Source organism: Amblyomma maculatum, chromosome 11, assembly GCF_055883805.1.
Source record: "Amblyomma maculatum isolate TAMU_Amacu chromosome 11, ASM5588380v1, whole genome shotgun sequence".
NCBI classification, from domain to species: domain Eukaryota; kingdom Metazoa; phylum Arthropoda; class Arachnida; order Ixodida; family Ixodidae; genus Amblyomma; species Amblyomma maculatum.
This window is the reverse complement of record NC_139354.1, coordinates 76,475,244-76,619,422: the sequence shown is the minus strand read 5'-3', so window position 1 is coordinate 76,619,422 and position 144,179 is coordinate 76,475,244. Positions and strand designations below refer to the sequence as shown.

Here is a 144,179-nt window from a genome sequence, read left to right as displayed (position 1 = left end):
CACAATACTGTAATTTAAAAAACTCTAAAACTTTATGCGCATTGTCATAAAGATACATTTAGGCTGGTCGCACGCCTGGATCGCAAAGATGGCCGCATTATGCTGTGGCATATACTAAGGAGGAACTAGATGATTATTTGGCCAAAATAATTTCATTCTCAATTTCAAAGCTCATATAATTGATGCCGCAAAGAAAGTGTTATTTTAACGGCTTGTTGTAAGAAATCCTAAAAATACACGTGTTCCTAACATTGAAGAATGATTATGGCGTAATGTTTCGGAAAACTTCCAATGAAAACCACAGGGAGCATACACCCTTTCCGTCTAAAAATATTCGTTGGAGGCACTTAGATCTGCCGTAGAGATATAGAACACCGACCAAAACATGTAATGGTATTATGGTGGGAATAAAATATCATGCTTCGTACGGTATAGATCGAGTGCTGCAATATCCAAGAAACAAAACTTGTAAATTTAATTGGGCACTGAAAGTCACACGAAAACGACTAGTTTTGGCACTTGCGGCGAAACGTTATCACTGCACTAACCCACGCGAGCCCATCTTGGAAAATGTCAATGGTTTCCATAAGTGCACAGTTTTTTCAATACTTTGAAGAGCGCTTGCGTTGTTTTGTTATATTTTGCACTCTCACCACTGCGCCCGTCAGCAAAAACAGTCTCCTTTCTCATCGCCTAGGCTGTGGTTTTAGCGTTTGTTAGTAGATGGCAGTAGTGAAAAGCAGTCAGACGTTCCACTAGTGACGAAGTACGGGGTTAAAGAAGCTTTAGAAACTATGAAAAAGGGGAAATTAGGAAAACCCCAATTACTGCATCTAGAGGAAATTTTGTGCAAAGACACATTTTCCCACTCTACCCCATACAGCGATTATTTTGTTCATGAATCAGTTTATGCCTCGACAATGGCAGCGGGACAGCCTCCGCGGACGCATGATAGTTCTCTCAACGGTAGGGTCCTCTGAGGAGTGCACCTGGCTGCAAATAGTACAAATGTTGTTACAACGAAGAGCGCAATGAAAAGCTCACTCTTCTCCTAGAAGCTGTCACAGCTTCATTATACAATTCCCGCATGAGAGAGGATCATTGTAAATATTATTTTCAGTTGTTTGTATACTGTCTAAGAGAGGGAGTAAGTTAGTTTGGTATACCTCTGGGTAAACCTAGTTGAATTGAGATATCAACGCTGGAAGCTTCTTTTGCCTGTTACATTATTCCTCTATCGCTCCCTATCAGTGTAAGGTGCTACATTATTGGAGACACATAAGCTCATCATTTAAGGGTATGACGCGAGAGCGTGAGCTACTAGTCCACATATAAATGAGAAGAGTTCAACGCTGCTGAACCGAATGTGGAGCGAAAGCATTAGCTGCCGGCAACCGAACGTTCTTTTTCGGCTTCTTCTTCTTCTTTTTCTCCTTCTCTTTGCCTTTCTTTTTCTTTTTCTTCTTCTTCTTCGAAGGATGGGTTCTGCAAAAGGGAGACAAAGTGTAGCTAGAGAGTTCAAGGAAAGGTCACTTACGGCGCTAGAGGGAGCGAGGGAAAAGGACAACAGCGGCTCTGGGAGGAGTAGGGAATGAGGAAGCACGCTCGCAACGAACTCGCCAGCCATGTATAGACCGTTTTACCGAGAGCAAGCAGGAGAGGAGGAAAATACTCTCTAACCAAATTCCTTGCTCCGGCCCATTGTTGCCAGTACCGAGTGGGTTGTGCATTCGCAGGCTTCATGCATAGCAGAGCGGCCTTGCACCTGGGTATATCGTCGTTTGAGAAACTTAAATACCCTTATTAGCGCCCATTTTAGTGGTAATGTCATCTGGACAGCAATGCGTGATCCTGGAATGCACGAACAATTAAAAAAATCGCAAGATGATTGCCGAGAGCGTATGCGGGAAGCATGCATCGACAGTCCGAGTTCGGCTGTGAGATGTTTCTGCTTCACCGCTTTCCAGTCTATCCTGATTAATTTCGCCTATGAACGTTTTATGTAAACCAGATAGACTTAGTACCAATGACGGACTCACCAATATGATGCCCATTTCACTTCCTACGCCGTAATAACCACGCACGCCGGGCAGGCCGTGCCTCCCCCAAGCCCTCCGCGCCAACGATACGGTGGATGTCTTCCGCCAGCGCAAGAGTGTGCTAAAATCTGTTCTTCACTTAAACAATAAGCCAACAGCAAAAAAATACCTTTCTTGAGGATTTATGACCCATACCGTGTTAATGATAATTGCCATACAAATAAATTACGCAACACATTGCCGCTGGTGCAGCGTGCGGGTGATCGTCTGCACACTGGCTCCGCTGCTAAGGCGTCACCGAAATTTACATCTTTCTTTTACTGATACTATGGGATCGGCAGTAAGGCAGTTCCATGAGAGACCATTTACTCTAGCGCTGAGCAATTACAAAGCCCCGTCGGATGCGCCTTCGATGCGAAACAATTTAGGCCTAGCGACGACTAGTGAGTAGCGCTTGACGAGAGTGCCGTAGTCCGCCGCGCCAGCGGGCGGCGCCGCTTTCGTAAGCGCTGCTGTATGTGCTGCGAATTTGTCGTCTTCGTTCATGGTGCAGCTGAGAGTGCAAGTTTTTCAACGTTTTGATCAACAATACGTCGTGCAAACGATGCTGCTACGACGTACGGGAAGGGGGTATATGATGTTGCGCTGCAGGACGAACCCTAAGGCTGCATAAAAACGTCGACGGATGATACTTTAGACACTACTTCTTTTATGTGCTGGTCTTGAACCGTGGTTTTACTTGGAAGATACATTGTTGAATCACGACAGCTTGATCGTATATCGAAATGGGTCGCACTTCACGTTAAATCAATGCGGCGATAACTGGAAAGCGTCTGTCGTAATATCTGCATTCCGCGTTCGGTAGCTGCCAGTACGGTTCATTCACTGTGTGTTGGTATGCACAGTTACGATTGCGATTATAAAATATAATTGAAAATACATGTATCGTGAAAGATACAATGGATACACCCTCACTGCGGAAGTGAAGCGCAGTCCTTCTCAGGCACTCCGGCCGCTAGTGCTGTTTTCAACAGCGGCCGCCATGCCAAACGGATGGCATACGGTTTGCTCGCGCGCTCTAACAAAGCACAAATAGCACCAAGGTGTCGGATAGCATTCACGAGCACCGCGAAACAGCACTTTTACACTACCGCACCGCAGCATCAAGCTGGCGTCAGGAGGAGCCGGAGCGGACTTTTCCAGTTTGGCTCATACGGGGCGCCACCATCAAACTAAGGTGGCTGCACCCAGGCATCGAAACTAACAAGGTCTGTGCTCACATCTGCATTCTATGTTGCTATCGGCGGCAGCGCGCCTGGTATAGCCGCAGCGGAGAAGACCGAGAAAGTACGGCGCAGCGCAAATAGCTTGAGCAACTCGAAATGCCGCTCACCGTAACCGCCGTTGAGAGATGTGTGGATGTGGAAAATGTATGCTGCTCATGTTGTTGAATGTCATAGAGTCCGAATAAGATACAAATATTTAACTAAACGTCCAACTAGGTTTTCTAGGTGTTTCGTTCCTTAGTGTGAACCATAGGAAGTACGCGCAAGCGCAAAGGCCTTTTTTCTTTCGCGCGCTTTCTTTGAAAATATCTGCTCATAACTTTAACTCCTAAGGAGAGGTGACGTATCAACGGCTTTTTAGCCGAGCTCGCACTCTGGCCACCACGAAGACGTCGACATGACGTCAGTGACGTGATCAGGACAGGAGCAGGCTTTTTTGTGTGGATACCATTTGCCGAAGAGACACAAGATAAATTTGAGGTACGCCGTGGTTTAAGGTTGTGCATTAATTTCAATTCCCTTCAGTTTTTACCCTGCATTCTTATGGCGCAACAACATTGGCTGATTAACTAGTTCAGTTCCATATAATGTAGTAGGCAACAACCGGGGTTGAAACCACGTTATCGTCGATATTTTGTTCAAGTGGCATTCGATCAGCACCACATTTTTTGGACTCACTCTTTATTTGGGTAAAATTGGTCTAATTCCTGGTTGGTAGACTCATTAATTTCTGTGGAAGTAAGGACCAATGTAGAATTAAAACCGGTGCTACGATTAATTTTAGCGCACACCTTACATGATCAGTGTCAGAAAAGCTTCACATATTGGCGTTTCATGCAATTTAACTTATTGCTACACGATATCATAACACCTCTTTGAAGGATGGTACCGTCTAGTGAGCAAAACGTTTTTTAGTTTAAAATTCAGAATCGACACTGAAATCGAGTGCGCCTATCTATAAATGATCTTTCAAAGCGATAAAACTAGGCAGCGTAGACAGCAAAATACAATCAATGTTTTTTTTTTTGCCTACGCAATAATTGAATTGAATCACTCGATCGGCTTCTCATTGGTTCGTAGGCCCTCTCTATTCTTAAGGTGCGGTCTTCGGAATTTGAGTACAATATAGAAAATGTGATGTGGATGGTAACAGTGCATTTCTGCAACCACTATTTTGACATGAACTGTAGCACGAAAATTATATTTGGTTTAGCTGTGTTAAAACTGGTTAGAAGCGGAAGCTTCTTTTGCTTGACTATGCCTGCGGCCGAATTATGGAAGACCCTCAACCTCCGCCTTTAAGCGCATGGCTCCATAGCGTAGGCTAGTATACCAGTCCACATATAAGCGCTGATGTAACGAAGCCGTATCATTGCTCTTGCGTGGTCTCGGGGTAACATGAATGCAAGGGTTCTGGCAGGCTGAGTCTAATATTCCCCTCCCATATGAAAGGAGAGGGCGAGTTGGCAGCTCCGACCAAGCGTGACGTCAGGCAGCCTTAAATCAAGTGAATCTGAGGCCATGTCAGCTGGCAGCTACCGCCTGCCACTGACCCTACCAACACTGAAGCTGAAGACTCGAGCTGGTTGACGTAGTGAAGCTTCTCGTCAAAATACCTTCACATGTCGGAATTGTAACCAAGACCATAAAATTCAGGTAAGCCCTTGCGGATGTAAACAAAACCCCAATTTAAGAGTTGCAGTGCGCAGGGATGAGCCGCCGATTTTCAAGGTGCCTGCGAATGGTGCGCTTGAAAAGAATTGGGAAAGGACGTTGGCATTTCCGCAACCATCAGCCTGCCGAGCGTCCTAAGTTCTTCGCAGTCTATAGAAGCCATCGCTCTTTGTCGCCAATGAGCACATTAGCGCACGTTGCATTCTTCTTGAAGCAGGTGTTAAAAGTGGATATTTCCCAGACGTGCAAATTAAACGTGGGGCTTGCCTGAACAATTAGTTGAGGAAAGGACAAGCTACAGAGTCTTTACGTTTATTGCATAGAGGTTGGGTCGTGGTATATGCAGCGCACGAACACAGCCTTGTAGAACATAAATGTGAAATTTTGAGCAGGTGCCCGGTTGCAGAGAGAAGAACGGTGCTGGGCTCAGATGCTTTATAAAGAGTACAATGCAGTTGTCAGGTCCAATAGTATGCCAAGGAATAGCGGCACAACGATAACACCAAAACGAGAGACAACATATGCGCACACTGCCAACTGTGAATACAAAAGCAAAAAGCCAATTATTTCCTTTACACCAAAGCACATCACCTACCGCAATCTCACAAACCTTTGTCATATGCGCATAAGGGAAAAAGCAATAAAAGTGATCCTTTACATAAAAAGTAAAATGAATGTTTAAGTACGGGAAAAGTGGCGACGCCCACAGTATTTCCTGTGCATACAGGAGCGCTCGCTACTGGTACTCTCACGGGCTCTTTCCGTATCTTAGATTAGAGTCAAATTATAAGCGCAGATAAACAGATAAAACAGGATTGGAACACAGAAGAAATAACTAAAACTAAAAAGGCAAGCACCTGTTGCTGATGTACTGGAGGTGGATATTAAAGAAATGCACTGATGAGTGCAAAACAAATTTTTTATTGCACTTTGTGCGTTAAGTCGCTTATGGTGATTGTACTGGCAGCGACTGAATCCAGATGGAGTGCCTGGATTGTCCTGAAAGAAGAAAAAAAAGACTCGTAAATGTATGAACGGCGAAGTAGCGGCTGGACAAACTGGTTTACAAGACGAGACATTAGGCTAACGGCGAAAGTCTTCCAACCTATTTCAATCGAGCGAAATAGAAGCAGAGAATCTTGAGAGGTATATACACAGCTCAGTTGAATAAAGTTACATAGTTCTTTAACCTGTTTGTATGAATAGTGATTAAACTAGCGCATAAAGACCTCATACATTATTCATTTACCCCTGCTGTGCAGCGCGTAACAATATAAGCAACACGCTATTAGTAAGAAAGGGCTGCCTACGCCGGCTGAAGATCCCTTCTATGGCCTAGCGTTTCCATGAAGGCGCAAAGCGTTTTCAAGAAGGCGCATAGCGTTTCCAAGAAGGAGCAGATGTAACGGATACATAGCAAAGTTTTGTTGACATTCTCAGTAAAAGTAAGCATGCCAGCATGCCGTATACTCACCCATCCAGTTTGGGGAAAGACGAGCAGGGCTCATACCCTTCGCTGATCAAGGTACCAGCGCTACAGTCCGTCGTCGAGCCGGTTGTCAGTGTGCTGTCAGTCGTCTCGCTGTAGCCGTCGCTTGGTACGTCATTGCACGACCATGCGCGCACCCTGGAAATGCCACCTTCGACGTCATCGGAGTCGTAGCCGCCAAAAGTCGATGCCCTGGGCCTCGCAGCCACGTGCTGGACTTTCGCGGCGGCCGGTGTACTCTCCTCAGCGCTAGAGCCAGCTGCAGAGGCAGATGACTTAGAACCGGAGTCTGAATCCGGCAACAGCGCCCGCTGCATGTCTTCGTCGTCGTCGTCAGTTACGCGACAGCAGGAAAACAGGACGCCCATTGCGAATGCTTTGGGGCAGGTGGCTTCAAACCTTTCGAAGAAGGGGAATATTCCAATAGACACGCTCTTGTTTCTATTTCCGAACGAGGTATCGCGACGACGAAGGTTCTTTGTGGGCAGTTTGTATGCGTACGCATCAGGTAAACAAGCTGCAAACCTTTTCGTAACCTGCGCGTTGGTCAACACGTTTGCTCTTTATAATCGCCTCGTAAACTTCTGAACTCATTGTGCAGGTGCTGATAAGTGGGTATATTGGTGAGTGTTATCGCGGCATGTTCACAAATTTTATTTAAACCTCTCTACTTGTCTTATATTTTAGTTCGTTCTTAGTTCGCACCTACTATTTTAAACGCTCAGAGAAATTGATGAAATTTTAAACTGCGCACTGGAAATGTTCGGGTGACATCCTAAGTAATATCTGGTTGATAATCAGGGACTCATTACACATGCCACATTTTAGAGGGCAGCTTATGCCGGTAACATCAAGATCTGGAAGTGTGGGGAGTGGGGCGTTCGTGTCGCATGCTTGTAAATGACAATGACAAACATTTCAGTGGGGATTGCAGCCATGCGTTGCCCGAATGAATTTCGCTATTCATTGCATGCATGACACATACTCTCCACTGCTCATGCGCGGAAGCATCTCTGCCGTTCTTTGCTGGTACTGCATGCTCGACCTGCTTAGGGATGGGGGGGGGGGGGGGGGGAGGTGAGACTTTTTCATGTCTTTCTCTAGTCTAAAACGACGATTTGCTGAATAGGCTGCCGAATTTGTCGGCTTGATTTCAACGCACCTTTATTTGAATGACTATGGAGCTTACGCTATAAATTTATCTAGGGAAGCCCTCAGAGGCGATAAATTAAGGTTGTCCAAAGATAAAGTGAGAAAAGCTAAATCGAATAACACTTCCTCAGCAACAAATGAAACCTATTTATCCGCGCAGCCACTCCACATGGTCATGAAAATGCCAGCCGTGAAGTGAGTAGGTTGGTTTGGTTTGTGGGGTTTAACGTCCCAAAGCGACTCAGGCTATGAGAGACGCCGTAGTGGAGGACTCCAGATATTTAGGCCACCTGGGCTTCTTTACGTGCACTGACATCGCACAGCACACGGGCGCCACTTCGTTTCGCCTCGATCGAAACGCAGCCGCAGAGCGTGAAAGTGAGTACCTGTGCAGTGAGAACAAGGGCTGCTTTTGCATAGATCCTGTCGTGGGGCTGGGGCTACGTCGACCCGGCCTTCACTTGGTAGCGTGCAGAGACTCGGGGTTGAAGTAGGATTGAATCTTCGAAGTTGGTGAAATATGTACAAGCAGGTTTACTGGCACTTTGAGAAAACGTATTTACAAGAATATTTACATGAAGAAGAAGGGTACATCAGCAAAATGACAAGCGTTAAGAGTTCATAGCGAGAAGCGACTGGATGAGCCGTTTACCCAGGGCCCAGAGCGACATTTCGTGCTCTGCAGCGTCCTTAAAAACCCCCTATGTCCAGCCCCTCTCTGAAGATGCTGACCAACCAAATCCAGGGCACGCCCCTCAGGTATCGGCATCCAATCGAACACATCACTGCACTGATGGTCTGAAGCACTGACTGGTCCGGCATTCATTCGTTGGGCGTGATCACTTGTTGGCGGGAAAAGCTTGGGAACGGCGAGGAGAGGAGGTACATTTCTATTCTTCAGCAAAGAAACCACAGGCTGGTTCTGGGGGTTTTACTTCTCAGAAACCCGAGTGCACGTGGCGCCGCATAGGGCTCCCAACATGGTCCCTTTTCGACAATTGCAAATCTTTCCTGCATTCCCGGGAAATCACTTAATGGCCGTATGAGTCATGCTCTTCTCTTGTCCTGCACGTCAGCGGACATGTCACTCTGTCGTCTCCTTTGGATAGGAGGCATTCATCACTGGAGGATAGCACTTCTCGACTGGAAGGGTGAACAAAAGAAAGCACTTCCTGCTATTTCCCGCAGGGGGACGTTTCTTTGTGTTTTTCCAGACGTTCTCTTGACAGGGCCAATTTGGCATTTGCAGGTTGTCCACAAAGCAAAACATGCTTATAAAACAGGATTCCTGGAAACAGGCTCACTTAGAGCCAATGGACCATCACCACATATTCACAAAACTTTTCCATGCCCACAGGCGAACAATAGAGCGCGCAAATGCGGATGCTTGGTCGTAACAGCCTCCTCCCCCGCCAGAAGAGACTCGGAGGGCAGCAGCCGCAGCTGCTGCATGAAGAGACGACTTAATGGCCTGCACGTGAACGCTTGAAGCTCGCTGTTGCTTGTCGCGTTGTCTTGATTGTTGTAGGCCAAATTGCTTGAGCTATCTGAAACTCAACCACATGTCGAAGCAAGCACTCGGCTCCCGTCTGAAGAGACCAGGTCAAAAGAAAACTGCCATTGTTGTTCGAGAAAAGCCCACTCTCAAGACGTTCAGGACCCACGTATGCCTCGAAAACCAAACGTGCTGCTTTACATAGTCATCTATATTCAAGCGCACGAAAAAAAAAAAAAACCTGATTATCAATTTGGATACATGGTGAGGAACATCTCGGACCGCTTAGAAAGAGCGGCTAAGCGCGTCCGCATTCCCATTTAACTTCCCCTTTTTGTATCTTATTTCAAAATTGTACTGCTGTAAAATCAAGCTCCACCTAAGAAGGCGACTGTTCTTCGATGTCGCAGTTTGCAGCCAAGCCAGGGGACAATGGTCCGTCTCTACGGTGAATTTGGCCCCTCCAAGATAGCACTGCAATTTTTGAATGGCCCATACAATGCAAGCGCATTCCTTCTCTGACGCGCAATAAGCCCTCTCTCTAGAACTCAGTTTTCTGCTCAAGTAGAGCACGGGGTGCTCATTACCGTCGTCATCTCTCTGGCAGAGAACAGCACCTAACCCTCGATCACTGGCATCACACTGGACCGTGAATTCTCGGCCATAGTCTGGAGCTCGCAATACCGGACGGCTAATCAGCACAGCCTTCAGGTTTACGAAGGAGGCTTCCTTTTGTTCGTCCCAGACTACATTTGTCGGTTCTGTCTTGCGGAGAGCGTCGGTCAGAGGGCTAGCCAAAGCTGAATAGTTAGGGATGTAGTGATTGTAGTACCCAGTCAGACCCAGGAATGCTCGAATTTCCGTCTTCGTGCTCGGCCGCGGGTAGTCTGCTACCGCAGAAATCTTAATCTCGCTGGGTTTCCTGAAACCTTGACCTACATTGTGACCCAAGTAGTCCACGGTCGCCCTTGCCAGGCAACATTTCTCGGCCTTTACGGTTAGTCCAGCTTGACGCAAAAGGCTCAGTACAGCTCTTAGATGTACCATATGGTCCGCCCATGAGTCGGAAAAAACCGCAATGTCGTCTAAATAAGGCACCGCGAATGTTTCACACCCCTTTAAAACCCTATCCATGAGTCGGGAAAAACAAAATGGAGCATTTTTGAGCCCGAAACTCATCATTGTTGGCTGGTAGCTGCCCGTCGGAGTGACGAAAGCCGCGTATCTGCTGGCGCGTTCAGTGAGCGGTACTTGCCAGTATCCTCGAGTAAGGTCCAGCGTAGTCACATATGCCGCTCTACTGACCTGTTCTACTCTCTCCTCAATATTCGGAATAGGATACACTTGATCCCTGGTGAGAGAATTTAGCTTTCGGTAGTCTACCACAGGCCTAGGGTCTTTACCTGGAGCTTCTACTAAGATCATAGGCGAAGCATAATCGCTTTCCGAGGGTTTTATTACTCCCAATTCCAGCATGCGAGTTACTTCCCTATCCAGAATTTCTCTTTGCCTTGGAGAAAATCGGTAGCACCTTGATCGCACTGGCACGTCTGAAGTCAGCTCAATATCGTGCTCAGTCAAATCAGTTCTGCCTGGCCTGTCCACGAAGCAGGCCTCAAACTCTGTTATTATCTCGCCCAGATCGGACAGCTGGGATTTCTTTAGTTCTCCTCTCTGCTCCGTCTTTTTGAGAAGCTCCTGAGCGTTGCTTCCCTTTCCGCTGAGGCAAATCAAGTTGTCCCCCATCTCCTCGGGAAGGTTTAACGTTAGATTTACCACGGCTTCCCTCTGCACATAAGGCTTCATAAGATTGCAATGATAAATGCGCACTTCTTTACGCCTACCGGGAATTTTCACTGCGTAGTTAGTGTCAGAAAGCTCTGCAACGACTTTAGCAGGTCCTTCCCACTGTACTTCGAGCTTATTCTTGGGATCATTGGCTTGCTCCATAGCTAAGTCCTCTCGGGTTCCACTTAAAAGTCTCGTGAGATTACTAGACACTGGCGGCAAGAGGTTACTCTCAAGAACGTCCTCATTCCGCGTCTCATCAAGCTCACTTTCAAGTTGACATATCTGAGATGCCTCGCTCTCAAACTTTTCTGACCCGCTATTTTCCGCATTTACCACTGTTTTAACTGCCGTTTCCTCCGCTGTTGATTTTTCTGAAATGAGCAGTGTAGCTAGTTCTCGCGCCTTTGAACGTGTTAATGCTTGCACAACACTGTCTCCGAAAAGGATGCCCCTCTTTCGCAGTAGCATGTCCGATTTGTTGGAAAACAAATACGGATAGCACTTAGGCAGCTTTTCTGAAACGGCAGCCTCGGTTGTTAACTCGCCGAAAGGGCCCTCGATGACCACGTTCGCGATTGGCAAGCACACACTCTGTTCCTCCACTACCTGGCGGATCCACGCACACTGTCCTGTATAGTCGGAAGGCGACACATACGCCGGATGGACAACATCCATCGTTGCGGCCGAATCGCGCAGTACCTTGCAAGGCTTCCCGTTGACTACTAGGTCATGCAGGTAGGGTTCTAAAAGCTGCATATTTTCATCGCAGTCACTGACATACGAGAAAGCAATCTTTTCTTTCCGGCAGTTGACGGCAATGTGACCCTGCTCATTACACCTAAAGCATGTGAGCGGCTTCCTAGCCCCAAGCTTGTTCTTTGTGTTCTGCGCGTTGGTCACTTCCCCACTTTTCTCACTGCCGTCCTTTCTAGGGCGTTTGCCTGAAGAAGCCTTCCTTTCTTCGTTTGCAAATCTAGCAAAGTGCCTTTTATGACGGTTATTTACACTGAACTTGGGATTGCGGAGCCTATCTACTGCTGGGTTGCTGAATTGTCGGCGCGAAGCGTACTCCTCAATGAGTTCGGCAGCTTCAGTTGCCGACTTAATTTCGCCTCGGTCCTGTAACCAATTTCTTTCTTTTTCTGGGAGGCAGCTATAAAACTGCTCCAAAAGAATTCGCTCGACTACAGCGTCCCTATCACTGTAGGAATCAGTGCTCTTTAGCCACTCGCCCAAATTAACTCTTAAATTGTACAGGAATTCAGGGTAACTCTCGTCCCTGGACTTAGTAGCTTTCCGAAAACGTTGTCTGAACGCCTCGGCGCTAAGCCTATACTTTCTCAGAAGGCAAGCTTTGACCTTCTCGTAGTTGTCCGCGTCCTCCTTGCTTAGCCGCGCGACAACCTCCGCTGCCTCGCAGGGCAGAACCGTCAATAATCTCTGAGACCACGTGTCTCGCTGGAAGGACAGTTCTTCGCAAGTTCGCTCAAAGTTACCCAGATACAGACCGATATCCCCTGATATCACATATGGCTGCATGTACTTTGACATCTTGAAATCTGCCTCCTTGTTGAGAAGAGGTACCGCTAGCTGGGGACAATTGCCCGACCTCTTGCTCAACTCTACTTCTAATTTCCGGAGCTCAATTTCTAGCTCCCGCTTTTTTGCTTCTCTCTCAAGCTTCTCACGTTCGTGCTCCCTTTCCTCTTTTTCCCTCTCAAGTTCACGCTCCCTTTCCTCTTTTTCCCTCTGACGTTCGCGCTCCCTTTCCTCTTTTTCCCTCTCATTCTGCTGTCTGAGCTGTTCCTTTTTTTGACCGATGAGGTTCCATGCTTCACTGAGCTCCTCATCATCGGCTCCCAAATCTGTGATTGCCTTTATAATCAAAGGTTTTCGTGCCAAACCACTTGTATCAATTCCCAATTCCTCACACAATTGCAACAGTTCCGGTTTCTGCAGCTTTTGTAGGTCCATGATCGCTCCGAGTGTCGGCTACTTCCAAAACAACAGTGCAAACTACCAAACCTAAAGGCGTTTCCACACTCTCTTTACCAGTTCTAAAATCTAACCCTGTTCTAGAACCTGGTCCACATCAGAAGAAAAGCCAAGCACTCACCCACACATGCGATCGATGTTCCGAGCTGCCCTCTTGTTGGCCGATTGTTGCTCCTGCTTGTTGCTTGAGATGCCACCTCCGATCACAAGGTGTTGTGGCTTGTAGCTTCAGATCCACCTCCAATCACCAGATGTTGTGGCTTGTAGATTCAGATCCCACCGCTGGTCACCAGTCGTTGTGCTTGTAGATTCAGATCCCACCGCTGATCACCAGTTGTCGTGGGGCTGGGGCTACGTCGACCCGGCCTTCACTTGGTAGCGTGCAGAGACTCGGGGTTGAAGTAGGATTGAATCTTCGAAGTTGGTGAAATATGTACAAGCAGGTTTACTGGCACTTTGAGAAAACGTATTTACAAGAATATTTACATGAAGAAGAAGGGTACATCAGCAAAATGACAAGCGTTAAGAGTTCATAGCGAGAAGCGACTGGATGAGCCGTTTACCCAGGGCCCAGAGCGACATTTCGTGCTCTGCAGCGTCCTTAAAAACCCCCTATGTCCAGCCCCTCTCTGAAGATGCTGACCAACCAAATCCAGGGCACGCCCCTCAGGTATCGGCATCCAATCGAACACATCACTGCACTGATGGTCTGAAGCACTGACTGGTCCGGCATTCATTCGTTGGGCGTGATCACTTGTTGGCGGGAAAAGCTTGGGAACGGCGAGGAGAGGAGGTACATTTCTATTCTTCAGCAAAGAAACCACAGGCTGGTTCTGGGGGTTTTACTTCTCAGAAACCCGAGTGCACGTGGCGCCGCATAGGGCTCCCAACATGGTCCCTTTTCGACAATTGCAAATCTTTCCTGCATTCCCGGGAAATCACTTAATGGCCGTATGAGTCATGCTCTTCTCTTGTCCTGCACGTCAGCGGACATGTCACTCTGTCGTCTCCTTTGGATAGGAGGCATTCATCACTGGAGGATAGCACTTCTCGACTGGAAGGGTGAACAAAAGAAAGCACTTCCTGCTATTTCCCGCAGGGGGACGTTTCTTTGTGTTTTTCCAGACGTTCTCTTGACAGGGCCAATTTGGCATTTGCAGGTTGTCCACAAAGCAAAACATGCTTATAAAACAGGATTCCTGGAAACAGGCTCACTTAGAGCCAATGGACCATCACCACATATTCACAAAACTTTTCCATGCCCACAGGCGAACAATAGAGCGCGCAAATGCGGATGCTTGGTCGTAACAATCCTGAGATGAGCAACACATGAATAGTGCTTTAATAACAACAAATTTAGTTTGCTTGGTTTAATGGGTTAAACGTCCCGAAGCAACTCAGACTATGAGAGACGCCGTAGTAAGGCGTTCGCAAATTTTGACCACATGGGGATCTTTAACATGTACTGACATCGTACAGCCCGCGGGCGCCTAACTTTTCGCTTCCGTCGAAAAGCGGCCTTCACGGTCGGATGCTATCCCGCATCCTTGATAATAGTAGTCGAGCCCTCTGCTCTCTTCGCCACCGCAGTTGGGGTAGGGGCACGAACTGCATCCTGCACTGCATTGCGCGAAATACGGTCTGTTTTCACGCATATTCGTTCACGAATATAGTGTGAGTGGCTGCTTTTTTTATCACTACCTATCATACGGAAGCACACCGGGTGCGCACGAGGCGCCTCGACCTCCAGACACATACAGCTCTAAGAACCTTGCGTAGAGTAAGAAGGAAAATTGCGGGACCCTATTTCGAAAACGCTATGAAAAGCTGATTGCAAAGTACGACCTAAATGTCGAATACTGCATAAACTACTGGTGAAAATGTTTCACATGCATTGATTTTCATCTGTACATTTATTTCGGTCTAAAATACTGCGAAGTGCTCATTTCATTTTAACACGTGCTCCTTTCAGCAGCCGAGATTTGACACTAGAGCTTATGACTATAGCGCATTTATTCGAATATTTAGGAGACTCGAAATGATTGGTAAGCTCTTTTCTGCTACGCACGATTTCTAAACTCGCCGAAATATAGCTCAATTTGGGTTTAATTAGAGCCGCTGGAGCCAAAGCTATTAATTTAAGAGTATGGTTTGGCCCCACCAAGGTTGTTAAATAGTGTGGGATATAATGGCCAAAGCAAACGATGATAAGCTGCATGAACAGTAAAGAATAGAAGCACTTCCTGCCTTTAAATTCGTCATGAGAAGTCCTGTTCAGTACTTTCATTTTCATTCTAGACCTTTAAGACATTTTAAGACACTACGGTCTTAAAAGCAGTATCAGACTACAGTCAAACAAACTGATGCATCCCTTTAACATGTTTTCGGCCGTGAGAGCAAAATAGCAGGCCTGCTTTAAAGCTACGGCGTTAAGCGCCAAATTGCGCTCGATACTGTAGTTGTGCAGTAGTATTGAATTATGCAGTTGTGAGCCACTGCATTGTGATCGGGGTCAGCGAAATATAACGAGCATGCCGTTGGAATAGAGTAATTCAGAGGTGACATGATCGGGAACTGATTCGACAGCAGTTGTAGACGGATTGTATATTTGTAGTAGATTACAGGATATTGTGTTAACAGAAAAATGCTTGCTTTAGGGTAATGTGTAAACACCGATCCACCCCGAGTTTTCAGCGTATGACATGTGCAAAAATTCGGCTTCAATGTCCTCTATGAATACCGCTATTACTTCTTAGAAAGTCTTGTCTGTCCGTGCAGGTTCCACGCAGATAGCTTATGCAGAGGTCTTTTTGAGCACTCCACAGTGTGACAAGGGACATAATGCAACATAAGAGATATCCTGCCTTGCACGCGCGTGTGCTGGATTGCCATTCCTCCTGTTCTTTGTACTGTCAATTGCGTAACTTTTGCACTGTGAAGATAGCAGGGAGCTAGTCATGCGCTGCCGAGTTAGTCTCTATGCTTTTGTATAAACTGGCGTATAACCTCAAAAAGTATCACCACTTGCTCGGGAATAACAGCGGTATTAGTGGACGCTGTCGAAAAAAGTATCAAAACAGCGTTTTTTTGTACGCAATCTGCATATCTGGCTTCACGTCTCCGATTTGTAGCTTCTTGTCACATATATGCTGTTTATTTATGTTGCACTACGAATACAACCGCCAACAAGAAAACAGGGAGTGCGTCGCAAAGTGGCAGCTACATTGTCAACATATGACGGCAGGCATCCCGTCATGCGAATAAACAATGCAAGCTGTGGAGGTAGAATTGCTTTGCGTGGATTCAACTAGCAACTTGCTTTTAACAGGAAGAGCAGACGGTGTAGAAACCCCAGGGTAATGTTGATCATCCCACATACAAAGACAAATTTCAACGCTGATGAGGAGAAAAGTTTCGTAAAGGAGGAGCAATGTTATGAAGCAGTATTGTTTTCTCGGGTATATAAAGCTCATCGAATAATTGCTCCTGCAACATTTTTTAGGCAGTTGAGTTGGTGTAACCCGGAGTAATAGAGAAGTGAATGATGCAAGCGGAATTTGCGAGTTAGGTTAAGTTACAGCTTGTCTTCTGCCGAGTCTGACTGGCACCGCTTCTTGCAATGCAGCCCATCCGCCACTTGAGTATGTTAAAAAAATGTTGAGAGATGACTGTAATGACAACTTGTAACTAAGAACGGTACGAAAACTGCGCATACATTTGTAATGACTAGTAGGCGCATCGTGAGAAATACACGAAATAAAAAGAACGTATGCAAACGTTCTGGCGCAGTGATTATTACAAAAACGCGACCACTTGCACACACTAAGACAAAAAACAAATGTTATGTGACATCACAAGGCTCCTAAATTCTTTTTTTTACAGCTTCGCAGGACAGTATAAGTATGCTACAAAAAATTACCCGGGGTTTACTTTTAGTTAAACCCGGCAGGTTGCCTAAGCAAAGCCGACATAGCTTCTCTTTTTGTTTCTTCTTCTTCTTCTTCTTTTCCTTTTTCTTCTTCTTTTTCTTCTCCTTTTTCATATTCTTCTTCTTCTTCTTCTGCGGCGTGGCGTGGCTAACGACCGGGTTTACCCGATGGATGGAAGAGGGGTCCTAACTGCGGTCGGTTGAAAGGTCGAACGTGGCTACCGTTCAGGTTTACGCGACGGGCTGAAACCTCGCGTAGTATTGCTTACGCAATAAAACAAATCGAATTTTAGGTGTTATCACGAGCGTTGCAAATACTAAAAGCATCAAACTCTTTGCAGACACTCAAACCTTCTGCTTTATAGCACTAGTGATGCCTTCAAAATGAAATCTCGAGAGGCGCGATGTAAAGTGCTTCCATCACTTCTCTTGCTTGTTCCTAATAGCGAAAGCAGCATGTGCTTAGGTGGGTTTCTATGTCTTTTTGCGCGCCAACAAACCAAAGTGCGCAGTGCGGACTCTCCCAGTCTTCTGTATGACCCCTAATTGGGACGTGGCTGAGAGAAACACCGAAAGTTACTCTCCTCATGGGCGCGAACTCTGACCGCTACATCACAGAGTAGTTGAAGTTGAATTTGAAAGTTTATTTTTGAATAAAAAAAACAACTTACAAGAATAGACAGCGAGAGGTCCCATGGTAAAAGACCGCAGGTGGGACCTCTCATGGTAAAAGATTTCGATAGGCAACATAAAGAATAATATTATTGTAAGAAAATCTATGAAGCAACACTGAAAATAAATAAATACATAGTAAAGAGTGCTAGTCGACAGATTTAGATACAAAAATAGAATACAGAAAAAATAAAAAAAAAACTCATGAATTCCGCGACACAAAAGATAAAGAAATCATAAATTAGGAAGAATTTTTTTAAATTTAAACTTGAACAAAGAAAGTGTATTAGTTTGATTTGAAGAATCTTTCTACTTTCTTCAAATCGTTGATTTGAAGAAAGTGGCAAAGAGCGGGTCTGAGATATGTGGAGCAGCAGGCCGCTATCCGCGCACAATCAGCGGCAAGCAGACGCGAGGATAAGGGTCAGCTGAAGGATGCACTCTGCGAAATTCGTATTGTCACACCTCGCACCCCGCGGCAATTGATTCCAGGCATGCTCCAGCTTTATTAGGACTAAGTTTAAATAATGTTCCCCATAAGTTTCGTCCGACTGCAATGAAACATACCATGTTTTCGAAAGAAGTCTACAGCATTATATCATGCAGAGAGTACTTGATGAAGAGATGTCTCCCACCTTCTTCAAGACTACAGGTCTCTATGCGTTTCGGACAGCCATGAATTTATGGACCATCCCTGACAATGAGAAGCTTTTCTTAGATAATTACAATTAGGTACTTCAATGTAAGCTACAATGCACAAAGGAAGGTTCGAGGATTGAACTTTACACGAGGATTTCAACACTTCAACACTTTTTGGAAGCAATACGTACTTGACATATGCTTGGCCTTTTGAGACAATCTGGTAAACCATTACTGGCTCAAGGCCGCGGCTTTAAACAAAAACCCAACCGGCCTCTAGAAGAGGCAAGAGGTCTTAAGTGGTAATGAACTAAATAGCGGCGGCGTGTGGTGGAGTTTGGCTTTGAAATGAAAGCAGAGTGTTTATTTGCTTCTCTACGTTTTAAAGCGGTCAAGAGCCAAATTTTCGAATTAAAGTATACGTTTTTCCACTTGTCCTCGAATTAGTAAATAGAAAGAAAGGAAGGCCCGTTTTCGAGTGCCTCTTTTAGAGACGCAGGCTTGCCATAAAATAAGTATTATAGAACGTTCCTTGAATACAGAGCGCGATGGAAAAGGTTGGAGAAAAACTGTGCGATCATTTTAGTTAGAAGAGAATATAATTGAAAGCCGAATTAAAGAAAAGCGCAATGCCTACGTGTTATCAAGTCTTACGCCTTCCGTATAATACATCTTTTGTTCTACCAATAGAAGTGCCGAAGCGAATGCTTCGCATTCTACTTCTGGAGGAGTTTTTCTTGCGTATAGCCGTGTCTTCACAGAGCTGCCGAGCTTCAGCCCCAGTTGCGGTGCGTCTTCCTTGTTATTCGAAAACTATTTTTCGAGCAAATATCCTTGCAATCAAAAATAAAAATATATCCGCTTCTAAGAATTGATTTAGTAATTACCCTGCTGAAAAAATTGTATCAGGCAATAAACCTCACATTTTCTCACACAATCACACTCAATTCTCATAACAAATCACATACATGTCGCATATATTTGCATATGGTCGCATAGTTTCTTGCACATTATCATAAATTATGTACGATATTTGATGATAATGATGTGCACCGTATGAGAGTCTATGCGATAAGATTAGATTTTATGAGAACTGTTGGTTTTTCAGTAGGGTATTAATGCATTTCATGAGTAGCGTAGCTCTATTTTGCTTTAAATAATTATTATTTGATAATTACTCTACTACTTAGCACTGAGGGTAATGCTAGATTGAGGTCCGTGAAAAGGGCCAATTATCAGACACGCAATCTTCACCGGCTAAAATGCGCATATTCCTTTGATCCGTAAGGTGAAATGCTCTATTTAGGGCTAAAAATAGAACATAAAGCAACCTTGCAGATAATGAACGAAAGGCAGGCACCAATATACGGCCTCCAAAGAGCTACATGGTATAACCCTCTTGGCTTGATGAAGCAGCACAAGATCACCCACCAGTAACGCTTATAAAAAACTTGCCTGCCCGGTCAAACGCAGCTGCAGAGAAGATGGATTGTTAAACGGCAAAATGCCTGGTCAATATAAACCTCTACATCTGATGTTTCGAGTTCGAAATGGATCAAAAAGCGAATAAAGCAAGGCTGCGTCTTTATTCTTTATTCTTTATTCAATGATTACCCCGCTTCTATTTCTATTTCAGTGGTATCTCAACGCTCTCTGTGCATCCGCAATGTTCACAGTTGTGTATCTCAGTGAGCTTTGGTTAGCAATGTGGCGGTGTCTGAAAAACTCATGCACTTAGTCGCCGCCCTGAGGAAACACAAACACTGTATTCACTAAGGGGGGCTGCTATGCTCTATACCAATACGTAATACAGGACGAGTTAAGGGTCGGCCCGCTAAAAAAGCCACTGTCTACTTTATATAAAACTCTGCTTAAAATCCTAGAGTTGAAGGCTCGCAACAGTGTCTCACGGGCCTGCAAGTTCTCCTATATAGACGAAAGGCAACAAGAAAAAATGAATCGCATAACACGAAGTGACATGGAGAAAATAAATTTTGTCAAGCTCTCAATTCATGCAACGCAGTATTCTGTAAAATAAGATGATGATATATAACAATGTATTTTATTGTTTTATAGTCCTACATGGATGGGCAAAACAGAAGTTGTATGAGATTTACATGCCTCGTGTGTGTCTCGTTTGTATCGAATCGAGGCAGAACGAGAGGAAGAAGATAAGATGGTATGAAGTAGCACTTAACAAGGGTAGAGGCGGGAAGCCTCAGTTCGCAGGTCGACAAAACGGTTCGGTAAATGAACTTGTCGAAACGTTAGCTCGACCTGCGAACTAAGGCTTCCCCCCTCAACCCTTGTTCAGTGCTCCTTCATATCGTTTGTATTTTACCGCCCCCTCTTCCTCACCAGCAGCTTCTTCCGATGCCTCTTTCTGTGTTCTCTTTGACACCATCAATCATGACCTTTCTGCTTCTCATCGCTAAGCTTTACAGGAATTACTTCGCAAACACCAAGCCTCCTTGGACGTCACTAATCCGACCTTGGGCCGAACTTAGAGATAGATACAGGAAAAATTCACGTCCGCTTTGGAAGACATTGTTCTCTTACACAAACACTGACTTCAAAGGTGACCTGTTCCTAGACACTGTCAAAATGGAATTGAAACTGTTATGGTAACTCTGGACACGCTTCTGCGTGCCCATGCCAGCAATGGCAACGGTAGGTTTGGCGAATTCTCGGTTTCGTGCGCGTCTGAATGTGATGACGTTAGAAGTCAGATAAATTATTCAACGGCACAACAGTTCCGCGAGGGCCAATAAGCTTAAGACTTGCAGAAGAACTTCTTCACGAATTCATGGGTTGTCTGCCTTTATCATGCCAGCGGCCTTTGTTCCCAGCATCATCATGGGAATGTTGAGGTTTCCCGATAGCTCCATCGGCATGGCGGAGGCATCGGCGACACGAAGACGGCTCACGCCACGAACTCTAGAAAAGCGGTAAGCATAAAAATTAGTGAACTGCGCTTAAGTCTCCTTTTCGGCACTTCACACGAATATTTTCATTACTGCGCAATCATTGAGATCAGTACTATTCATTATAATTAGCGCCAATATCATCATTATCAATTAAGTGCACCGTCATTGTCATTACTACTGTTGTCATTACCCTTGACTGTGTTAGCGCTGTCTTCGCTACTATGGTTATTATCAATACCTGTTATATGCACCGTCATTTTCATCGCTATCATTGCCTGCATCGTACTGTCCTCACAACTACCATCATCATTATTATTATTAACTGATACACACAGAGTTCTTACTGGAGCATCACTCTCACTATCACTATCATCCCTACACTAGGCAAAAAGAACTAAGATTTATTTCTCACGAGCTCGGAGTGGAGGTTGCCAGTAGCTCCAGCTCGGCTACCTGTAACTTAAGCCCATTATTAATGCCGTTTTTGTTTTATTATCTTGATACAAAAACTGGCAATGTAAAAACAAAACAAAAAAGGTTTGAGAAGATAGTCCTTCCTACCGCACCGATCAGGGCACACTGATGGGTGTCCCCAAACTCTTGTTTATAATCAATCTTGTCGTACTGTTTCGATGCGCCAGACCACACGCTTGCGGATAATGAAACGACACTCAAGTGATCCAAAATGAAAAACAAAATTACGAGACCTACACAGGGAAATGGGTCTTTGAAGTCAATCTATAGCGTGACCAACCGACCATCGTAGTCATCACAACAGTCAAGAACGCTTCGCATCTTATGGATGTTGGAAACGAGCGACCTTCTTTTTGCACATTTGGTGGGGCCCAACAATGCCCTTAATCACGATCGGCAACCTTCTAGCCAATACCTTAATAAGAAAACTGCAGCCGCCACCGATCGGCGTTTAAATGCAAAAGCGTAAGCTGTTCACTGGTTAAGACATTCGGCTACGGAATTGGAGGACCCGGATTCGATCCCGACCGTGGCGGCCGCGTTTAGATGGAGGCGAACCGCAAAGGCGCCCGTGTGCTGTGAGGTGCTAGTACTTGTTAGAGATTTCGAGACGGTCGAACTTATTCCGGAGGCTTCCTGTTACCACATCTCTTCCCCCCCCCCCCTCCCTCCTGTCTCCCTCCTTTCTCTCACAGCCTGGCTACGTTGTCCACGGAAGTGTGACAGATACAAGCTAATATCTTTTCCTTTAAACCAATTTAACATTTAATTTGCCCGGCACCCAGAAGTTGAGCCCCCGTTACTGTTTCAATGAGCAGATTTAATCGATACGACGACTTCACACATTTTAGATTTCTACTCGAATAGAAATTTGGTATGCATTAACCCAATAAACCGTTTCACACCGTTCCAAACCTCGGGTGACCAGCGATTAGACTGCAAATTTTAACCAATGCCCCCTCCCTCCCTCTTTCTTGGTTAAACATTTTGACTTAGAGCCGCCGACAAACCGACAGAAATCGCCAAAACGTGAGAAGAGCCCAAGCTCTTCAAATTTTATTATAGCAGTCTATCACTGTGACAGGGATGCAAGCTTCTCCCGAATTTCTTTTTGAGAGAGTATGCCTTGTTCTATTGTTGTACAAGTGCGGTTGAAGAACCTCCCAACTGGCTCTCAAGGGTACTGTGTTGTCGTTGCGGGAAGTTTAATATCACGAAGCCTGGAATACGCTGACGGATCACGTGATTCCTATATGTATACATACTCATGCGCTCTTCATGCTGTGATTTGGGCTTATTTTTGTGGAATATTGTATGTAAAAGACGGGAAGTAAAAAAAAGAAAGCGTGGAGTGGAGCAGTGGTTTGCGAGCTCGGCTGGGGATCGATATGATAGTGGTTCGATCGCGGCGGAGAGGACAGGCATTTTTTAGGTGCCAGTGAGAAGAAAGTTTTTTCATCACACTTTCTGCGCATGGAGCGCATGTGCCAAGAAAGACTTTCGCCTTAAAAGAAAAGATATCACTTAATTATCGTATTGGGTAAGCACGCCCATTTATAAAAAGACGGCAATACGTCTGAAACAAACAGCTGTACAGCTAAATGGCAAAGAATTATACAATATCACAATCTCCGTTATACATTCGGGCTCTATGTATTTACAACGAATATTTTCTAATAGCAGCAATGCATTTTCTGCATTTAATACCAGTCGTTTAGATTGGTTTAATTAGCAGGCACTCGAAACGTTAAACGATTGTGGGCGACTGCGAAAACGCTGCAGATATGTTGACTTTAACTTGAAATACACAGTGAAGGAAGGAGAAAGCCTATTTAAAACGCATTACTAAACCACAGCGAGGTTGCAATGAAATAGTGAGCGTCGATCTTTCTTTGGTATTTATATTACTTGCAGATAATGTCCATGCTAATATGTGCGTAAATTATCCGCTCCTTTTACCGTCGCAAACCTCAGCGGTGACATGGTAGATGCCCACAATTCTGGATATCTAATCGGTTCTTAGTCAACCTTATTGTCTCCTATTACCATTGTTTAACGCTCAGGTCCCGCGGTGTAGACACGCTTCAGTACATAAGCACACAAAGGTTAAGCCCTACTTAGTGATAACTAGCCATTTGTTTAACAGGCACTCTATTTTCCCACTCACCCATTGAAGTTCTGGTGCGACATATGACCGCTTGTGTGAGGCTACTCGTGTGTTTCTACGACGTGATTCTGTATTTTGTTCGAGTGCAAATATTGTTTTATTTATGTTATTCCTGTGAGAAGAAGGTATTTTGCCGGTGCTTGAAATGCTTTCGAGCACTTTAGAAAGCGCCGGCTGTTTTAGGATAACCAGAAGTATACAAAAGCATTTCGGGACTACACAACAGCACTCACTAAATTTGGATGCGTCAAGATTAAAACTGCTTGTTTACGTTGGTTCCAGATGCCTGATTCCAAATCCTGCTACTTGGCTACCTACAAATAGTACACACTATATTCGTCGTGCATTTGTGGTGCTATATATCCAGACCGCAACCGAGGACACATTCAAGAGGTCGGGTGCACATTTGCATATACCGTGAACGAACATTTCACTCAAAGTATTTTTGCTTACATCCATCATGAAAGATGCCGAGCTACCTTCTCTATTTCTGAACATCAGCGCCTCAAACTAATGCTGATCACGTGAGCACTGGCATCTGAGTGACACTGTACCATTCTAAAAACAAAAAACAAGCCGGAGGTTTCTCTGCGCTAAGTGAAACATGTCGCGTTCTACAGTCTTTGCAAGGTCGCTCGTGTAACACTCTAAGATGACCCATGTTTGCTCGGATCCATGGCAAAGCGCGCACTGCCTAGAAGAGCGGTGCGCTCCTATTTAAACCGCGGCCATGCGCCTGACGTGTGACGCGGGGTGAAAGCGGGAGACAGTATGGGCGGCGGCTCCATCTTCGGGGGCGGAGAGAGCTTGCTTGCGAAACGTTTATTTCCTGCATCAAGAGTACGCGAGCGGGCGAAGATGGTGCATGCACGCCTATGCTAGTCGGCAGCCAATCTGGGTCATGCCATCTGCCTCGCGAGCACGGCGGGACAAGGCCTTTTGGGGCCCGTTCGAAGACTACTCGAGGAGTAAGGCGTCCCAAGTGCGCACACGCCGGTGGTGAAACCACGCGGCGAATGAGTTGACTAGTCATTTGGTCGAGCCAGCGCAGCTCCGGAATGACTGAAGGTCGTTGACGGTCAAAGCGACTGAGCCGGCGAAACTCACGGAACATGGAATATTTAGCTTTCTTTAAAAAAAATTCCAGCATAATGAGTGCACTTTGATAGGCCCATCTCTTTTAAATGAGATAGTGGTGGGCACCAGTCGACTTTAATTTTAAAGCGATAGAGTTAAAGGTCCCATTCTGCAGAAGATGCGGTGGTTTTGTTGTCGGCATTGTGAGAGAGGATGCGCTCTAATGAGTATATGTGGGATGATAGAGACACAAAGAAGATATTACTCACCGGGCGAAAGCGCAATGTGAATGGAAATGAATGGGGGTTCACAAGAGACGCGAAACGGCAGCCATTGACAGTGTCGCATCGTATTCTTAAAGGTGGCGTTTAAGTCTCCCCTCCTTTGTTTATTAAGCTTTTAAATTCTACTAACATTCACTAGCTTAATATTCCCCGTGAATTAAAAATAAAATATTATTTATTCGTACGATATATGTCAGCGCTTTTATAAAAAAAAACGCATTCCGAAATCATTCATGTATTTAGAGGAACATATGTTTCAATGGGTTGCTCTGTAACTTCCCCTTGAAGAATCTTTTATGTTCACTATCTCCGAATCTCAGATATTTTTTGTTGGCGGAGAGCCGTTGTTCCGGACAGTGCAATATGAAAAAGCAAAAGAAAGAGGAAAAGCGCACCTTCAGCTTGCTGGTCTTTGCGAGCAAAACGAGAGCAGATTTAGATTATGGACAGTTATACGCGACTAAGCGACCTTATTGCTTTTGTTGAATGCTTTTGTCAGGTAGAGTTGCATATTTGGGGACATATGTACCTGGACGAATAAAGGTTTCTAAGTGTATAACGAAAAAGAACAATAAGTACGTATGCAAAGAAGAAGGAGAAGAAGAAGAAACGAAGGTGCAGCAGAAGAAGCGAGCGCCACCGTCTGCGCGTGCCTCAGGTATGAAGAAGATGTGATTCAAGGGGTCGTGTGGAGAAGCAAGTAGCGAGGCAGAAGAAAAAAATAAAGAGCACTGCAGAATCGAATTGGAGTATTGCGAAAGCACGGATGCTGCTGTTGGTAGCCTCCTGTTGCTTATAGTTACTTAATTCAATCCTTGTTTAGCCATGTTAGTCTCTGGAGCTTTGAAATGCGCGCAAATTTCTTCTTATGCCTTTTTCGGCTCTACTTCCGGTTGCATGACGTCATATCCTTGACGTCAACCACATAATTGACTGCAGTAATTAGCTATTTGGTCTTTGGTACTTTTAAATTGCATGCCAATCCCTTCCTATGCCATTTTTTGTCTGGACTTCACATTGCGTGACGTCACATTCTTGACGTCACTCTGATTGACTGATTTAATTTACTATTTTAGTATTTGATACATTCAAATGTGGCGCAAGCCATTGGCTAATGAGACTATTTTCGCCGTTACTTTTACATCTTCTGCCTCTAAATAAGTACTAATTAACTGATTGGCCTAACTTTTTTTTCGAACACAACAGTACGTCATCCCATATCGATTGACACCATTGATTAACCCCTATCGTTTTTCAATTACTCACAACTGTTGCGGACACGATTTTGCGTGCTTTGTCTCTAATTATTTACCTAATTAACCTATTGGCCTAATTATTCTTTCAGACACAACATTAGTCACCCTCAATTGATTGACACCACTGTTTAACCTCTAGCATTTCTCAATTACTCACAACTGCTGCGGAAGACTTTTATACTTTCTGCCGCTCATTAATTACCTAAATAACGTATTTGCCATTTATTATTTCGGACGCAACATTACGTCACCCTCTATCGATTGAGACCACTCACTACCCTCTACCACTTCCTATTTACTCATAACTGCTGCGGACATGATTTTCCTGACGCGGTCTGCGGACAGAAATGTGTGAACATAGCGAAGTAATGCTTTCGCATTAAAAACAAGGAGCGCCAGCCGGCTGTTTGCACCGCACTGGGAAGAAGACGCCCAGCAAATGGTCATGAAACACACGTCGACCAGGGTAGGGAAGGGCGTAGTAAAGCCTTTGATTTAAAGAAGGAAGGAAACGCTAAAATGATGATGGATGATGGGTGGTTGTAGATGAGTCGTTCACTAGAGAAGACTCATCAGTAGCCTTCGCGGTATGCGACAAAAGCTGTATCCCTGGCTACAAAGAACCACCCATTGATATGTAAACTTTCGCATTTATGGACACAATGGTCGAATTCCACCTCTCCTTCATTAGTACACTGTGTAGGGAAGTTATCTTCTATTAATTTTATTCCCACTTTGAGAGATGATTATAAAGAGCGCCCGTTCTGAATTCCCTCACGGATGGTGTGATCTGGCGATATCGACGTCAGAATTGGTGGTTTACAGTTAGTTTGGTTTTGTGGGGTTTAACGTCCCAAAGCGACTCTGGCTATGAGAGACGCCGTAGTGGAGGGCTCTGGAAATTTCGACCACCTCGGGTTCTTTAACGTCCACTGACATCGCACAGCACAGAGGCGCCTTGCTTTTCGCCTCATTCGAAAAGCGGCCGCCGAGGCCAGGATTTGATCCCGCGTCCTTGGGAAGTGTAGTCGAGCACCGTACCCACTGCGCCACCTCGGCGGGGTGGTGGTGGTTAAAAGTGAATAGGAGGTAACCTATTAGCTGAAATATGATTACATCTGAAGCACCTACTCATACAACCTATCGAATTAGTGTGGCTCACACAGGTCAATGCAGAGTATGTACAAGAGAGTGCGTTGTTGGAAAGGTGCTGAATTTTGATGAAGAAAAGGCTACTGGGCATAAACAGGTAAGGACGACAAGGAAACACAAGAAACCCAGAGTCGCAGCTGCTTTTTATTTGAGGAAAGGCGCAACTTTATAGCTTCAAACTGTGATATCACTAACCATAGGTAGTCCAATACTACATTAATGTTCATACTTTCTGTGAATGGATCAAGTATCACATATTTATTTTTAATAAAAGAACGCCTCGACCAGCTCACGTGCCACATGGTTGCGGCTCCTCATAAAATAATTTATTTCTGCAGTCGTGTGTGGTATCCAGGTACGCGCAGCAGTGCAGGGATAAATTCGACCCAATCTTTGATTTCATTTAAAGATTGGTCCATCAGACCGATGTGTACCCTCCCACAGGTGAGGGAAGCTTCGTACACAATACCAGTGAGAACCCGACGGAGTTCAATGACGCTGCACACAGTGCGTCATAATCTTCCCTTCGGACATGATCCGAGGGCACATGGAGGCGAACTTGCACGGGAGGGAAAAACTAACCAGCGCACCCTAGCGATACAACCCATTTTATAGGCTGCGGGAATCCCTGCTAGAATAGAGTAGAACTGCTGGCCCCATTTCCATAGTTTGTGACATAAAGGCTTGAGCTATAAATGGTTCGAGCTTTTCAGATAAGGACCTCTAGCTAGTCTGCGCTTGTGTTGCTTTCTCGTTCTTGTCTCTTTGCGCACAGTGCCCTTTTATATATATATATATATATATATATATATATATATATATATATATATATATATATATATATATATATAGAGAGAGAGAGAGATTTAGAGTAGTGCATTTGCTATAGAAGTCTTTATTTTTGTCTGGACGTTCGTGCTGCTTTCGCCTACCAGTAAGGCTAACTGTGGACTGTGACTAATAGCGAGGAATTTAGGAGAAGGCGTCCAAACAACCCACCTGAGCCTGGCATCCAAGACCGCTGCCGAGTGGTTGCCCATCGGAGCAGTGCAGCAGGGATGCCATCCGCTTGAACCTGTTTGACGCACGAGGCAGCGGAGGTACTCGTCGCTCCACAGTTCACCCGCTGTCTCGCAGCCCGGAACGGCGATGTCAAACAGCGTGACGTTGGCTTTCTTCATTGCTTGAGTCCTAAAGGTCTGTACAGCTATGCGTGCACCTACGAGAGATGACCTCTGCTGTGAATTCATCGCATACAACAGTATCTATTAAACTGAAATCTATGCGAGAGCCTGAAAGAGATGAACTCTGTTGTGAATTCACCGCCAGCCACCTTGTTTATTACCTAAAACAGTAGAACGTTTTAAGTGAAACCGGTTACGGAATTCGGCCATTTTTTATATCCTCGCCATATGTGATCAAAGACTTTTAGAGTTCTTTTCTCAGGCGTTGCATGTTAAAGGAGATCTGACTGTTTTTCTTTCCTGGAATAATTTCCGCTGCATCACCAGGTTCTTCATGAGAAGAAATAAGTTATTATTTTACTTACCAAGTCTAAAAAAAAGGATTATAATTCTCAACTAAAAAGGTTAGTGGAATTCATTTTTTTTCTAGATTCCTATAAATGGGATTTCATATTCTTAGTTAGCTGTTAGAGATAACGGTGACAGATGTAATAAATCACATTATACACACCTCAGCCCTAAGCAGAAGCCAGATGAGTCTGTCACATGCACTATCGCAGTGTTGTACCAAATAAACTGTAAAATAGGAGCTGGAACTGACGCATTATGGAGAACTAGAACTATAACGGCTAGCGCACCAAATTATAAGTCTATCTTTGAATGCCTTTCTATTTAAGAGCCGCGTCTCTCACCTCCAACAAGTACGTCCAAGTCGGCTTCGTTGGAAAGAAACTTTGGGTCGATAATTGGGTACTCCATGGGATCAGTGCTTCGAAGCTTGATGAATCCTTCCGACTTTGGCCGGAGGAGGATTGGCACAATCTGAAAGGCGTATTGGCCTCTCTTCTGCTTGTAGTAGCCGTCCAACATCTGCGGGCAAGTGAAGTGGTAATTGCATTGAAACGATAATTTATTTACAGTATTGTATGTCTCGAATGAGATTTAAGCGTCTGCTATACGTGATTATTACTTGCATGAAACTAATGTAATAGGTGTCTGTGCTTTATAACAGAAAGCGAAATTTGACCTGTTACTCTCCAAACAAAGCGGATGTTTTTCTTTGTTTTTCATTTTGGTACTAACAAAGTGAAATTAAAAAAAAATTAGTTTCCAATTTCTCTCCGCCGTGTTACGAAAATCATGTAGTTACAAAATTTATGAATATTATGCCCATAAACCAACACCTTCGCGGCCACATGCGCGATAGGTGAACTGCGTTCGAAAAATTTACTACGTGAAGTCTTGTTTCATTGTCAACTATTATAACTATCATTGCATTTTAAACAAAGTTTTCAAATCACACATATTTAAATTTTTATTGTGGTGATTCATGAAAACTTTCTTGTGTACTTGCTTGAATTTATTTGCTGCCAGCTTGATGCCCTTTATGTCTTTCCTTGAGAGAAGAAATAGGGACCGCTTGAGAAAACGTTCTATGTTCAGACTAAAGCAGCACAACTGCTATCCTTTTTAATGTATGCGCTGAGAACGTGACAAAAAAATTACCCTTAGTATTCATTAACTTCTTTCGAGAGGAAAAGATATGGTAGAATTTTAACATAATTAAATTTAGAAGACTTGTGAAAACATGTGCTTGGGGTTGCCAGTTCATGCCTTGCATTGCGTTCAGAAGTGTGTAAGGACTGCTATAGGCATGAAATAAAGAGCGAGACAGTGGAAATAAAACATGCCTGCTGATAGGCTGCAGCAATCGCTACGAGGTTTCGTATTCCTTTAAAAAGTGAAGGTACTGTGTTCAAATCTGGTGCGAAGGGTGTCTTTTCTTTTGTATTAATTTAACATTGACTGTTGTGAGGCGTGTATTCGGCTGTTGTGAGTTCAACCTATATAAATGAAGATACGCAACGGTGAGGCACACAGGCCCTTGAATAGATGCCTTCGCAATAAAATATGTGTGCGAAAGCGTGTGACTCCTGCGTATGCATTTTTTAACATACTCCGCATTGACGAAACCATTTTCTTTCCATAAGTATTTTCGTTCCTGATGTGACGTCTTCTCTGGCCCGTTTTTTCCTTTCATATATACGATGGGGCCACAGCTTTTCTCACACAGTGACGACCTCATGATTATTACCTCATTAATTCAGATCTGCCCTTCACTCGAAGCTGATGCCCCTAGTCATTTGAGCTTAGTTCACGTGAGATTGGATGTTAATTACTTCACGTGACTTCTTTATCATGCATGCTGATCACGGCTTACTATTGTGTTGGATATGGGCTGTCAATAGGATCTCCCTGAAAGCAGCCATTATACTTGTCACCCGCACGTGCCTAGTAATCATAACTGACGTCGCGGTTGCTGCTTTCACCGAATGTGCCTTGATGCCACATATACTAGCTAGTTGCTGTAAGAAAATGAACCTTGATATCAATTGTGGACAGCTTGTAACCTATGAACAAGGCTAAAAAGCCTTCCTGACATCACATCGTGAAGCAGAACCTTTAAATTTAGTACCTTCCACGAGGCTGTAAATTAGGCCTCACGAATGATTGGTAGCGTGGGGTGAAGAAGCTTTGAAGTTGATTAGAAAGAATGCCCTTTGAAAATTCCCCTTTAATGGATATCGTCTTATCGCGACTGTAAATATTTTAGGTTTTTAGGCTCTGTCGCGATGTTTGAGTGCCTAGGGTTCTCGAGTACTTAGCCCCGAAATCGCAGGATGAAATTCCGGCAGCGTCGTATGCATTTTAATAAGTGCGAAAGGAAGGGGCCGAGTACTGTGCGATATTAGTGTACTTTACAGAACCCAAGGTAGAGGACCTTTTCGGTACACAGAGCTCTCAACTACAGCCTCTGAAATAGAGTGAAGCACTTTGGGAGGGTAAATTGTAAAACCCAAACGAAACACGTCGTGTGTGCGTACCTGCGTATTTTGTGGCAGTGTTGCTCTCTGAAATTTTATATCCGATATAGAAACAATGCTAACGCATTAACCGGTTCGCTGATCATATTACGAGACTTATGCGGTGCTAGCTACATAAAGGGACGAAAAAAACAGCACACCACACCCAATATAGAGTTGCGTGCAAGGTAGATTGCCAGGCTGTCATCTCTATCCTGCACCGAACGTGGTGGAGCCATTTATACAATCTATGTGTAGAAGCTCTTAAAGATACACTCGCCTTTCTTCGGCAGGCGGCGTAATTGCGGCTCATAGCACTAAATCTTAGCGAGACATTGAGGCTTCGTTTTAAAATTGTGTCATGATAACCTTGATGGGCTCCCTTCAACGGTCTTTCGTCACCCACAGTCGATGACTTTTACAAATTCCCAAACATGAATTAACCCCCCTCCTCTCCTCACCACTGCTCATACCTCAGTCGTCATATTGGGGTGGCTACGTCACATATTAAGTACCCTGCTTGACTGGTGACCATATGGTCGGGGGCTCAAATCCTCACTAAAATTAACAGGTTTCTGAAGCGAATGTTTTGCTTAGCGAAGGTATTTGAACAATGAACCGATGTCTAATTAGAATATGAGTCCGCTTTGCTTCTTTTTAGGTTTGTTCTTTACGTATATATAATTATTTTTTGCCGGGTTGCTGCCGCGTGCAGCCTCCCAAAGCTCTTTGTATTCTTTTCTGTGTTTTTAGTGGTATCTCCCAGCTAGGCCAAACCGGCCCATTTCTCCCCAGTGAAGCTATCCATGCCATTTAGAGAACACATATTAGCTAACAATTCCATCTGTATGCGTTTTGGGAGGCATTTAGTTTCTTAAATTTAATATTATTTGCAACCAGCTGTCCCGGTAGCCAGCGTATTTACGAGGAGCTCTTAGGTGCAGTAGCAGTTTAAGGAGATAACATAGGAACCAAAATTGCCACATGCTGCAAGTTAACGTCCTGTGACCAACAGCTGGCATGTATCAAATTGAGACACTAGTACGAATATACCAATCCATGGTGAAGAATACCCAATCAACTGCGTTGTGATAACAATTATGTGATGGGAAGGGTAGGTGCATGTTATCCGGAAGTCGGCCGCGAACAGAGAATGAGCTATTTAGCTTGTCTGTATGATATACCTGTACAAGCCAAAAAAATAAAAAATAAAAATAATCCTGGACACCCCACCTCTCTGCTGGGGTTATGCTGTGATAGATCTAATACGTCTCTTCAATCGCCTGGGGTAGTATTGGCTCCTCATTGGACACAAACATACATTTTGCAGTTTTTTTCTTTACCCAAAGACTCGCAAGGCCCTCGTTTCAGAGTCTAACGAACACGCCTACGGGAGTATACTTATCTCACTAATTACCTGGCAGCACTACCAAAGGTTTGATGGGTGAACAGGCGATAGTCGGACACTGCGGAGAGTAATTAAAACCCGTAAACAATAGCCGTAGAGCATGTGCGATAATATGCTTCAAAACCGCATTCGCAAAACGATATTTCAAAATCGAACCTTGCAGTAAACTCGAGCTACTTGCGCTATTTTCCCAGCATTAGTGCAATCACGTTTTTAACATGGCGGCGCTCTTCGAAACAACCATTCTCACTTCGCAATCAACTCATCATTGTTATTGTTTTTGTTTGTTAATTGGTCGAAAATTACCTATCCGACAACCATTGGGCCCCATCTCGCTAAGAGCAACACTGACGAGCGTTAAATTGCCTTTATTGTGTATTTTCGGATGACAACCTTGCCTCTCTCAGTCCTAAAGAAAAAACTCTCTTCTACGATAAAAATGGTAGTAATTCGGAAAACCAAATGGTGCCACTAGGCTGAAGTTACCAGGATGGCTTCGTTTGCGTGAGATGAGGTAAAATCTCGGATATGACAAACAGCGTAATTTTAATCGAAATGCTATTCAAGAACTTACAATTTTTTCTTTCAAAGTTAACTCTTTTACCAAGCTACATCTACATCTACCAAGCTACGCTGACAAAAGACGGTATGCAACATGGTTTCTAGCTTTTCCACTGCTGCGAGGAAGTGATAACATAGAAACAACGCATCGAACTGTCGCTCACATTTTCGCTTCCCACATAATTACTCCAGTTTTCTCGTAGCTCAATTTATTTTCGTTCTTTATACAATAATGACCCATGCATAAAGTTGTAGTATTATAGTACTGTTTTGTCTAATGCATTATTTCTTTTCATTGTTGTGTTTCCCCGACTATCTCGACCAATCAGAGCAGAAGACACGCCGATGCCAGAAAAGATGAAAGATTCCGCACTGTACTCTACCTATGTGTCTAGGTGAATGTGTCATGCGAGATTTGTAGGTGAACGGACTTTCGCCGTGCAATCTTGCACAATCCTCTACTCGGGGTCAGTGTGCACACTGTCGACATTGTATTCATGAGCGTTGTCGCGTGTAAAAAAAAATGCAATCCAACTGTCGAGCAATATTTTCTCGTTTTTATAATACGTATTCGACACTCTAAAATATAAAGACATTCAGCTCCGCCGCGTTGCCGAAACTTGGTGCTTGAGGAAAATGCCTCACTAACTACATATAGGCTTTAACGACACAGCATTGCAGCTACAGTGGAGTTTACGCAAAAGAGGGCTTTTTGTTTCAGGAGGCCTATACGTTTGAAAGTGCCACAGATAGCTGGAAGTGCGAGACATCAATAGGACAAGGCCAGTGCAAAGGCAGTGTTAATGGCCTGCAAGAATGTAATGTCTTCAAAGTGACATGGAGCCGTGCTGCTTTGTTCGCTCTTGAATTTCCTCTCGGAGTCTGAAATCTCTTGGTGGGAATCTCGCATTTAGGACACCGTGGCTGGCTCTCACCTGTTGTGAAATGCCGATCTGCTGAGCGATGTACTCCGCCTCCGGTGTCGTGGGGTTGAGCGTTGAGAGTAGAAACTGGATGTCGGGGTAGTCGGGGTCCGTTAATGGTGTGCAGACAAACGCCACGCACTCAACGCCGAATGGGCGGCTGAGAACACCTACAGAACACGTTAAGAGAACAAATGGACGTGATTACTTTGCTCCGCGTTATTGTGGCGCACTGCATAGCAGTGGCAGTATATGATGCACCGCAACTAAGAAAAGCGTTTTCATGGCTGGTACACATGCCATTCAGAACATGATTTGGACTCGGTGTACAGGTAAGGGGAAACGCAGCATTCGTCAAGTGAACTTCATCATTATAGGTGTGCTCTCTTGAAGCACCACATTACTACTCAAGTATTTTATTATGACTAGCGCACCCACAGTCGGGTTCGAGTATGATAATATCACGCAGCTGCTGTCCTGTAGATATCTTTGATGAATCTAATATTTTTACATTATATATCGTGCCGACTACTAATAATAGATCTGCACTTATTTGTATCAAGATATAAGGAAGCGTACAACATCAATTGTTTCTTAAATCTGCTTACAGACGTTGAACACAAGTTTTTGTTTTAAATGCCTAAGAATAGTTTATTCGAGTGCTTTTAGAACATGCACAAAAATATAAACAAGGGATGACGGTAGTGATGTATCTAGTAATAATATACTTGTCCACATCAAGATGTCATTATTTCTTGAAGGTTAAAAAAAACGGCTTAAAGTATATTGTTTTAGATTGGAATTTTTACATTAAAAACAAGCCCTTACCGTCGCTAGTCTGCATGTTGTTCTATGCCGGTTAATTTATCACACAATTTTAAATTTATTTTTTACCCCAACATGCAGAACGGCTATAGTAAGGCTCTTCAGCAAGGAACAAACAACATTCGCCTAAAACAAACACATGTGTAGCAATGTGCACGGAACTCAAGTCGTATTTGTGAGAGATGATGTTGAAATATAGAAGACTACTTGTTTAATATGTGAAACACACACAGTTTGTTCAATAATTGCAAGTTGAAGACTAATATAAAGGTGCAAAAAATGCGGAAGTGGCTTGTGCCTCTAATGCGTTTAACACAAAGCAGAGAAAGAAATGAAGTTTTTTTTCACTGAGCTCTGGCTGAGGGGAATTTACTTTGCACCAAATTTCTGGCCACACACATACAGGGCGTGATTTCAGTATTTCTGAAAGTCGAAAAGGATGCAGTCTTTTCGAAAGCCGCAGCTGAACAGTCACAACACAAAATGTTTTTGGGCGATATGATTGTTCAAATGGCGGTGAATACCTATACAGAAAAAAAAAAGAATATTAGAACTATTTGTTTAAACATCAGGAAGATATGTCTTGTGGTTCGTTTGTTTGATGCCTAAAAAAGGGGATATATGAACTTTCTAGCGAATGCGATAGGATATGTGTGTATTTGGCTCATAGATGAGTTTGCAGAGAGGGCGGAATGTTATTTCTGGAATTAATTTCCTTTCACGGAGAAGAGTAGCAAAGCAAAAAAAAAAAAAAATGTCTTGCACGGGAAGTTTACGGAAAAACAAGAAAGCTTAGAGATGAGTAAGGAGAGCAGAACATAGTCTACGAAAGTAAATGACCGATGCAGTTTCATGCATGACCTATTTGTGCATTTGTGGTTGCTCGTAAATCAGTTTTAGACCGACAGAATGCCTAATTAAAAAAGCGTATGTCAACACATCCGTAGCAGCTTCACTACGTTGAACCACTCAGCCTGCTTTTAATCGTTATCTATAGGTTAATGTGGAGCTAAATGCACTCAGGGAGTGTAAAAATATTCGAAATACCTTTTTCATTCCCCACGTAGGTATATTATATTCTCTAGGGCTTTGAAAGGCTCGCTCAAATGCTTTTTTTTTCTTAAGAAATATGCCTAAAGTTGCTAGAATTTCCTGTAAATATGTATGTTGCCAACATCGCTTTAAATTGAAGTCTGAAGTTGAACAAGCATTTTAAAACGAACCTTTATCACACGAAAACATAAGCAAACTGCGTAAGAAATGTTCAATATTTTAAATGCGGAATAAGTATAGAAAAAGATAGAGCTTATGGTAAAAGGATTCCTCACGGAGGGCTTCTCAACATTTCCTCTTTTCTAGTCGAAAACTATAAAAGAATAATAACAAAAACATTTGGCAGAAACTTGAGTGCGTGTAAATGCCAACGCGAAACTCTGTGCCCTTTTAATTTTTTTTGTGCAGTTAATTTTTCCAGTACAAGGATTATTAACGATCTGCTATTAGCAGCCATCGGGGAATAAGGTATGAACGTAGTGTGTGTTAGAAGGTGCCAGCCCCAGTGAGCTATGCACGGGCTTATGGGAATGAATATAACTTTCTTTGAACAGCTTGCTTTTTATTTTTTTCTTGACTAAAATAAAAACACATGAGCTCGCGCTGAGTTTTGCAACGATGTTGCTCGGTTTCATACTGTACAGGGGCGTCCACATTCAGCGCGAACACGCAATCAGGTGACGGCTCTCTTTAAACCGTGATTGCATCTTAAGCGGATGCAAATATAAGCGAAGTATTGCTGGCACGTACGTACCTGGGACTCACGTGTCCTAGACATTGGTTCGAGTGCACGGGTGGGCTGGGTCGTATGTATTAGCGCTTTAAATAGAGCGACCTTTCGCTCCTATGTTACATATAGACGGATGACGGCAGTCTGACCGGAAAGCACATAATCCATGGGACATTATATTAATTTCGTGTAGTTTCAGAAAAAGCTTCAGCTGGACATTTATGTCAAGAGGGCCTTTTAGTGGAAGATCCTGCCTTGTAGTCGCAAGGTACAAAATTTGGATTTTCAGATGTTGAGGACGGGCAGCTTACCTGTCCGCGTGAATGAGTATTGTGGAATAATCAGGGGATCGTAGTAGTTCATGATGATGTTTTCCTTTGCGGTTGCCGTCACGCCGTTCACAGTCATGTGATCTTGTAAATGCTGGCCGACGGGCAGGTCGGCTATAACAGGTATCTGAAAGACGAATACGGAAAGAAACCCAGGTTACATCTTTCAATGCGTTTTAAATGTCCGCCTAAGGATAATTTGACTCGTTATTTCTTAATATAACAATTCTGCTGCGATGTCTTATTACTAAAATTTGTTATTGAATTGGGAACACTTACACCTAAAGCTTGGAGATCTGCTTTCGGCCCAATGCCAGAGAGCATAAGAAGTTGAGGCGTAGAGATTGCACCTGCTGAGAGGATGACCTCACGCCTGGCTCGGACCGTGCGGTTCAAAGAGTACCGAGTGAACTGGACGCCGACGGCAGTAGTTCCCTGAAATAATACCTGTAAAGACAAGTCATGTATACAGGTACTGCGAGCATCCTTAATTTATAATAAACCTTTTTCTGAGCTTTGGCGAATTATTGCTCATATGATCATGTTAGCGCATCTTTGTGAGCATTTCAGCAGCAATATGTTACACGTATTGTTTACTGCATAAATAGAAACATAGTTACAAAATGCGCACCGACCTAGAAGTAACCCCTCAGGTCACAGGCGTAGCTTCTATTCTCATTAGCAAATTAGAGTCGAGAATATCATAATGTTCACAGACGCTGGTACTTCAAAGGGTCCCTTACGGAGCTGATACAGGTCTGGAGCTCCAGAGAGCAGTGAGTGAAAACATATGGAATGTTTTTGAAATATTTGAAGGACTCAGCTCTTGAGTGTTTCGATATGTGAATCATATGCGCAAGCTGCACTTATATATATGTGCGAAAAGATCCCAGTGCATAGAAGAACGCAACATATATTAGAGAAGACTGCACATTAAGCACGCGAATTTGCTAGCACCTTCGCATGACGTAGTCACTGCCTTGAGCGTCACAAGACGGATAATGTTGTACAGGCCGCTTCCTTGTACGCACCTTGCAGTCACCCGGTCTGTGTAAAGTTCTCTTATGCTTTGTATTGTCGAAAAGAAGAAATAATCACAAACAGCCCTGTCTATCCCTGTTTGTGCGTGTGCTACGAGAATGTTCTGTGTGAGTGTATTCAGCTCTGTCCTGGGCATTGTTTAGAGTAGAACGCCAGGTAGATAGCCCCGCTGACCCTGGTTGTGTTCGTTTGTTCTCGCCCTTTCTGCATATTTTCTCAGTTAAGAAATGATGCATGACAAATATTTTTTTTTTTTGAATCAGCATTTCTGAAATGAAGCGCCTTCTAGATTCGGTATTAATTGCGCATAGAATGTTTTTTTTCTCCGTTTGCTTTCCAGTATGCCTTGCCCATTAGAGGGCGATACCTATTGGGTGCACTGCTATGCTAATATGTAGTGGTTAAAAAGCTTTGGGTTTTATTACGAATAAACAATAGCAGGATAAAGTGCCTTGGTACCAGAAAGAACGAGGAGGTAGTAAAAGGTCAACTCGACGAATATTTTAGCCTATTTCAGTGTCGCTCTCATTATCACTCAGCTGCTAATAGGTTTTATCACTGGGAGCCATGCACATGACATAAAGGTTGATAAATAATCGCTTAAACTTTGGAAAACTTTGCATCAAGCAGTACCCAGCAACTTGTGAACAACTCTATGCTTGACGTGGAAATGAAAGGCATAAGAAATACAAACTGCTACAACTTTCAGCTGCAATCGCTGCTCAAGTAGTTTCGGCCATGGTTCATTTTTTTGAAAACAAAAAAATTACTTCATGCTAAAAGGGAACGCAATGTTTATTGGCTGAAAGGCAAAACTTTCATTCCTCTGAGAAAAAATTATTCTTAGGCACTAGTCCTTCAGTTTATTTTCGCTTAAATGTGTAGCTAAGGAGAAATGAAAATGGTCAATATAGAGGACGATGCGCTTCATGATTTCGAGGTCTCAATAAAGTGTGTCAAAGAGGTGAATTTACGCCATATTCTTTGCGCCTGATCCCCGTATGGGTTATCAGCTAACTGCGCCGCCAGGGTGGCGCAGTGGTTAGGGCGCTCGACCTCTGTGCACTAGAATGCGGGATCAAATCTCGGCCTCGGCGGCCGCTTTTCGGTGGAGGCGAAAAGCAAGGCGCCCGTGTGCTGTGCGATGTCAGTGCACGTTAAAGAACCCCAGGTGGTCGAAACTTCCGGAGTCCTCCACTACGGCGTCTCTCATAGCCTGAGTCGCTTTGGAACGTTAAAACCATAAACTAAACTAAACAAACTTATCAGCTAACTGTTCGCACTATGCCTGCATCAGGAAGGAAAGAGGCACGATTATGGTGCGTAGTTTGGGTTTTATAACATTTTGCTAGTGGATCGTTTTCGTTTAGCTTACTGCGCATAATAGATAGTGTCTGTATATTTAACGCGATAACGGTAAAGGTTCCTGTGCTAAGTGAAATCTTGGTTGTTGTGAGTGCCGAAATTATTAGTGAAATATCTTAGGCGTGACGTTATCAGGTAGTTGCTCACTGCCAGCATGGCCCGGCAAATATTTTTCGATGGTTTTTGGAACTTAAGGAGATCACATGTTTTTAAAACTTGAGAGGAGCTGCCAATTCGCGGTCCGAATTTGCGTTGGGAAGGTGAAATAAGGGTCAGCAAAACGGTGCTCTTGGATGCTAAGTCAGACACGCTGCACCAAGGCTGGTACAGCACATTCATACTGGTTGGTTAGGGCAGGGCTTTATACGTTGGGTGGCCGCCTAAGCTATCGCATCATACCCATAAAGGCGGAGCTTAGGTGTCCTCCGTAATTATTGATCTTGAGACTGAAGTTTTCCGTCAGTAGGGCTAAGAACACCGCACTTTGTTTTAGTGTCTCAGACAGGGGTCTGCCAGAGGGACCCATCCGAATGAGGTTAAAGAAATTGTGAAAAAAGGGAGCGCCCTTCAGTTAGCACTACTTGCAGGCGATGGCGGTAGACAAAAGGCACAAGAGAGTCACTGGAAGGGTGATTGCGCAACCATGTATATAGGAGCATCAAGAGAAAGCGCTAATTTGTTGAGCGTTTCAGAGTATATTCGTTTTTAGATCAATAAAATATCAGTCGGGAAAGCGTCTACGTGCGCACAATGGGTTCGGTAAAAAGAAAAGTTACATAACCAAGTAGCGAAGCTAACACATATACTACAAATTATATAAATAAAAGCAAACACGTACACGTCCTGCCGTTCTGCGCCACCTAGGTCCTAGCCAGGAATTAAATATTTTGTCTCTTTCGCGCCCCTGTTTGAGAGAATTCTTTTATTAATATGTAAACTGCGCGTGTTGTGCCTTGCGTATCAGCTTAAACCTTTGCATTTGTCTCAGCCTGGTACGTACGTAGCCTAAATCAGCACTAATGATTTATTACAGGTCAGCGCCCTCATAAAAGATTACCGAGTAGTCGCGCAAAATATTCCGCCAATATTGTGTCGTGTGCATGCTTTGTGTCGGTCTATAATAAATTATATTAGGAGGTTTCCTCACTTACTTTCGTCACTTGGCTGAATAGGCCCACATCAAGATTCGGCCGCTGACGGATTTTCGGCGTTATGAAAGATTTGCTGGAGCTCCATCTTTCACCATTTTTAATGTTGTTTTGAACACGGGAAAAGTCTGTAGAAGAACCATAAGGAACGTGCGAGGGTTAGCTACGAGGTCGGCAACAGAGAATCCACACGCATTTCAGGCTAAACAATCAAGAACAGTGCATAAACCACCGCGCTATAAGTGACATGTGAAATTCGAAAAGTACTGGCAGCAATGCATGCACGGAACATTGCAGGCGCATTAAATAGCGTATTAGGCACTAGAAGTACAGCATAAAACATCCTTCTTATGTAAATATTAACTTATATTAATGCGCCGACATCCACAGAAGCACATAAAACGGTTTCAGTTGCAGGAGGCTAAAGGGTAGAAATGATGCTACCTAATATTAAGGAATTCTAAACCTTCACTACCATCACGTAGGTTGAATATTACGTAGTTTGAAAAAAGCAAAGCGCACTCTGGGAAGCATATGTTAATTTATCGAAAGCATAAGGGATGCGATATGAGATGATCAGTGTGCGTTTAAACAGATTTTTGTTAACGGCTTCTTTTCATGTAAAAGGCCTCCTGTTTTACAAATAAACTGCTAAGAGTATAAATAAAATTGTGGCGTGGTTTTAAAGGCTTCTCAGCGGCAACGTTTTTCTGCTGGCACAGTCACTTATCACTTCCTATAATTATAGGTAGGCGCGCTAAGCTTTGACCCAAGACGATTCACTAAAACAAGACAAGATTGGTACATGCGCAAACTTTCAACTGTTTATTACACGTATTTCTCTCCTTATATACACACATGCAAAGAAAACATGTACAAACACGTGTCAGATACAAGTTTATAAGTGCAATTCATCAAAGCGTAACCCATGGATCACAGTTTTCCATCACGCTCCCTGTTAACAACAGGATCTCTCTGCGCGTCAGCGCTATCGACGGATCGCTTACGCATTCCGTGGAACCGCGGCCCGTGCAATTTCATATGCTTCGAAGATTATACTTTTTCGCGCCTGTCTGTGAAATATCCGATTATAGCAGTTTCTTCGAATCTCGGGATGCATTTTTTACAGTCATTAACGTCCTTGGCGAGGTTGCTTGGGTCATTATTTTTGCCACAATTCCTTCGACGTTCACCCAATCTTATGCTTATACACCTTTCGGTCTGGCCTACGTATCTCCTGCCGCAAGAGAGAGGAATGCTGTACACATCACATTTATCACAGTTTATGATCTTTTTCTGATGGTCGATTCCGCATGTTGTGCAAACCCCCTTTTTCCTATCCCGGGAATTAACTTTTCTGCACATTAAGGTTAGTTGGGGAGTGGGGGGGGGGGGGGGGCTGAAAAGACAATAGGGGTTTCGTGTTTTGCAGCAATTTTCTTAAGTCGGTGCGATACCTTGTGTACGTATGTAACCACGACTGGCCTCGCCTTTTCTTTTTCCTTCTTTTTCCAATTTTCTGGTCCGTGCAGGTACCTCTTTAATCAACTTCTCAGCTGTTGAACCAATCAGATGTCCGGGAAAAACGCTTGCGGCCAGCCTGTCAACTTGCAACTGTACACTTCGTCCCATTTCGTGATCACATGATTTCTTGACCCACTGTCGGAGGGATGAGTATGCTACACTCTTGTTTACAAGCTTAGATTGGCATGTGTCATATCTCATCATTGGCCATCAAAAGAAGATCATAAACTGTGATAAGTGTGTTGTGTACAGAATTCCTCTCTCTTGCGGCAGGAGATACGTGGGCCAGACCGAAATATGTATAAACATAAGATTGGGTGAACATCGAAGGAATTGTGACAAAAATAACGACCCAAGCAACCTCGATAAGCACGTAATGGCTATAAAAAATGCATCCCAAGATTCGAAGAAACGGCTATAATCGGACATTAAACAGACCGGCGCGAAAGATATAATCTTTGAAGCATTTGAAATGGCACGGGCCGCGGTTCCACGGAATGTGTAAGTGATACGTCGGTAGCGCTGACGCGCAGAGAGATCCAGTTGTTAACAGGCAGCGTGATGGAAAACGGTGATCCATGAGTTACGGTTTGATGAATTACACTTTTAAACTTGTATCTGACACATTTTTGTACATGTTTTCTTTATACGTGTGTATATAATGAGAGAAATACATGTAATAAACATTTGAAAGTTCGCGCATGTACCAGTCTTGTCTTGTTTTAGTGAATCGTCTTGGGTCAGAGTTTAGCGCGCCTACCTACAATGTAAAACCAACTAGACGCCATTACCCCCCCCCCCCCCCCCCCCCCCCCCAGCATTGCTTCCTATAAATAAACATCTCCTATACAAATCTCTTTGAATACCGCTTCTGCAATACTGCAATATTGTGCTCAATATGCCAATATCAATAGTGATAGTTCATCATCATTACCCGTTACAAAAAGAGCTCTGCGAGTAAAATTTTTTCTATGAGCATCGTTGAGGTCCGAAGTTCATTTTCTTGACATACGTTTTTTCATCTTCCCATTGTGGCAATTCAGCGTGTACGAAGATGACAGGTTGCATACTTGTAGGAAAAGATGAGGTTATACTATTGTGAGCTGGACACTATCTCGAACCTAGTGCACGGCGAAAATGCTAAACCAATAAAATAAATTCTGGAACTCTTAAACCTTTGTTAGAGAGTGCCAAAGACAGAAAACGAGGGGAAGAAGTAATCCTCAAATAAAGAAAGGACTTTGGTGGACTAGTGAAAAATCTAAAAACATTCTCAACTTTCTTTTGCAAACAATAACTCGTCCGAAGAGCCGCCGTTATAGCCTTTATCAACAGAAGTCTCCTCCCCACTACCTTAATAGCAAGCTTGTTAAGCATCGTGTAGTAGGGAAAATCTGAGAGGGTTATGCATCGTTTGGAGTATAACTGCTGGACTAGTTTCGATGCGATAACTGCGATGACTAGTTTCGAGACCAAAGGGAGCGGATTGAACCAGAAAGTGGCCAGCGTTTCTTGAATATGTACAGAGACAGCGCTCGGAACAAAGCTCTGTCGCAGGCATTGTTCACGCCCTTCATTTTGTGAAAATGGACACATCGGTGCTTAATTTGCCGTCAATCGTTCACCGGCTACGCATGGGATTTGGTAATGGCGTGGTGCCGAAACATTCCCCACAGGCGGTGTCGGTTACAAAATAATACTGTTTGCTTCCCCCCTCCCTCCCCTTGTCAAAAATAACCTTGACCTATTCCGCCAAATTTCTGCTACTATTGCTTCATCCAGATGCTGAAGAAATCCCTGCTGCGGTCAGCACTCGCATGCCAGCATCACGTACTTCAACAAATAAAACAAGAACCAACACACTCCCAAATAAGCCATGGCTGCAAATAAGTTGTAAGCAACAATGCACAGCGATCCTGCTTCCATTTCAAAATTTCTTACATACTCAGCCAAAATTTGCTAATGTTCTTAATCAGAACATTCATATTCAGGTCTGTCCTTCCTGAAAGAACTCGTTCATTGTTATTCTTACTGGTTATTAGAACTTAGAAACATTATGTGGACACATAGGATCCGCCTTCAAGGGTATGACGCGATAGCGCACGTTATCAGCCCGAACATAAAACCCCGCTATTAATAAGCCTAATTGACGTAGCTGCGTTGCTTAGGGGTAACGTGAATTCAACGGACCTTGGATGTTGATTTTGATATCACCGTCCCATATGAAAGGAGAGCCCAGAGTTCGCAGCCCCTGCCAAACGTAATGTCAGAGAACCCTAGGTCCAGTTAAGGCTCGGCCATGCCAGCTGGCAGCTACCGCTTGCCAGCGCCATGCTCTTGATTTTAAGCTCACAACGCCACTGACGGGGACGGCCACCAAACTGGAGTTTCGGCGAACTGGGCCGTTAACACGGTCGTATTAAAATGTTTGTGTTGGTGAACTCGCTGCGTAGCATAAAGTCGTTTCTTTCAAATGCTCCGCAAACGTCGTTATGCACATTGGGTGTCATTTTGTCTCGTCACTTTAATTAGAGTGCCTGATAATCATCTTAACACAGTCTTTGAAGACAAAGCTTATTTACTCTGCCTCCTGGATGCACACTATTGATCTAGTGTTTAGGAAAACCACTCTTGGTAAAGCATATTTGCAACGAAGGAGGAATATTTCATTAGCATGCACCAAAGCGCAGCCAAGAGGCGAGAAAAATCTTTGCTGCTTCCTCGGAGACTGTCTCGTCCTGCTCTATCGCATGAACGCCAGACCCCCGCCTGCCCGCGGGAATCACTCTACTAAATTCAAGCTAACAAAAATGGCTAGCCGGTCAGATGGTAGGGTGACATGAAAGTATCAACTACCCAAATCCGGAACCTTGTTGGTTTAATTTCCAGAGAATAGGCCACTTGATGAAGCTGGGTGACCAAAGCCATCTCCACGTCGAGGTGGTCACTGCGCTATCACTCTGCCATCTGTCTTATAAGCTGGCCTTGTTTGCTAAGTTGGTAGAAAATGCCTCAAACAGATGTGTTGGCGCCGAGTGCGAATTCCGGATCAGGTCTAATATTATTTCGCTACAAAGATTCTGAGAAGCTACAGCCTTTCTTTGTAGCCGTATGATTGCTGATTAGTAATTAGGCCCTTAGTACTCTAGTTTTAATTTTTATTTAAACAATGCATCGAGGGCTTCGCACATTTAAAGAGAGCCCATCTGTACCCCGACTGGTAGTCAGCAGACTGAGTTGTTCAGAACTGGTGATGCAGCTGTCAGGTTATATCAGCAATAATTTTCCTCCTAATTTAAGCCCGCATTGAGGACTTCTCTATCCTCCTAGTCAAAATCTTGATTGCATTTGCCTTGTAAAAATGTTTCCTATTATTATTTAAGGTTTAACAGCGTTCTCATTCATTTCTCTCGTCAGTATATTATCTTTATTCACCTAATTTTTGCTGGTATTCTCAACTATCGTTTTCAGCTCGTAATATTTCTTTCCGCTATTATTGTGCTCTTTATTGTGTGCTGTAAAGTCATGCCTAGGGTGCTGCATATTTTATCTATTTGCCGTCTGCGACTTAGAGGGGAAAGACAGGATTCATTGATTGATATAAACTAAGAATAGAAAAACTCCACTGTTACTGAATTCTTATGCTCTAGATGCGTAGATTCTTCACAGCAAGGAAAGTGATTTCAATTCTATGGCCAATGCTGGTAAACTAATCGTAAGAGGCTTGAGCAATTTGGAAGAAAGCTTTTATAAGTCGGGACAGATGTAATGAAGAAAGCTGAAAAGTTATCGAATCTGCAATGTAAAATGAGTAAGTCCCATTTTTGAGAGTTGTACCTGAACTGTGAAGCGAGCCTAAGCGGAAGTCTGCAATATAGCTGATTTTATGAGCTTCAAGTAAGTCTGCTAACAACGGAAATGAAATAATTTCTAAACCCGTCGGGATGATGCCGCCAGTGGTATAATGGAAGTTCGGGAACATATGGATAGGAAACAAAATGACATAATGGCTAGCTGGCGTGACTGATATCCTGACAATACGTATATAGGTAAGACTGGTTCCAAGTACACTTTTGCAAATCGGTATTTCAACATAAACGATTGCAGTGCGAAAGACAATCGAAACGAGCTGGTTGCTTTCCTGTGTACGGTTTCTAGCCTAAGCCTCAATTATATGTTGAAATGCAGCATAACTTCAAGATACGTTTAAACCTAAAAACCTAATATTTAATTATCATTACCGCCAAATGTTATTGATTTTTTAATGAAAATAGTAAGAAAATATTATACTTATCACATATAAAAAGATTTTTTACAAAATCATGCCGTTAGTTGAGCGCACCATTGCAGGCTAATTATTTCAATTCAGGTAAGGGAATTATTACTCATCAGTAGTTATCCCAGCTAATCAAGCGGAGCAAAGGAGTTAGAAGAAATTTTAGAGAAAGCACTACATATTGCCATCCTTGACATATAGCTGCTTTAGGGGAGAAGAGGTGGCATGGTAATTACTCTGTTCTTTTAAATGTGCTCCGCCTTTTGAAGATGTGTCTTTAAACCGGACAAGTTTTCAGCATCCAAAAAGTGAGATTTGCTTTCATTTTTGACAAGGTCGGACAAGTGTGATGTTTATCCTCCACTGTATTCAGGTTCTGAAGCATGTTGGAGCGTAGCTGAGATATACCAATGAATCGCTAATTTTCGCAGTGGTGTGGTCTAAGAGGGACTCGTGGTTGGTTCCCGCCCATGATTTTCAAGAATTTGATCTGCTACTAGCTCGCGAGTGCTGTACGCTCCGCACCGAATCCAAATGTTGTTACGCGGCATTGTTGAAAAGGTGATTTTACCTTTGTTTTTGATGTTTAGAAAGCAACGGGTTCAGACAATACAGCATATAAACGTTTCTGTTTTGAGGGCGGACACTGCTGGGACACAAAAGCGGTGTACACATTAAACGGCACTCACATTTTTGGTCCCCACTGTTGTAGTCGCCCTGGGTGTAGCCGATCTCAAGGCCAGCTTCTAGGAAGACGTCACTTGCCACGGTTTGTGATGTCGGAAAAGTGACTGGAACTTCTCCGGTGGTGCCTCGGTCGGCTGAAAAGGTTCGCATGCTACCTTGTTTATGCATGTTTTAGAAACGACATACGGCATTGCCAGGCCTTTGCACTATCCCTTTGATGTTCACTTCAATTCTACGAGCTGATGCGTCTTGTTATAATGCAAATAACTTGAACTAAATTTCTTATTTACATAGCAGTTCTGGTGCTTGAAAATTTGTTTCAAGAATGTTGCAGCAGACCATATTATGCCTATCAAAACTATGGAAGTAACCAGGTAAGTTATCTTCTAGAAGAGAGGAAGACATCACTCATGTGGCTGGTGGACAAACGCGAAGAACTGGAGCTTGGTCAGGTTTCGAGAGGACGACAGACCCAGGACCTTATATTATGTATTGACAGCGCTATCGATCGTATGCCATATGGCCATTTATTGAAGTGAAAAAAAAAAAAAAACCTAATGTAAAATAGTATCCAAGCAAGTGAAGGTTTCGAGCCTTCCCTCTAGTGAGAACCGACACGCAATTTTCGTATTCAGACAAGAAATAGCTTGTAATCAGGATTGTAAGACATGCTCAGATGTTTTGGATTCTTTGGCACATTTTGTAGGGGATTATGACGTAAAAGCAAGCGCTTCTACTTAACACATACAAATTGAGCCTATGAAAGCGTATGGATGAACAAAATTTGCTTTCTTAGGTTGCTGGGCAGTGATATTTGTGTCCGCCGGTTTCCTTGGGATATGTTTTCAGTATTAGGCTGGTAAGGGTTCTTAGGTGCCTTTAATGTTTTCATATATTGGTGTCTATGACCAGCATGAGGCAACTGAAATATATCAAGGTATGAATATTTCTATCATTACGAACTACTTGAACGCAAGATACGTCTTAGTGTTACTTGAAGTGAAGTGAAAGTAAGACGCACTTCATGAAAAGGTATTCAAGACGCACTGGAAAAATCACGCGTGCACAGGCATGACAGAGGTAATTACTGCGGTTAATGGTGCGTGTTTCCTTGCATTGCGTTTTGAACTTTTAGCGTTATTGCCCTCTGAACAATCGTAATTCCCTTTATTGTACGTGTTAAAGAGACATATTTTATAGGTATATTGCGTAGGACATTTAAGCCTTCTATATTTTGTTGGGGTTCTTGAGCGATATTAAGCCCAGCGCTCTTTGCGTTGACCTATAAGCACAAAAAAAGGGAATTAATATTTTGGTTGTCAGTTTTTAATGCCTTTAGGCTAATTCGCTGCATAGCATTATTAAAGATACAAATTATCATGAGATGCGTGAGGGTATTTACGTAACCTGTCATGAGCTGGCTCTTGATGGTAACTGTGAAGACGTATTGTTAGGGGGCAGTTCGGACACTTCACACGTTTATGTCCTGTATGTGCAGTTTCGTCGCAGAAGCTTACTGGATGTACAGGGAAATGTGGTTCTCCTTTCTTGAAGCTAATCCTACATTTGAAAAAATTGCAGAGTTATCAGGGGGAGGACATGAAGCAAAATGAAATATAAAAAGTTGCATGGAAGACAATCAGTAGACATTTGCTGCCACTTATTTTCCTTCAGTTAAATGTTATTCACCCGAAGAATATAGAGTTGAGCTTCATCACTGAAATAACTAAAAGACTGTAGCACGACGTCTTCTCATTCTGTCCTTCAGAAGCTGGTCTAGGTTTTCTGGGTGCACTGTGCATAAGACATGTTGTGTGGGCGTTTTTGTCCAACTTTCATTGTAACCAGGGCTTGACACGTCTGAAAGTGCAACGACAAATAGACCTCTGAAGAGCTCCAAAGCTCTGATTGTGCGGTGAACCAGAATGCATATCGCGTTGTCGCCGATGATTCTGGCAGCAAGGGGTCGCGCATGCTATGCTAGGAATACTCTGATGAGTAGAACTATTGCCTGTGAGATGTTTGACTAGGTCCGTACATAAATTAGTAAAGAAATAGCATTTGTGGAGCTAATTATGATTGCTCTCCATCGACACAATCCTATACAATCATCGGCCTCAAAGAATTCTCATTTCATCAAGTGCAGTAGTTTACGTGCGAGGCAGCAGTAATATTGCGGAGATTAACAGGAGCTGAAGAAGCCCGGGACGCCGGCAACGTACCGGTGTTATACCCTAAATACGACGTTTCGAGGTTCACGAAATAGGGCAGCACATCATTGTGCGACCATCCTGTAGCGCCATACGTGGACGCCCATTTGTCGTAGTCTCGCTTGTCTCCTCTGGAGTAAATGATGTAGTTGATGGAGCTAGAGCCGCCCAAATCTTTTCCTCGTGGATATCTATTAACCTGAAAGAAAATTATTTTAGGATTAGGTGGATGAACATGGTAAGAATATATTGGCTTTTTGGTTGATGAGTTTGAGAGGACGTGGAAGTAATAGTTCCTTTCGCCCAGCTTCAACCAGATGGTAAGAAAATAAAAACATCTTTAAGCACTTCCAATGAGAATATATGAAATGGAAAAAGTGCACGTGTTGTACATTAACCAGCTTCGCCCATTATCATAGCTGAATGGTTTGCTTCCCAGTCGTGCCGTGCAGCTCCTATATATGGCCGTTTCCCAAAGTGTAATCGGTGTGAGGCGAGACCAACCTTTCTCTTCACATTTGAGCCTTCCTTGAGCATTCTGTAATAGTTTCTTCTAGGAGCATACGCTCTTACTCAGAGGCCTGGTTACATTGACTCGGCCTGCATTTGATATGAATTTGCGTTTCATCCTGTAAAAGTTCTCGCACCTGGCATCAAGAACCTTGCTAATCTGTCAATGATTAGTTGCTATATGCACGTGCAACACAATTTAGATGTCGCAAAGTATTCACTTAGCATAAAAGGCATGTATCTTCCTTTTCAGAGCCACGGGAAGCGACTCACGTTCCCGTCGTAGAGAAAACTTGAATTCTGTTGTGGCACACTCGTGTAGGCCCAGTCGAGGGAAGTGCGTTGCAGCAGCGGGGCGAAGAAAGGCACCTGGACTGCCGAGTCTTCGAGGCCACCGGCTTCCAAGAGCAGCACCGTCTTGCTGCTGTCCGACGAGAGGCGATTGGCCAAAGCACATCCTGCCGAGCCGGCGCCCACTGCATCAACATCAAGGAAAAAATGTACAGACACGTGTTTAAGCTTGACCAGATTTATGTGCAAATTGAGTGGGACGCACAGTTGTATGTGTTTATCGTATCTTTAAAGTAGCCTTATTGTCCTCTCGCAAAATAAAGTATATTAATGTTATTTGCGCTGTTGAAGAATTCATAATTTGAGTGATGGACGGCTGCGCGAGACAATACTGAATGCAATTGCTAGTGTATATTTAGCACCCCTTCTTCTACAGCACGCGGATTGTTATTTAACGCATATGAAGGTGACGATTGCCCTTGACTAGATTGTTGACTTCTATATGTGAAGCGACCGCTAATGTGAAGCAACACATAACAAGTTGGGAAAGTGGAATAAAGAAAAATATGTAAGAAGCTTGATGAAAAGATCGTTGAGGATTAAATGGGTTGCTTTGTACTGTACTGGGTTGCAGCTCAAATAATTTTTACGTCAGGCAGGAAGATAGACAAAACTGATGTGTGTGTGTGCGCGCGTCTAGACTGTTCTCCGTGTCATCGTCGCGATGGCCGCTCAGAATGTTTATGGAGCATTCACAACATGTGCTCTGTTTTATAGTTAATAATGGATGCGCTGCGCTGCAAAAGCTTGCACACTAGTGAAATAAAATGTTAATTAAGTACGCAATATTTACAGGAGTAAAATATTTAATCTCTTAAAATAAGAATAGTTGAGCGTTCCTCCTACCAGGAGTAAACTGACTTAGCCAGAATGACTGTCTGAGCAGTATAGAGACATACAAATACTTTCCATTTTATTGTACAGCAGTGAAAGCGGCCCGACGAACAAGACAAATATTTCGCTTTTAACATTTCAGACCCAAAAGGAGATCAGTTATCGGTTTTTTAATGTGGCGTTTAACGTCTGAAAGCTACGTATTGCATGAAAGCGCCTACGTATTGGATTTCGGAATATTATGGGGCTGCTTGGATGTTTCACGCCAGTTTACATTGCACATGGCACATGCATTTTCAATTTTGCGGTCGTGCGAATGTGGCAGGTGAGGTGAGGATTCATGCTTTCTATCTTAAGATTGATCAGCTGACCGCAATCACTACTGAGCCACAGGTGGTCAGTATGTGTTGCGTACCCGCTGATCGTTATCACATTTTCACTATTTTAAATTTGCGCATTCTAGATGTATTATGCGTACGTGAATGAGTTTTGGGCGTCCAGTTCAGGTGTATCTTTAGGTATCTTGAATAGAACTGAAGACAAACGCAGCCGGGGACCTTCAAATTGTGCCTATGAGTGAATGGCGTTAACCTATTGTCAGACTATTGTCATAACGCCCCGGTTAATCCCATTTAGCTGTGGTGAACTTCCTTTCCTCGCTAACACTGTATTTGCCCTCAAGGAGGACTAAAAGTTTTATTAATGATGATGTGAAAATTTGTCCAAGTCTTAAGATGCGGAGGGCGCTCTAAAGGGCTAAAGCTAATGCATGACGATCCCGTGTCGGTCATCTGGGATTGGTTCAAATGCTTCGCCATGTCAAAGGAGGATTACACTGGCCTAAAGTGTGATCTACCATCGAGAGGTACATAATCAGCTACACGCAGTGCTAGCGCCACAAACACCCAAAAGTCAGTCCAGCTGGATTGTTGCATCCTGCACTAAAGCCTAGGGTGCCTTTACAGCAAGTCGGCATTGCCCTGCGGGACCTTCTTAAAGTCTTGCTTTGGCAACGGCTGGGTAGTCGTTTGCGCCGATTACATTACTCGGTTCTGCGAAAAGGCCGCTATCCTATGAGCGACAGCTTATTAAGCGTCCCTGTTTCTGCTCTGTTGTGTCTTCATACACCATGTACTGCCACGGGTCATATTAAGTGACCGTAGCGGTCCGTTCACTGATGATGTTGTCGGGGTGCTAATGGGTCTGTGGGCCACTAAGCTTTGCCACTTTACGCCCTATCACCCACAAAAAAATATGGCTTAACTGAGTGCATAAACAAGACATTGTCTAAGATGATTTCAATCTACCGGTGCGAAAACAACTAAAAATAGAACACTAATTTCTTGTGCGATTGATCACGCGTTGTACAATTAAATTAAACATGGCAGTCGTGATATGTGCAGCTGGCAGTGCACGCAAGTGCGCTTTCGCTCAGACAAGAATGATTTTTTTATTTCCAATAGAGAAGATGTGATTGTACATTGAAGCAAAAGCGCGCTCCAGTACCTATGGCCGCACCTGTACGTGGCCGCATATCATAAGAACTAAGACATCATTCTGCCTTCTGTTATGTTCGCTTTAATACTGGACGAATAAAACTACGGGCTACAGCCCTTTATTTCTTTTGCACGCCTATCTGCCCCGCTGCACCCTGGGCACCGTCTTGTTGTTTTTAGTAAGCGGTGATCCCTGCGTTGCTAGACTCCGTACCTCGCTGGAGAAGCTTGGCGCATGGCTTACTTGTAGACAATTACTTCTCCACAACGCATCAAGGAAGGCTGTAATGAGCGTCGTCGGCCCGTCAGGCTACATTCCAAAAGTTGCGGTCTGGTTTTAGCGGCTGCTACGGTGGAGTGGCCTTTACCTGAAGCACTGTCATGGCCCTTACGTCGTTTTAAGCTACATCAATGATGTAACGTGCGAGTTTGCACGCCTCACTGCCACAGGTCACTGTTTGAAAGACTGGACATTCCTGCGTTGTGCGTTTGCAGTGCTGCTACTTCTGCGAGACTCCTTAACTCGCCCGGTGGGATTCGTCTGCGCAGGTGGAAGTTCTCAGTGGCCGCAAAGACGATGAGGTGCAATGCGCTACGGAGAAAGACGACGTGTATTTTGAGGGTGCGCAGAGCTACGACTAATGACAGCGGACAAGATTTCTCTGACATCCTGCTTTGTCGTGAAGGCCTTCACTGTAACAACATTTAAAAAAAGAAACGTTGGTTTTGCTGCTATGCAACTGGCCGACCGTATAGCCCAAGCCTATTAACGTTTAAATTTTTTGTGAGGCATGAGCGGAAGCTACTTTAAGGAATTTAAGACCACATACATGCCATTTTATTAAATTCATTGTTCGACTAGAATGAAGTTCAATATTGTATTTCTCACAAAATCGCACATTTGAAAACACTTTTCGAGTTCATTATCATTGTGCCATAAAGTAAGCTATAGTGGATTGATTTAGTTTCATCAGGCCTGTGGCTGTGTTTATATATACCACGTACTTCGAAAATTGATTTCCGCTTCCTGCGTCTACGTTCAATCACCCTGGTTCCGAGGCCCATCGCCTCTGTTTTATTTCCTGTCCTTCTCCGCTTTATTTCGCAGGGGACGGTAAAGGCACAGAGAAGTACAATTTCTAAGCTTCTTTTATTGTTAAATTAATTCCATACGCGGGAGGTATTGAGAAAGAAAATGAATGGCGGCCTAGCACACAACAATTAGAGCGCATCAGATCCGTTAGCTACTGCACTGCAAAATAAAAGGAAAGACAAACGTACAACCACTGACATGCCAATACACGTTTTGTACAAGTATGTCATAAGAAGCCATAAAAAAGAAAGGCACGACCGGTGAATTAGCTTTATTTGCTTAACTACTGGCCCCGCGTATGCGGCGTTTCTTAATGTAGACAAGTCGCGCAAAAGGCGAATGTGTGCAAAGGTCATAAAACGCCGTTTTAAAATTGTGGCAAGAGGAGGGAAGAAAAGCAGTGTAGAGAAACTGATGCGCGACCAACTTACGAGCCTGAACACTGATAAAAATAAGTCATTAAACCTTTAAAATATTCAACAAAACGTTTACAGCAAGAATAAATACAAGATACATTGTTTCACGAATCGTGTAAACTGCTCTACGGCTAGCATTGTGTTTGACGTTTAAAGTTTAGTCCAACCTGCATTTTGAGTCCTCTGTTGATGAAAGTGTTTGAATTAGCACAGATGCTTCATAGTTATGGTTGCCGGTTTTGGTCGCATGCAGTAGCAGGTGGTTGCGAAAAAGGTATTCAAGCTCTTTCGTATTGCTGCCGCCCTTTTGTCTAAACGTGCGCTCCCGGGGATGGTGGATAGTTTACTGGCCCCCATCAATAAAGACCGGCTGCAAAGTTTTGCTCTTGCACGCTAGTTGATTCGAAGTCGGTGTTTTGAATGATTATTTCCACGCGTCTTCCAAGCTTGGTTAGTCTGTCGTTTTGTGGTTAGCGGCGGCCAGCGCCAAGACTTCTGGTGCCATTGTGACCAGATTCTCGTTGCTTTCGAAGCGCTTGGCGCTTCTTGTAATTCATATCGAGGCATGCGAGGAAGCGAAGCACCATTGAGCATCATGAGAGTGTCCGTGTCGCACCACATCCTTTCCCGCTGCAGTTTCACACGTGAGTACTCGTCTGTGTAGTCGCTTTACATGTGAACATTCGTCGCTGATATATAAAGTTCAGTGCTGGCATTGTCATGCATTTTTTGGCATGACAATTTTGTGAGAGGGTTTATATTGTTACGAAGACGACAAAGTAGGCAGTGGCACGGGGCGGAGAGCTCGCGCTAGGCCCGCCGGCCATTGAAGTATATTTCACCATCGTGTCATCACGTCGCTCTGTTTCTGTTGTGTCGTCATGTTCCATCGCTTGCCATATGCCACCACGCAACATTTGGTCGGAGGTGCGGTACATCCCCATCTTCGCCTTGCACTGTCGATGCCAACCGCACGTTGGATCCATCGGCCGAAAGCCTGTGGAGATCGCCGCCCAGCTTTGGCCCAGCCGTTTCTGCTGACCTGACCAGACGCTCTCCCCAGCCTCGTTCAAGCCGACCCGACCAACCCCACGAAGAAGAGACCTCACGACCACTCGAGCGAAGACAGCCCCCCGCTCAAGCCGTTCGGTGTGTCCATGAGACTTGGCCTTCGGCAAACGGTGAACATTGGACCGGATGCTCTGGGGCAAGCATTCATCCCATCTCCGCATTCATTGAACATTGGACCGGATGCTCTGGGGCAAGCATTCATCCCATCTCCGCATTCATTGTCTTGCCAATCATTTCATCTGCGAGTCCTCACCCTGTGTTCATTTGTCACATCATGCATTGGATTACAAGCAATCAATCGGAAAGATCGCGCGGTTGCCTCGGGGAATGTTACGAAGACGACGAAGCGGATATTGGCGCGGGGCGGAGAGCTAGCACAGGCAAGCTGGCCATTAAAGTATATTTAATCATCATGTCATCACGCAGCTCTGTTTCTGTTGTGTCGCCGTATTACATCGCTCGCCATATCCCACCACGCAACAATATAATAAACAACTAATACAAGCCATACTTGTTTCCAGTCTGTTGGGAACTGTGTGGTTACGTAGCACTTTATCGGTGTCACAAAGGGCTGTTTTGTGGCAAAATATTTCTTTGTAATTTTTTAATAGAGGTTATGCTGAGACTGCACTCAAGAACATGTTTCTGGTGTGCTTCTTTTCTCTGCAGTCTTCATTGCCTCTCATGTTTGTTAAATTGCGAAGTTCATGCAAAACATAAAACTAGTAAATTTAGATAGAAATGATTTGCTGGCATTGAAAGCCCACTCTGAAAGGTGATGCTTGTAAATGCGTAAAGACCGATAGAATAAAATGCCGCTTCTTAGTTTGCGCCAATAGCATGCGCAGCGTTTACGACTTTGGAGGTGATGAATTGGAACCCCGCATCCGCTCGGGGGCGCTGGGAACCCATGAGCTTTCATGGTTTGAACGTGTGGGTGCCTGTGGAAGCTTTGCTTTCAGTCAACATCTACCTTGGAGCTACACGAGGATCCAATCACTGCTTGAACTTTTAAGTAGATCATGGCTGCCACTTAGAGAGTCTTTTAACTTCTGCCACTAACTCTTCGTTCTTAGAGAAAAAAAATTGTTTAATGGTGGACCGGGTAGATATTTCAATCTAGCTTAGTCAATAACATCTAAATAAGTATTGCCAGAGCAGAAAGAGAGAAATAAGATGGCCGCACAGTATGAAGAATCACTGAACAAGGGTTGAGGGGGAGCCTCAGTTCGCAAGCCGAGCCAACGTTTCTACATGAACTGAAGCTCCCCCCTTCCCCCCTTGTTCAGTGCTCTTTCATAGCATTATTGTCTGGGCCCACTCTGGTATCTACGCCTCGGGCCAAAATATAAGTATAGAACAGCTAATTGTCTGTCATGCAACAAATTTGTGTTAGCTGTATCTGTTTTGTTTGTTTATATTTTGGCACGAGGCGTAGATACCAGGGTGGGCGCTGACTATAATGCTATGAAACAGCACTGAACAAGGGGAGAAGGGGGAGCCTTAGTTCATGTCGAAACGTCACAAACACCGATTGCCAGGTAGCTTATGTTTGGTAGGTAGGTACAGCTTCAACAGCGGAAAATGTCGGAATTTGCCGGAATCGCTGAAAACCTGCAGTCTATTGCTGTCAAACATTCGTAGGTATGAGCAGGGTTCTTGATCTGAGACGGTGTACTATCTTGTCAAAGAAACTACTCATGTTCCTGCTCATAAAGGGGGTGAACCTCGCTGCTAGCCGTATGGTCTAGCCTCCTAGGTAAATTACTGTACTCGCACGGAGGAAAGCTCAGTTGCAGCCAGAACTCCAGTTGTGCACAAAAGCCATCTCGAGTGAGCTTCTGGACCTGGTGGACTTCATTGCATCTAATACAACGTTCGCTACGACGACTGGGCGAATTGACCGGGATGGTCTTGCGAGGGCTGGGTCCTTGCCGTCACGGTAGCTTGAGAAATGACGACCATTAGTTATATCAAACTATCACTAGATTTCAGTAAGTTTCTGGCATGGTACGCTCTTTAAAGATGACGCTGAGAACCTAATGATCTTGCACTGAGATTCACTTTGCCTCCCAAAAATTATAAACAAAGCTTGAAATGCACCAAAACGAAAGACACGCTGCATTGAATAGTCTGTCACAATAGAGCTGGTAGGACTGGTATACTGTGCCCGCATATACCGCAAAGCGAACATTATCCATGCATGCTCTCTACCATGGCGTGTGCAGAATGACTACAATCTGTGTATTATTCAACCTGGCGCAAAGCATATGAATGCGCTCGGCGGTGGTATGAAGGCAAGCGCAACGCAGTTCACGCTCTTCAGATGGCACCAATACCCGTCACCAATACCAGTGCATCTATAAAAATAGAGGCTCAAAATTGCAAACTTACATAGTCGAACGGTCGCAAAGATATTATAATAAAATACCTTTATTTGTTTTGCAGTAAAGATGTGTAGCGATGCATTTCTTATTTGGTTATGTGAGAATTCAGTAGGTATCCTATCTTTTATTGAAATATCAAGAAAGCTACGACTACAGTGTTGTGTGAGTCTGATTAGGTTGGAAACTAGGGCGAGAAGAAAAGCAAACAAAATATTGTTATTGAACATCGTAATGCATTGTTAAATAATGAACAGAAAAATAAACTGTAAAGACAAGTTCAAAATAAATTGCTGCTTATATTTGTTTTCTCATAATGGATGCAGACGTGTGAACAGTGCTGTGTGGAAGACCATTCCCACAAATGATTGCACGTGGCAGCGCTGATGTTTTAAAAGCGCTGGTTCTTCCAGAATGGTGTTTCAAAACGAGGTGGGTATGGATTTAATAAGATTAGTTACTATGCCGTGTAAGAGGTATAGTAGACGCCTATTGCTGGTCTCCCTTGGCGGCCCAATGGTTAGAGCGCTCGGCTGCTGAGCTGTGGGAAGCGAGCCCGATCCCGGCCTCGGAAGATGTAATTTGATGCTGGCGAAACAAAAAAGCCCCTGTATACTGCGTGATTTGTGGGTACAATAAATACCTCCACGTTGCCGAAGGTATTCCAGAGCACCTTATTGTGGTGTCCTTGTAAATTTAACACGCTTTAAGATGTTAAATCTCAGATACTATGCCATACGACTGATTATTGAAAAAAAAAGCGATTTGTACCAAGAGCAACGAACCCTAAATAAATAATAAAATTCGTATTTGTGTGCAGCAGCACAAAACAACTGCCACTTCAGGAATACAAGAAAGCATAAATTTCAGCGCTCACCTATGATGTAGTCATATTCTTTGTCGATGAACAAAGTATTGTAAACAGTAAGTGTTGGCAAGTCAAAGAAAACTACGACGGTAACCACATTAAGAAGAGCCAGCAGTATATTAGAAGTAGCCATAACTGCTTTGGCCGAAAAGAAGTTAATGGGCTACTCAAAGTGCCAGATACCCAACATAGGCTTATGTACTTTCCGAGCTGAGAAATGAAAAAAAAAAGGATGCAAAGGAGAGGAAAGAAAACACGTTGGTGCTTTTTGCAGGTGGAAAAAAAGGAAGTGCAATGGCCTATTAAAGGTACTATTTAAAGTGTTGAAAAACAAGTCAAGCGTATTCTCGGAATTGCTTCCGCTTAGATAGTTGGAAATTGACACGTAAGCAATAAACGAATTAAAAGAAATATTAAAAGTAAGCTGTCTGTAGTTGTAATGCAATGGGCTGAAGTTTTCCTTCTAATACGCCTTTTGCAGTTGTGAATGAAGCAGTCGTCAGACTCCCATTTTGTGCCAAAAAATACTGCGGTATATAATAAGTAATGCCATCGCGAGGGAAAATGGCGATGCTTTTGGAACTGCTAGATGTACTCAAATAAAGGCTGAGGAAGTTTCCCAGATAGTTATGGGATCAAGTTATGGAGACACTATACTTAAAATTTCACCATGCAATTTTCTTCATGCGCATCCTTCTTCAATCCATCCTATTATTTTTTTTTAATTAAAACCGTCTCGCGTGCCTTGTGTTATTCGTCCTCCAACAAAAACCTAAGACTACATTCACATGCCCAGAATCGTTGTAGACGTTCAAAGCATTTATAGTGTAATCAAAATCCTTCCTATCACTCTTAACCGTCTTACGTCAGCGTAACAGTCTTTTCAGCAACCACTGGATTAAGTTCCTAGTTTGAGAAATAGTAAGACATATTGCACTACGAATGCCGATCATGAAACCAACCCTGCGAATATTGCAAATGTTTTCTTCAATTCGCGTAGCAAGGTACCTTCTGCCCTATGTCTAGTGCAATTCATCAGACTGGCTGAAAGGTTTTAGTTTTCTACAATATTATAGAATGAATGTTTCCTAAACCTTGAGAGCTCGTTTTGAATTACAGCTATTACAGCCCGCTAAAGTTAGAATTATCTGGTATGAAAAATGCAGACGGCTATTTTACAGGCAATATGTAAAATGTCATAATAGGAAAAAGGTGATCGCCGTTGCTTCTGTGCCCGAAAGACGGTCCAGAACGTGCATCTAGCAGTCTAATGTTGCAAAAAATATGACGTCATAATCTCATAATTAAGAGATAGAAAGCGTGCAGAGTGGGTCAGAGAAATAACTCAAGTTATCGGCATTCTAGTGGAAATTAAGAAGAAGAAATGGACATGGGCAGGACGTGTAGTGCGAAGAGAGGATAACCGATGGTCACTGAGGGTAACAAACTGAATTCCAAGGGAGGGAAAGCGTAGCAGGGGGCGGCAGAAAGTTAGGTGGGCGGATGAAATTAAGAGGTTCGCGGGGGTCAGGTGGATGCAGCTGGCACAGAATCGGGTTAAGTGGAGAAATATGGGAGAGGCCTTCGCCCTGCAGTGGGTATACTCAGGCTGATGATGATGATGAATCTCATAAAACATACGCAGCTTCAACCGGAAGGACTGCCTCTGATGCAGTGCCATGCATGTCGTTTGTCTAATATACTCACGCGTGCATTCAGTTAAGTTGTGTAAGCTTTTAGGCGTTAGCACTTTCGCATGATCTCTCTAGGAGTTTGCATGAAACACAATACTTTCGGCCAATAAAACATTAGGATGCTGCAACCTCAAAAAGTTAGCCTATAAGACAGAAGTCAGGTACAAACTAGTATACAAATGGCCCGTTTGAAATTCTCATCAAGCTGGCCTTAATTATTATCTTGAATCAGTTCAAAATTGCGCTGGCAGGTTCATCCACACATTCAATTCTAACAACGTCAGCGTCTAAACGTTAAAAATTGCTTCCTTTTTGTCATCGCTATCACCTCGCCATCACACTTCAAGCCTTTCTTTACTCCATAAAATATTTAACATCTCAATTCACAATGCACCATATAGTCTTCCTCCAGCACGCTTCACGCTTATCACCTCTCCTCTGTCATGCACGTTGCCTTTAGAATTCTTTTTTCTACACGGAGCTACAGACTGAAACGGCTTTCGAAGTGACATAACTGTTAGCCCTCGCACATCCAACTTCGTTAAAGGTGTAAAAAATATGTACTGCAACACTGTTCTTAAAACGCTTCTCACCCCTTATGTAACAAAGCTTACTGGGGACTTTAAGGAAATACAATGAAATAAAACACTCTTCACTGCAGTATGTCCATATAGGGGGTATTCACATGACGTCACAGCTGACGTCAGTATGCAGCCGACGCCAGCTTTGCGTCCTGTTTTGACTAGTACTAGTACGGGGCGGCGGTTAGGTTAGCTCTTTGTGCGCGTCCGTTTGCTCTGTCACTCTGCCTCATGCCAGCACCGTTGTTATGAAAACTCAATCGGTATCATGAGTGACAGTTGCATTTATCTGCAAAGTGTGCGCGATGCGGACGGAGACCTGTACGAAACATAACTTTGGTACCAACCCGTGTGCAGTCGATATGCGCAACTGCACGGCAAGCGTCGGCCTGTGCCCACGCATAAATATGTGCGACATTCATGAATTCCTTGTCCTGCAGACGAGCTTCATCACAAGATACCAATCGCAAGCCTACTGACCACTCGAAGAACGCAACTACGTTACAAGCGGCTGGGTTAAGAGCCGCGGTTGAAGCAGACGAACTCTCTCTTTGTGCCGTCCAACGTTTATACCAACTAAACCGCTGAGCTTTTGTAGCTGATATTCAGCATAGAAATGTCGTTTAGTAGTCAGTATCTTTTATACTAAACTTGTTTGATGTACTTGCCTCAATCGATCAGAAGAAGTCGGATTTTTTCATCGTCTGTGGCGGTAAGGAAGCAAAAGAAACCGCTGCCACACGCCACAGCGATGACACCGGTAGCGCCACCTCGTTGCCTTCCGGGCTCGAAATAACTTTTTGCTACAAAACTTTTGACATACAGCGCAGTTTGGCCAAGCTAAACTTGATTTATTATTAGAGATAAATTTGTTTATAAAGCTCTTCAAACCTTCTGCAAAACAACTCTGCCCGCTATACGTTCCATCGCCGAATCTGCATGCGGTCTGCTTTGATTAGCAACCGACACAGAAGATGCGAACATCCGACTTCTTCTGATTGAATGAGGCAAGTACGGCAACACAGAGTTTAGCGATTCCTCCTTGAAGGATTTTATTGCAACAAAACACGACGAGGAGGTGTTGGCGGCGCGCTGAATGCATGCGCATGACTGCAAGCGATACATTGCCGCACTGCTCTTTTACCGGGAATGTGTCTTCCGAGTGCGTGAAGAACAGTCGTGCATAGATAATGACAAGAGCTGGCTGCTAGGGCACATTCGGAAGATTCCAGTCCAGCCCATTTTGACATATATTTCTCATATTCCATGATAATTGTGCGGTTGTGCCGTGCCAGCCATACGTGGCGTCGCATCTCGGAGAAGTGTTTCGTTCGGGTGGAGTTGTTCGTGTGTACTTCCGGAACCTTAATGTGCCGAGGTCTTTCGCGCAGCTCTTCAGCTTCCGTTGTTTACACTGTGCACGCGTCTATTAAATTCTATGATAGCTCAATAAACAACATATAGCTGCGGGTGCCACTGCTTGTAGAACAGCATGACATCACTTGATACGTACGTTCGCCCTGTTTGTTCCGGGGACACAAAAAGGGCCAACTGCGCCTAAATTACCCACAATGCACCGCGCACAGCGCGTGAGTGAATACCCTCTGTAGTGGCATCTTTCCTTGTATTTGTTTCAAAATTTTGACTCATTCGTTTGTAGTACGGCATCCAGGTTCATGTCATGCTGTTTAGTGGCACATACACAGATAGGCTAGTACGTTTGTAGGAAAACTAGTCGATCGATAATAATTGTATCGCTAGTTTTCGGCTTCCTAACTCACGTTTCGGTGATTACTGAGCCCAGACGCTGCTTGAATCACGACAGCCTAAGTCGAATACGAAAACGCACACAGCGAATATAATACCAAGACAAACAATATCAATGCGTGTCGAAAACCTCCCTATAAAACATAAAATCCGTAGAGCATTCGCGCTTCACCAGCTTAATCACCTTAAAGCATTATCAATCTTCAGCATTGAGTGCGTGCTATCCAGAAATCTTTGTTCGACATTCTTTTTGCGAATTTTACTCTTTCGACTTCGCTCTTGAAACGCATTCGTGCGGTAATATCGCGACAATGATTGTGTCCACAATATGTACAGGTAGGTTTTGTATTTATTTTATTGACCTTCCATAAATTATGAAGAACAAAATTCACGGATTCGGTGATGACTATTTTAATGTCCGTGAGGTAAATAAAATAATTACACTGTAATTATGAAAGCTCCAAGCGCTATGTGAAAAAATTTATTTGTATACTAATAACGACAATGTAACGTGGGTTCCATTCCAATTTTAGTTCCCAACTTAGTGAACAGCACTGCTTTAGAATTCGTTCACCCCTACAAATTGTTCACTTTTTTATTACATATCCCTCATGCTTTATTATACATACCAAGGGAGCGAATAGCCATTGTAATCTAGGGAAGAGAAATGGAGGTTTCATGCGTTGACCGTTCTCACAGGGTGCGGTTGCCAAGGACGTAACTAGTTGAAATTAGAAAAAAAAATATCACTAATGGCGCCAGGGGTATCCGAATGCAAGCCCTCCGCATTTCGCATTAGACGCTCGCCACAGCTAGGGTTAAGCTCTGGTCGGTTTTAGGATGCATTTATGCTACGTGCCTCATCCTCAAGAGTGTTCACTGACGGCACCCTCGTCGATAGCGGTGCATGTAGTAAGTCCTGTATTACCAAAAGTGTCACTTGGAACGTAATCCAATGGAGATGGTGGGAGCTGGGCGAGAATCCTCTTACGCTCCGCCCTTCTGAGTTTATTGAGCAAATAAATAAAAAAAAACGTCATTAATGATATAGCATTTGTGAGCTGACAAGTCGGACGAGGGGTCGATTCTGGCAGCCTTGGTGTCATAGCTAGCAAGGAGGGTCATTGTACAGTTCCCACCCTCGCAGTTAGTTTACATTCCACGTGGCACTCGCGGTCATCATCATCAGCCTGATTATACCCACTGCAGGGCGAAGGCCTCTCCCATATTTCTCCAATTAACCCGGTTCTGTGCTAGCTGCATCCACTTGACTCCTGCAAACTTCTTAACTTCATCTGCCAACCTAACTTTCTGCCGCCCCTTGCTGCACTTTCCTTCCCTTGGAATTCAGTTTGTTACCCTACGCGACCATCGGTTATCCTCTCTTCGCGCTACATGTCCTGCCCATGCCCATTTCTTCTTGATTTCCACTAGAATGTCAGTAACTTTAATTATTTCTCTGACCAACTCTGCATGCTTCCTATCTCTTAATGTTACCCCTACCATTTTTTGTTCCATAGCCCTCAGGGTTGTCCTCAACTTAAGTAGAACCCTCTTGGTTAGCCTCCACGTTTCAGCCCCATAGGTGAGCACAGGTAAGATGCAACTGTTGTATACTTCCCTCTTGAGCGATACCGGTAAGCTGCTAGTCATAATCTGCGAGTGCTTGCCAAATGCGCTCTATCCCAATCTTATTCTTCTTGTTATTTCCTTTTCATGGTCCGGATCTGTGGTTACTACCTGTACTAAGTAGACATATTCGCCTACTACTTCCAGTGCTTCGCTACCTAACGTAACCTGCGGTTCCTTACCGAGGCTGTTGAACATTACCTTAGTCTTCTGTAAATTGATTTTCAAATCTACCTTTCTACGTTCCCTGTCTAGGTCACCAATCATTCTTTGCAGTTCATCTCCTGAGTTACTTAGGAAGGTAACATGTCATCAGCAAATCGCAGATTACTGAGGTATTCTCCATCTACCCTTAACCCGAACTGCTCCCATTCCAAGTATCTGAATACTTCCTCTAAACAAGCTGTGAATAGTACTGGGGAGATCGTGTCTCCTTGCCTAAAACTTTTGTTTATAGGAATTTTCTTACTTTCTTTATGCAGAACTATGGTTGCTATGCAGCCACTACATATATCTTCCATTACTTTCACGTACGGCTCATCTACTTCCTGATTTCGCAATGCCTGCATCACCGCCGAGGTTTCAACTGAGTCAAATGCTTTTTCGTAATCAATGAATGCTATGTATAAGGGCTGGTTATATTCCAAGCATTTTTCTATCACCTGGTTCATGGTAGGGATCTGATCGACAGCAGAGTACCGTTTCCGAAAACCTTTCTTGATCGTTTGCTTGATTACAGTCTAAGGTTGTCTTGATTCTATTAGCGATTACCTTAGCAAATACCTTATACGCAACAGACAGTAAGCTGATTGGTCTATAATATTAAAGTCCTTAGCGTCCCCTTTCTTATCATTAAGTATAACGTTTGCGTTCTTCAATTGTTCCGGGATGTCTTCGCAAGTGTCTATGTCATAAAGGAATAAACTCCTTCCAAAACCGCACCGCTCACTCCTCGGGTGATTGAGCCACGTCCAGGAGTCAGAGAAAGGTCAACTACACCTTTTGCCAAAGGCAGTTTCATAACCATTCAACGCTGCATTGCTTAAAATTGAGCTGGAAAGGTCCCAGTGTTGGTCTCTTGCCGACTTCTACTTGTCACAATGATGCTCGCAACATTTTGAGGCGCTGATGTTGGAAACACAGAGTTGCGGGGCTCAGATAGGAGATTCAAGGGTAAGGTCTGCCGACGTTAGACTAATGCTCTCCAGTTGAAAGCCTGCAGAGGTATGCTCGTAGTTTTTGTAGACTGCGACCTTTCGCACAGTTGACGCTGATGCTGTCGGCGCAGACAGGTAAATTGTTGAGACATAGGACACTCTTGTTCTCGCGGTAAACATGTCCTTTATCATCGTAAGTTTGAAGTCTCTGAAAATAAGTAAAAAACCTGCTGTATTGAGGCAGAAGCTAAAAGAATAGCAGCTACACTCACACTTCCTATAAGAAGTGAAGCGATATAAATCAATGCGGGCTATACTGAGACACCGGCTATATTGAAACCAGCTAAAATAAAGCACATAGAAAGAAGGGCCAGGTCTAATATAATGGTTGTTATAATTCATCCTAGACTATAGCCACTTGCTAATAGCGCTTTAACGACGGTTGTTAGCGACTGAAACCTAAGACGACAGTTGCAGAGGAGGCCACATAAAATGCAGATTTACCGTAGCTACACTACATTTGAAAACGAAAAAATTAGGCCTCTAAGATATGTCTCAAGAGAATTACGGCGAAAGCTCACCCTTCCTCTCCTATCAATTGCCTCTCATCGTTTGTCTCTTATCGTCATGATGTGTCATGCCTAGTCTTAGTTGTCGTTACCGCCCATATCCAAGTATATTTACTCATTTCCTGTCAGTTGGGGCCATTACAAGTCGTCGCATGACATACTGGTCGCTCCGTATTATGTTGGGTCATGCCTAGGCATTGTATTTAATAGCACTCATAGCTAAGCAGGTTTACTCATTTCCAGTCAGTTGCAGCTATTAAAAGTCGTATTTTGACATGTTGGTCATTCCGTCGTCTTGCCGAGTCATGCTTAGGCATAGTACTCATTACCACTCATAGCTAAGCATGTTTACTCATGTCCAGCCAATCGCGGTTATTAAAAGTCGTCATCTAACATATTGTTCGTTCCGTAGTTACTTTAGTAATCTTATGATCAATTTATTAGCTTTATAATTATTCATTAACTATCGCTATCTATCTTTTGTTCATTATCAATAGTTGTTAGCAAGTGACACGACATTTCGTGAGCCTAAAAAGACTTTCGGCTTTAAATAAAAAAAGAGAGTATTGAGAAAGACACTTTATTTCCGGATTGAATACGCAACAACAGGAGCGTTCGCACTGGCGGTGGTGGACGTGCACGGGCGGCTGCAGGTATCAGGGTCGACAGTGACAAAATTTTCGGAAACCGCGGAACTAGCCATAGCTAGCACCGACGCGGATACAATCTTCTCCGATTCTACATTTGCTGTCCGTAACTTTGCAGGGGGCAGAATCTCAACTGCAGCGCAGAAAATACTGAAACTTACCAAGCAACCATACAGAGAAATTGAGGTGATATGGGTGCCGGCTCACTCGGGGAATCCGGGAAATGAGGTGGCCCACAACATGGCTCGAGGTTTCGTCAACCGAGTCGGTGGGTCCTTCGTACCCATGGGTTACTCCAAGGAGGGGCTGGCCTCTTTTCACGATATCACAAGTCATTACAGATTGCAAAGGCACAAATTCCCACCACATGACGAAACGTTGGACAAGGCACAGGAGACCGCTTGGAGGAGACTCCAGACGAGATCCTTTCTTAGCCCTTACCTATTAGTAAAAATGTACCCGGAGAACTTTAACCCGCGTGCAGGTTCTGTGGCGAAACAGCCACGTATGATCATATACCATGGCAATGTTAAGAAGAACCTCCACCGGAAGATCTAGTACAAATTCCTTCTCTTGAGCGATGGGAGGCCGTTCTGGTCAGCTCGGACCCGGGCATTCAAGCCTTGGCCACCGAGTGGGCCACTAAGGTCGCCGCCAGCCATGGACTGGAGGCTATCTAGAGCGGACCGTCTGCATCCGCAATTTGACGAAATAAATTTTTTCTGATCTAATCAGTGGCTGAGTTGAAAGCGGGCTTGCCACACTAGGACCAGCGGATCTATCAGCTACTACGAAGTGAGCTGAGCGCTCCATGAACTAGGAGGTGGGCCGGGGTAATGGTGTGGTTGAATGGCTGATGGACATATAGACAGTGATAGGGTTTTGCGTAGTCTTCTGGGGCATAGGAGGTTGATATTGCATTTCTACTGCATTGTTTCGCTGGGGCGAAAATAATTGTGCTGAAAAAGCATTTCTTGGCTTTTGGATGGCGCTGACAGAGCCCGTTATCAGTCTGTACGCACGAAGTGATACTTAAGGTATAAGAGTAGTGCCACCACCAAGAGAAAAAAGTCAGCTTCCTTGGGCTAGGCACGAAAACAGTACACTGTCACTGTAGCTCACCCCCCCCCCCCCGTTGTGTGAAACTGTAGCGCACTCTCGCGCCGTGCAGTAAACCTCGTCGTCTCTACGACGATTCATTTAAGCCGCTCATTCGCTTAAGTTAGTTAAACCTTTCATGCACAGAAGCCATCTGGTCGATGACATTTCAAGCTCCGCTAGTGTAATGTCGGGCAAATTCACCGGGCGGCATGATATAGAATACGGTATGCTTCTGCATTAATGCACCTAAGCAGAATAAAGTGCATCCTTGAAATGTTTATACTGTGTGAATAACGCTTTTTAATGTAAAGGTGAACGATTTGTTCCACTATGGGACATCCCTGTTAAATCCAGGCTTCTCGAGGCGCACTCAGGCATGATCGAATTATACCATTTTATTCAGAGGAGAAACGGTCTTGCTATTCTTGCTTGGTCATAGACCTGGTCCCGTTTCCTGGCATTGTTTAGGCCTTTTGGTTTCGTCAGTAAGTATGTGGTGACGTAGAGGCTCGCACGTGCCCGCTGTCTTCCACAGGACGTTGGAGCAGACGTGACCGGGGAGAGAATTTGGCTCATATGTAAACACCGGACGCTATAAATGATCGAAATAGGTACTGAATCATTTTTACGGGCTGAAATATCATATAAAATATTTATCACTAAACCACATGTGTCTTTCCTTATTGCAGCTGTACATGTAACACAACCTAGTGGATCACTTCTTCCTTTTCGTCTCTATATATATGCCACTGAGCCCCCGTGTGCTCTGTTGACGTCGTATCGGAGCATCCTCCGAAGTTCTTCGACCGCAAAAGTACTTCGAACTCTTAGTACTAGTGCGAACTGTTGCTGAATTAAGAACTGAGTGGCAGCAAAGAACATAAACAACAATACTTTTGACTCATTGCTTCCGGGTAAGGGCACTGGCTTTTTAGGTTTGAAATATCAAATTAAGCCTGCAGTGCGCTGGGAACCTTTATATTTTGCTGTCTGACGTGTGTATACGTGGCGGGTGTGTGTTTCGCGAACTGCAACATCTCGGATGTTTTATAACATGTCTCTTTTTACAGGCAATAATTTCATTGAATTTTCAAACGTTTATTACCTCGTCGTTCACAAACGCTTACTACTACTAGTTTTTTGTCTACAAAGTAGAATACAAAACAACATGGGTTCAGCAGCGTCTAACCAACCGTTACCAGACAATCAAAATTGAGAACTACATTTCTAAACCCACTAGCGTAATATCCGGTGTCCTACAACGTAAGCATTAGGGTTCTTGCTCACATTTAGTTCCCTTTTAGGTTCTTGCTCTCCTTTCGAAATAGCCTCTACTATCAATTCTTCTATAAGACGTTTCGTAGATGGCTGTTTTAGAGGTATATAGGCAACCCACAATGAAGTTTGCTGAGACATATGGCGCCACTTAGCGGCCGACGGGAGCAAGCATTGTGATGGCCCAGAAGCGGACGCTATGTATGTTGCTGCCGCTGTGTCTCTTTTTGCATTCGCGTTTTTTGTCCTATGGAGCGTGATTTACTGATATAGGGGCTTCAGTGCTCTTGTGCGGTGATTCGACTACTACGAATGCAAAAAGAATAAAAATACGCGCAGGGTCGGCGAGAAAGACTGCCACAATGGCGAAGGGGACACAAGCGTACCGCTTGCTGCGGAGAGCCTGGTAAAGATGCTGACAGAAGAGGATAGTGGTTTTGAGAGAGTAATGTACTGAAATTCGTTATCTTATGGGGTCAATGGCGCACAGACGCCAAGGGGTTAAAAAAAGACGATTGCCTGTAAAGTGGAAGAAACACTATAAACTTCTTTCCAACGGCGCCGAATGCTGTTTGGAGCACTGCCCTCACCCTAGCGAAAAAAACAAAAAAATAAACGTATGAGTCACAATAACCTCATACTAAAGTCATGCAAATCTCATACAATCTCATATATTTCTCAAACACTGAATGATATTTGTATGAGATGATATGAGATTTGTACGCGTTTAGTATGAATTTAGTATGAGAAATCTGTATGAGGTGATTGTGACTCATAGGGTTTTTTCGCTAGGGCAGTATGCGCTCGCGGTGTAAAATTTGGCATGCACTGGTATATGCTGTGCAGGATCGAGTGACATTGTCCTTCTTTTAAAGGACGTAACGTCCAGGAAAGGAACAAAGTGGCATAACCGCAGCATGGAATTCCAGCCGCATTACATCGGAGCAAAAATAAAAAAAAACAAATTCTTGTGGGCTCTCTGAACAGGACTTCTAATGCGGTGTCTACCCAGAACCTTAAAGAAAAAATACGTTCAAAACTTTGAAATACATCTTTGAATAAGCCTAATTATCGGTTGTTAACTTGCTGAAAAAGTCGAAAGGTGGTGTGTGTAACTACGTACGTGACACCATGTACGCGTACAAGGAACTTCGTTCTATAGTTCCGAGTCAAACATTTCTTGCACCGACTGTTTAGGCTGCTCCATATTTTCTAGTCCCAGACGATACACCGTTCCATCATTAGTAGCGACAGTCAAAATAATAACTGTAACGACCTCATCTATGGGAGCTTTGTCTTTGAGTACCAGCATTGACCACCGGCTTTCCATACGCTTCAGGTACGGAGGTAAAAAATACGCTCCCGTTTTCATTGATGACGCACGCTGCAACCGCACAGTGCTTGCAATCGCCACGACATCCCTAGCGGGAACCGCACCTGCCTTCCTGTAACCTCCGTAGCCCTGTCGAAAGCTGAGAGCTACGACGAAAAGTGTTCGTTATCATATCAAACTGCAAAGCAAAACCACGAGGAAATTATTTTGCGGCTGTAATTAAACAGCAAGCAGAAAATAATTGCCCACGATTACGTTACGTACTAATGCAAACTTTGAGCACAGCTCATCAGCTGTTTTACCTTTTCGATAGATTGAGGCAAAGATTTCGAGCAAGACACGTATGTACAATTACAGACAACCTTTTTTAATTTTTCACACGTATTCCATCAAGAAACATTCCACTAACAGTTCTTGGCTGTCATGAAATAACCCTTGGGGTCGGAGAAATGAAGTGCAATCGAGTTATCGGGAAGTTGTGGGAAGCAGCGCGTGGGCCCATAGGAACCTTGCGTGACGAACAAATAGCAGCGACTGACTGATGCCCTGACGCCGCCAGCGAGTGAAGCGACTAAGAACGGGATGCACCGTGATCCGCTGAGAGCGAGCCGGCGTTTCGGCAACTTGAGAGCACTCTTGCTGCCGCGCAAGAAGAGGAGGGGACCAGCTCCTCCTCCTTCTGCAGGGCGGCGACGGTGATCTACGCAGTCACGTTGTCTTGACTCGTTAGCGGCGGCAGCGGCATCCGTCAGTCGCTGCTGGCGCTGCCTCCGGTGACTCCTCCCCCCCCCCCCCCACCTTCTTTTCCTCATGTTTTCCGGTTGCTGCGCGGGATCCTGCCCCTATCGTTCACCGCCGAGTATACCCCCCCTCCCCTCTGCCTGCGAGGCTCCGGTTGCCGTAGCACCGGCTTGAACTGGAGGAATGAAAGGGGGTGGAGCTGGTTACGAGGCCGACGACGCCGACGACGACGCGAAACCCAGGAACGGGCGCAAAAGACCTGCGCTCTAAAATAAGCAACAGACGATCAATCGCCTCTTAGGTTCTTTCTGCACTTTCAATGCCTAAGTATGAGGTGTGAACGTAATAGGTAAACGAAAAGCTCTCTGTACATCAGCCAACATTTTCCATTCATTTAATAATTTCCTAATTCTTCATCATTGATCCCTCTGATGCTCTGAGACAATAAATATCGTTACAAATAGAAAGCGCCGTTTACTAACGCGAAATTCAACGTCGTGCGCGAGGTTGTTCCCTCGCCAGAGGCGTGCACTTCGCGTTGACGTCGACACCATTCACGTTCTAAACATGACCGTTTTAGAACAGGGGCCGTCCTTTCTTCAGTATTTGTGCTCGGAAGTAGCTCTCAAGGCATTAGATTGCCTTAAAACCACAGGAAGTGAGAGCCGGCATGTCTGCCGTACAACGCCAATGGAAACCAACTGCGCCGGCCACCTTAAATTACTCAGCGCCGACTTTGGCGGCGCTGAATGCGGTACTCCTGGGGTTTCGCGCCTAAAAGAAGACGTACAGTTACATTAGAAATAAATCATAGAGCCGTCGGGCGATAGGCACTAGGTGACTACGGCGAACCCACGAATGAGGCGGTACAGGGAGGGATCTAGGCTCAGAGTAAATTATTATGTGAGGAATGCCCGAAAAAAATCAACAGGAACAGGTGGCCAGGTAAACTATTTAAATAGCTATACCTGAAATGACCTGACTCACATTGTAGGAACTAGGGAGCTAACTAGTAAGTCTGTTGGTTACAAGTACGAATAAATAAAGAGCGTTTAACAACGGGTGAAAAACACACAAGGTAAACATTGTATAAATTCTATGGAAGAGAAACAGAATATAGAACTATATCGAAAGTGGAAAAGGCAGAGCAGAAAGAAAGCTTCCTTTGATAGCTCAGGAGGTAGTGCCCTACGTTTTGAAACTAGATCAGGGTGCCTTAGATTACGCAGCTACAAAACAGATATTAAACTAGAAGATGGCACATGTGCAGTGTGTGGTAAAAACGTAGAAACAATTCAACATATTATACTCGAATGTGATAGTATCCATCCGGATGTTGATGCACGCGCAGTCACTCTTCCTGAGGCTCTGGGGAGTAGAGATACAAGTGGTCGGGTGAATGAATCTGGGATGGAAGCTAGCAAAAAGCAATTGGAGGATTGGTGGCTTATAAGCAGAAAAGTAATATAATGTTAGTAATATAGAAATAAATAATCAATAAATAAAGTCAGGGTATAGCTAATCTCTCTGAAACAATATCAAAGAGAGAGAAAAAAAAATAAAGATGGCTTAGCTCTCCTATGCCTAGACATACGTAGCGAAAAGCAGTGACTACCTCGGGATTCAGTTCAGTTCAGTTCAGTCGTTCAGTCGTGTCCGACTCTTCGTGACCCTTTTGACCATGTCACGCCAAGCTTTCCGGTCTCTCACTATCTTCCTAACATCACATAACTTCATCTGCAGTGCCTCGAGGATGCCATCTAACGATCGCGTTCGCTGCCTACCCCTTCTCCGGCGACCCTCAACCTTTCCCAACATCAAATCTTTCTCCAGCGACTCCTCTCTTCTTATCAGATGACCAAAGTAGCTGAGTTTTAACTTTAGAATTTGACCCTCCAATGAGCAGTCAGGGTTTATGGTCGACATTATCGACTGATTTGATCTTCTGGCAGTCCAAGGAACTCTCAAGAGTCTTCGCCAGCACCACAATTCAAACGCGACCTCGGGATTACAAGAAGATAATTTCTCCAGTGTTCTGCGGTCTTCGCCAGCAGCTCCCATGTCGAGTGCGTCTAAGCTCATCGGTATTCTATAATTCGTTTACTGGAAAGTAAATGTGCAGTATCTATCACCCGCAGAATCCCGCTATCGTCTCACTATACATGGCGCGGCGTAGATCACCACCCTGCCAGCACCAGGTAAGTGCGCGCTGCAATAAGGCAACAACAAGGCGGGGGGCTTGGGCCTTGTTGAACAAGTCCCAAGCCGAGTCTGGGAAATGCGACAGGTTGTCTCGCATTTTTTTTCCTTCGTGATCAAAACGACAAATTCTTGAGGACGGTCATGCAAGTACGACTGTGTAAAATGCTTCCAGAATACGTTGTCTGTTCTGGTGAGAATATGAGTGGCGCTTTAAAAGGGTACATGCGCGAAGTTGTCTTGTCTTTCAGAATGTTGCATGCGCGTTTTTCAATGGAATACTTGAGCAAAGTGTGTAAGAAGGAGCTGTACAAAGATCTACTGGATGTGACGATACCGTTGCCGATTTACCGTGCACCACACCGTGGAGGCCCCGGACAGCATGTCTTAAAGCGTGTGAAAAAGATGCCAGTTAGGCCTTCAGTTAAAACGTTCTTTAAGCTACATTCCAACACATTACCTGTTAAAACCTGATTACATGAAAGAGGCTTATTCATTCTCTGGACAACAGACTGTCTCCTTTGCAAAAAACCAGAGACAATCGAGCACGTCTTTCTGGAGTGCTGGGACCCAGTCTTTCACTGGGATGTTCTCCAGAGAACACTAAAGAAAGACCTTCCGTTAGATCCGTATGGCATACGGTTCCTTCCAGTCGAGAGTGAGGGTATTCCTTTGGATTTAGTCATGGTCTTGGGCCTCCACAGCCTGTGGAAAACAAGGATGCAAGTGCAACATGCAGATGTCAACACGCGTTCTGTACGCGAGAACTTTATCGAGAGTGTGCTGCTCCTTAGAGAAACGTACCGGGTGCTTTCTGATTCACCTGACTGGATCAGTGTGCTCGATGAACTGGCTGTCCTCAAGAAATTTTAAACCTTTCGTGACAGCCGAAGTCTGGTTGTTGCGAGTTTTACAATTATCGTGGATCTTTTTTGAATTGATGTGAACTCAAAACAGGCAATAAAGAAGAAAAAAAAAAAGGTGTGGCGCAGCTAGTAAAGCGCTGGGCTGGGGTTCCAAAGAATGTACGTTTGATTCCCGGTGGAGGCCAGGTTTATATATTTAACTCTCGCTCGCCTAAGCGTGACACCTCTGCTGAGAATCGTCCGTCGATAACGATGAGACAATAAGGGCTTTCGCCTTTAAATTGTAAAACATATTTTACATTATTCTTCTCATCAAGCTTGAGACGCATTCTGCAGAAGAGACTGAAATGTATATTTCAGCATACCAATGTAGTAAAACAGTTTTCCAAGATGGTACAAATTTCAGGAAAATTAGTACGCTTATTTGTACATCGCGGAATCTAATAATGCACGCGTTCCTCAGAGATCTTACAATGCTTTTGCGCAATGAGTGTCGTATAATATAAGTGGCAGCAACTGTTGAAGCAGCAGCAATAAAAAACAACAACAGTGTTTTGTAAACGTTGGCAGGATATTTATTGTTCCTGTATCAGTGCTTAACAGCATTTGTTTGGTTTTAACGATGGCATGCAGACACGCGATCAGAAAGAATGATTATGCAGCTGAGAATGGGCATGAAACCGAACAGCATAAGAAAGGCTGCATTGTCTGTGGCTTTATGTTAATGCTAGCTAATAGCTGAAACATTGTGCCTTTCAATACCTTGGTTTAACGTCAGTTTATCGAATTCTCGCAGTGGTGGGGTTTGTACTTGTACTGAAGAATAGGTAACTCGAAATGGATGAACACAAGACAGGTAGACAGGACATTGCACGTTGTTATGACTACATAGCTTGTTTTCATATCTTTTGCGCTATCTTTTCTCCCATACAATGATGAACCAAGTAGCCCAGCAACAAATTTTACTTCAGTGGGGTGTCAATTTACTGGGCAAGAAATTAAAAAGGTCTTCGGCATCTAAAGCCCTTATTAAAGAAGCAGATTGATCTCACGCCTAACTTTTCAACTTTTGTAGTAAAAAGTGATACACCTTCTCATAAGACGGGATCAGTGTACCCTTCCAGTTTGTACCCATAAAGCTCAAAGTCGTATATGTAGATGGCGTGCAATTGCAGCACCTGCTGGCGCGTTAGTTCTGAGAAATGGCGAGCGAATGAATTCCGTGCGTCCATGGTCTTGTGGGAAGTCTTCGCGTTCCTTTTCGGAAACTTCCAGCCGACGAGTCCGAGTCTGGGAAGCAGGTCCTGAAGGTCACGCTCGAGCGTTTCCACCTTCATTATCAAATCGTACCTGGAAGCAGGAAAAAGCGAACGTTTTCGAAAAGGACAATATATTTGCTACATTTTATATTTAAGGGATAAGATAAACAAAGGAGAGAAGCCTGGCACAAATATGAATGCAGGATGAATTTGTGTAGTACATTACACACTGCCCTCAGAAAGGGTCTTACGAACACGTTTACCATCCAGGTAAGCTATAGCAGGAGCTTGTGAAAACAAAAAGAGATAGGTTGTGTAAGACTACTGCGGAGAGAAAGTCTTCAGAGGTCATAAACCATTCAACAAATGAACAATTTTGTTTCACAAAACACTAACATTCTGCTAAGTTTTTATTATCATAGGCGGCTTTGTACAAGCAATGCAGGTATAGAAACTTTGGGAAAGTACCTAACACTGTAATTGATCCTCCGTCACATAAATGCTTCAAAAAATAAAATCGGAATGTTATTAAAATAATTAGAGGAAGCTTTAACGATTTGTTCTGCCAGTTTGCGAAGTTACAAACACGAGTCCTGTTTTAGGTTATATCAATGTCTCAAATCAGCAAAATATTATTTTCAAAGCCACTGTGTGACTTTTAAGTGTATGTATAATAGGATGACCAACAGCCGCGTACGCCTTGATGAGGAAGCTCTGGAAATGCAGCATGTATTATAGTTATTGATAGCTATCAATATTCCCTAGAGCAGTTTTCGTTATGTACTTTCAGACTAGATTTTGTTTGTAGAATGCTTGTGCCAAAGCATACAGTTGAATATGTCCGATTCACCGTCCACTATTGGTTTTGTATTATATTGGAAAGACCTAAACACACTAAAGCAAAACTGCCCGTCTTCTATACGCGATGCGCAAACCTCCGACAACGCCGCCTGGCGCCAAAGCCCCAAAGCGTAGGCGGGCTCGGTCGGGCGCGGTTCATGTCAGCCTCTGTGCGCGCGCGTCGTGTTTTCGTCTTTGATCGTGGGTCAACCTTTAGCAATGTCCCGGATTGCTGCGTGGTTGGTTTTTCGAACAGACACAAAACCTTGCCAGGAACACGTTTGTATAAGTTTCCAGTGATGCTTCACGAGGATGACGGCGGCCGTGAATCGCGGTTTTTCGACGCAGAAAGCATGCAATCGCACCGAATGACATTTGTTCAGGTTAATGTCATCCTTTCGACGCGCTGCTACACGATCAAAGCTAGTGGCATTTCCAAAGTATGGTAACTGCGATTGAAATGCAAATGTTGGTGCGCTTTTGTTGCAAAGATGAGTGCGCTATAAACGAAAGCACCCTTGAAATTGGCATTCATGTCTTTCATGCACTGCAACCAACCTGTTGATTAGGACTATCAATTACGAAGTTAGCGGCAATGTCGGCAGCGTTTGTTTACGAAAGGGCGCGGAAGATGCGCACGTCTGCGCTCGACTGCGAAACGCGTACGAGTTTAAACAACCCGTACACTTTGCGCACTAAAGCAGGTATCAAGAGCAACACGTAAAATAGGCAGTATCTAGTGTACTGTACAACGGTGCTTTTATGGAACCTTCGAGTATCGCCATACGACGCAACATACTCAAGCCCCGTTGACTTTCGTACGTCTTCGCCAGATCGTTCGCTTGGCGTAATAAGGCCCGTCAAAAAATGCCCGAACTTGGCCTCATCAAGAAAGCATGTGGCAAATTTGTAATGCTTGCCACTTCGGATACCGCGAGCTTACCGCAACGGCGCTGCCCGTGAAAGCGACCGACGACGGCGCTCTGGCCGTGTGCTATGCCCTAGTCTAAACGCCTAAACGGTTTCGCATCAAAGCCGTAGCTGGAAGCGCTTTGGAAATAGCAAATTTCATTTTCATAAAACTGCCATAGTATCAGTTCAAATCTCTCGCAAATTGTCTTACAGTAAACGGAAGGTGCAACTTCGGCGACGCTTAGCAGAGCTAGAGAACGAAATCGGATGAGCTGCGTCACACCGGCGGCAGCTGCTAGTAGCAGAAAATTGCTTGTATTGCAGTTGTCACTTCTTCCAAAATCTCGTTACATAACAGCGATTTTTCATTCCTTCATCAAATTAAGCACTTATTATTCAAGATCAATACAGAATGCTTCTCCAAAGGTGGCGAAAGAAATTCGCCGTGTCGGCGAGTCTGCGCTGACGGACCGCGGCAGCAGGAGCGACCTGCTCCGCCCGCGCTGGGTGCGGTGGCTACAGGTTGGCTGGCAGCGATGGGTGCTAGCCAACTCTTTTTTTATTAGGATTTTTTAATTTGATTTGATTAGCCGAGCCTTTTTTTTTCTCTTTTTGGGTACGATGGTATCTGGAACATTTCACAAATATGACTAGCTGCACAATTATAGGAGCACAGTAGCATTTAATGCAGGTGGCATGTTTTTAGTTTATTTTGGGTGTATCTTCTCACCGAGTCTCTGGTGTCAAGATAAGACATTTCCTCGTTGATCACAAAAGGTATTAAGTTTGTCGTGTGGCAGGGCTGAGTGATAACTATGTTTTCAGTGTTTTACGCTTGTCTTTGCACTTTCCGTGAACACTTCTTGTTTAAACTTGGTTGACCCCGCTGCCGGGAATATACAATGCGCATTAGATTTATGAAATGCTTAGCCAGACAATATTTAGCGTGCATTGACATCGCACAGCCCACGGTTGCATTTTGCGTTTCGCCTTCAGTTAAACGCGGGCGGCGTGGTTGACTTCGGTCCCGAATCCCGATAACTCGATCTTCCTCAGTAGCCTGAGCCACTGTGGCAGGCTATTGAACATACATTTTCCAATAAGCGTTTTGAAACTTGCCATGCAATTACTTTGAAGACCAGAGCCAGTGTTCAAATCTAATGTGCTCTTGGCTGACCTGTGATGCAGATTTTCAGATATTGCCTCTGCTGATATCTCGCTCCCCAATGAAATTATCTACCCACTCTGCCTTTGTGACAACGGAATAGGTGAAATCCATCCTACACAGGCAGTGGCAAAGCGCAAGCATGAAAAATCTGAATTCTTGCTACAGGAGCCCAATATGCGCCATTTTTGTGATGCTCAGAATGCTGGTTTGCAAGCTCGCTGGCTTTTCCTGCGGTCGCACCGGTACGAAACCGCTCGCAGTTTCGACGATGCTGCCTAGTTTACTGTAGCGATATATTGCATGTAAACGAAGCAAGCGTGTACCATTAGGCAAAGAAAGAACATTTGGTTCATAGGTCAAGGAGTGAACGAATTAGCGTGGCGCTGTAATGAAAGCGGGGCACTCAAAATGAGCTCCAATTCGTACGCAACCTTGTTGACGCCAGTCTGCAGGAGACACTTGATGCATTTGGAGGCAATGTAGTTTCAGACGGCCGTGATATCGAAAACATGTCCATTATTATAAAGGGCGATCCCCTTTCGCAAACTGTCACCGCAGAAGTGCCCACGAGACGCGCACAAACGGCAGATCGCACGCGGTCACCATGGCCACGCTTGCCGCATGAGGCCCACCTCTGGTTCTGACGGCAGCCGCTACGCGGTTTTTAGTGGCGCCCGTAGGCGCTGCGCATGGCGTATAGGGAGTGATGTAAGCTACTAAGTTCAGCTCAGTAGGACATGGCCTCAATAACCGACAATTATTCCACTCCTGGTTGAAAAGAACTTTGTTCTGGAAAATAGTGAGTACATGAATTTAATCCTTGGAATTTTTTATAGCTTCTAGAGCTTGTCAAACTGTTTGACCTCTTTGGTGGCAAGGTTTTCTTTAAAAAAATGTGATTATTATATAAATACAGGCTGAAGACCTCGTCCATAGATTCTGATTTGCAACGGCATAGTGCGCCGTTGTAGTCGGAGCACAATGTTCTTGAGTATAGCAGTCAAACCAAGTTCTCGCTAGGCAAGAATCTTTAACTATTGTCTTGTTTCACATCATACCAATAGGATATTTCAGTGTTTTAAAAGCCAGTTTAAAGTTTACGGTGATAATTATATCCAATGTTTTAAACAATTGTTGATTTCGCTTATAAGGTAAATGGGACAACCTAACTGCGAATAACATACTGTCGCATAATGCGTGAGCTCAAGTAGCCAATATTAGTCGTATTTCATGCACTGAGATCCGCAAAATTATTTCTCAGTGATGTGCTAGGCTCTATGAAAGTCATTATAGTGAGGAGCTTAAAGTTTAAAACTAGCTAGGAGTATACCTGTCTAAAAATATTAGGTGGCATGGTCTCATGAAGTTAAATATTATTACATTTTTGGGAGAAGTGGCATCACGTGCTAGCGCAGATATATTCTGCCACCTTGAACAAATTTCGCCTAAAAAATGCCTGCTCTGGTGTTTTTGTACTGTGTGCTTGGACCTCCTATATATGACAAGGAAGTTTATTTGTTAATTCGAATACCTTAAGGCCTACTTGGCGATGGTATGATATAAGAAGAGCATGCGAAATGTTAGCGACTTTAAGGTCAAAAAGCTTTTATGCTTGGACGTCGTTCCCCCTGGATATACCGTGTCAAAAAGCATACAATCTTAATTATTCTGCATCAGTGAGCAATAATAAACTACCGTGCCAATATATAAGTGCATCAAAAATAAACGGTGCTATAACGACCCCCGCGAAGTAATAAAAAAAAAAAAAAAACTAACTGTTGGATGTGTAAAGTTATTTATCATAAAATTGTTTTAGAGTTTTTTGAAAAGCAACACAAACATATAAAATTTCTCCTATATAATTTCATCTCCTGCTATACAAACAGTGGTATTTTTGTTAGATTTTTATTTTAATATCTATAATAAATACGTCGGCATGGGTTTTACGAATGTGTTATATAGCGAAGTCGGCATTGGGTAATTACCAGATGGAAGCTATTCAGTGCAAAATATATATACATTTACCTGAACTTTTTATTTTGCATTTTATAAGGCAATTATATATTAAAGAATTGAATGTTTTCGACATGAAAGAGTAGTGCGGTCATTAAATCGCTTTTCTTATTATATATTAACGACCTGTCATGTTGTGTATCTGTAAATAATTCGTATTTACGCTGACTGTGTCATATCCCGACGTTAATACACCACTTGACAATGAAATACTCGACTCATTTGCTAATTTTTGTAGATGGTGCAAGGAATGGCAAATGAATATTAATTTCTCTAACATTGTTTCCATGTCCTTTTCTAGACGCCCGTCTTCTTCATATTTCATGCACAGTTTTCACGATCAGGATTTAGAACGAGTCACGGATATAAATACCTCGGCCTTAGTTTCTCTCATGACATCTCGTGGTCCAAACATATTGACATCATTAGTAACAAAGCTTTTAAACGTCTCGGATACCTCCATCTTACACTGCGTAAAGCCCCAAAGGATACCAAACTGCTCACATATAAAACACTTATCCGTCCCATTCTTGATTACGACTGTATCATACGGAACCCATATACGAAATCCGATATAATAAAATTAGAATCAGTTCAAAAGAAATCGGTACGCTTCATCTTTCACAACTACTGCCGAGATTTTTCCCCTTCTTCCCATTACATATTTAGGTCTCACAGCCCTATCACCTCACCGTATAATAGAATGTTTGAAGTTTTTGCACATACTGGTTCACTCTGAGCGCCTTCCATCTCTAAATAATTATTTGAACATAAGCAAGACTTCCATAACTTGAAGTTCCCATAGCCTTAATCTCATCTCTTTCTTTTCCCGCACTGGGACATTCACAGACAGCTTCTTTCCTCTGACCATTAAACTCTGGAATTCGCTGCCTGGAAACGTCCGCTCTGCTACCAATTGAAGAATTTTTGACAGCCATTGCTTCCTGGTGCTATCATTTTTATTTGATTTTATGTGTTTGTATTTTCTTGGTATACTTTTCTTTGTTTGCCCACTCCTGCCATAGCCTCATCGAGGCTGCAATATGTGCAAAAAAAAATAAACAAATAAAAATCTCTTAAACTGTAATGCGCAACAAAATATCTAACTCCAGAAACACTTCCTTGAACATCATTGAGTGAGTTTTCCGCAATGCATATTTAAAAATAATGTGAGTGGCATTATTATGCTTTATATATAACTACTGATTAAAGATTTTCTTTTGTAGAAAAAGTTATCCTGAGGTTTGGTAAAAATACAGCGCCAAGTGAAAATATTTTTTAAACATGCGATTGCGGAAATTCGACTAGGGAGCATTCAAACTCATTCTTTGTCTTTTGACCCTTGTAAATATATTGTTGGTTGAGAAAATGTCAGAACCGGTGTAACGTACTTACTTAATTACTTATGGCCTTCATCTTGGCAAAATGTACCATATTAGCCCTTCAATAAAAAAAAAGTGAGTAGTTTATTCTTGAAATATTTAAGGCATTATATTCGACTACAGATATTGTGTCCACCTCACTCTACAATCAACGAGCAGAGACCATACTAACGTACGAAGACCAGATCACATAATAAAATCTGTAGATGGTTAGAGAAATAAATCGGCCTTGATATTGCGGTTGATGCGTTGTCCTTCTTAAGGCTTCTCCTCTCACGCTATGTGCCTTTTCTAATTAAAATGTGTATAAATTTGATATCTTCGCTGACCACTCCTATTCTGCTCGGAGCACTGGCGGGGAAGGAGGGAGGGACATTCCGACCTCCTATGCTACCTTCAAAGCATGTTACTTGGCTTCCTCGCCAGATTTTATTTGTTGAAATAAATGCCAGTTCTTTCTTATTATCCTGAAATAATACTTTATTTCAGCGCCTGTCATGTAGTGCAACATTGCCACACATTTTAGGCGTGGAAAGCATGAATAATTGTACTGCTCTTTGGTGGGCATCTTCTTAACATAGCTTTTGCTGTTCGCTGGTATTGAAATCATGACGTCGCCCCAGCGCTAAAAATAGTTGCAATTGAACAGACGGCGAACCTCACGCTACACTGAAACATGCTCCTACTGCCAATTTATACACTATTACACGATTCTACTGAACATTGTAGGATTGATGTAAGAAACTGTGTTTTACAAGGGCGGCTAGAATACTTTCAGTGAAATACGCTTGCACTGGTTTCAATAATAGAGCAGGCTTTCGACAAGATATGTTAGACTTGAAGCATGGACTCAGAGATGAAACCTTTATATGGAAAAACGTTTTGCTTCAAATTTTATGGTTTAAATAAGAGGTTTGAGATTTCATATGAGAAAGGACATAGTTGAAATTAGAGGAAATATCTACAAACGTGACGAGACGTTGGCAGTTCTAGTAATAAATAAATATAATTAGAAATGAATTTTGTACAGGCCAGGGTGCCAACAGAAGCCATGATGACGATATCGTATATATAAAGAGAGAAGACATGGAGTCGCAGAAAAATAAAAGACATCAAAGTGCATTGTATTTATTGGACAACTCAATGCAAAAATAGCCAAGAAGCAGGCTGAAAACCAAAATGTGCGAACGTGGGGTAGGATTCTAAGGATTAGCGAGGGGTTGGATAGAGCGTTTAAGAGAGCTCGTAGAAGCAGAAAAACGTGCGGATTATTATTACTAGCTTCTGCAAATGGAAGAACAGGAGATGCACATAAAAAAGCCTTAATAGCGACAATAAAAAGAACCTGACTTCATACTGTGCGCTCGGCCTCGCCTTGTGCAGTACGTTGAGGTGCTCGGAACATTCAATGTAGCGACCGTAGGACAATAAAGGCTAGAATGGCTTTAGGATTAAAAAGATAACAAAATAAAAAGATACAAATGAAGCCCTCATCGAGCAAGTAGCTGGAGAGAAAGTAAAGGAATAGAGATGCAGAAGAGATATCCGGCTCTAACTGATGCATTTAACTTGGATTGTGTATAGCGAACGGTAGCCTCTCAAGCAATGTAATGGAACATGTAGTAGAAGCAGGCGTAAGGAATAGAAATAATACCAGTAGTTTATCAGGAGAAGAAAGGACTTAGTATGAAATGTCAGACATGAAATCCTCTTTCCTTACGGACAACAAAAAAAAGGCGAGATCTGCGAGAAATGAATCAGATCATTATGTAATAGATGAATAATTATGATGTACAGTACAAATAACTGACCATATGCTCCAATAGACGGAGCAAGAGATTGGTCTGAAAGAAGCTAGGATTAGGAATAAATAAGCTGTATGGGTGTCAAGAGACAAACATGGCAACATATGACCAACAAAGATAAGCCGGAGTTCTACACGGATTCATACAGCATATGAGAAGTAATGAAGCAATAAAAATAGGTACCCCAAAATCAGGGGAATTGAATACAGCTCCTGTAACAAAACGGAAACTGAAAAGAGCATTACAGGGAGTGAACAACAAAGTGAAAGCATCCGGTGACAATCAGGTAATAGCAGTTGTTTTGCAAGATGATGAGAGAGTATGCTAGAAACAAGTCCCTCTTTTAGATAGAACGCGTCATCAGCTCGAGGCTACAGGGAACATAAAATAAAGCGGATGTCTTATTAGGAAAGGGAATGTGTAATACATGAAAAATTACACACCGATCAGTTTATTTTCTGTTGCCTGCAACATATCTAATCAGCAAATAACTAGAGAGACTTCAAAAAGCAAGATCATGTAAGACTATGTAGACTACGAAAAATGAACGCCATTCACACAGTCGATAAGGTGATACAGAAACGCGCAATATATTAGCGACCAAAATTAGCAGCTTGCATGTATTACAGAACTACAGTGTAGAAGAGCCGTATGCAAACATACGGCAACATAAGTTATCGGCTGCCCGGTAATAAACTGCTGTATAAAACACCATTAACATACCAATAAGGAATTGAATGGAGTAAATAAACATGATCCCACCAGTGATTTTTGCTCTTTTGGAGGACTGGATAACGAGGAGTTGAGAGTAACCTTGTAATGCGCTCATCACTGACGGCATTGCTTTGCTGTATAACTGAGGGAATGAGTTCCGAACATTCATGATGGTAAGAGAGAAATCACAACTGGAGGTATCTATATAAATGTGCACAAAAAAAGGAACTATATTACCATAAAGAACAACAGGTTTTAAGAAGTAGAGAGGTGCTTGAAATATTAAAGAAATGCTTTTACTTAGAGCAGTTAGTGGTCGCTGATTACGGGCATGAGAGTGAAACAAATAGAATAAATAAGAAGAGGGTGGAGCACATTTTTCCACTACTCTGAGAACAGAAAGGGCTGACTAACAGTAACCCTCAAGTGAAAGTATATAGCCGCCACATTCTACTCATACTCGCCAATGGGACAGCAATATGAAGGCTAGCGATAAGGGCCTATTTTAACTTTGATTCAGGAGAGGGTAGAGAGGTGTGAAAAGGAGAGGATACACGTTACGTTAACTGTCCGAAATTGGGCACGGTAGGGAATGAGAAGAATATGTGTTACATTCTGGTTGAGATCATGATGTTAAAGTGGCACCGGGAAGAAAATGTAATGCAAATGCCAAATAAACGACGGTCGCTGGGTGTGGCTAACTCGAGTTCAAGGGAAGGAAAGCCAAGCACGGGGTGGCAGGAAATTTTGTGGGAGGCAGAAAACACAAGATACAGAGAGAATGGGATAGGAGCTGGCATAAACCAAGGTTAAATAGAGGGATTCGTCAACCTCTTGGGATATTAAGGCTGGTACTGCTGATGATAAGTTTTAAAAAATAGGTGATGATTGGAATAAAAACTGCGTTTGTTAGAATATGTGTCCGGCAACGGCCTTAATGGAAAGAGCAGGGGAATTTCCAATCGCACGAATGTGTGCAGTGCAATACTCGTCTTCTACAATAAACCTTGTGTATGTGACCAGATAGCTTACGCCATATATCTGGTTTATTGTCGAAGACGCGTATTGCACTGCACACCTCGAGCGATTGGAAATTCCCCTGCTCTTGCAATTAGGTGTGACCAGCAGACGTATGCTGATGATATGGCTGGGACAGGTAGGTCACCGCCGCTTACGGCGGGGGCTTGCCTGCCGCCGAATTTTTATCTGTTGTAGGCCGTCATTGCACCCGCCACCGCTTCGGTGGTGGACGACGGCGGTTGTTGCGGCCCGCGTCTTTCTCTGCCTCTTCCTTTTCTTTCTTCTTTATTTTCTCTTTTGTCTGCACGAGGCAGCGGAGGTGGCTCAGCTACAGAGCCAGTAGCAGGCCCGTGCATTTTTGTTTCCTTCTTCCTACAGCCACAACAATAACAACAGCAGACTTATGCCGACTGCATCACTCAGACAGTCCGGCGTCAGTCAGGAATGGCACACTGAGGGTCCTCGCTTGGATTATGACCACAGAATTACAGCAATACCAATCAACGAAGACATCGACTATTCCCACATCTGACTGTGTTGCCGCTTTCCTTTAGACAAGTGCTTCTTGTAAGGCAATCGCAGAAATCTACCAAAACTACACTAGTGGGCGTGCATTTGTAAAATAAAGGCTTTGTTATGAGTAATGGCAGGGTGTTGATTACAGTAATTGATTATTATTCCCTCAGGATTGAAGTTTTGAATATAGTCGGTTGACAAAGCGTGCCAGGCACTCGCCGGCCTACACTTTTGTCTTCGTAACGTTACTAAGTTAAAAGCATTAACTACCTGTCAAACTCAAAGCTTCTGATAAGAAGATTTAAATATCAGCAGGAAAATGAAAGAGCATCGTCTAAAATCGGTTAAAGGTTTCTCTGCAAGGCAATGCGCTGCCGATACAAATTTACGCTTGGGAGCAAATTATATGGAAATAACTTTCCCTTCTATAATGTTTCTGAGAACTTCGCCAACAGCGTATTTGATTTTGGTAGGGTAAGAGAAAACAACATGCAGGAAAATATGGAACAAGTAAATTATCACATATTTAGGCGCCTATAATAGATAAATAATTAAAGACGTGAGCAGGGTGATACATGTGAGGAATGCACCGAAATGCCTTTTGATAAAACGCTTCACTAATGTACACCAGGTAAGGCACATTTACAAAGACGAACGCATGAAACCACTATATCTTCCCATTAATCACGTAAGTATTGATAATGTAGTCGCAACAGCTTAAAGAGAATGTCCACCGAATGGCCTTGTAGTGCATAAATCTGAACAGACGTGGAGTTACCGGACCAAAGACGCCAAAAAAGGGAAACCTCAAACCCATTAGCTTGCAGCCAGTCATGCGATAGGAGCAGGTGAAAGAATCCGCTTTTTGAGACAGTGGATTGCAGCCTCTGGACCCCTTTAAAGGCTCTTTCAGAGTAGTGCTTAGAGCCACGCACTCAAAAAATAAATTTCTTTTTTTTTGCGTCATTCGGAAGCAAATAGTAGCCCAGTTTTGCTATTTGTAGCCCAATCTGGTTACTCATAACGCAGGCCAATAAGAGTAAGCATGTTGTATTCGGTCTAAATTTGTGAACCGGCTGCCGGTATTCCATGCCCTAAAAACAAAAAAAAAGGCGGCAGAGCGGGAAAGACTACAATGCGAGGTGGGTGAGGAGTCAGCCCCTAAAGCAGGTTTAAGGCTGGCAAGCCTTTCTTGAAAGGGAACAGCAATTCCAGAGGCCATGCTAAAGAATACAGCTGCAGAGGGATAGTTATCAAGATCTTTCGGCAAGATGGGGAGGACAAGGAAACAGAATAATAAAATGTTAAGTTAACCATACCCGCCAGGCCTTAGATTCTCTGAAGAAAAGGACGAAAGGGGGATACAAGGTAAGTCTTAGGAAAGAAACATGTCTTGAGAACACCTTTAGCTTATGATATTGCTGAATATGGGGGTTACAGTATACATGTACTGTGTAATAACTGTACAATTAACGCTATGTGTTATTGTTTAGGTGAGTAGTTATGGCACAGAGGAAATATATTCAGCGATTTACCTTAAATAATGCAATGACTTACCCTCTCCCTCTCCATGGCTTTTTGTTTTCGGAAGCAAAACCGTATTCTACCCCCCCCCCCCCCCCCCCCCCCCCTGCCGTGATGATCGCGCTGGCCCCAGACGAAGAGAAGTCCCTTTGGCAAAACCTTAGCTTGGCTTGCAAATTTAGGCTTCCCCTCTACCCTTGCTCAGTGCTCTTTCATTCTTGTTGCTCTCTTCTTTCTGCCGTTCTACCTCATAATGTGCCTGAGTATGATGGGGTTGACAGTAGTCCCCATGTATTTTGCAGCGGTATTTCTTAGGGCGAAGGTGGTTGCTGTTATGAAGGTCCCCATTCTAAGCGTGTTTCGGCGGTAGCATCGTCGGTAGCATCTTCAACAAGCGTCTTTACAGCCGTGCGGAACGGAAAACAAAACAGGGTTCGAGCCCCCGGTTTGAAGACGCTTGAGCATCCCAGGCACATAGCCTGCACCATCCTATCCTTGCAAAATCGAACAAATTGTTGGTTCTTGATAGGGAGACGCTTGCTTTAACATCCATTTCTTAATGTTTTGCAATGAGGCTGGCTCTATAGGAAGGCAGACATAACGTGTGACTAGGAACGGCGCGCGGGCCGAGCTCTTCGAAGCATAAACGTTCCAAGTCATCAGTCGGCCACTGCTGATTATGAACATTAGCTGTTGCGTCATCATCATCATCACTTTTATCATCATCATCACTTTTATCATCATCATCATCTTTATCATCATCAGCCTGACTGTACCCACTGCAGGGTGGAGGCATCTCCCAATATTTCTCCAATTAACCCGGTTCTGTGCTAGCTGCATCCACTTGACCCCTGGAAACTTCTTAACCTCATCCGCAAACCTAACTTTCTGCCGCCCCTTGCTACGCTTCCCTTCTCTTGGAATCCAGTTTGTTACCCTTAGCGACCATCGGTTATCCTCTCTTCGCACTACATGTCCTGCCCATGTCCATTTCTTCTTCTTAATTTCTACTAGAATGTCGGTAACTTGAGTTATTTCTCTAACCCACTCTGCACGCTTCCTATCTCTTAATGTTACCCCTACCATTTTTCGTTCCATAGCCCTCTGGGTTGTCCTCAACTTAAGTAGAACTCTTTTGGTTAGCCTCCACGTTTCAGCCCCATAGATGAGCTGTTGCGTAATTGCGTATAATTGCTTCATCCATTCGTTCATGTGATTCCGCTCTAGTAAGCACATAATCTGGAGGACTGATGCAGCACTAGTTTAAAGGTGAGCTTACTTGAAGCTGCAAGGCCTGCATCGAGGAGTGTGTGGGGCCCAGTGTACGTCCCAGGTATCCACCGGATCCTTGAGTATATTCGTGACGAACTCGCCAAAGGTGAATGTGCCATTTGGGCCACTGCCGATGAAACCATTGCGATAAACCCTCTTAGCTCCATCTATCCACAATCGAGTGGTGCGCACTCGGTCCACGTAGGCCGAGACTAGTCTTTCAAATGGGTGGCGAACGATGATGGCCCTTGTGTAACGGTCGCCAAGCTTGTCTCTCCAGTAGGCGCTCGGAACGACGGCAGGGTACCGCTCGAATTCGAAGGAAATATTGTCGGCATTGTCACCAGGATCCTCCACATGCTCAGCCTGCAGAATGAGGGTCTTCAAGCTAGAAGTGGCCGCTTTGGGTACGGGACAGAAGCCGAAGTGCCTGCTGTCCACCAGATGCAGTGTGCACACCCCTCTTGAACGGTTCGGAAAGTTCCAGAACGCGCGATCGTCGTGAGAATCGTCTAAGATGAGGGTTTCGTAGTACTTTTTGCACACCATATCCACCCTGGCTACTCTTGAGGCGAGGTCGTCGCATTCGTTCTTCATTCCACTCTCGTACGCGGAGGCTCCTTGATCGTTGTAGATGATGCATTTGCAATTCGAAAGCTGAAAATAGCGAAACGCATAGAATGCCATGAAAATTGCGTAAAATGAATTAGTCAACGAAGGGATGTTATGCCGCCGGATTTGGTTCTATTTAAAAAATAAACAGGGCACTGATTTTAAAATTAAAATCTTTTTCTCTACTTTTGCTACAAAAGCATGTATATATATATATATATATATATATATATATATATATATATATATATATATATATATATGAAAAAAAATTTTGTCTCACTGAAGTGAAATAAATTTAATCACCCGAGGAATCAATCGAGGAAGTAGCGAAATCTTATCAGGTCAACTATACAGTTATTTTGTCGCTATCTTGTAACAGTTTGGATAGTAACTGGCGCACTGATTTCTGCTTTCTGGCGTAGCCTCCCTGCACATATCTTGATACTATTCGGTCGTAATATTATAATAGTTAAATGCCAAGACCTTGTGCAACGCTGTACTCATTTTTCCTTGTTACTTATACAGTGGCTAAAGTGGAGTGGCAATAATCTAATTATTACATAAATTAAAAATAAATTTTCAATTCAACTATTGAAGAAAAATCAAAAATAAAAATAAAATGGTTCTACGGTGCTGAACCAAATATTGAGCGAAAGCATTAGCTGCGGGTGACCGAGCGCTTTTCTTTTTCTTTTTTTTTCTTCTTCCTCAGCCCAGATATGAAGGCCCGCTTTAACCAACCCGTATTAACATGCTTTAGTGGCCTATAGGGGTAACGTGAATGCCAGGGTCCTAGCAGGCTGATTTTGACATAACCGTCTCATGTGAAACGAGAGACACAAGTTGGCTGCTTCTGCCAGCCCATCTCTCGCTTTTGTGTCACGTGGGGTGTGACGACACGCGCTGCGCCGTGGCTGCAACCGCGATACGCCGATCACTTGAGTTGGTAGCCCAGCTCTCACCCTAGTGCCACGTGGGGTGGGACGTCACAGCGTCGCGTGGGTGCGGCTGCGCTACGCCGACCGCTTGAGTTGGTAGCCCAGCTCTCACCCCAGTGTCACTTTGGGTGTGACGTCACAGCGTCACGTGGGTGTGGCCGAGCCACGCTGAAGGCTCAAAACCTAGAGTAGTTTTGCTTTCGCAATTAAATAATTCATGCCACGGGAATTTATTAAGTGGTGAAATGTGTCCGTACAATACAGGCCTGCTTCATGGTTAACTGACTCTGAGTTCATGAAGATTTTAAGGCTTGTATTGTTCGACTTTTCTAATTACCATCTTCCCAGACTCAATCAAGCTAATGTGTGCTTCAAAAGTTTGACTTTAATTTTTATAGTGTCAAAACTTTCTGGTTTCATATTTATGCTAACAGCAACAAATGAGACTTGTCGAGAAACACGTTGGTTGCTTCTGTACACCCAGGGGCAACTCATCTGCTGAAGTTGTTGGTGAAAGTTCTCAGAAGTAAAAATGATGCCTATGTGACCACGTGGGCCTCCAGTGGAGCGGCGTTTTAGCTGAACTATTTGAAGTAGATGAACGCACTCGTTGCTTTACAGTTAAAAATATGTGGATGTTACGCCACTTGTGATGATGATGCCACTGCTTTATAGAGGCTAACCATACCATCGGCCAAGCTCTCCACTGCTGGCTTTCATTTAGGTGTTACCATTTTCTGGGACATACAGAAAGTCTAAGAAAAAGTAAGAATTCAAAATATGGATTGTTTCCCAATTATGCAGCACTGGGAAAGAATGCGTAGAATGTCTTTAAATGCTACTTTAATGCACCAAGAAAGCCTAAGCAGCTCATTGATGCATAAAGACGCACTTTCTTTTTAGAATAAACGAATAGACGAGCGGCCAGCAATTTGTAAAGAATATCAGATTGGGAGCAAGTGAAAGAAAGGGAATGGCCAAAGCTTAGAAGCAGTGTGGTGCAAATGCAATGCTTGACACAAGACTTTTTTTTTTAGATTATTTACAACTGAACCGTATGTATGCAATAAAAATTCGTTGAAGCACATTTTACACAGTAGAAGACGACATGCCCTAGTGGCCTTTACATAGCATGTATAAGGTGTTGTGGATATACGCTAAACATTTCGGCGACGCCTGATATACATTCGATTAGGCCGTGGAGGCTATAAAAATTAGGAGACGTTAAAAATTCGCCTTACGAGCATGCGCATTGACCCTTTTACGTCGCCTGTTGATTCCCCGAATATTTTTTCTAATGACACAGTTGTTCATCAGCATAGAGTCGTATGTCGAAGCATACACTAGGCACACGTTTTATACAGCTTGTCGTCCATCTGTAATTCAGCGCCGCAGTACAATCGCGGTTTTTTTGTTTGTGCTGGCTCTGAATTTCGCGCTACAAGAACGAAGAAAACAACGCCGACACCATCTTTTTTGACGTGGGCCGCATACGCTACCACGTAATAAATTACTCTGTACGCCTTTTGAAGAAGGGAACGTTTTCTACCTTCCGTAATATTGCCCCAACCCATTCAAACCTTTGTTTGTTCTGTTTTGATAGCCGCCGGAATATGGCATTGTCACTCTGATTGGTATGACCCAATATCCATCACGCTTTCTGCTGGCAACAGCGATAGCACTCTTCACGATAATCACATTTCGTATTATTTATTTTCTTAGCGCGTAAGCTGCTCCTGCGCCTCCGAAAACTCATTTCGTTACTTTATAATATGCATAACAATAAGCCTGAAAATTTTTAAACTAGGATCATGAAAACCTGTCCGCAGCCTTGATCAGAGAGCTTCCTATAGACGTTGGATAATGCCGTTAGTGCGCACTGCACTACGTGTGTGTGTCGACGATTAGATGAAAGAAATAAGCCTCACCTCGTGTCGCAGTTCTGCTATCTGGCGAAGCTACCGGCGCTCGACACTGCACATTTTCGGTCCCTTCAATGAGCAGCTGATTTCGAAAGTGCGAATCGTTTGAAATCTAAGCTTCATTAGCGTCTTCTGAATTGTCTCTGTAAGCATGGTCGGTAGCGCAGGACCCCTGCATGAATTCGGAGAGGAAACCTGTTTCCTCTGGATGAGTCTCTTAACACAACACCACGCCGGGGTGGCGCAGTGGTTACGACTCTCGACTACTGTTCCCAAGGATGCGGGATTGAATTCCGGCCTCGGCGGCCGCTTTTCGATGGAGGTGAAAAGCAAGGTGCCCGTGTGCTGTGCGATGTCAGTGCACATTAAAGAACCCCAGGTGGTCGAAATTTCCGGAGTCTTCCACTACGGCGTCTCTGATAACTTGAGTCGCTTTGGAACGTTAAACCCCACAAAACAAAATCTTGACACAACAAAAACACCCTTAAGAATGAATTCAGGTCAAACCAATCCAACTCCTGTATGCGTTCCTTATAAGACCGTTTCTTCGGTGGCATTTCTCAGCTCGCCTTTTTAGTCTTCGTTGCGCGCATGATAGAGCGTAAACTCGTTGACCTTTTTGAGAAACTCTCCTGAGGTTATTAATAACTGTTTATTGTATTAGTACTCTCTCATAAATCAACTTTAGGGAAGGAATAAATTTCTGAAGCTTAGGCCAGGCGAGTCGAAAAGCTTTGTTTGGTATCGCTGCGCTTGGGCGCTTATTGTCCTAACCTGCTGTTGGAATTATCTTACCCGAATTTTTGAAATCAACCGAGATAACAGTAAATGTTTGGAAAATCTCATTCAGTTTTTATATCGACGTGTAGAAGAGATCACATGCGTACTAGCAAAATGTAACCAAGCTTTTATAGAGACACGAAGAGTCCTAGCCCAGTGAAACCATTAAACGCTGTTGAGAGTCACCTGGAATATTCTTCAGAACGTTTTGTTACCCAAAACTAATGATTAGAAACACTAATAAGCGAACAGCTAAACCATTGAGGTGAGGAGAAATATGTAAATTTGAAAGCTGTGTTTTTGCAGATAAACAGTGGGCGATGATTTTCGCATCAATGAAGGTTGTCACGTAACTTTATGTGCTGGCCCTTAAAGAAAGGTGTGTGATTATCTGCTAGCGTATGCCTCTCTCAAAGCCGCATCGAGGACCGCAGCCAAAAAATGGGGATTTTTTTCTAGAGCCGTCTGCTCAAACACTGAGTGGTATCGCTGTTAAGTTTGAAGGCTTTTTTTCCAGTAAGGTAGAGTCAAATCAGAGTAAAAAAAAAAGGTATATTTAAATGGTGGCTTGGCGCAAAGATTTCAGTCAGTTGTTTTTCAAGGCAATTTATAACCTCGGTATTTGCGCTTTCTTCCTGAAAGCAATAATGAATAGTTACTTAATTAGTATATATCAATTATATTACTAGGCTGAACAAATACGTACCGCGGGCTATGCCATGCTACTCACTACAGCTTTCAGTTTGTTTCAGTGGGATAGGACTCACTGTACTTTATAAAGTTCTTTCATACACTTAACGAGGACAGCTGAGCATTGCAATTATAATATATACATTGCAATAATTTGTAAAATTTACTGAACGTACATGTTAACGAAATCGTAGAAATGAACAATGTTTAAGCGTGGAACTGCTTTAGCGCAGTGTGTATTAGTTTGCTTACAAGTTACATAGTTCCAAACAACCGCCAGCAAATGTGCGCAACAAACATTGGGCCATACAGCTGTAGTGTTGCACAAAGCGAAAGACGTAATCGATGACAGCAAAACAGAAGAGATGAATCCAGCAGTACTCAGTGCAGAACTGCCGTCATAGAAACCGCAATACCGAAATGACGTAATGGTTGCAAAATAAAGAAAAATTCGTTTTTCCTAGTGTGAATCTACCTTTGGTTCGGTCGTCCATCACTGTGTAGATCTTCTAAGCTAATCGCTGGCTATAAATGCTCGTTTCAGAACTGTCCACCTCTACCATGTCCTCAGCGAAGCGAGTGTATGTTTTTGTTTAGGAAAAAATAATGAAAAACATTTTGAAGTCAGAAAAAAGTAAATTTAAGGGCAGTTTATCTAACAATCGACTAAAATTGTCAAAGAAAACTGCCAGAAAGACAAGACTATTCCTCATTAATTTCGACACTGGCTTTCGAATGACAATCAATAAACAAAATATTAACTGCGGACATATATTCTGCAGGCACCGAAAACACTGTTGTTTTAAGTGCTTCACAAAATTTTACAAGAAAGCATTGGCAGCGAATGCAAAAGCTTCTGGAGTTTAGTTTTTTACCGTGGGTGCACTTTTTACAGCTTACGCAACACAATAACCTGCAAGCTACCATCTCAATTGCCTCACTATACATGCCAGTTCTTAGAAAGAATTGGAAAAAAAAACTTCTCTTTGCACACTTGCTGTCTAATTATAGCAGTCTGGACTATATTGCAGGGAATGTCTTTTGCACCTATCAGTAAAATGATTCTGCGTTACCTCTCACTCGATATTTTATTACGAGAAAAGCGGTTAGATATAAGCCCCGATAAGTACCGTTGACATCTCGTGAGAGCCACGAACTTCATAATCTTTGTAACCTCTGACAATAAAGGAACTAAAAAGAAATAACGAAAACCTCGAGATCTTGGCTATGACTGCTGGAACTGACTTACCTGAGTGAATAATGCTGCGTTTCTAAATATTTCTAGGCACATTAAGAAAGCAAACATGCTTATTACAAACAGAATGAGTGTTTTCACCGATAGGTTCATTGCAGCCATCTCTGGGAGTGAGCAAAGCAAAGTGTTGCGGCTACATTCAGTGGCTGACAGCACAGAATATTTTTCCCTCGTTGCTTCCGGTGGCAGTTAGGTAAACCGAAAGTGTTCATTCATCTGCAATCCTGCGAAGAGCACTATATACTAATGACCCGGATCACTCCTCCTGTTTACGCAATGGTTTCTGTCACTTCCCCTCTATGACAAAGATAATACGTGGAGATGATGGGCATTTGAGATGCGATTTATGTGTTTAATGAAACGATTCTCAGCCTGCTCCCATTTTCTTCACTTGCTTTTTGATGTTTTGATTTGCTTAGCTACAGCACGGAACTTGCGAGAGCAGTGATAACGACGGTGTTTTGTATCCAGTTTTGTTATTTTTTCGTTTTTTTGTACATGTTTCGTGTTTGTCCTCTATGCGTTTCCGCTCTTAGCAGCTTGCTGCGGGAACGTGGCATCAGAGGCAAGGCTGTCACTTTCCTAGTTCCCTGGATTTTAATGCATGAACCAAACATGAAAGTTGAGATTATTCTTTATATAGTGTTTAGTTTATATTATGTTCTCTCTTACCGCGAATTCAAAGCACATCATAGTCGCAACGCCAACAACGGCATCTGGTGTCACATCTCCCAAGTAAAAATGTTTTTGTGTTTTGCCGATAATGCCGGTGCTGTCATTACCGGCGTTGTGGATAAAAAAATCTCGAGTATACGTTTCGCAAATGGTGATTGGTAGGTGACATAGAAATGAACTGACTGGTCCTCTGTTGTGATGTCTCGAGAGCACATAAAATGGCCACGTTTGAAGACGGCGCTAACCCAGGCTTCTCTTTTGACATGAAAGGATGATATTTCAATCCAATCTTGCAACACCTTCGAATCCAAACCAGATATACTGTTTCCATTTAATGCAAGATGATTTGTTTGTTAATAGTTAAAGAGGAACTCTATGTCGTGTGGTCTTTTGCATAATAGAATAGCTTACGAATGCATGCTAGTCTTAAGTATTACGATAAAATAGGCTAATATTCCAATATTACAGATTAATTGACTAGGGAATATATGCACGAAAGACAATGAGCAAGGGGAACCGGTAAACTGGGCTGTTCACGAATGCAGCTCATAGGAGGGGGCGCCCGTACTCCGGGATCGCATGTCGAATTCATTCTGCATCGTGGGTCCTTCGGATAATAGTTTGGCGAATTGCTCTTCGGGTATCCTCATGAGAAAACAATTTTTGTTTCTCTTTGAACATATTGATATTTTTACGAGCAGCAAAGGAAACAAGAGAGGATATGACCGACGACTATGGGACGAGTTTAACGAAAGCACGCGGGCCTAGCACGATCGTTCCTGTTCGCGCCTCTTCCCGCTTCTAACTAGTCCGTACATTGCCTGGGGGCACCTAGAGATCGTCCCGATCTTCGAGAAGGAAGAACGACAACATGAATTGATGCAATACAATACCATGAACCTGGCTAGGCAAGTGAAGACAGAAGGGATAGAAGATAATGGCTTGCCGGTACAATGATCCAGCCACATGTTGCAAAAATACGATGGCTGAGGCTCAGAGGTGCACTATCGTGAATCACGGGTAGCGTGGTGTCGGGTTGGGGAACCGCAGTCAAGTTGGCGATAGGAGACGGAAGGAACAAAGGAAAAGAGCTTTATAGAGCTATGTACAGTATAGACAAAGAACTCGGAGAGCAGGACGGCAGCCTGCCTCCGTTGAGAGCTTCTCGAGCAATCTCTCGTCGCTTCGCAAACGTTCGTCCGAAAACACCCTCGCATCTTCCTCTCGTCTGGCCCCGCCCACACAGTCACATATCACTGTCAGGCAGCAGGCGGTCCAGATGCAGCTGCAGGTCTCAAGGTCGCAGGAATGGGGCCGCAGGTCCCGGGACTCATCTTGAAGCCGATGGCAACAAGCGTCCGATAGTCGGCCGCGCATCCAGGCCTGCGCACTCTGGAGCAGCCACGCTGGTTCCTTCTCTCCGCACTGCCGAGGTCGCGTTCCTCCCGAAACCGCAAACGCAGGGGGAGAAGAACAAAGTCCATCCCGCGACACGGTGGCGTCACACAGCCCGGTGAGGCGGTGAAGCTTGGCCGGCCCAAATGCCCGAGGGCTTCAGCCGGCCTGGCACAACAACACACAGCGTGGCATGTGCAGAGGTGATGTCCTGATGTGCGGCGGTGTCATGGGTTGGTGGGGCTTCTGGTCATCATCTTGGTAAGTGGGGCCATCTTGTTAGGTTTCTCATCAAGGGTTTCGTCGTGTGGCCACATTTTTGGGTTGATGGGGTCATCTGCCTACATTTTTTCTTCTTCGTGAATTATGCTTGGGGCGAGAGACTGGTTGTTGGAAAAGCGATGTCGCGTCATGTCCGGCAAACTGGAAAACCGCCAGGCATGCCTCCCAAGAGCCCTGTGTCGTGCGGCACAACTAGACACAGGGCGCCGAAGCCCTGGGCCAGTTTGAAGAGGGACGATGCCCGAACCTCTAATCAAAGTGCTACTAGGCAGCAAGCCAATGAAGGAAGGAAAAATGCGAGATGACTGTGAAACGATTTTAATTAAAGCCGGAGGGCCTAGCGCGAGCGCTCCTGCCCGCGCCACTTCCCGCTTCTTCCTCGTCCGTAACAATATTAACCCACTTGAACAGCATCAAATGTCGTTATAAACGCGGATGCTCTCGTCTGGAAGCCGGGCTCGAGTTTTCTGGCTCCACTTTCAGCTTGTTTCTTTGGGCGTCTTTGGGAGCATGGTAGTTAAACTTTGCAAGACATTGGTGTTGATCCGCTTGAGTCGTTTTTATCGCCTCTCGGGTTTGGAGCTAAGTATGAGCTACACTTTACAGAAAAACAATTAACTCCCTGGTTGCACCCAAGATAAAGCGGTAGACAAACACCATATATTTTTGAATTATACTCAATTAAACTGCTGTTAGCCATGGACAGATAGCCACCAAGCATACATCATCTGAATTTTGCTTTTTCTGATGAAGTAAATTATTTCCAATCAAAGACAAAACACGACATTATAGCATAAAGTGGAATGTTGAATGACTCGAAACTATTTAACGATAATAAATTAAGCTGCAATTAGTGTAGTGAGATTGTATAATTAAGATCATATTTCGTCACAATGAACTAATTAATCATTATTAATAAGGAAGTAAACTTATTCGAGTGCAGTCATGCTGGGCATGAGCTATCCGAAACATTGCTTGGTACCATAGTGTAGAGCACTATTTTTAATCACAATGAACTATTTATGGATATGATTAAGACCTGCAATTTGTTCCGCACACTTATACCCCACGTAAGCACCGCAATGATATATGACGATGCTGTAGCCTAAAATTCAACTTTAATCGGAGGTAATCTATTACAACATTTGCGACCTACAATTAGTCCAATGCAATTATACTTGACATAAGATTTTCAAAGAAATATAACTTGATCACGTACCTTAAAGTACAATTCTTAATCACAGTTACTAACAGCTGTAGTTATTTATGATACGCAATGAAGAGCAGTTAGGAAATCATGTACTCATGCAATAGTTAAACATAGCGCGCTATACTAAGCCAGACTTGTGGCTAGGCGCTCTAGATTCTGGTTTAACCTCGGCTGAGCTTAAAGGTGATCCAGGGATGTCAAAGTGGTCCCCGGGTCTGTACTTGAAGTGGTGGAGCTTTCGGTCTAAAAACAAGTGGCGCACTGCGAGTTATCCGCCTGCTTGATGTAGTGGACTAAGCATTCATTTTTCTCAATCAGTGTTCCGGTTTATGGCTTGGAAATCTTTCGAAGCTTGGTAACTCCTGAGGCTGCTGCATTACTGAAGGTTGAGGGATAGCAGTTGAATGCTCGCGAGACGTTACCTTTTCTCTCCAGGTCGCCCTAGAGTAGACGCCTAAATTCTCTTGCTCCGCTAGGGACAAAACCCCAGTATAAGACCTGAAAGCGTCCAGCAGCCTTAAGGACCTGCCGTAACGTTGATAGTGCCGATCACCATGTACTTGACCGCCACCTTGCTAGATGGGCCTGTATTATCGAGCACGTATGCTTGCATCTCTATAGTAAGTTACCGGATGACAAGAGTTCCACACGATAGAGATGTAAAGGATGTTTTTGGGTCAGTCCGAATGCGATGCGTGCAGATGACGTCTTTCCACTGTAAAGAGTTCGAAGTGCACTTTAATACACCGTCTTATTTTTAATCTTTATAACGGAAGCTCTACTTCTCTTAAGACAAACTCGAATATCAAATCTCTCGGATAAACGACCTCGGGCGCTGCGCGAGGAGCCGGTGGCTCTCACTTTTGCATCGCACACCTGCTTCTTCAAGGCGCAAATGGGAGCTGCAGTCAGGACAGTGGAGAGGCAGGTCATGCTGCAGGGGCGAGCTGTTCAGGAATTAAGTATTTCTGCGTTTTTATGACCTTCGCAAATGCAGAATTCGGTCTCTGCAGACGCGCAAGCACAAGATAATTCTGTGGAAGTCTTGAAACATGACGCATGTACATGCGCAATACGTGTAGGGTAAAATCCGTCGAAAGCGGGTGGTATTTAGCGAGTAAAATGGCCCCGATTGTTGGTGCGCTTGAGGAAGACCCAGGCATTTACTAAGAATTTGATCCTGGACAGTCTGAAGGGCACGCAATTTACTGTGCACTTTGTCGAAAATACTGCTGTACTGTGCAGCAAGAATCCAAAAAATAGTGCTCTGTAAAACCAGCATGAACTAGACCGACTAGCCGCACGTTTTTGCCAAGAAATAGCAGTAAGTGAACAATAGAAATTAGCACTTGTTTTGAATAGGGGAAATTTGGATTCATGATAGATTTAAGTCTTTCAGTATCACCAAGAAACAATGGAATTTGCAGCAAGAAATGATGTGAGTGCCTTTGGATATCAATATGTAGGCAGAAACGTCCGCGCAAGCACACTTTTCTATTGAAACGCTCAGACCTTGCTCCTGAACATAAGTAATCATTGCTGTTCGCTGAAGTCTGGCGCACACTTGAGCAGACAGGTGTCATCAGCGTAAATAGAAATCTACACGTTATTAGGGAGGTTATCTGGGAGGAGGATGGGTGCCAGATAAAACAAAGTAGGGCTGAGGATACTGCCCCGGGGGACGCCACGGTAAGTCTAACACGCAGCTGTCGGTCCATCCTAGCGCTGAATAACAAAGCTTCTTTCTGGTCAGATATCTGTCTTTTCATGCAAGTATCCGACCCCCGAAGATCACAGTTTCCAGCGCATCAAGGATGGCTTGATGGCCCACATTGTAGCACACACATTTTACATCAAGAACAAGTACCACGAACAGGCGTTTCATTCAGTTCTCTTGTTGAAATGTCAAGACCAAATCAACAACATTTTCAATAGAAGAAGCTACCTCGCCAAAAACCGGCCACTGCATTGAGATTTATTTTATAGTGCTTGAGGTACCACTCGAGAGGCGTATAAATTATTCCCTCCATGACAATTTCCACGCAAATGCCCAAATCCCCAAATTGTACGCAAAGCCTGTACGATGTGATGCCGAGCGGAGATTTCCATTCGTTAGGAACAACACCGTCGAGACAAGGGTGGTTGTAATGTTTGTGAAGCTCTTCTCGCCCGTCGTGGTCAACGTGGAACAGCGCCCCGCATGTTATTCCATCTAACCCTGTTGAATAGGAACGCCTACATACAACAGGAAGAGCGTCGAGTTCGTCATGAGAAAAGAGCTGTGCGACGTATGTAAGAGCCCGTTAAAGAACCTGGGTGGTCAAATTAACCGAAGCCCTCCACTACGGCATACTATATATAGCGGGAGCCACTATGTGATGTTAAACCCCAAACAGACAAATTTGAAACCAGCTGCGTGCCTCATGAAAAGCGTACATCGCCTCATTCGACTTTGTGATTTAGTAAATGTTTTTGTAATTTCAGAGGCCAGAATCAGGCCAAAATGCCATGTAGCCTTAGGGACAAAAGCATGTGCGGCGGACAAGGACAAGCGCGTCGACTGCGTTTCCGGAGTACGCCAAACAACGAGCGTTCTGCGGCATATGGCGATGTATTTCCTTTTATATGGTGTGTTGGTGGCGTTTTTGTTTTGTTTAGTCATAAATACATGGAACCTGCCACCAGCTGGGGACGATTGAGCTCTGCATTGAAACATATGGCGAGACGACATTAGTACCTGCCATCAGCGGCTCGTCATGGAAATCCTGGTTCTCACACGCTCACTCCTCATTAAGATGCGTTATGCTACTCCCTATGCCCTTTCTTCGTTAACTAGTTACTCTATAACTCCTAATATATTGATTTCATTTACAGCTGTAAAGCCCACATGGCAAACTTATATGCCCTCGCTTTAAGCAAGCGGCATCAACGAGTTTGTTTAATCCGCTGTCTCTACTAAAATACATATTAAGTGTAATAATGGCTTTTTGAAGGGAACCGTATTTTCACACTGATGTGCAACCTGAATGGCTGTTCCTCTTAATGCAGAACTCGGAATCGCTTCTTCTCCATTGTTTGCTCCATCAGTGCATCGCCTCATGCCGTGTAGAGGTCCGGAGCTGGATTCCTTATATTTACTTCTCAAAGAACAAATAAGATAATCGTACTCTAATTTGACCAGGATGGTGTGTAGTTTCGATGTGATAACATATTATTCGTAGATTGTAATTTGTAATTGTTATTTCGTTTTGATTAGTACGCTTCATTAGCCCTAGGCATGACGCACTTTTGGGTGTTTAGTGCGCAAATTTCGCTGTTAATAGAAATATTTTGGGAGTTAGTTTTGGTCGATGAAGAAAAATTGAGGATGGAACATTTCGTTACTAATTTTATTGCTGCGTTGTACACCGTCTTGAACTTTTAATAATTTATTGTGATGCATTGCTAAATGCCGCACACAAATTTGCGCTGCACAGCTTGTTTCTTTTTTCCACAATTTACTGCCAAATGTAGCAGTTAATTGCCCCCTCTTTTTTAATACATGTTAGGATTAGTACTTGATCAATTCTGTCAGAAGTAATAGACTTCCATTGTCAGCAGTTACAAAGAACCAAATACAGTAACATGCGCAAAAGTTTGTCTTGTTGTTGCGACTGAAGGAAGAAGGAAAGGAAAATTCGCGGGCCTGCTACTGGCTCTGTAGCTGAGCCAACCCCGCTGCTTCGTGCGGTCAGAGGAGAAAATAAAGAAGAAAGAAAAGAAGAGAGAGAGAAAGACGCGCGTCGCAACAGCCGTCTTCCACCACCGAAACATTAGCGGGTGCAATGACGGCCTACAACAGCTAAAAATTCGGTGGCAGGCATGCCCCTGCCGCAAGCGGCAGTCACCGGACAGTCTCAGCCCCGTAGGGCCAGGAGCAGCCACCCTGATTTATGTCCCTTCTACTTGGTAAACACCCATATAAAGTGGAAATAGAGCTGAGCTTCTTTGTGTATGGAGACTCCGCTCGAAATATTGCAGGTTATGCTGTGTTCCACCAGATGTATTAGTGAATCAAGTAAGTAATATATTATTAACCAAACGGAAGCATTAAATGCCAGGTCATGGGTTATATTAGGAAGCATTGTAGCCGAATAAAGCGTTTGAACAGAGCATTTAGCAATGGAGAGGGCCCAATTTGGTTCTCGTCTCACATTTATCTTTTGTCAAGGAAATTAGTCTGTTCTGCAGTTGCGACTCTGCACATCAGACGTCAAACATTTACATGATAGAAATTTGTCCGCGCATTGGTGCTGCACACATGGGGACTGACTTCCCGTTTTACAGGAGATATAATGCTGTCGGGAAACAATAAAAAATGCTACTTTCGCAAATGCTCTTATATCAGCGCTGTCTTTTGTTGCTACTCCAGAATAAACGCAGACACGGCTAAAGCAGAAAGATGTCTCCGGTGTTGAGGTTCTTACGCAGTCCTGTATATTCACCCTTTGAGGGTTTTGCCGTGCATGTGCGGCGGCGGTTTTCCGTCCCGCAAGGTTTTTGCCTTACCGGTACGGTTTCAATCCTCCGTTTGAATTTCGCGCCCTAATGACGATGCATGCTCACTGGGAGGTGCTGCCACCTCCTAGACCTTATAAGAAGTGCTTAAAATTTAGGGCGCTGCCTTCTTGCGAAGATAAACAGAAGTGATTACTAGCTGCAGTCCTATCACTGTTTCGGTTTCGCGACGTGATAGCAACAAATTTGATATGGGCGGTTGCTGCAGGAGATAAGCAGAACCTCCGTCTTTATTAGACCTTTACTCGCGCGAGGGTAAAAGCTATGGCAAGACTGATAATATAAAACAATGTCTTTAAAGAATACGCGGGTTCGAATTCGAAATCCTGATCTAGGGGGTCGAGATGAGAAGCCCGGAAAGAAAGCGCGCGGGCGGCGGCGCCGGCTGCATCATTCCCCTCGAGACCCATATAAGCAGGAGCCCATACTATTTCCGGTGAGCGGGGTCCCCGATATAACTTTTGAAGTAGTTGGTAAGCTAAGTATGGCGCCCAGCCTTGCTCGATGTTCTTACAGGCCCCTCGCGAGTCGGAGATAATTATTTTGGAATCAGTGTGGGTAGCTGCTAGCGCAATGGTGACCTCCTCCGCATGAGTTATGTCGCGGTCGAGAAATGTAAGCCCGTTAACAGTTTTGGACTAGAGGAACACTGCAGCCGAGTACCATCGCCCATGGTATGGGCCGGAGGCGTCCACGTAATAAATGCCAGGTTTCGACACATAATGGCGGCTCGCAGCTTCCACCAGCGCCAGGTGCCGGCCATTGTGGTCTTCACGTGTCATGTTTTTAGGAAGAGGGCGTACGTGGAGGTCGCATCTCCACTAAGGGAGACATACACGCTATTCCCTAAGGGCGGTACGCTGGATGTGCAGCCGGGCAAGGAGGCGGCAACCCGTCCTGTCTCCAAACAGCTCAATTTTGACCGTACACTTTGGTGAGGGGTGTGTGTGTAAAAATTTACGTTTTTGAGTGAAGGCCGCAGCGGCGAACATAACGCTCCATAATGGTTGTCGCGTGCTGCAGGTTGGCCTGAATATCTCCCAGGGAACCTTGCGTGGCCCACACGGTTATGTCATCAGCATACACCGCATGCTGCACACTAGCGACAGCATCCCTTTGGGCCGGAAGGTGCATAATAGCCAGACTGAATAAGAGATGAGGAAGCACTGCACCCTGTGGTGTTCCTCTGGTTTCATATAAAACTGGCCATGTTCAGTGTCCTGGATTTTAATGTAGGATTGGCGATCTGTCAGAAATTGCCAAATGTATCTGAACGCGTTGCGTCCGCAGCCGGATTCTGAGAGATGAGTATTACCTCATGAGTAACACTCAAGTCTAAGGCGAATACAACCCTGTCGTTGTAGGGGCATTTGATCGGGTCAAGAATGTAACAATTAAGTTGTAGCAGAACATTCTGTGCGGACCTGTGCGGGCGAAACCCGATCATGGAGTCTGCGAAGACGTGTTTATTTCCTATCAACTCAGACAACCTGTCACGCACCATCGCCTCAATTAGTTTGCCCGCACACGAGGTCAGAGAGATGGAATGAAGGTGGTGCGTGTTGACGACCTTGCCAGCTTTTGGATTGAAAGTGACCATAGCAATCTTCCAATCGATTGGGAGTGGCACATCCCCGATCCAAATTGAATAATGTAATCCAATAAGAACTGGTAGGCCGGGTCGGGTATGTTAGCTAGTAATTTCACTGTAATTTTGTCCCGACCCGGGGCTATGCCCCTTTTCATTTTCGCCAGGGCCGCCCGCAAATCGCGGAGCTGGAACGGTTCGTCCAGCTCGGCGTTCTCCTTACCTGCATAAGAGTGCGCTGGTCAATTGGGGTCCTGCGTAGTGCACAAGTATTGGTCCAGCCACTTGTGGGGTAGCTGAGTTGTGTGGCCCTGAAAGCTGTGTATGGCATGTTGTAGATGTTGCTGAGATTTTGTGTGTATGTGCGTTGGATGGATAAGAGCGCGGAAGAGCCATCAGGTGCTCCTGATGGACATCTGCCGCACCGCCATGTTGCAACGTTCCACCCAGTTGACGTTTGCGAGCTGGGCCGCATACTCGGCCGTCTGCGGGGTGAGCTCGGAAATTCGAGTCTTAAGTTTACGGCTATGATTTTGTCGGCACCATCAGCTGACAAGGCAATGCCGCGCTTCCCAGAGGTGGAGGAGGTGGTTATCAACGTCTGATACTGCCTCGGATAGCTGAATTCTGATTTCAGTGGCGCGAAGGCTAGAAACCAATTGTTCGGACCATGACTAGTAGCCTTGCTCGAGTATGGATGTCTCTGCTTTGTAAGTTTTCCTACATATGGACCAGTCTGAAAGTCGAGTCTGCGTTGTCCTCTTTGCTAATGGCCTGGTCTGAATTTTCGCGTTTAGTATGCAGTGGTCGCTACCGAGGGTTTCCTCAGTGTTGACCCAGTCAGCGTACTGAATGTTGCGGGTAAAGGTTAAATCCGGACACGTATTCCGAGTCACGGAGTTACCTATACGTGTTGGTTGGACGGAGTCTGTGCGAAGAGTGAGGCCCAACATAGACGCAAGCTCTGCCAACTTGCGTCCCCATTTCTCTTCACGGCAGTATCTCCAGACTCGACTGAGGGCGTTGAAATCGCCCACAATCAAGAGGGGGTCCCGAGCTGCAGCTGAAAAGGTCCGAGAACGATAAATATGGCTATTTGGCTGTTTAGTAGACATTTAGAATGTGCAGTAGTAGGTCCTGTTTGCGGAGAGGAAAGAAAGTCACCATTACATGGGAATAGTCAAGTTGAAGGTTCAAGACGCCCACATTTGCTGTGTAATTTTTATGAGCGCATAAGCAAGACGAGGGGTCCTGCGGAAACGTCATGTAGTTTGTTAGGGTGGCGCCTCTTTCTGGCTCCTGAAGGGCCACCACGGCGGGCATATGCTCGAAAGTTGAGAGGAAAAGCCGAGGGTCGGCCGGCTGAGTGCGAGACCGCAGCCCTCTCAATTCCATTGAGTTAGTTATAGAGGAGGCCAATTTAGATGAGGGGGAACGCCTACACCGAGTTTGTCCCACCAATTTCAGATTTGGGGGTTAGAGAATGGAAGGTAGATGCCCGTTAGCTCCTGGGAAGGAAGCAGCCATCTTCATCATCTTCGATATCAATTTCTCGACGAAAAAATATCAAGGGCTGGCAGGATACGTTTTAAGATGAGCGGCCCGGCGAAACATGCGAGGGAGATTCGTGACATGTTGAGCAATCATGGTAGGAAGGGCCTCCATGACTTTGGCAAGGATACACTCCACTGCCGTGACGATAAGCGTTTTGAATTGGGCGTTAAAACGGGCCTCAAGACTGGCCACTGAGGAGACCGAGGTCACAGGCTTTGCCGCATCGCTCTCCCTTGCATGTGCGTGGGGGGCACTTTGAGGGGAGGAGCAGTGTTATTTTCAAGGGCTTCAAGTTTGGCAAGTAGCATCTCGGTTTGGACCCGGAAAGAAGCTACTAGGTTATGACGCTCGGCATCGGCCCGCTGAGCGAGTGGGAGGAGAAGGGAAGTGGGAGGAGGAGGCAACCCTACCCGAGCTACTAACTTGTTTTCCTTTTTTGACCGCCTTTTCCCAGGAAGCGATTTCACCTTGAGTTGGGAGTGGGCTTGCTTCCCCGATCCGCCATGTAGGGGCGGTGGTGGCGCTGGGTCGCCTTTGATGTCACGCCCGCTTGAAAGTGCTTGCTTCGTGGAATTGGTGGCGTCACCGCCGGTGACGTGATCCTGTTGACGTGGCTTCTTGGCGTTGCGCCAGTTTTGCCGCCCTTTTGGGCAGTCATTTTGATGTCGAGGCGGTACATGGCGGCATTGTCTGGAGTTTGCGGCATGGCCGCCACCACAAACAGCACATTTTAGCTTACACTTATGAGGGGGGCCCGCACTTCCTCGACGAAAGGAGCCTGTAGTCCACACAGGCCGAAATTATCTTGCAATGGATTTGGGCATGTGTCTGCCTTGTGGCCCATGGTGCCACACACACCGCAGGCTGGGATAGTGCGTAGGTAGGGCTGCATTTGGAAAATTTCTGAGATGTAGGTCACCGTCCGTGGCATCACTTTTCCGGCAAAAGTCAGGTGTGCCTTATTGGAGGTTCTAAATTTGCGAATTTCCAAGAAGGTGTCATTTATTTACTGGATGCCATCTTTCAGGGTTTCGGTTGTCTCGTGATTTGCCACAGTGATGACGCTGTTTTCAAATTTCTTCGCCATTTGCTTGAGATGTCCTCGCAGTGGTACATCTCCCTGAGTTGATTTGATCACAAAATCAAAGCAGACGGTCCGCCACGTATTCGTTTTTGGTGCCCGCAATGAACAGATTTTGCTCGCGGGAAATGACGAAGCTGAGTTCGGATGCCACCTGTACGCCGAAATAGGCACGCAAGACTAAGCCCAGCTCACCACATTGGAAGACAGTCCCGATGGCCACAGTGGCACGGGGCTTGATGATCACGACAAAATCGTCGAGGCGAAATTTGTGGAGGGGCCTGGATCTCCAAGATGGCTTGGTTTGGCGGACCTTGGCCATGTGCGAGACGCGGTCGTGCTGAGGTGAGGTCGACTTACCAGATGTCAACTTGGCGTCTGTCATCTTGGCCTTCCGGTTCTGAGAGCGACTCTCAACGAGACGGAGGAGATTTGAGTTAAAGTCCACCTGCGAACAACATAGTATGATGATTGGCAGGATATCTGGCAAGGACGGTGGACTTCTTGAAAAAGAAACCATTCGCCTGGTTCAGGCGTTTGTTGTTAGTCGTGTGGTGTACGTGACTCCCTACCTCAAGCTGAGGAAGAGCGACCGTGGCACGCTCGACGCGATGATTCGGGCGGCGGTAAAAAAGGCTCCAGGACTCCCGGCCAGAGCGTTTACGGAGCGCCTGCTCCAACTTGGGATCCATAATACAATAAGGGAGCTGATTGCGGCCCACAAAACAAGCCAAATTGCTAGGCTGTCGGCGACCAGCACCCGCAGTTAAGTCCTCCGAGACCTCAATCTAAGGCTTCTCCCCGCCACAGAAAACAGAGTGGACATATGAATTGGGAGCATAATCAGGGGAAGCGTGAAGCCAGGGCAAAATTTATACAAAATAACTAGCAGTAAGACAGGCACATATTACGTGGATGCAGCAGGTCCCAGCGAGTTTGGCATCTGCACCATTTCTGTTGCGCACGAAAGAAGGCAAGTGAAGGGTCTCTCAGTAAAAAAAAAACGACGCGCTAATGTGGAGGAAGTGGCGATTGCACTGGCCGGCACCTAATGCAACGCAGCCTTCATAATATCGGACTCGCAACAGGCGTGCCGAAATTACGTGCGGGGTAGGATAGCGCCGCTCGCCCGCAGAATATTATTGGCACATACAAAAATTCATATTCGGCTACCAGTAAAAAACAGGTTATATGGGTGCCCGGTCACCAGGCGGTGGACGGAAACGAGACCACTCACGCGGCTGCCCGAGCTTTCCTCTCCCGCGGTTCCGCTCAATCCTCCGGTTCTACTAAAGGCAACAATTCCACTCCCGCTCATACCTTACGCGGATATTACAAATTATTTACTCCTCTGCAGGAGAGCACTCCCGGGACCTGCAAAAGGTCTCGACAGTTCTGATGAGTGCCACCTTAACGGCTCCAAACCGGGTGTTTTCTAAATCCCGCCGTACTGAAGCACATGGACCCGACATTCACGGGTAGGTGCACATTCTGCAGGTAGTATGCTGGCCTATACCACATGGTTTGGGGCTGCCAGCAAAACACAAAAATAAAAGCTATAAAATAGCCAACCAGGGAGGGCTGGGAGGCGGCTCTGTCCAGCTCGGGTCTGGAGGCCCAGTGTGTCCTGGTCCAGAGAGCTCGGATAACGGCGGCAGCCAATGGCGTCCCGGAATAAGGTCTGCCACTCAGCTCGACAATCATACGCACCTCTTTTCCCAAATAATATAATCGTAAATAAGTGTTTTCTCCTCCTCCTCCTCCTCCTCTTGGAGCTGTTCGGATGGTGCCGAATTGGGTTCCCCGGCTTGAGGAACCGTCGACCAGGTCATGGCGTCCGGGTGGTAGCCGCGTTGAGGCACGGCGTTCGCTATGGTGATGCGAAGAGTGGCTTCCTCGCCGCCGGACGCCGGCGCAGCCGCTTTGTGGTGGCGCCACCGAGCGCGAGTGAAAGTCCGCTATAAAATGGCGAAAAATGGGCCTACCGGGATTGAAGTGGTGTGCATGTGTTTCGGGCAACGTGCTGCGTCCGATGTATGCGAAATTAGCGAGATTTGACGAATTGGTCCGTGGCTCCCGTCAAAAACGGACAGAGTCGAGGTGCCATGCATAAATACGATCGCGACGCAAGGTAGCGTCTCTGTATGTTGCGGCATTCGGGGAAGCGGCAAGTGAGAGGCGCCGCACGGAGGCCTAGTTCGGACACCAGGCGAAGTCAGCTTAGTATATGCATGGATCGATGGATAGATAACTTTTATTGTCCACCTTAAATGAAGGCCCACCAACGGCACGCTGGCTTAGGAGATGGGGGCTGGGACCTAACAAGATTTTGTCTCTTCACGCCTCGGTCCCCAGGCGGACGGCTTGTTGCTGCCGAACAGTCTGCACTCCGCAACAGGGCTTCTCAGCGAATCGTCATGACTTGTAGTGCCGGTGTATCGCGCGCCCCTGTGGGACACAACCAGGAAGGGAAAGGCGCAGTATCTGTCACACTTGTAGCTGTGGACACCTGACCGTGCCGTAAGGGAAGGGAGGAAGGTGGGAGTGATAGTGGACGGAGAGAAAGAGGAGCGTAGTGGAGGGCTACGGAGAAATTTTGGCCACCTGGGGATCTTTAACGTGCGTTGGCATCGCACAGCACACGGGCGCCACTTCGTTTCACCTCCATCGAAACGCGGCTGCCGAGGTCTATGCGTGAATTTTAGTGTGTCATATGTAAATAGTGTATGTAAAACGCATTTGTGTAATTGTTGTTGTTTTTGTCCTCGTAAAATGTAATGTGTCAAGACCAGGCAATAAAAAAAGACATCGCACAGCACACGGACGCCCCTTCGGTTCGCCTCCATCGAAACGCAGCCGCCGTGGGCCTTAAATGCACAGCATGTGTAAACATTCTTAAGGAAACCTGAACTGCGCAGTAACAAAAATAATTCCAAGACGAAACAAAGGTATGAAGGATATTTCTTATCTTTATTTATATTTAAATTAGAATATAGGGAGGGAAGACGCAGCATCAGGCGTCATATTTTGGTGACACACCGCGCACAGGTTTTGCAGAACCTAGCCTACTAATACTTTCGCTTTAGTATTACTTAGTGCTGTAAGAGTAGAGCATCGGGGTTGATGCTGAAGTTAAGGATGTCCCCGGGCTTGAGACAAACTCTTTTATTCGTAATTTATTTAAATTATCAAGATTTTCTTCAATTGCGCTTTTATCTATTTTTTCATCAATGTTATGACTATTCACGTATAATGGCGCAGATGGAACAATCGTCATTTTATAACAGCCAGCAATCGTATGGCCAAAAAGAGTATTTAGAATTTTTACAATTTCTTACATTCCATCTCTTCCTTGACTACTGCGGGAACTTCAGAAATATTCATGTTCCACTTAATTGTGCAGTGTGCAGACATCACCGGAGCAATAGTAAAGAAAAAACACTAATGTACTGAACAGGTAATGTATTTTTCACATCTCTCTGTCCCACTGGACGATGTGCGGAATCCGTGGCCCGCAGTTTGGGTAGTACACTTTTTTATCATTTCTAGGGCAGTTCGCTATATACACTCGGTTGCACGTTTCTGGAATCGGGCCATTCGCTGTGCTGCTTGTCCGGAGTAATCGGCAGCCTGAGTAGAGAAAGAATATAGGTATTCGTTATTTAACCCAGAGTAAGTTGCATATTCGAATATTTGACCACCCAAGTTTGCACAGTACTTCTATTCCTGCATCCTTACATAGGCGGGCTCAAAGTCGATTAGGCATTTTGCATTCCTCGACATATAGATAGAAATTCTCTAAACTTGCTTATTTACTGCGGCTGTGCCACAAGACATATTGTTTAGTTCGCCTACCTCCTCTATCCCCCACACACTTGCTGGGTGCAAGAACAGAGGACGCCAACGTATTCTCATTAGCCTCAAGAAAGTTTAAAGAATTCGAAGTACATAGATATTGAGCCGGCTTGTTGCTCATACCGCAAGCTCACTTTTTTCTTGATAATAATATTAACCTATCTAGGCGTTCATAATTATTGCTGATTTATCTTTGTTTTAGTTACAGACCTTATATAACCTGACTTTTAGTATATGGGTTTGCAAACATTGCAGTTTAAGGATGCATCTACCAAAACCTAGAAACCTGAATGTGCGATGTGGCTTGTCTTCGGTGGTGAGCAATTGTTTGCAAATACTCTAATAATCACCGCCGGTGCTGTATTGTCTCTTGGATTAATTTATGTGGCTCATAGAGTGCGAGAAAAACATTTTAGCATTGCTGAACTTATCTCACGAGAATATCAAAATTGTTCATCGTAATTACTTTCAACATGGGCATAACATATACGAGTAATATTTTAAAAGTTGCTTTTTAAAATTTCTTGGTCCAAAAAATTTGATAGACTGAAACTTACCCCTTCCGCCACGTCGAGCAACTGTGACGATAATGAAAGAACCGTTCCGCAAGTCGGCAAACATTATCTTAAATGCATTAAAATTGCCTCCTAAATGTTCAAGAAGCAAAGCAGACATTTGAATTCGAGAACATTCTGTCAGGACATCACACTATAATATTCTCTTCGTATGCTAACGGTAATATATATATATATATATATATATATATATATATATATATATATATATATATATATATATAGAAAGATGTAGATTGCCTCATGTCGAAATATTTATGACCTCTTTGTTGTGGCGAGAGGGTGGCCGTCCTCAGGACTGAGTATGAGGTGTTACATGCTTCGACTGATAACGCCCCCTATCACGCGATACATATTCTTGTCTTCGTGTTCATGATGACATATGAAAAACGCTGATATCGGAGAAATATAAGCGCCACAGCAGAGCGCTGCGTTGTTCTGTCTAGCCCGACAGCCGAGATAGCATAAAGGCATTTCTGACAATTTTCAGTGAGACCGCTTGCTCGTCGTTCGTCAAATTATTGAGAAACGTAACAGTTGGTGGCAGCGGTGGGACAGACGACGCCGGGTATTGCGGCGGTGATAGGTGAGGGTCTAAAACGTCTCTTCTATTTACCATGCAGCATAAACAATGAGTTTAAGCAGTTTTTCTTTGCTATTTATTCAACTCTAGAGATTGGACTATGGACAGGCCAGATGCAAAAACAGTACACGAGCCTCTGATTACACAGATTTGTATTGCTCTGACTCGGAAAGAAGTTAGATAACAAAAAGCCTAGATTTGTCCGAAACCACGACCAGGGAAAATGTCGACCTTTGTCTAAAAGTGTTGAGGGTTCCATGGACGCTCCACCTTCAAATGAAGTGTTAGATTGAGACAAACAAATAGTAAAAACTAATTTGTTTGAAGCTAGGAAGCCTATATGCTACAGGTGTTGCCAACTGGGTCATGTGGCTGTAGGATGTCGGGTGCATAAAGTGTCCCCGCGTAACTTGTGTAAGGATAGGGTAAAATACCAGCTTAAGATATATCTGTGCGACATAGAAGTTCTCCGCATAACTTGTGCACGGATAGGGTAGAATACCAGCTTAAGATATACCTGTGCGACATAGAGTTAAAAGGCCAGTCTTCCAAAGGTTTAGAGACGCTGGAGCCACACACGACCTGGGTCATTAATCGGTAGTGAAGCAAGATGATTTCACAGGTGACGCATATGGGTTCGTGAGACCTTGGACTATTGTACAATTAGGTTGCCGGTAGCGAAAGTAAAAGTAGAAGTTCATTTTTTAGTGCTACACACTGAGGCGATAGTGTCCCCTGGGGGTTAGGGGGATAGTGTCCAGCTGCCCGTACATTCTTTGGAAAAGGATGGAAAGGCAGCTCAGTGAAGCAGGCGTATCGCATTATATGAATCCCGCTCTTTTGGTAACTCGCACCATGACGAAAATGATCAGGTCCGAGCCACAAAAGCTCGCAACGAAGGCAGAAACGGATAAGTTAGATATCGAAACGGTACAAGCAGTTCCAGCGGTAGTGTTTGAATAAGCGGAAGTAGCACGCTGGTTCTAGCGGAAAGCGTAAATATTTGTGATCTAGTAAAAGTTGATCATCATTGAAAAGACCACTGATCAAGCACTAGTTAGGTATCGAGATAGCCTGGGAAAAGTGATGCACCGAATATCTCGTTCTATGTGAAGAACTGAGTCGTTATTTGACACCTTATGGACACAGCCGCGAATGAAGTAGACCACCTAGTAGTTCCACACAAGGAAATGCGTGACTTAGAATCTGTTCATATGGAAGGATAGTCGGGCATTTTGGAATCAGAAAAACGAAGTCCGGGTTCCTGGCAGAATACTGTTGACCTGTTTGCTTTATAGACGTTCGGGAGTTTTCTCGTACGACACGTGTAAAAAGACGGAAAGACCGAACGAGTGACGAAACTGTCCCTTACTGTTGTGTCGATAATTACTGAGCCATTTAGGAGGCTTTTGATAGATGTTGTTGGTATCCTACTTAGAAAAAAAAGATGGATATAGGAATTTATTAACTACGGTCCGCGCTGGTAGCAAGTTTCCCGAGGCAGTGCCTACGAAAGACCACACCTCTGTCGAGGAGGTAAACAGTCTAACAACTTTTTCTTGGATCGGGTTTTTATCTGGGACTAAGAGCGACCTTGGTATGTTTCCACCAGTGATTTATGAAGCAGCTATTGTTATTGCAAATCACTTCAGTAAACCACCTATAGAGTAATAGCGTGGCGAGAAGGCGTTCGGCTATGAACCTTATCATCAGGACCTTATGATACGAGCAGTAAAAATATTGGGAAAAGTCTTCGAGTTCTACGACTGCGGAATAGCGTTGCGGATAAAACCTTCGTTCTCCTTTGCGACTAGTGCGTGAACATTGTGAAGGCGTAGCAGAAAACCCCTTGGTAAAAACGTGTGTACTCGCCCTACAGAACCGCCTGCACAAAACTTCACATATTGTTAAAGTAAATTTTGAGAAAGCTCGAGTTTGGGGTAAAGTTTAATGACGGAAACAGTCACCTCAAATTCTACAATGGAGGAGACAAGGTGGTGTTTTTAAGACCAGCAAAAGCAAATAGATTGCAAGTGCAGTGGGAGGGCCAGCGACGATCCAGCAGAAGCTATCTGAATACAACTATATCGTAAAACGTCATGGACATCGTAAAGCGGTACGCATATATCACTGCAACCTAATAAAACCCTACGTGGAAATGGTAATAGTTGTCAGCATCGCAATATATCAACTAGAGGACGTTGAAGCTCACATTCCTCGTTTGGGGAAACCGACAGAGTTCTCACAGTCACAGAAATCTTAGAGAGTACTATCGATCCCAAACAACTTCGCAGCGATAAGTTTGCGGATTGCACTGTTTTAATTGAAAAACACCAGAATTTGTTTTGAAGAATTGCCAGAAAGACCAGAATAGTCCAGCACAGGATTGAAGGGACCAGTCAGTCGTCACTTCAGTGCAAATCATATTGCTTTTAACGTAAAGGGAACCCATTAAAAATGGTGTAGATCGAATGCTTGACCCGCTGTTAGTCGAGAGGGGGGGAGGGGGAATTATTATGTGCCGCCTACTATTTTGGCAAAGCTCTGCCCCGTTATTATGACCTCCGTTAATATGGACGACCCGAATTATGGACAGTTTTTCTGGGAACGAAACCTTTTCAATGTATTTATGCCTTGTTAATATGGAAACTTGCTGTCCGGACAATGGACAGGGGAAGAATGAACGCACCCCACTTGGGCCCATGTATTTTTGTCTCGTTAATATGGACAGTGCTTGAAAAAAAGCAAAGTGGTCCGAACGCAAGTTAAAGAAGGGCGCGCCGCCCGCGAACCTACGCGACAGCCGATACGGCGGGATGCCTGAACGAGTCCTGTAGGGTTGGAAAGAACCAAAGCGGGCGCTTCGCCGTTCTAAGGGAAGGGGGAGGGGCGGGGGGCGAAGAACGTACACAGAAAACCGAGGGTCAGCGTAAGAAAGACCCCGAAAGGGGGGAACCAGGAGATTTCTGGGTGCAGCGGAAGTGCCGCCGCAGTCGGGAAAACAGCAACATGCGGTTGCAATAAATTCTGTTGAACGTGAACAGAGAGGGCGGTAAAAGCGTAAGAAAGAAATGACAGGAAGAAAGACAAATGCCTACAGAGGCGGTGCGAACTGAAGTTTTCTTTCCCAAAGCGCAATGTGTGTTCCATGAAGCCGTTAACGCTTTTCGGTGAGAGTTAAGACACACTCACAAAGTAGAGCGACAAAAGAAAGGCGACGTACGAACACGCAACCGGGACCGGGCGTCCCGTCCTGGACGCGCTTCCCTCTCATGCTCCTGGTTTTCGTCCCTGTTGCGCTGCCGAACTGTCAAACTTTGCACACTAAGCGGTCCGTATGTCGGCTTCGCTTTGAGCCAACGATGCGGCCTTGACAAGGTCTGAGCTCTTCGTAGTCTGCTAGCCGTCGTTCTAAACTGTACTTCAGCTTGCAGTGTTTGCTTTATGGGAACACGTAAAAACGGCGCCAAGAAGATGGGATGTTCGATAGCCCTCTGCATAGCAGCTTGCCAACTTGACTCCCTTGCTTCCTTACAGAAACAGTACAAGGCAGAAAAAGAAAGAATCAGAAGATCGGAAAGACAGAAAGGTTAGTTAGGCAAAACAGTGCACAGCATCAGGAGCCTATAACCCTCAACTTGAGTCTGGCTTTTGGCATGGCGGGAGTTAAACGCAAAAGAACAGAGCTGAACGTAGGCGCGAAAAAATCTGTGAATACAAGCGGCAAAAGCCATCTCAGTCAATCCAAGCTGCGAGGGACTAGTATCGACAGCTCAGCTATTTCCTCGCCTCAGGAGAATCTCAAGCAGCTACTTAGCGGCTACTTTGCTCAGTGAAGAGGCCATTTTGGAAGTGGCGGTAGTAGAGTAGAGAATCAGACGCTCATTCATCGGCCAGTGAGGAGTTCGTGCTCGAAAGTTTGACCAACACAGAGCCCAACATCACGGGTGTCATGGTAAGCGAGTCGCTTCAGACTGCACTACAATTTTTTGAAGACAACAATGATAAGGATATTGCACTCAAAATTGCCCGTGTTCTGTGAAATTTTGAGTCCAGTGCACACCGTTATGTACAAAAGCAGTCGTTATTTACAATTCTCTTTTCTCAATAAAATCCTTTTTGTTTTTATTCATGACTCGTTATTATGGATGACTTGCTTTATGGACAGTTTTGGTCGGAAACCAAAGTGTCCATATTAACGAGGCACGACTGTATTCACATCGCTGTAAGGACTACCGAAAGTTAAATACCGCTAGTTTAACGAAGTTCTACCCGATTCAGAATATTGAAGCCTCCATCGGGAAAGTAAGCAGGATGAAGTAGATATCGGTCATCGATCTTATCATAGTATACAGGCAAGTACTACGCACGGAGTGTTGAGCAACCTGGCAGCATTCAAGACTCTTCGATGTATTCAAGCCACTTGCTGTATCTTTTTCTCTGAAAAATGCACCCTACTTATTTTCAAAGCTAATAATTCAGGTTCTGGGTGTACCAGACTTCCAATGCCCTACCTGGATGATAAAGCAATGTTTTCAGACACATGGGTAGAGCACCTCCAACATTTGCTTCAGGTCATTACTCGCTTGAAAGATGCAGGCTTAGCGGTTAAGGCTGCGAGGTGTAAATTTGTCCGTAATGAAGTAGATTGTCTTCGTCATGTCATTGGTCAGCGGTTAGGAACTAAATGTTCAGGCTATCAAAGAGTCTCCTTTGAAGCAAATGAAGAAGGGTTTAATATCTTACATCAGATTGGAGAATTCCTACAACCAGTATATTCCCAGGTTCTCGGTAAATGCGAGTCCATTACCGGATTCCCTTAAAAAAAGGGACCGAATAACATTGTGCGCAATTATCGTGACCATGAATCGTTTGAGTACCTGCCGCCGGCATTGACAAACTCCCTCTCCCATGGCCACCCCAAACTACAAGAGCCATTTCTTGGCACAGTGCGACACTATCCAAAAAGTAATGGAGGTGGTACTATGCAAAGATAACAAAAAGGGCGAAGAACGCTCTATTTGTTTGTCGGCAGAAAGCTTACTTCGAGGAAGCAGGCTCACAGTACTATTTAAAATTATATATCTTGCTTGGTGTGGGCTGTCGAGAAGGTTCGCCTTTACCCTTCGGCAATCAGTTTGTTCTAATTACTTATCGTTGAGGGTTGACATGGCTCCAGCAACTGTCTGAAAAGAATGGCACATTGCTTCGGCGGAGTTTGACTGTCGAGAATTATGCTTTTGTGGTATAGCATAAAAGAGGTAAACGCCATGCAAACGCAGATTTCTTAAGTCGGGAGCACTAGTATTAATGCGATCTTGTGTTCTTATTTGCTTTGGTTCAGCTGTATCATTGTAAATAGTGTGAGCCTTCTGTGGACCTTCTTTCATTTGTACATGCCATGATCTTCTTCTTTCATTTGTACATACCATCATCATCGTCCCGCGGCGCCGGCTCCGGCGCGCGCCTGGGTTCGTGATCGGATTAAAACGCTAGACAAGGCTTGGCTGTCCTTGCCGTCACGACCTCGCCGTCTCGACATAGCCTTCTTTTACAAGTGGTGGAGGCGAAATTTGATCCCCTTGCTGTCTTGGGCCCTGCCTCTCGCTGGAGCTACGTTCCGGTCGCCGTTTGGCAACTGCCACCATCACTATGTCTACCGACAGTACCCACGAACAAGCCGGACCCTCTACCTCGGCTGCACCACCCCCTCCGACTGTGCCCACACGACAGCGCGACCCGCCGCTGTTCGCTGGTCGTCGCGATGAAGACGTCGATGACTGGCTTGACACCTACGAACGCTGCAGTGCCTACAACCGGTGGGACGATGCTCTAAAATTTCTCAACATCTCGTTCTACCTTATTGAGGTCGCCAGGACTTGGTTCATCAACCGCGAGCCCCACACAACTAACTGGACCACCTTCAAACAGCAGTTCCGACAGTACTTCGCCGACCCGGCAGTTCGGACTGAGATCGCGAAGACCAAGCTCGCTTCACGCCGTCAAGGTCCTGATGAGTCATATGCGTCTTACATAGAGGCCATACTTGCACTCTGCCGGCGTATTAGTCCCACCATGGCGGAACATGAACGAGTACACCACGTCTTGAAAGGAATCAATTCTACGGCGTATAACATCCTAGTTGCTCAGAATCCTTCAACTATTGATTCCATTATTACGACCTGCCAACGCATCGACCAGCTGCAGTCCTCCCGATTGCAGCCCGCCAACACTACTGGCCCGACCTATGCTGATCTCGACCTGCGGGCACTTATTCGAGCCATCATCCGCGAGGAGCTCCAGGCGCTCAAGCCTGTCTGTCGACACGGGTGCGAACACTCTTCCGCAACATCTAATGACGCAGGTCTTCGCAGCATCATCAAAGAAGAGCTGGCAACAATCACCGAACCTATAACACCCTCCGGCACCCCGCTCAGTACCGACTTACGCGCACGTCGCAGCATCCCCCCCTCCTTTAGTTCCCCCGCCTCGACCGGCACCAAACTACAATCACGTCAATGCAATAACGACGGCTCAACCTGCACCACCCTATTACGCACCTTGGCGCCCCTCCCGACGAATTTGCTATTACTGTGGCATCAGAGGACATATATCTCGCGTCTGTCGTCGCCGCCTCCAGAACGAGCGCCGTGGTTACGATACCTTTGAAAGTGACATCCCTCCAACGTCATATTATCAACGCCGGTTTACTCCAAGCCCACCTCGAAGGTCATCCCCACCTCTAGAATCCTCGTCTGAGCCTCGTGGAACCCATGCATCCCGACGTCGGTCCCTATTCGCATACCGTCGCTCAGTTTCCCCTCTTCGACCCGCAACAACTATCCCTGTCCGCCATCCGGAAAACTAAGCGTTGCAGTTTCCGGAGGTCAAACTGCACTCTGCGAACTTACCAAAAGTCCTCCAGATCACCCGTATTATGTGATTTCTGTTTTCGCTGAAGGATTACCGGTCGAAGCATTGATTGATGCAGGAGCTGCAATTTCTGTCATTCACACTGATTTGTGCTACCGTTTGCGAAAAGTGACGACACCATATGATGGGCCTGAACTCCGTGGAGCCAATGACGTCCCTTTGCGCCGTTTAGCAAAGTGCACCATACGAATTGTTATTGACAGCGTCCGCCATCACGTGTAGTTTGCTGTGCTCTCACCATGTGCGCATCTGATGATTTTAGGATGGGATTTTTTGTCAACCGCTTCGGCGTTAATTTCTTGTGGCGACCGTGTTATCCATATGACAGACAGCGATTTTTCATCTGAAGTTTCTGAACGACATCATCCCCTAGTTACCGCCGCTGATACTGTTTTGCCTCCTCAGTGCGAAAAACTGCGTACCGTTGTTTCTGACCACATCACTGACGGGGACGTACTCATCGCACCATCTCATCGTCATCTTGCACGCGGTATCGCCTTCCCGTCAAGTCTTGTGAGGTTCTGCAACGGCTCAGCGACAGTAGCGGCCACTAACACTTCACGTGAATCCCTCGTGCTCCCAAAAGGAACTTCTCTCCCCTACATGGTGGATGTTCAACCTTTGTCATTGATGGTGCTCACCGCCCCTCTGCCTCAGCGCCGTGTTTCGCCAGACGTCTCTCTTTCTGTTCTCACAAAGACTATTAATCCTAACCTCACGCCGAACCAACGCCAAGAACTGCTGACATTGCTTCGACACCACCAAGCCATTTTTGATGCCACTTCCCCACCACTCGGACAGACTAGTGTTGCGCACCATCGCATCATTACTGAAGGTAACTCTATCGTTCGCCGACGGCCTTATTGGGTTTCCCTCTCTGAACGAAAAGTAATTGAAGAAAATGTAAATGACATGCTCCATCGCAATATTATTCGTCCCTCGACAAGCCCATGGTCCTCCCCAGTAGTGTTAGGTAAAAAAAAGGACGGCTCGGTACGCTTTTGTGTTGATTACCGGGCACTCAACAAAATTACCCGCAAAGATGTATACCCAATGCCAAGAATTGATGACGCCCTTGACTCTCTCCAAGGCGCCGAATATTTCTCGACTTTGGACCTCAGCTCAGGTTATTGGCAAATACCTATGCACGAGGACGATAAAGAAAAAACCGCTTTCTCAACTCCCGATGGCCTTTACGAATTTAATGTTATGCCTTTCGGACTTTGTAACGCACCAGCGACATTTGAAAGAATGATCGATACTGTGCTTCGTGGCCTAAAATGGAGAACCTGTTTATGTTACTTGGATGACATTGTCATCTTTTCGTCAACTTTTAACGACCATCTCACGCGCCTGAATGAGGTCCTCACGTGTCTCGCTTCAGCGGGCCTTCAGCTCAACACCAAGAAGTGCCACTTTGCACAGAAGGAAATTAAAATATTGGGACATCTAGTCAGCCATGACGGCATTCGTCCAGACTCTGAAAAAATCATCGCGGTCTTGAACTTTGCTCGTCCACAACGGATTACAGAATTGCGCAGTTTTCTCGGCCTGGCATCTTATTTCCGGCGTTTTATAAGGCATTTTGCAAGTATTGCTGCTCCACTTCATGAACTACTTAAAGCACGCAGCACTTTCGTGTGGACTGAACAGTGCGAAGCCGCTTTTAATAATCTGAAGCACGCCCTCACATCAGACCCTGTTCTTGGCCACTTCAGTGACAGCGCTCCAACCACCCTGCACACTGATGCTAGTGGTCTCGGTCTTGGAGCTGTACTCCTGCAGCGCGATGCAAATTCGCGTGAGAAAGTGATTGCCTTCGCCAGTCGGACTATGACTCCAGCTGAGAAAAACTACACCATTACCGAGCAGGAGTACCTTGCCGTCGTCTGGGCTGTCCAAAAATTTCGCCCTTACCTATATGGTCGGCATTTCACAGTTGTGACCGATCACCATGCTCTTTGCTGGTTGTCTTCGCTCAAAAATTTGACAGGCCGACTTGGCCGTTGGATTCTACGCCTGCAAGAATACAATTTCGACGTCACTTATAAATCGGGTCGCCAACACCAAGACGCCGACGCTCTTTCTCGCTGTCCACTTTCGGAATCGGCTTGCTGTTTTTCTTCCCAATGCATTTCCACCTATGACCACAGCCGACCATCTCTTTCTCCGACGTATATCACAACAGTTTCATTTGATGACTCTGAAAACAAACACGCTCTCCGCTCACAGCAATTAGCCGATGCCTACTGCCGACCCATCATCGACCGCCTTATTGGCGCTTCGGACCCACCCAATGCTCGGCTTCGCCGACAACTTCGCAACTTTAAGCTCGAAGATGGCATCCTACTCCGCTTCGTGTATTGCCCTGATGGAACTCGCTGGATCCCAGTCGTGCCGCGTGTGCTTCGTCCACGTATACTGGCGGCTCTCCACGATGACGCTATTGCAGGTCACCTTGGTGTTGACAAAGCCTACGACCGAGTGAAAAAACGATTCTTTTGGCCTGGCCTATCTTCCTGCGTTGCCAAATACGTCGCATCCTGCCCTCTGTGCCAACGTCGCAAACGGCCGACGTCTTCGCCCGCTGGCCTTCTACAACCTGTTCCCTGTCCAGCCACGCCATTTGACGTAGTCGGCATTGACTTATATGGTCCCCTACCTCTCTCCGATGGGGGTAACCATTGGATTATAACAGCTGTCGACCACCTTACACGCTACGCTGAGACAGCACCTGTACCGACCGGTTCCGCTCAAGAAGTAGCAAATTTCTTTTTGCGATCAATTGTATTGCGTCATGGCGCTCCTCGGGTGCTCCTAAGTGACCGCGGGACGGCCTTCTTATCGGCAGTCGTTGCCGAAGTTCTTCATGCGTCATCCACACTTCATAAGACAACCTCAAGCTACCATCCCCAGACTAACGGGCTGACTGAGCGATTTCACCGCACCTTATCGGATATGATCTCCATGTACATCACACCGGATCATCGAAATTGGGACACTATTCTACCATTCGTCACTTTCGCCTATAACACAGCAGTACAGCGGACTACCGGTTATTCTCCATTTTTCCTCGTTTATGGCCGTCCTCCCACTACAATTCTCGACGCTTCCTTCTTCTCTACGCCCGACTACTCCACATCAGTACCTACCCAGTTCTTATCTCGTGTGGCCAGATGCCGTAATCTTGCCCGCCTCAACACAGCAGCGTGCCAGGAAGACCGCAAGAGTCTCTACGATTCTACGCATCGCGTGGTCTCTTATCGTCCCGGTAACGAAGTACTGCTGTATACACCACTGCGCACCCCTGGCCTTAATGACAAATTCCACCACCGCTACCTTGGTCCCTACGAGATTATCAGCCAAACTTCTCCAGTTAACTACAAAGTCACGCCTGTTGATCCCCCAGCTGATCGACGCCACCGTGGAACTAAAATTGTTCATGTTTCTCGCTTGAAACCGTTTGTGCGCCGCGGTACATCGGTTAATTAGGAGCGACCAGGCTGGCCGTTTCCGACCCCCCGGGCAGATTGTGTGAGCCTTCTGTGGACCTTCTTTCATTTGTACATGCCATGATCTTCTTCTTTCATTTGTACATGCCATCATCATCGTCCCGCGGCGCCGGCTCCGGCGCGCGCCTGGGTTCGTGATCGGATTAAAACGCTAGACAAGGCTTGGCTGTCCTTGCCGTCACGACCTCGCCGTCTCGACCTAGCCTTCTTTTACAATAGTCTCATCCTACAATAATTCATGGTTACACCTCTTCTGAAAATTCTCGTAAGTAAATGATTTCAAATTAAAAATCTGTTGGCTTTTAGTAAGACTTTGCGTCATCAAATGTAGAAAACAAAGGGCATTTTCAGTAAACAAGATCAACGTTTCGGGCACCTCGGTGGCTTCTGTGGGACTTGATGGTGTTGTTTGCTTCCCCACCTACATAGCTGTTAACCTCATTCAAGTATACGTAGGTCATCATGGCATCGGCGTAAGGTTCCAATCGACACCGTCGAGTCAATCCTGTAATCCTGGGACATCTCCGGGGAAGTCGACATCTCTTCAATAGCATGGAGGTCGTGGGACTGACGTTTGTATCCTATTGTGATTGTTCTTCACTCACTAGCCAGATTCCGAAATGCTAAGGTAACGTGCTGATTATTTCATCTCTGAACTCCGCCGTCCTGGTGTTTCACCTGTACCTAACTGGCCATGACGAGTGTTTTATGATGCAGCAGTGTTGTACTCAAGAATGCTGATCAGTAGTTCACAGCGGTTTAAAACAGCGGATAATTTGTTCGGTTCGGGTTATGGCGCCCTAAAAGGGAGAAGAGGTTCACGTTCTTCGGCTGATAACATCCTATTCCGCGAGGAAACTTTTATTGCCTTCCTGTTCATGAAGACACCCACGAAAAACACAGATATCGGGGGCAATATAAGCGCCAAGGAAGAGCGCTGCATCGTTTTTTTATGCCCAGCTGCTGAGAGGGAACAAAATCATTCCTGACAAGCTTCAGTGTGGCTGCTTGTTCGGCGTTCGTCTAAGCACCCAGAAACTTAACACGCGCCTGAATGAGGTCCTCACGTGTCTCGCTTCAGCGGGCCTTCAGCTCAACACCAAGAAGTGCCACTTTGCACAGAAGGAAATTAAAATATTGGGACATCTAGTCAGCCATGACGGCATTCGTCCAGACCCTGAAAAAATCATCGCGGTCTTGAACTTTGCTCGTCCACAACGGATTACAGAATTGCGCAGTTTTCTCGGCCTGGCCTGGCCTGGAATTCAACAATTCTTAAACGAGCTGCAAGCAAGAATGGGGAATAGAAGGAAAGGTGGTGTGTAAACTAAAATATTGAAAACAAAAAAAGATGAAGAGAAAGGGAACGCGAGATGGAGCAGCAGATAATATGTGAAGACAGCAAAAACGGAAGAAAAGGCAGGGCAGGTGAGAAAGGCGGAAAATAAGAGCGAGCACTCCAGTTGGCAGGATGTCATGCGTAACAGTTAAGTGGCTTTGTGACCTTCCTTATGAATAGGAGGCTAGTATTCTACGCTCCTTTCTCCGGTGGGATGCCAGGGAATTTTGATTTTATGGCCCCACGGCTAGTAAGCATTTTGGGGGGAAGTGTTGGCACCGCGTACTATAAGATGGAGGTGTTGTTTTAAGTCTCACACCTCTAAACTGCGAAGTATGCCGCGAATCTCATTTACACATCGCCACGCTTGAACATACACCAGCCACGCATAAGCATTTAGGCCCCGCTAACGACCACAAATAAATTTGCAATTTTTACGAACATAATATTTGAAATTGAAATATGCACGTTGAGTAATCATTGCTTTCTGCGTGCGCTTCCAAACATGGCATCGCTTATTTTCGCAAGGTAAGGAACCTTCAGACTTTATTCGACTTATGTTTGTGGAAACTACTCAATTTTGTTGGAATATCTTTCGAGACCCGGTCACAATGTTTGATGACGAAGAGCTTGTTTTTCTTTAATTTTTTTTTATGTTTTACACGTTATTGGAGAAAGATAAGATGAGGCTGCAGCGGTGTTCGTTTGGAGCTGCTAACGTTCGCTAACTAAGGAGTTTGTTACGATTTACTCGTCAGCCTTTAGGCGTCATCAATAAAAAAGAGTACGGGTAGAGTTGACTGCTTAGAGTTTTTCACGAATGCCTCCGATTGTGAACAATTTCTCTTTAATCTATTGAACTGGGAGTATGGAATTGAAATTTTGCAGTCCCTAGGTGACAGTTGTAGACATCAAGCTAATGTTGCCTGTCACTTTGTTTTCTGTACAAGTTGGTGGTTATGGCACAGTCACATTCGAAGTACAACTTCGTGAAAGACAATGTCATTTTTGAAACAGGCGTGCGTGAAGCTAAGGTTTGGCTGTACCGTACCTTGTTGGATAAATTGGATGAGTTGGTCCTCGGTTCCCGTCCATATCACGAGTGTGTAGTCTAGGAAGCGTTGCTGGTAAGCCTATTTTATGGTATATGAATGAACAAAAACGGCATTTATTGTTATTCATAAATATATATGAATATTTGGTGCTATTTTTGTGCCCATTGTCACGTGAAGCTAAGTCTGGCCTACAAGCGGTATTGGAAGAAACAGACCCATGTAGATGTTTCTGCATGCCTGCCTTAGGTTCTCCAAATTGGAACAGAATTCGATCGAAGCCCTTACAATTGCTGTCGCTGATTAAAGCTGAAACTGTGTTCAAATTGGAGCGGTGAAGCAAGTAGCCAAGGACACAAACACTAGAAGAGCCGTGTGGACTTCAAACCTCATGGTTGTTTACTGTCACCTTAAAAAAATTCCTTAGTGAATGTAATCACGGGAATATATTTTATTGAGCTAGGCTTCGACTTCTTACTTCTATTGGAGCGCGAGACTTGAACTTCTTTGCTCCCTGCGAAAGCACCTGGCAAGGTATTGAGCCCGAAATGAGAAGCGCTTGTGAGGGACTCGCTTGACAAAGTGACAGGTAGGAGGCTCTCGTAGGGGTTGCGTAGCAGCATCACAGGCTCTTTACACCGAGGTCAGAATTATTTGCTAGAAGTTTCAGCGTAGGTGTCCGGCTAGCGACAACGATTGATACTGGGTTGAGAAAACTTTGCTGTTATCAGGATATTTGAATGTCTTATTCATCTGTTCATTCCTAAGGGAGAATATTGCATTTTGACTTATGTCAGGTACTTCTGTGTGAGGCAGGCTGAAAAAGAATTGTTCGCAAACTTCAATTTTTTCCAGTTTGCTAGAGCGGTAGGTACAGCCCTGACTTGCCATAGAGGTAGGTTGTATAACTGCAATGCTTCTCTTATGCAGCTCTACACGTTTCTGGAATCGCAAGGTTTACACGGCTCTTTTGATATGTGTGCGAAAGGGGTGGTGATGCGATTGAGCACTTAGCCTAAATGCAAGCTTATGCAGGTAGAAGTGGGCGAAGAAGTGTGGCCTCATAATTTTGAGTGCGTAAGAGAGCCTAGGTTAGCACTCGTAGCTAGTCTCAATATCTATAGGCTTCCACATGTTGTGAAAAATGGCTGGTGTGCAGTTTTATATAAGGCGAATCCAGTCCACGCGCAGGAATAACTAGTGACTGTGGCACTAGCGTTACAGCGTTGCCCCCCCCCCCCCAACCTTTCCTTTCAATACAGTGACACCACTGTCCACGGTGCCCATTTACTCTAGACGCCATGTTACGCTATCCATGTCGCGAGTATAATAACAGAAGCCGAATCAGGAACGTCAAATGCCCTGCATGTACACAAGCCAGGCTCGAAATTATAGGGATGTCTGTGTGTACAGCATCGTACACTTCTAGCTATAACGCGGTCGCAGCTTTCAAAACATCCTACCCGTCCCCGACCCGGCCGACCCGGTAAAGCAATAAATCTATGCGGCAGGCCATGCGAAGCCCCAACTCCGTGCCCGTCTGTGCTTGCAGCGGTTTGTTTCGATATGCGCATATGTAGGACGCTATCAAATTTGAATTTAATGACCCTCTTACAGCTAGAAGTGGAGAGCCTGTACGTGGGCCCATGACCAGTGATACTGAAACTGCACTATTAAAGATAATGTGGTGAGCTCAAAATCTGTACCGCATATGGACAGCCCAGTCCTTCGGTATGTAGCTCTCAAGCTAAGCTCTCATTCCTTTTCCCGGTCTTTCGTATTTCGAGGAGGCCTGCTGGTTGGCTGTGGACGTTGAGATTTAAAGCGAAGTTAACTTCTATACATGGTGGAAGGCTGCTGAACTATGGGTTCATTGTACCGATGATATCCCGTTTCTCATCGCCAGATCTAATTTTCATTTCAAATATACGAAATACAAAAATATACACATGTTGCACCATTATCTTTCAATATCGTTGCTGCTGCAGTGCTTTTTTCGATGTGATCTGTGGGTACAGGTGGTAATATATGAACGCTCACCATGTGCAATGCCACCGCACACTCTAAGAAGAAAAAAAGGACTAAAAGGGGTAGGCAGGTTAGTCTTCTTGTGGACCAACTGGTTTGCCACAACCATTGATCCTTTTGGGGACCAACTGCAACGAGATAAGCACTTAGTCCCCAAAGGATTAACTGTAGGAGGAGGAATGGTTGCTCCTTGCATATGCTCCCCAAGAGACTAACATTTCATCCTCGAAAATGATCCGAAGGAGAGCACATGTGGTGATCGCCCGGAGAAAGAAAAAGAGGCCTTAGAGAAAAAGTAAAAGCTAAAAAGTAACGAAGCACCTTACGAACGTCAAAAAAAAAGAAGCTGAAAACAAGTCGGACAGTACTAGCGCGCTTCGAACTCGGTACCTCATAAAGTTGTACACAGAAGCTTGGTACGCTGACCACTCGGCCACGCCGAGAACCTGGACCGTTTGAAATATTTTTGCATATTGTATCATGATTGGGCTTATATGGTTGAGACTTCGAAGTCTACAGGCCATTGCTGCCGCTTTCACAATTACAACTTCCTGACGTTTTGACGTTTGGAGCTTGCTTCCTGCTCTCACGGCCTGCAACCAATGTTCTGGATGCCTATGCGCACTATTTAGTTCACTGAAATAATTTTAACATATCGATTTTGACATCGCTTGCAAATTTACCAGCTGCGGCTCTCCGGTGATGCTAGCTGCTACAGTGGGCGTAATTTTCGCTGAACATGGAGCTGTAGCACAAAACTTTCAAGGCAAAAAGAGCGACCAAGCTTCAATACTGGCAAGCGCAGAAGCGACAATATTTTGCTAGTAACTAAATCTTATTTGTATGTAAACATTTCGGGAAGCGTTGCGATGACCGAGAGCTCGGCTGGTTTATGCGTAGAGCAAGGAGCGCAAGAGCTTGAGAAACACCAAAATATTATGCATTACAAGCGCTGTATGCTTTTTTTTCTCTAATAGGCCCATCGCTCGGTAAACTACTCTCTTCCTCGTTTTATGTCTTACTTTTAGGGTGTTTATACTGGGCCGCGGTGCAGGCTACGCTTGGTAATGCGTAGGCCCTGCTGTTCGGAGCCTGCGATTGAGCCCGCAGTGAACATTTTGGCAGTAACCATTGTGTCGAAGTGCCCTCAAGATATGCTGTGAAGTTTGTTATGTATGGTAGCCCACATTATTTACTTCCAGTTTTAGTTCTACGTTAATCGTCAGTGTGTCATGAGATACCAAAGGTGCGGCGATCGTGGTCTCTCTTTAAATACTCGAAACGACCTAACGAAACATGAAACTCTAGAAAAAAAAAGTGCGTTTGTTTTCGTACAGATGCTCAGCGACTCCATAGCAAAAAAGCGCTTATTTGAACCATATTTTTCGTATAGGCATTATTTCTCACCTCCCAGTTTCCGGACTTCTGACTATTTTCAAAGCGATACTGGGAACATTGCGGCCCCAGCGTACATACAGCACCTCTCCCAGTGCATCACGGAGGTCAGCGACACACCCTGTGTCAAAAAAGTAATTCCTGCACGTAGTATGCAATTCTGGCAACATAGTATGCACGTTTTGTCTATCGAGTCAGAAACACATTCTCTACACCTGAAATGCGCGACGAGAGAGGCGGGAAGGTTGGCCAGGGATCAAGTGACCAGTTCGTCTTCCCGTTCCTCCTCTTTCTAGTTTTTTTTTTTTTTTTTTTAAGTCAGGACTAAACATTACTCCTCCAAATTTGTGCACGGCACGCTTCACGCCGCAGTTGCTCCTCTCGTGGAGTAACGGCTCGATTTGAGGACCAAAGTGGACGGTATACTCCCAACTTCAGCCGGTTTTTTTCTTAGAGTGTATCTGCCCTCTAAATTGTGGAAACCGTCATTGCCATAAATGCATAATACATTTTCTGGTGTGAAGTGTTGTCAAAAAGTCCGACTGTGATGAATATTTAGCATAAACCTAGGCAGCCCTGCAGTTATGACACCTGGCTTTATGAATTACCTTCTTCAGTACTCTTTTAAGGAGTTAAGCTGGTTGTCATTTTATCGTCTTCACCATTCTCATATAACATTAGCAGAATACACTTTATACATTCCTATTGATTTCTATCGAAGCGAGTACTTACGTTCCGACGTCCGAAAATTGACGGTATTATGGTGTCGACGCTCTCCGTTTGGTATAGCAGTCCTGGTGGTATAAAGTGTAGTTACAAATGCCTTTCTGTACCAAAAACATTGAAATAAATACTATACGATTTTGTAATGACAACTGATAAAAGGTAACACAACATTAAAACGATGTATTCAGTACTCACAAAGGTGCCGTTGAAGATCCAGTGGCGGAGTATACAATGTATTTTAATGAACTACCATGATCGCGCCGTAACTTCATCATTGCCTGGCACAAGGGGGCAGGCATGACGCCTATTCCTCTGGTTTGTCTTATCACGTACATTAGCCCTTCCACGGCCGTGAACTGAAAATTAACATTCAAAGGCTGCATATATCATTGCGATGTTGGCGACACCTGGTACAAGTGCACCTGTTTATATTCGGCACGCCATACATAATGGTAAGAACAGCCCTCAACGTTTGCAAGTTTTCCGGGCTTCGGACAATAATCCTACTGCAGCACAGGCCACGTTTACACGACTGTTGTGGGCGACTTCATGACAAGCATTATGGAACAGTATTAGCCGCTCTCGTGTATGTACGTTTATTTTTAAATGCGAGAACTTCCACACCTTAAAATGCTACGACCGGGACAGCTGGGCAACGACTCCCGTAGTGCACTGAACAAACTCTTCAAGCAAATATAAATGAATACCCCTCAACAGCTTCTAACATCGTCAAAGAACAGCCAATAAAGCATCGTTGTGGCCGACTACATGAACTACAGCGCGAAGGTAAAAGCCCCGCCAATTTTGCATCAGCGAACGTCACCAACATTTCCGTCAAACGCGCCTTATTAGAACACTGGGACCCCGAGTTGCTATTTACGCGCCAAGTGTAAGCAACAGTGTCTCGCCAACGTGTTAGTGCGAAACAGTATATAAAGTGTACAATGTATTATCACAATCATATGATTCATGCTTACTTGATATCCTGCCTTCATCTTCGGTTCGGCCACCGAAGATCCGAACCGAACCGAACCGAACCGAACCGAACCTCTTCCATCATAAATGCTATTTATTATAAATTACCACGAAGGGGGTAATTACATGTTCCGGCCAACCTCTCTGCTTTTCCTTTCAATAAATCCATCTATCTATCTACCACGAAGGTGGGTGGCTACGTTCCCACGGTGCCATTGAAGTCAGCCTTCATGAAACTACATTTCCCCGAACTCCACCCAATAGAACATACACCCGCCTTCAGACGCCTTTCTCTCTTTACCCATTTCCTGCTTCCTGTCGCAGGAGGATGTGGTAGCGCGTTTTGTGTCAAGATTGCTAAATGGCACAACGAATCTGTCTACTGGCAGTTTCTCTATCTCAGTTCTTTTTTTTTCAGTTTTGCATGTACAAATTTCGGAACGCTTTGGCTCATTGCCATAAACTATACACTAAGTCAGGTTTTTTGAAGAGTTTATTTTATTTTCTCTATTTCCTTACCCTCTTTTTTCCATACCCTCAGTCCCTTCCGGCGTCCTCACGAAAGACAAGGGCAATTGAAAACCTCTCCTCAGGCAGTACGCTTGGCGCAGTCATATGCACGCTCGGCGAGGAAATAATGGATAGTCGTTTTATCTTGACTATGACGCGGTGTTTTTGTTAAGTGTCACCTTGTACTCACACATTTTGCCTGACACTCACTGTCTACACTACTAGTCATAGAGAACGGCCTTCGTTTTAAAAGACAATTCCGGCAGAAATTATGCAAATAATTGTTGGCTGCAGCCAGAAAGACAACAGTTACATCTGCCTTGCGTGCGCAGATCAGTTGACTTCAAGAGTGCGACTGCATTTTGTTCTTGATTGCAGGCTGCATAGAATCCCGCGTGGCTTGGTCACCTGAATTTACAAATTGTTGCTGATAGAAAAACTGCATTCTGCCAGCAAGGTATATGCCAAAACGTTTTCATGTTCTACACGTAGAGCCTTTTTATGAGGATTAAGAAACGCATTCTGTTTCCATTCACAGTTCTTATTTTTACCCCGAAATCATTCCTGCTCTCCTAACGAGAAGCCAAGTCCTTTGCCATCGCACAAATGTACTAGACAAGTTAGCGTTAGCAGCTGCACGACAAAACAGAAAGCCACGACAGCTTTAGGAACCAATGACCCATACAGTAAGCATAGTATCAGCATGTGTCCTTTCTTCCATCCAGACTAATAAGCCACAGAGATAATTATGCCATTAGAGAAGTTTATAGTTAAAGCTCGTTTAGAAAATTCTGCCATCTGGTGCCATTTTTTCCGCTTTCAATAAATAAATAATGAAGAATTGATATATCTTAATTAGGTTCCTAGTTTTGCCTTACAATTGTGGGGTGCATATAATATTGATGGGCTCGTCTAATAGCAGGGTAGCTTGTGACAGAGAATTGAACCAAAAGATGTGCTCTTCATTTTTTGCGCGCTTACGCAATGACGTTTTGGTAAATATTGTTCCTGAAGCGCGTGCGGCGTGGTAGTTTAAGCGCTATGCAGGAATACGTGACAGGAATGCACTTTTATCCCCTAGAAGATGTGAAACGAGTAACTAAAAAATAAGCATCTTATAGATGAAAAATTATATTGCATGCAGACAGATGAGGAGCGTCACGTGTCACTAGAATTTTTTTTTTATGTCTCTTTTTCCACGTTGTTTTAGTGCGCCCAGACAGTGCATCTTCAGAATTCGATATTGCTACAAAGTAATAGGGCGTCATGTGAGCATGTGCATACCAAAGGCCGCAAGCACATGGCTTCTGACATTCTCACTTCCGGTTTTTGCTAGAATGTTTCTCTGATTATTTTATCTGAATGCAGTTGGTCCTACAATATTACACGTAGTAGCAAAATCGAATATGATGTACAATTTCAGGAATGCGTGTTGTCAGAAATAAGCGCAACTACTTGGACGGGGACAAAAGGAAAGAAAAGACACACGGCGATTGACAAGTGCTTGTCAGTCGTCGTGTGTGCTTACTTTCCTTTTGTCCCCATCCAAGTTGTTGCGCTAATTTTGTCTTAAATGAGCAATTTAGCTACGGCCTTTAGGTTATGGTGAGGTACTGTAGGCTGATTCTGAAATCGCTAATAATGATATCCACCACCCATATGAAAGGAGATGACCATGTAGGCAGCTCTTGCTAAAATTAACATCACGCAACTTAATGCCCAAGTAGTGCGTGGCCATAGCAGCCGCCAACTACCACGTGACAGTTTCATGCACGAGATCTTTCGCTCACTACGCAAACGTGAGCGGCCGACCCCGGATTTTCGGTGAGTGGGGCTTTAATGCCATCTTGTTAACATTAAATTCATACGAGGGTGCTTGCCCCAGAAAAGTATTCTGAGTGGCTGAATTGAAGAACTGAAGAACTCTACACCGGTTTATGAAAGGCAGTGCAGAGTAACAGAATTGTAGAAAAATTACGTTGTTGAAGCTAAAGCTTCAATATCGAAAGTTTCCAAGCCGTCAGCATTGAATCAAATTTGGCCTTGGGAAAATTTGATCACGAGCGAAGCTACTTCCAAAACATACCCGCTCGAACTTAAAAGTGATGTGCAAAGCACAGACAAAGACAGTTAACTATGAGCCGTTCAGCTGGCCCGGGGTGCACTCTAAAAGCATAAGCCTCCCGACCCACCTCAAACGGGCCGAAATGAGGCTGATAAGGAAATGCCCCTTGGACGACACTTGGGGGACCCCGCTACCCGATACATTATTTGGGCTCCTGCTCATCAGGGGCTGGCTGGAAACGAGGCTGCCGACGCCGCCGCCCGCGCGCTTTCTCTCCGGGAAGTTTCCTTCTCCTCCCCCTCCGACCAGGACGCTGATCCTAATCCGGCTTATACATTCAAAGATATCGTAAATTACTACCCATCTAGCCACAGCCTTTACCCCCGCCCATGTAAGGGCCTTTGAAAGGCGGATGAGCGGCTCTTACTCCGCCTCTATACCAACACACTGCTGTGCCCGGCAGCTCTAAAACACTTCGACCCTGCTTTCTCTGGCAGCTGCCCGCACTGTGGGGTGGTGTCTTCGGACATCTACCACATGGTGTGGGCCTGCCCCTCAAATCCGGCTATCCCCCTCACCCCAACCCAACCCGGGAGGACTGGAAGGCGACCCTGCTCGGCTGCTCCGACCTGAAGGCCCAACGGGCCTTAGTCGGGCGAGCCCGAGCGGCGGCAGACGCCACTGGGGTCCCGAACTAGGGACCTCCACCTAGTGTTTGTGAGGGTTGGCCCCTTCAGGGTCAGCTCACGCATAACCTCCTGTATTTGTCCTATATAAATGTTTTCTACCACCACCACCACCACCCGCGTTACGACGTAATAAAGCGTCGTTTGCCGGCATCTCAATAAATTTATACCTACCTACCTAGCCGCCTGAAGGTCAAAAACTAAAACAGTTTATATGCAGTTCCGCTTCAGGTGTCCACAGAAGAAGTGCGAAAGATATTGCGCTTTTCTATTTCTGCGAGCCAATTAGAATTTGACCTAGAAAATCTTTGAAGGTCAAAACAAGTTGTCATGCAGTGCGGTTCATGTGTCCACAGACTTGTGAACCTTTCTTTCCTGTGAACGATTTATTAAGAAAAAAAAATCAGAAAACACTGGCCTGAAAAGGTGGTTACAGAGGCTATAGCTGCAACAGACAAAGCTTTCGCTCTATCACTATTTGAAGCCAGGCTTAAACCCACACATTTTCGAAGCAATAGCTTCACTAAGCGAAATAACTCTAAGATCACCGTGTGCTTCCGATGACCTTCACGCATCTACGAGGTCAAATTAGAACACAAGTCACAATTACTTCGGGTTCCCACCAAAGGTCAAGGCCAAGGGGTAACTGATGTGAGATGTTGCTTAACGCGTGAGCAGCTGCATGGCGAGACACATGATTGCTGAAGTCAGTATCTAGTACGCCGATACGCCACGGACGCGAAGTACGCCAAGTTGAAAGAAAATCTTTTTACGGATGCCAGGTTCTTTTCGTAGCAATAAGCAAAGAAACACATTCTGCTCAATAAAGAGCTCTATAATGTGTACAATGCGTCAGATTTCGTTTCCCACTAGGTTTAACCAAAGCTGAACCAAAGCCAATTTTTGCCCGCCACAATTCCTATGTACGTGCTATGAAAATACGCTCTTACGCTTAAATAATGAAGCCTCCTATATTGGCATTAGGGTTTCAAGAAAGCAGCCTAATTCATTGAATAATAATTTGTTAAGTAAGACAAGTATTTCATGATTCCAATGATTTTCCAGTTTCTGTTCAATTTGGCAACTAAAGCGTTTTTAAGAACAGCCCTATCGCTTATGCTATTGTACTCATGTGTAGTAGTGTAAATCTCTTTTTGAACAACCTATAAATGTGAATGTATCATGGTAACGAAACGTGTTAAGAAAACACAATGAAATGCCCATATGCGAAGAGTCCTCAAGGATAAGTTTAGTGTCAGATAATAATGTCTATAACGTAAACACAGTGATGAAACATTGATCATGCGCACATCCCGAGTGCGTTGCGCATAGAACCCAATATCAAGCTGCCAATTAGCGTCGAATTTAGGACGAAACAAGTGCCCACAAAAACTATACTGACAATAAATTTTGGTGTACACAGTTTTTACCATCTGTTTAAGAAAAAAAAAGTTACCTTGCTACCTGCTGCCAGGATTCGGCAGCGAGAAGTCCTCCGCTATTATGGAATTTCAACAGAATTAAGCAAGGAGCTCTTGCTATTTCAGACCTATGTCTTAAAATTTAGAACCAACGAGATATCATCTTCGAGCATTTTAACTCGTAAAAGAATCCGGGCAAAACTCCTCAGTGTACTTTATTTTATCCTCGAAACGCCTTAAGTACGAATGACGAGTTTTAGGCGTAACCCCTTTTAGGCTCATAGTGGAAGTTTTGCCAGCACGATTCCGAGATTGCTCGAGGTTTGTCTGCTAAAGGACGCAACAGGTTATTACAGTTTATAATGTCTCCGGTCTGGACGTCGCCATAAGTTCTTGGGTCGACATAATGACATAATGTCCCTGTACGCGGCTAGTTTCCCTGTCTCTAAAGAAGCCACGCAGGGCCACATGTAATTTAGTTCAGTCTCGCATGTTGAAAAGGTGATTAGTGAGATGCCGATGTCACGGACAACGAAATCAAAGAAGACAAGAGAAGAAATAAAATTCTTACACAAACACGATTTATAGAGGCAGAAAAAAAGGAGGAGGAAAGACCTTCGTCATTAGCGGAATCCTGTAATTTGTTTTTAATTTACTCACGTCTCTGGTACGTTGGTTCTCAGCGTTAAGTGGATTATCTTCGTAGAGCGTACCGGATGTCATTCCGGTTATAGCTATCGTAAAGAGTGCACAAACAATTCCCATAACCTTTGTGTAATATGTTGAAGACCAACATAGAGCACTAAATTTAGCAGTGTTGTACGTAGCAGTTTCTGCCCGAAATAGCAACGTATATGCTGCTGCTGTAGTCTGAATGTCAAAGAGCGAAATTTGGATTTCTGATTTGTAATGCAGCGGGACATTAGAAGAAGATAAATTGCTTTGTAAATATTGTATGAATTGCCATTTTGTAGAATAATTGAAGCCCATGAAACTCTAGCATTGATGGGGACTGTGGAAAAGCATTAGAATTTTGTGAAACATAGGTCGGTTACGCATAAGGTGCGCATAAATGATGCAAATATGGAAGCTTTTCACCAGATATGTTTCCTCGCGTGGCTACATGAAATTAAAAAGTTATTTAAAATGTATAAAAAAGAACATAATGTCACGTTTCTAAACGAGCAGCGGTACTTTTTTTTATTCTTCCGCAGTTTTTCCAGCCGGAAGAGATGTTGAGTATTATTCGTCCATAGTGAAGCTCCTATTTAATATTTTGAATTCTCTCCGCAGGTGACGATAAACAGCTTTGTTATGTGCGGGATTATTTTCTTTTTCTAGCTGCTGCGATTGTATTCCCGCTCGCTTGGGGGACTACTCTGCACATCTTACCACCCGCAAAGAGATTGCTCATTCCGTTGCACGAGGGTTTTCAAACCGTGCCAGAGAGAGTCATGTTGAAGAATTGGGGAGAGAAAGGTTGAAATACTTCAGTGACTTCAATAACGACAAACCTGGCACGCCTGACCTTCCTTCCATCAAACAGCACATTACACAGAGCTCAGGCAGTCCTATCGAGCCAATTACACACATACCCGCACCCGAGCAGTGTAACAGAATCGATCCCGAAATATATATCACCAACAAGTGCAAGGTTTGTAAAACAAATACAGCCACACCTAAACACATACTCTGGAATGTAACGCGCAACTGACCGCTATTAATCCCGAAACCCTTACGTCGAGGTGGTCCGCCGCTCTGGGCAGCCTAAACAACCTGCCGTCTAGCACGCCCTGGAGGATGATATCGCCATTTCCTGCAGCTGCTCACGCATTAAGCTACCTCCCACTGACAAAAGTGGTTGTGGCTTAAGTTCCGAGTTGACCTCGAAGCTATAGGACTTCATTGGAAGGACACAGTCACCTTGTCGTTACTTCGCGAAGTGAGGCTATCTCTTCAAAAACAGAGAACAAAAGCAAAAACAAAATGAGACCGCTCTAGCTGCCGAACGTGGATATCGACCGCTATAGTCGATATCCACGATAGGTGCCTCAAGACCGGAAAAAATGGCGAATTTCAATGTTCGGCCTGAACAAACGTCAAATAATCTTCCTTATTTCACATGTTCAAAATTACTTCTTATGCTTCGCATGGTCGAATGCTTTAAACGCTGTTCGTCGTATCGTACCTTTGTTACAAAGCAAACATCATTCAAAGTAGGAAGATTAGCCCAAATGGGGGAAAAGACCATGAATGCTTTAACTGGCTCTATTTGGTTTGAGTTGGTTTCATCTCATCCCAGCTGGTATTCAACTGACAATAACTGGTTGCAGGTGGCTATATGCGAGTTAGTTGCGAAATGTAATCCAGTTTCTTGCTTGCTTTAGGCTGGGAGCCAGCTCATAGCACCTGTAAACACACTTAACTAGGTCAAGTATCCTGTTGAGGTCGGTTGTATTATTTTAATGTGAGCATAAGGAATGAAAGTTGTGACAAAAGCGATAAATTATTAGCCAGCCAGTATGACTGCGCAAAGCTGTCATCCACCTCATTAATTTGTTGTGCTCCGAAAGCAGATGCGAGGCTGTCAGCCGGGTGAAAGTTGAATATTTGAATAAGCTGCTCCAACAAATATTCTAAAAATGCTTACGGACACGCAAACACATTCATTCAATTGAATAAAACTGGAATAAAAAAATACATGTTATACAAATACAGAACGCCATTTATAAGCTGAATTCCTGAGCAATATTTCCTCTTTCTTCATTTTGTAGATATGGCATATTCGCACACTGAAATGTATAATTGTAAAATTTCTGAAAAATACCAGCCGTATCGTTAAGCTTCGCACTGCTGACGCAATAGGAGGGTGTTGTAAGGAGCGCGTGTCTGTATTTTTTTTTTTTTCATGTGTCGTACTTTTCGTTGTTTTTGAGAATACACTTTAGCAGTCTGAAGTAAAGTAGGCGAAAGCCTTTGCGGCGCTACATCGACCGTCAATGACTGCCAAAATGGCCTTGCTTCCGTCCCCGGGGGAAGCATTGCGCCGTGGCAAATTCTTTCGTTCCGGATCTCTCGCTTTAGTCCCAGAGAAGCTTGGAGCCACCGTTTACGCATTCGATCATGGATTTCCGCCATTTGATGTTCGGGGAATCAGACGACCTGTGCTTGTCTGAACTGCTACCGTTGTCATTTGGGAAGGAGGTCTTGACATCCGAAAGTGCCGTGCCTCAGAGTCTCACATAACTCATCAGTCCATCACCATCATTACATATCTCCGCAGCCTCCCCTCCCTCTCCCAGGCCAAGTGGGGTCGGGGAGACGTTGTGTGTTCGAGGTGAGGGCCCCACCTGGTCAAGAGGGCCGCCACTCGATGCTAGCGCAGGATGGGCTGCATCAAACGTGAGAACCACCTGCAGCGCCATCGTAGCAATGAGCCAACGAGGCGAACCATCACGATCACATAACAAGTCTCACAAAGGGCGACCTTTTCATCTATTGGAATCAAGTTGACACAGAAAGCGTTCCACCAGTAACCGAAAAAAATTCGTAGGATTCAACGCTGCTCAACAGAATGTGGAGCGAAAGAATTAGCTGCTGGTGACCGAGCGTTCTTCTTCTGCTTAAATAAAGGCACTGACACGGCACGCAGCGACGAGCAGTTAGACCTGGTGTACTACTGCTTTTGCAATAAAAATCGTAGACAGCCGACACAAAATCTGCGAGAAACTCTGCTCGCCGAGAATGTGACCTACCCGATGCAAATGGAACCAGACATCCTTCTACACTTTTGCAGTTATTTCATAGTGGCATGGGACTCTGGTGCAGTATGCGGTCGCGTAGCGTATCAGTGAAATTTGTTACGCGCACTCTGCGAGCAGGGGGACGTACTAGTTAACGGCTTTGCCTGGCAACGGATTCAGGTGTCGTAGAGTCGAATACGGTATAACCTGGATGCGGTCAGGTATAGGATGGAGAAGTGCGTCAGGCACAAGACACTGGGAAAACGTGTACAGTGTCCTCTCTACCGCCACGAAAGAGACAAGTTCGTCGCATGCTGGCCTGTGTAAACGGCGGAGCATTAACGAGGAGTACTCTCCTGGCGAAGCGATACCTAAGAACTCTCTGCTTGCTTCCAAAAAGTCCGTCGTTACGTGCCACCAGCTAGGAGGTTAGGAGGAAGACTTGGAGTGAGAGGACTTCCAAATGTCTTGAGGGGGAAAAAACAATATTGATGTAGGCCACCACCTTGCGAAGACACTCGCGGCAGGTGGCTGCCTTGGCGTAAAAGGGCGATGGAGATCCCGAATGTGTCACACAAAGAGAATACCTGCTCTGGGCGAAGTGGCAGAGTCGAGTGCATAAAAAGTACGAAGTCAGGTTTCGAGTGAGAGGCACGTTGAGCAACTTGGGTCCATCTGACTTGTAAGGCCAAGACTGCGATGCTCAGGTTAGGGATGCCGAGGCCTCCCCTATCCCTAGGCAACTTCACTGCAGACTTTTGACCTTCTCCCCGCCCCACAAGAAACGGTAAAGAATTCGCTCCAAACAGAGCTTCATCCGTGCTGACTCTGGTTTTATTCCTGTGACATAGGTCAACAACGAGTGCAACAGGAACCGTGTGACAGTTGCCAAAGCCTTAAGCGGGCACAAGAGGTTCTCGTAATCTCTCGCCCTAGATTAGAACTTTTCTTCAGCGGCCCGATTTCTTCCAAAAGACCGTCCTGATTGAAACAAAAGCAAAGGAGGCGGAATTCAGCCTTTACGGGAAGACCGGGACTAGGCTGAGGACCGGATGGTGCGCAAACAAAAAAGAGTGTGGCACTTTTGGACCTTATTGACTTTAGCCAGCAACTCGCCTTAAAGTACACCTCCATGACATCCAGAAAGGAGGTGACCGAAGCCTCATCCGGGATGACAATGAATAAGTCGTCTGCGCAGGAAAAATGGGAGTTGGTGGTGAACCTTGAGTTAAGAGAAAACGAGCTACTCGACAGTCTCGAGAGAGCTTTAGAAAAGGTTCAAACGCAGCACATAGAGAGCAGGTGATAGGGGACATCCCCGCCAAACTCTAATGCCCAAGACGAATGTCTCTGGGATAAGACCTAACCTTAGCTTGGGAGGGCCTCCGGTGCCAGACTGATTGATTTATAGGAAGGGAAAGGCGCGGTAACTGTCTCACTTATTTTCTGTGGACACCTCGACCGCGCCGTAAGGGAAGGGAGGAAGGCGGGAGTGAAAGTGAAAAGAGAGAAAGGGGAGCCGTAGTGGAGGGCTTCAGAGTAATTTCGACCAACTGGGGATCTTTAACGTTCCGGCAGTGACCGTTTTTGGAGTGCATTTCTGCTGACCATTTGCGAAGCCGCCTGACCGGCATTTTTACTGATTCTTTTTTTACTAATTTATTTATAGGAAGGGAAAGGCACGGTAACTGTCTCACTTGTTTTTTCTGTGGACACCGCAACCGCGCCGTAAGGGAAGGGAGGAAGGTGGGAGTGAAAGTGGAAAGACAGGAGGAGGAGCCGTAGTGGAGGGCTACGGAGTAATTTCGACCACCTGGGGATCTTTAACATGCGCTGACATCGCACAGCACACGGACGCCTCTTCGTTTCGCCTCCAATGAAACGCAGCCGCCGAGGTCGGGTTCGAGCCCGGGTACTCCGGCACAGTAATCGGGCGTCTTACCACTGCAACCGGCATTTTTGCCGCGATGGGCGGGAGTGAAAGTAGAAAGAGGAGCCGTAGTGGAGGGCTACGGAGTAATTTCGACCACCTGGGGATCTTTAACCTCCGGTGCCACGTGCGGACAAAAGAGAAAATAGAGACGGAACAAAGAAAGAAGGAGAGAAAGACGCGCGCCGCAACAGCCGTCCTTCACCACCTAAGCGGTAGCGGGTGCAATGACGGCCTACAGAAGATAATTCAGTGGCTGGCTAGCCCCCGCCGCAAGCGGCGTTGACCCACCAGTCCCAGCCCCGTAGGGCCAGGAACAGCCACCCTTCACCACCTTCCTCAGCTATCGGATTGATTGATTGAATGTCCTTTATTGAATGGGAAGGCTCATGACCATAGATGGGGATAAAGGGGAGTAGACAGAATCTTCATTGTTTAGGTCGTGACTCGAATCACATAGCTCTAACCAGGCCACTAAGCGAGCCATACTTGGCAAATATCATCTTTGTCTTAGCATCAGTTTCTAGAAGGGAACGGTAGTTCAGGCGGTAGGGTTTGATCTTGGAGCGTCCAGTAGAAAAAGCCAAAAGCTATCCCAAAGTAGATGAGATATGTCGCCGCGAGTTAAGAGTCGTACAGGGGGGGGGGGGGGGGTACGTAGTCATTTTCTCCGCATACTGACAACTTCCTCTCGAGACGCCGAGCTGTGCGGACGTGCGCCGTATAGGCTCTGGCCTCGCGACCAGTTTTCGTCACATTTCTGTGACTTTGGCCCTGTGAACAGTGTTAAAGATTCGGAAGGGTGTTCCATGCCAACCGATACCGGATTTCGCCTGGTACGACCACTGACAATCCATTTTTCGGAACTTGTACCAGCACTTGGTGAACCGCGTTTGGCCTAACGTTAGGCCAAACGCCGGTGTCGAGCCGCCGGGACCCGCGCTCGCTTTCGCGAGTCACCGAGGGATACTTGCATCATGGTCTACACCGTAGAGGGTGAAGACGTTACTCCGGAGCAGCTTGCCGAAGGAGGATGGCAGACTGTACTAAACCTACAAGAACGCTACCGGCGCCGTGGCCCGAAGGAAGACGGCCAAGCGAGCCAAGACCTGACGGACGCGCGCGTTCCTCATAACCAAGGCAAGTCCAAACCATCTCCTCTCGAAAATCGGAGGAAACCACCTACCCGACGTAGAAAGGCACCGCTCCCACGGCTACCAGCAGACGACTATAAAGTAGTCGTTAGGCCTAGAGGCATGGACTTGCGCACCGTCGCGCCACGCAACCTTCTCAGAGCTACCTGCATAGCGGTTAACCTACCGCTTCAAGAGGTGCTGGAACAAGACAGCCTTCGTGTTAACACAGTTAACAACACTTTCACGATAAGCACACCGCATAAGCTCAGGGCTTCGGTTTACAGTAACCTGCGACGGCTCAAGTTGGGCGAGAAAGAGTACGAAGTGACATCGTACGTGTCAGCGCCGGACGACTCTACGAGAGGCGTCATTTATTATGCGTATGACGGCGGAACTCCCGATGAGGTGCGACAAGGATTCCTCAAAAGCAACCAAGGGATTCCGGTGGTGGATGCTCGTCGCCTTGGCCAGTCAATGTCCATACTGGTGACGTTTGCCGGAAAGAAAGCTCCAGACACCATCTACTATTGGGAGAGTCCTTTCCTCGTACACCCGTACAGAGAGCAGGTGGAAACCTGTTTCAACTGCAGAAGAGTCGGCCATCGGGCGGATGTCTGCTACAAGCCCAGGACTCAAATTTGCCGCAGGTGCGGTGAAGAACACCTTCCGCCAGCCGAGGGGGAAGCTCACACCTGCACGCCGAAGTGCATTGTGTGCAAAGGGGCCCACAACACCAGGAGCAAGAACTGCAAACATCGCTTTGTAGAACGCCGCCCCAAACACAAGCAACAACACAAGAACCTGAACGATGAAGTCGACCAGCAGTCCGAACACACGCCGCGCTCAAGAGACAAAGCCGGTAGCCATTCGTCGAGCCACCATCGAGGAAGCAAGACGCGCCACAGGTCGTCCTCCTTCCCACCACTATCATCTAGCCAGGACGCCAGTTCGAGGCAGGGAAGCACGGACCGACGGCAGCGTTCGAGCAGGAGCAGGAGCAGAAGCAGCTCAAAGCAGGTGAGCTGGCCGGATACGGCTTCCCAGAATTACACCGCTCGGGAGAAGGAGCTCTTAGCTAAAATACAGTCCAGAGACGCAACCATTGCGCAAATGCAACGGGAAATAACAGAAATGAAAAGTCTATTTCAATCTTTGCAACCACCCGTAAAACCTACGCCAGTACCCCGTGCGCCTTCATCCACCACGCTAAGCGCCATACCCTCCACCAGTAATGCAATGGAGACGGACAGCCGCATTAACCTGAAAAGACCGGCTTCTTCCGACGAGGGTTCCGGATCGAAACGCGCTGCAGAAGCGTCTAAAGATGACAACCCGCAACCCACTACCAAATCTAAGTCAGCAGACAAGCTAAGAGCATAATTGAGCGCACTCGAGAATAAATTTAGCGGTCTCGAGGAAAAAGTTAACGTTCTCACGCGCGAAGTAACTGAGCTGGGTTCAAACATCGCTGGTTTTTTTCAGCAAGTAGTGCAGCGTCTCGCGGCCCTGGAGGCAAGCCGTAATGTAATGCCGGCATCCGCGACCGTGCCCGTAATTATTCCTCCCATGTCTCAAAATGGCCCCTCGCCAGCAAATTGAGGTATGGCAGTGGAACTGCAGGGGATTCCGCAACAAACGGAGTAACCTGTTGTTTCACATCCAAAGCTTACCTAAACAACCGGACGTAATAGCCCTTCAAGAAGCTAGCGGTCCGGCGAAATTACCGGGCTATAAAGCGTTTACTCCCCCCTCGAACGCAGGGACGACGGCGACCATCCCTTTCACAGCGACATTTGTTCAACGCAACATTACTGCTATACAACACACGATAGACAGTTCTAGCGAACAGTACACGCTACTTGAAATTGTGCCCAGAAAAAAGGGTGAAGCAAATCTTTTTATACTCAACCTATACAGTCCACCGAAAGACAGAGGGTCAGGAATTCCCGACCTACTGTGTAAAGCAACTCGACTCGCCGCAGGAACGCAGCTCCTTGTGGTGGGCGATTTTAATGCCCACCATTCGGCTTGGGGTTATCGGAAGAACAACCCCAAGGGTACAAAGCTGTGGCAGTCTATCCAGAACCTGGGCCTCACAATTCTTAACGATCCCCAAGAAATCACGCGGGTCGGCAACAGCATTAGCGCAGATACCTCGCCCGATCTCACACTAACCAAAAACATTAGCGACGCCTGCTGGTTCAACACCAGAAACACACTAGGGAGCGATCATTACATAATAGCTACAACATTTGACACAACATTTCACAAACTGCACCACATGCGCACACGCATCACCGATTGGGATAGGTTCAGACGCTTACGAGAGCAAACTGCCCCTAGTCAGATAAACAACCTAACGGAGTGGATTGCTGCACTTAAAGAGGACGTCAAGACCACCACGGTCGAGACGCCGACTGAGGAGCCGCACCAGACGACTGACTCCAAACTCCTCCACATGTGGGAAGCGCATGCCAGCCTACTAAAACGTTGGAAGAGACAGAGACACAATCGAAATCTACGCAAGCGTATAGCGCAACT

The 144,179-nt window shown here is 44.8% G+C and overlaps 2 protein-coding genes and 1 long non-coding RNA gene across 4 annotated transcripts; all 3 read right to left on the bottom strand.

Annotated features, from left to right (window-relative positions):
• Nucleotides 1-5,221: 5,221 nt before the first annotated feature.
• Nucleotides 5,222-7,012, bottom strand: LOC146174204 (uncharacterized). The gene is made up of 2 exons (XM_084584239.1): nucleotides 6,474-7,012; nucleotides 5,222-5,998 (listed from the first exon to the last, which is right to left on the bottom strand). The coding sequence occupies exons 1-2, from the start codon at nucleotides 6,854-6,856 to the stop codon at nucleotides 5,920-5,922; spliced, it is 462 nt and encodes a 153-aa protein (XP_084440365.1). The 5' UTR covers nucleotides 6,857-7,012; the 3' UTR covers nucleotides 5,222-5,919.
• Nucleotides 7,013-74,842: 67,830 nt separating this feature from the next.
• LOC146174203 (uncharacterized) lies at nucleotides 74,843-107,559 on the bottom strand. The gene is made up of 4 exons (XM_084585351.1): nucleotides 107,247-107,559; nucleotides 96,657-96,949; nucleotides 88,640-89,289; nucleotides 74,843-75,557 (listed from the first exon to the last, which is right to left on the bottom strand). The coding sequence occupies exons 1-4, from the start codon at nucleotides 107,557-107,559 to the stop codon at nucleotides 75,302-75,304; spliced, it is 1,512 nt and encodes a 503-aa protein (XP_084441477.1). The 3' UTR covers nucleotides 74,843-75,301.
• Nucleotides 107,560-110,526: 2,967 nt separating this feature from the next.
• On the bottom strand, nucleotides 110,527-129,526 carry LOC146174202 (uncharacterized). Of its 2 annotated transcripts, none has more exons than XR_014701947.1 (3): nucleotides 129,368-129,526; nucleotides 129,179-129,273; nucleotides 110,527-110,804 (listed from the first exon to the last, which is right to left on the bottom strand). It is a non-coding gene; the product is annotated as an uncharacterized LOC146174202 (long non-coding RNA). The 2 variants fall into 2 exon arrangements; XR_014701948.1 differs by having other exon boundaries at nucleotides 129,179-129,240.
• Nucleotides 129,527-144,179: the final 14,653 nt, after the last annotated feature.

Coding starts and splice junctions, on each gene's coding strand:
- LOC146174204 (XM_084584239.1), bottom strand. CDS start 6,856: ATGGGCGTCCTGTTTTCCTGCTGTCGCGTAACTGACGACGACGACGAA. Junction 5,999..6,473: donor TCTTTCCCCAAACTGGATGG/GTGAGTATACGG, acceptor TTCTTCTTTCAG/GACAATCCAGGCACTCCATC.
- LOC146174203 (XM_084585351.1), bottom strand. CDS start 107,559: ATGACAGACGCCAAGTTGACATCTGGTAAGTCGACCTCACCTCAGCAC. Junction 89,290..96,656: donor TCGAGAAGCTCTCAACGGAG/GCAGGCTGCCGT, acceptor CGCTATTTTCAG/CTTTCGAATTGCAAATGCAT. Junction 75,558..88,639: donor TGCAGGCCTTGCAGCTTCAA/GTAAGCTCACCT, acceptor TCCTGCTTCCAG/GTACGATTTGATAATGAAGG.